At 39.9% G+C, this 111,010-nt stretch overlaps 5 protein-coding genes and 3 pseudogenes across 7 annotated transcripts; 5 read left to right on the top strand and 3 right to left on the bottom strand.

The window, feature by feature from the left end:
• Window positions 1-32,592: 32,592 nt before the first annotated feature.
• On the top strand, window positions 32,593-41,486 carry LOC103714334 (ATP-dependent 6-phosphofructokinase 3-like). The gene is made up of 14 exons (XM_008801540.5): window positions 32,593-33,148; window positions 34,616-34,662; window positions 34,785-34,824; window positions 35,030-35,092; window positions 35,182-35,319; window positions 37,774-37,932; window positions 38,020-38,073; window positions 38,518-38,586; window positions 38,754-38,883; window positions 39,320-39,360; window positions 39,541-39,765; window positions 40,133-40,181; window positions 40,261-40,415; window positions 41,033-41,486. The coding sequence occupies exons 1-14, from the start codon at window positions 32,882-32,884 to the stop codon at window positions 41,210-41,212; spliced, it is 1,617 nt and encodes a 538-aa protein (XP_008799762.1). The 5' UTR covers window positions 32,593-32,881; the 3' UTR covers window positions 41,213-41,486.
• Window positions 41,487-43,478: 1,992 nt separating this feature from the next.
• LOC103714333 (serine/threonine-protein kinase Aurora-1) lies at window positions 43,479-47,678 on the bottom strand. Its single transcript, XM_008801539.6, has 9 exons — window positions 47,581-47,678; window positions 46,729-46,830; window positions 46,299-46,445; window positions 46,128-46,223; window positions 45,765-45,860; window positions 45,596-45,692; window positions 45,379-45,496; window positions 43,949-44,021; window positions 43,479-43,858 (listed from the first exon to the last, which is right to left on the bottom strand). The coding sequence occupies exons 1-9, from the start codon at window positions 47,614-47,616 to the stop codon at window positions 43,757-43,759; spliced, it is 867 nt and encodes a 288-aa protein (XP_008799761.4). The 5' UTR covers window positions 47,617-47,678; the 3' UTR covers window positions 43,479-43,756.
• Window positions 47,679-48,829: 1,151 nt separating this feature from the next.
• On the top strand, window positions 48,830-52,733 carry LOC103714332 (AP-4 complex subunit sigma). Of its 2 annotated transcripts, none has more exons than XM_026807370.3 (4): window positions 48,830-49,095; window positions 49,926-50,033; window positions 52,064-52,132; window positions 52,231-52,733. In XM_026807370.3, the coding sequence occupies exons 1-4, from the start codon at window positions 48,955-48,957 to the stop codon at window positions 52,363-52,365; spliced, it is 453 nt and encodes a 150-aa protein (XP_026663171.2). In that variant the 5' UTR covers window positions 48,830-48,954; the 3' UTR covers window positions 52,366-52,733. The 2 variants fall into 2 exon arrangements, with proteins under 2 accessions (XP_026663171.2, XP_008799760.2); XM_008801538.5 differs by having other exon boundaries at window positions 48,842-49,095; window positions 49,926-50,012.
• Window positions 52,734-58,254: 5,521 nt separating this feature from the next.
• On the bottom strand, window positions 58,255-66,639 carry LOC103714331 (clathrin interactor EPSIN 1-like). The gene is made up of 11 exons (XM_008801534.6): window positions 66,358-66,639; window positions 66,209-66,260; window positions 65,469-65,548; window positions 65,259-65,337; window positions 65,059-65,142; window positions 64,804-64,949; window positions 64,508-64,717; window positions 63,087-63,226; window positions 60,876-61,075; window positions 60,012-60,492; window positions 58,255-58,627 (listed from the first exon to the last, which is right to left on the bottom strand). Exons 1-11 carry the CDS (start codon window positions 66,396-66,398, stop codon window positions 58,413-58,415), a joined length of 1,728 nt encoding a protein of 575 aa, XP_008799756.4. The 5' UTR covers window positions 66,399-66,639; the 3' UTR covers window positions 58,255-58,412.
• Window positions 66,640-72,790: 6,151 nt separating this feature from the next.
• LOC149768763 (putative leucine-rich repeat receptor-like protein kinase At2g19210) lies at window positions 72,791-73,747 on the top strand (annotated as a pseudogene).
• Window positions 73,748-79,454: 5,707 nt separating this feature from the next.
• Window positions 79,455-90,025, top strand: LOC103714354 (putative LRR receptor-like serine/threonine-protein kinase At1g05700; annotated as a pseudogene). Its single transcript, XR_016396711.1, has 8 exons — window positions 79,455-80,044; window positions 80,530-80,668; window positions 80,768-80,839; window positions 82,885-82,956; window positions 83,040-83,120; window positions 84,941-85,086; window positions 85,224-85,455; window positions 86,211-90,025. The product of XR_016396711.1 is annotated as a putative LRR receptor-like serine/threonine-protein kinase At1g05700 (transcript).
• Window positions 90,026-94,648: 4,623 nt separating this feature from the next.
• LOC120110399 (uncharacterized) lies at window positions 94,649-99,786 on the bottom strand (annotated as a pseudogene).
• Window positions 99,787-107,464: 7,678 nt separating this feature from the next.
• LOC103714329 (uncharacterized) lies at window positions 107,465-109,251 on the top strand. Its single transcript, XM_008801533.6, has 3 exons — window positions 107,465-107,772; window positions 108,157-108,286; window positions 108,367-109,251. The coding sequence occupies exons 1-3, from the start codon at window positions 107,637-107,639 to the stop codon at window positions 108,941-108,943; spliced, it is 843 nt and encodes a 280-aa protein (XP_008799755.3). The 5' UTR covers window positions 107,465-107,636; the 3' UTR covers window positions 108,944-109,251.
• Window positions 109,252-111,010: the final 1,759 nt, after the last annotated feature.

Below are 111,010 nucleotides of genomic sequence, written 5' to 3'. Positions count from 1 at the left end.
TGCAAAATTTGAAGGTTATATCATCTACAGACTTTTCATAAATATTCATTTTATTTTTTCAGAAATTGATTTAATTCGAGTATTCAAATGAATTTTTGGCAGCAAAAAGATAAACAAATGGGTTGAATAACTATTATTATTTGTTAAGTGTGCATCTCAACATTCACATCTGACGGGAGGTAAAATGGATCGTCCTACTCCGACGTGAAGTCATCCAATTCCAGCTGAGCCGACCTCAAGAGGGAAGCCAAGTCGTCCTTGGCCCCGTGATGAAGACATGAGGAAGACCATAAGAAATGCAGTAAGGAAAGCAAAGCGAGCCGAAGGTAGGAAGGCAAATCAAGTGGTGATTGGTCGTGTACAAGGTTTGGAAAGAGGCTTGCATGGACCAATTGCAATTAGGTGTGAGCCTAAATTGAAAAAAAGGCATGCAAGGCTTGATGAATCAACAAGGTGGCATGGCACATGAGGAGGAGCATGGCATGTGGCTTCCTAAATCTTAGGGGGAGCAATCAGCTATTTGAATTTAAATTAAAAGGCATGCGGATGAGCTATTTGAATTTAAAGACATGTGCATGGGCTTGGAGGTTAACTTGGTCATCCCTTAAAAGAAAGAGGATCTTTAGGCTTTAGAGTTGTTTTGAATTCGAAATTTGAGTTTGAATTGTCTTTCGTTTGAAGAGATGGATGAGATCCTTAGGGGGTCCTATAAATAAGCCTCTCATGTAATTTGAAAGGATCTTTTGAATGAATGAAAAATTATGGGCATTAGCTCTAAACCGACCCATGGAAATAGGTGCTAGCTTGAGCTAGTCCTATCTCCAAATTTCACCGCCATTCTTTGATTTTTGGTGCTGCCCTGAGGTGGTCCATTAATCCCATCCATCCATCACGCCATCAAGCCCCAACCAGTCATCCTACCATGGGCATTCGTCCAACACTTTGGTGAATCTAGCCATCCAACACACCATCAACATATCACTCAGCATCCATTGTTTGAGGGCTTCCATTATTAGTGCTTTCATTGAGAGTGCATCCAACCCAAGGAAGAGGAAGTCATTGACGTGAAGAAGAAGAAGAAGATCATGGCCGAAAGACAACCAACTCATAGGGAGCGGATTGAAGCCTCGGAAGCAACCTTAGAGGCTCAAAATGCTGCTGCCAATGAGAGAATAGGCCGTGTCGAAGAGGTGCTCCATTGGCTCGTGGTGTCTATGAACAAACAAGGAGGAAGAAGAGCCAAGGAGGACCAAAGCCCTAGAGGATCCGAGGGATCTAGGGCAAGAAGCGCCATGAAAGGTTAGAAAGTTTAAGTTCATCTAGTGAAGCTTCTTCAAGCGAAGCAGAGCAGTCATCCGAAGGGAGTGAAGAAGATGAAGAGGACCGAAGGAAGAGAAAAGGAGGATATGAGAGAAGACCGAGGGGAGGGGTAGCTATGCCTAAGATAGATTTTTTCAAGTTCAATGGGGATGATCCTAGTACATGGGTGAGCCGAGCAGAGCAATACATCGAGCATCATCCCATGGAAGGTCAAGCAAAGGTGTCCTATGCTGCCTACTTCAAGTTAACCAATGGTGGCAATGGATGAGGAAGACCTACAAAGCCCAAAGGAAGGAGTTGAGATGGAAGAGATTCGTCAAGGAGCTCTTGAAAAGGTACGGATCCACTAATTATGTGGACTACCATGAAGCTCTTTTGAAGATCATGCAATTAGGTTCCTTGAGGGACTACCAAAAGGAGTTCGAACACCTATCTACAAGGCTTCATGGCTGGACTGAAAAGGCCCACATTGGGTCCTTTGTGGGTGGATTGAAGGGAGAGTTGGTTGTTGAGGTAAAAATCCGAAAGCCGAAGATACTAATGCAAGCTTTGGAGATTGCAAGGATGAAGGATGATCAACTCCGGAACTTGAGGAAGAGCAGCCGGTTTGAGGTGAAGAAGACCACTCTTATGGCTGCACCATTTGGTGCCGATAGGGGATTCAACAAGGGTTTCACTCCGGGAGGTCTAAGTGGGGTTCCACTTGGTGGAGGCAAGCCCCCTGTCAAGGGGATCAAGAAGCTATCTTGGAAAGAAATGCACCAAAGAAGGGAGAAGGGTCTTTGCTTTAATTGTGACGAGAGGTTCACAATGGGTCATAAATGTAAGGTGAAGCATGTCTACCTTATTGAGCCGGTTCTTGAGAGGGAGGAAACCCAAGAGGATAAGGGCCACGGTGAAGCTTGCAAGGAGGAGGAGCTTGATGAAGCCGAGTATGGGAAGCGGCACATTTCCATCCATGTTTTGGCCGGGGTCGCGGGTCCTAGAACCATGAGGACTCAAGCACACATTGGCAAGCTTGAGGTAACCATTCTCATTTATAATGGCTCTTCTTTAAACTTCATAAACTCTAAAGTAGCTGAATGTTTGAAGTTATCCTTGACTGAAATTGAACCATCCGGTTTTTTATGTCTCATGGCTTAGAAAAAGAGTTGGAGATCCAGGCAAGGTTGTCAATGATTGGCCAATGGTGGACAAGGAAGGAAGGGTTGATGTTCAGCCAAGGAAGGTATTGGAATACCGACAAGTGAGGAAGGAAGGCCAAATTCAAACCGAAGCCTTGGTGCAATGGAGAGGTCTTATAGCTGATGATGCTACATTGGGAGAACATCCAAATTCTTAAAGAACCATTTTTCGAGTTGGACCTTGAGGATAAGGTCGGTCATGGAGGGGGAAGGAATGATGAAGACATGAGGAAGGCCATAAGAAATGCAGCAAGGAAAGCAAAGTGAGCCAAAGCTAGGAAGGCAAAACAAGTGGTGATTGGTTGCGTACAAGGTTTGGAAAGGGGCTTGCATGGACCAATTGCAATTGGATGTGAGTCTAAATTGAAAAAAGGCGTGCAAGGCTTGATAGACCAGCAAGGTGGCATGGCACATGAGGAGAAGCATGGCGTGGAGCATGGGATGTGGCTTCCTAAATCTTAGGGGGAGCAATCAGCTATTTAAATTTAAATTAAAAGGCATGCAGATAGGCTATTTGAATTTAAAGACATGTGCATGAGCTTGGAGGTTAAATTGGCCATCCTTTGAAAGAAGGAGGATCTTTAAGCTTTAGAGTTGTTTTGAATTTGAAATTTAAGTTTGAATTGTCTTTCGTTTGAAGAGATGGCTAAGATCCTTACGGGGTCCTATAAATAAGCCTCTCATGTAATTTAAAAGGATCTTTTGAATGAATGAAAAATTATGGGCATTAGCTCTAAACCGATTCATGGAAATAGGTGCTAACTTGAGCTAGTCCTATCTCCAAATCCCACCGCCATCCTTTGATTTTTGGTACTGCCCCAAGGTGGTTCATTAATCCTATCCATCCATTACGCCATCAAGCCCCAACCAGCTATCCTATCGTGGGCATTCATCCAACAATTTTGTGAATCCTAGCCACCCAATACACCATCAACACATCACCCACCATCCATCGTTTGAGGGCTTCCATCATCCTGCCAAGAACCAGGCAGACCTTGGCCCTGCCAAAGACCAAGCCGACCTCAAGGGAGAGGCCAGGCCGACCTCAGCCTGCTAAAGGCCGAGCCAAGCTCAAGTGAGAGGCCAGGCCGACCTCAGCCTGCCAAAGGCCGAGCCAACCTCAAGTGAGAGGCTAGGCCGACCTCAACCTACCAAAGGCAGAGCACCTCGGCCCTGTCAACCTTAATCATGTCGAAGATCCCACGGATCCCATGCCTAGGCCGCCGAGCGGCCAGATCGTGCCACGTGGCAGACCCAAAGGCTCCCTCGACAGATCCTCCTAGAGTGCGATGTTAAAGGCTGATCATTATGGCAGCACCTCAGGGGGCAGGGCATTAATGACTAGCCCCTCGCATACCACCTGGTAATGTCTCGGAGTGAGTGTGCACATGAGTTTATGCGGGCATACCCCGATCTCCCATATGTTAGATACTTCCACAAGGTATATATACTTATTTCAGCGAATAAGATGGAAGAAATAGGAATGAAGGGAGCACTTCCCAAGGATGGATACAAAGCCTGCCAACTTGATAGCTGCTTCGTACCAAACTCAAATTCTAATAAGGTAGTCTTGTTGGAAGGAGGGACTTACTGCTTGCTCCGAACAATCTAGACTAACGTCATCTAATCAAACTCATCCGGATTGTTCCAAATCATTCGAATGTCGGATTCGCCAGCCTTCTGTTACGAAATCATGTCTATTATGTCCATCCGGCCCAGTTTAACCGTATAGTTCTAGTGAACATAGCCCTACTATGGTAAGGGGTTGTTTTCTTATCTTCGTCCAACAACTCGGCCCATTCCTTCATATCTTCAACTGTTTTTGGGGAAGTCCGGTTCCCACGCCTATGCGGATGAACAAGACAATAAGGAGGAGGCTTTTTTGTGCAGGTTCTTTGATGATTTCGTTTTGGATTGACTATTGTAGTTGGGCCAGCAGATCCAATCTCGAATCATCTTATTCCCAAAAGGTTCCCTCATGGATGGATGTTTCTAAACTCATTTCTCTTCTGGACTCAAAAACTCTTTTTTCTTGGTCAGCGCTCATGTTTTCCTTGCGCGCTCCAGTGTCAGTGCCCCCCTTCTTCTAACAGAAATTGGATATCAGAGTCATGCAGTCCCATTTTCTGGTTGCAAGGCCCGGCCCGAGTAGTCAATGGATGCTACCGCTCACTGCGCTTCTCTGTACCATTTATAGTCAAAATAGATGCTGGGCATATCTACTGACTCGATGAAGCTGACGTAATTCTATTCATCCAACGACGCATCTAAGGACTTCCTCGACCGTTTCCATTTAGAATGACGTGGCAGATCCTCAGAATAAATTTGAAAAAATATCTTCCGAATTCTCCACCCACAGGATGGATCTCTATGCTGTACGCCGCCTCCAATTAATGGTCAGCTGATCACGAATCGACTTGAAATTTTAGGTAACGGCCGAGATTCTCATCCTATAAAAAGGAAGGTAGGGAAAGGCCTTCAATAAGCTATTATAAGCTATTTTAAGCTACAAGAGGCCAGCCAAGGCACTTGGATGCTTCTCCAAAAGTCTGGCTAACTTAGCCATCGGAGGGCCTTTGCCGGAATCTCCAGCCAAGGCTTTGTGCAAGTACCCCGGAGCACAGGAGGTAGCCCTCTTTTCCTGTCCTAGCCGGTGTCTCCTCGACTTCTTCCGATGTGGTCACCCTCAGGCCAGATTTCAACCACAACAATATCCATCCTTGAATCACCTCATGGCTCATGCTCAAGAAAAAATCATGTTCTTTTTTTATTATTATTATGCACATTCAGCATAGTAGCTGATCTTGTTTATGAATAAAATCTATTCTGGACTACCTTGGTAAAATCTGTTGGAATTTTGAATGAGCTTCAAAAGGTTTAAAGAGGTGTTAATAAAAAAGATTTGTAATCCCCAAAATTTTAAAAGAATTGTTGTAACCTCTAGGTATTTCAAATTTCATTTGAAAGTTTCAAAACTTTTCATTATCTCTCATTATGGCCTTAATGAGGCTATAAGTATTCAACCGTTATAGTTGGGTTACAAAAGGCCAATATATATGAGCCATTCCTTGCACCTAAAAACAACACACAAAGTCTTCTTCTTGCTCTCATAGTCACTCCCTACCACCATTCTCTTATATATATATATATATTATTTTATATTTTGGGAAACCGATATAGATTAGGTAATCTGCCTGCTACAGACGCGTACTGTAGATTAAGTCTGCTGTGAGCTGTTGGGTTGTATCTTGGAGCCGTCACTGGCCGCCAATACCTACACATAGGGAGACAACAACAGCTTTAGGACAGTGCGTCTCGTGCCTCTCACACCTCACAGGCCAGATATTTCTTTGCTACTATTTTATTATAATTATTATTTTTTATATAATTTAAATATTTTATTAAGTATCTTGCTAGATCAACAAAATCTACAATACAACCATGATTCTTGATGGACGTTGTAGCTGGAAATTGGACCCGAGGGTGACTGTGGACCGAGAAGGAGGATCTCTGGCTGTGATGCGATGGTAGATGACTGTCTTCGGCCCTTTAAAAGACCTTGGGCCGGGGTGTCCGGCGAAGGCCCTTCGATGCTTAAGTTAGAGAGGGATTTGAAGAAATTTTAATGGAGATAACGGAGAGATGTTTTTCGACCCCTGAGGAGAGAAGGATCCCCCCCTCGAGCTTTCCTCCTCTTCTTATAGGAGGAGGTGTAGCGGTTACCTGCAATCGGATGTGATTGTGCAAATCAATGAGTTACTGTAAACGGCCCGAGATTTCGAGCTAGCTGGCGATCGGTTGAGATTGTGTGAATTCAAATGTTGACAGCTGTTGTGACGGAGATTGCAGGATTTAATCCTGGATACGAAGGACTTGATTTTCGGCATAGTGGGGATCGGTTTCTCCCTTTGACTGGGTTTTTCTTGGCTTTAAGGTCAATCGAGCTTGACTCAGCTGAGACCATGCCTGCCGAAGTCATGCCTTCTGAACGCAGGCCTGTCGAGGTTGTGACTGTTGAGGTCATGTTTGCTGAGGTCGGATGCGCTGAGGTCGGACGCACTGAGGTCGTGACTACCAAGAGCATGCTTGCCATCATCACGCTCACCACCGAATTTCGGTGCCTTGACCAGATGCTCCGGGTGATCTACTTTTTTCCCAACACTACCCTCCAACTTTCGAGTTCAAGCCGTCTCCGACCTTGGGCGAAGGAAGTAGCCATTTCCTTTATTCTGATGAGATTAGGTGGCTTTAAATTATTTTGTCGTTTCGAAAAGTAGGGAAAAAGGCGCTTTTTGGGGCATTTTTAATGAGAGCACGAGGCGACAGCTTTTTGCTTTTCGAGGCGACTTTGAGCTGCGGGTTCATGATGAGACTCCAGTATTCGAAGAGACGGCCGCTTCGATTCTGCTTTCAAAGCGATGATCCAAGTTGATACGTTGGTTCGATTTCTGAGGCCGGCACGTGGCGTGATCTGGGCAAGAGGTATAGCTTGCTCTCGTTGATCCGGTCCATTGGGGGAGTCTATATAAGGTTCAAGCCAGCCCTAAGAACCTTCATTTGGCCGCCGTAGCCTTTGTCTTTTTCTTCTTTCATTTTCTCCTCTCCCTGTTTGTTATTTGGTCTTCCTTGGAGGTGCTTTGGGGTATTTTTTGACGATTTCTCTTGGTTCTTCATTTCTGACCGTCAGCTTTTTTAGCGAGGACCACAGTAGGTCTTCTTCTCACGTTCGCTCGAAGGCCTACTTTTCTTTCTTCTTTGCTTCTCCATTCTTCTTCTTCTTTTCTTTTTTTTAGTATTGTGAGCGAAACAATGTCGGACGGCGCTTCTCCCTCTGCTGGGGCTTCTTCTTCTCATGGGATGGAGCTCGGGCCAGAGGTGAGCCATGGTACAGACAAGGTCGGGTCAAACATGACCAAAGAAGAATTGGGCGCGATTCGAACCCAATTCTCTTTCCCAGCGAGTTCGCTTTTGAGTTCGTAGGGCCGTGGGACTGAGTTACGAGGCCCCGTTCAGGTCGGGTTGGAGTGTATGTGGAGACACTTCGGGCTGGCCTGATGTAATAACCCCAAGATTTTTTTTAATATAAAAAAGGATAGAATAGTCCTTAAAAATTGATATAAGGGATAAAATTGGAAGGAATCAAAAGATAATAGCATAGTTGTAGATGCGTTGAAGTGGCAAGGGTAAAATGAAAAGAAATCAAAAGTTAATGGCATAACAGTAGATATGTTGAAGTGTTAGGGGTAAAATGAAAATTTAATAATATTAAACAAAGGGTGAATAGTGTTTGATGTGACTTAATTCATGGGTTTGGTGCTGTGTCCGTGGAGTGAAACAAAGAAGAAAAGGGGGGGAGTCTCAAGAGGTGACAGAGAGAAGGAAAAGAAGAAGAAGAAAAGAAAGAAAGAAAAGAAGAAGAAGAAGGGAAGGGGATTCGAGGTGGAAGAGAGCTCCGGTTGCGCTGCCAGCTGAAGGAAAAAGCGTCGATCTTCTTTCTCTCTACGCAAAGACCTCAATTTTACGAAGAGAAAAAGGTAAATACCCATCCCTACCTAGTCTTCTAATGAAATTTGGCTATACAAAGGGTGGATGTGGTCTAGAGGGGTTGGATAAGGGTTGTAGAGGTGGTTAAAAGAGGAAAAATCGGATTTCGACAAATTCTTCCGAGGCTACGGAAAAACTGTGTTGAAGTTCCAACTCCGGTGAATTATTTCAAGGGACAATCGGCCTCCGATGATGATGCATGTTACCATTCTGGAAATCCCTATGAGTGTAGAATGTTAGGTATAAATTTCATAAAAATTGGAGTTTAGAAAGTAAATCAAAATCGGGATGAAGTAACCCGCTGTCAATCCAGATTACTGTTCACCCGAGATGAAGAAAAGTAGAAAATGGTGAGAGTCGCTTCAAAACGCGCCGGAGTTGATTCGAGGTCAACTGGAGTCGACTTGGGGCAGATTGGGGTCGACTCATGCCTCAGAGGGGTTGACTCACGAGGTTGGGGGTCGACTCTCTCTGAGAGTCCAGAAAATAAAGTTTTGCGGCTCTGTGGTCGGGGTCGACTCATGAGGTTGGGGTCGACGCACGCTTCAGTGAAATTTTTAGTGAAGGAGGATTTTGATTCTTTCTCAGACCTTGACCCTATAGCAATGGCCTAAGGTGTGTGTGTGTGATGCTTTTGCATCACAATACATATAAGGAAAAGATTAATTGATAGAAAAAAGAAAAAAAGGAAAGGATTTAGAAAAGGGAGAGTTGAATCAATTAAAGTTTCCTATATTTATGATTGGCACGTAAATTATGGCCCTTGATATAAGACTAAATGTATTGTAAATGCATGTCACAGTTAGGCAAGAAGCTAGAAAACCAGAGGAGGAAGTCCTCCACTGCCTACTGTAGATTTTGAAGGTGTATCAGGACCATGCCGAATTGGCAGGTGAGTGGGAGTCATGTACTTTCCACCCTGAGCATTCTTAATTCATTTTCATGAATGTCGCCAAGTGTGAATTGATTCCACTTGTGCACATTGATTGATATTGTAGTAGATTTCTCTATAATCTTGTTTCTCCATGCTTGATTATTTTGTACATGCATTTGAGGGAATATTGAGAGGAATTACAAGGGGTAGATGAGTAGTTAAATTATTTCCAAATTGTGAAATAACTTCTTTTGTAAATTGATTTCATTTTCTCTATTTCAAAGACTTGTAGAGCCTTTTCAGTGGTATATTGAGTTGCATTGTACTCCCATGATTCCTCACTCCCAACCCTAATGTTAGTTATGATTGGGTCGTGGCCGAGTGAGTGGTAGTCTTGATTATGCTCCTTTTTAGTAGAGTATTGGGAGGGTGCATTATGGCATTTATGCATGGCTTGGCAGTATCTACAGGACACCTATAGTCGATGGGGTTAGACATCGACCTGTGTGCACATAGTAGCCTTCTGAGTGGGCGGAGCCCAGTCCCTTCCTAGGGGGGACACGACCCTAAGCATAGGATCGACCGGTCTTGCGACTTATATTCTGCTTGCCGCCGGGCATAGTAAGACCCCACGAGGTGCAGTATGGCTTTCCGCGGATGTAGAATTTCTGCGAGGTGCCATTTAGTATTTAGATGTGAGATAAGTCTTACGGATTTTCTATGGATTTCTGTTCTGGATACTGGCCGGCATTTACATTATCAGTGTGGTGTCTTATCCTGCACATGCATGTGACAGTAGGAAGTTGTTGTGGTTCGTTTGAGATGTAAGACCTACCTTCCGACAGCTGTCTAGTGATGATTTCGCATATTGACACCCTGATTTATATCTTGGTGTGGTGTCATATTCTATGTATGCATATGGCAGTAGGAAGTTGTTGTGGTTCGCTTGGGACGTAAGACCCACCTTCCGATAGCTATTTATTGATGATTCAGTATATTGACGCCTGATTTGTATGTTCTATCATTATGATCTGTCGAGCATATTCATGAGTACCATATATGTTTAATTGATTATTCCATATGTGCTCCAGATGAGTTGATTGTGATTGTGGTGATATTGATAATTTACTGTATATTCTCTATGTTGAGTTCATGTTCATCTTGTTATTGATCTTGAGATTTCATCTCGAGCTATGATTATATCTTGTCTCATGTGCATAGTACTCTCTACTCCACTCACTGAGTATTCATATACTCACTCCCCAGTTTGGTGTTTTTGATTGCAGGGCAGGTGTTGTATAGGGAGGAGCAGGGTTAGAGATTACCAGCTAGCTGTGCCGCTCCATAGTATAATGTAGATAGAGGTTTATACATTTTGGAGTAATATAAACCTTCTGTTGTATATAATATATAGTTACAGTCATAGATCCTGTTTTCGATATGGGTTGACCATGGAAGGATTGGGAAGCATGTATATATATATATATATATATATATATATATATATATATATATGTGTGTGTGTGTGTGTGTGTGTGCAGATCAGTTGTGTGTCTGTGATAATGTATTGCTATATATTGTCCAGGTTTATTATGTGACAGATTATGTGATTGCTGCTCTGACAGGTAGTGCTGTTGTATGTATTGAGATAATTCTGACAGGTCAATATAGGAAAAGTGATTATTTTGTGCATGCATCATGCCAAAATTTTCAGAAGTTATTGATGATTGATAGGTAGTAGGGTTCTATATAGTGGCTGGTGGCCTTATGCCTACCCGCACCCTAGGACCGTCGCGGTGGCCCGCCGGGATCGGAGCGGGGGTCGTGACAAAGCTTGGTATCAGAGCAAAGGTTAAGAAGAGTCCTGTCAGAGTAATAGAGTGAGTCAGGATTAAGTATAGGATTATACTATGGAGCATAGGGTTTTTTGTATGTTATTTTATGAGTCATTTACAATTCAGTAAAATATATTTGGGAATGAGACTTAAGAGTTCTCTTTTTGACTCTTTTAGAGATATATAAAGAATACCTCCAAGGAAAGGACCTGCCCGTCCTGGAAGGGGGATGGAGCCAGATATAGCATTGGATGCGGGTTTCGCACATGTCGAGCCCCAAAGAGAAAAATCTCCTCCTGTAGACAGGCGGAGAGTTGATGATCAAGGGGAGGTAGGAAGTAGAGATCCACTGGTAGAACAACTTTTGGCGGAGAATCAGGCTTTAAGAGAGCAAATTGCTCGAGGGAAGCCTCCTGCCTCGTCAATAACATCCACCCCACCTCCTGCACCTGTGCCGAGAAGTATGGCCAGGCGGGCTCTGGATGATGAGGGGATTTCTGTACTGGACTTTCTGAGGCTTATAACCCCGAAGTTTAAGGGGGAAGAAGGTGAGGATCCTCAAAGATTCCTGAAGGAAACGGAGAAAATGATTCGGAGATTGCCTTGTTCTGATGCAAGGGCCATAGAGCTTGTAGGGCTCACTATGAAAGAAGATGCCTGGGACTGGTACCAGAGGCACGTGGAGGACAGATTGTACAGTAGGAATCCTCCAACCTAGAAAGAGTTCAGGCAAACAGTGATGGATGAGTTCTTGTCTCCAGCTGAGAGGCAGAATCGGGCTCTTCAGTTTGAGAGGCTGAAGCAGATGCCCGGAATGAGCGTATCTGAGTGCGCTCATGAGTTCACTAGATTGGAAAAGTATGCTCCTTACATCATCCCCACTGAAGCTGCCAGAATAGAAAGGTTCAGACGAGGTCTGATTTCCCCGCTTTATAATGCGGTGTTGGCAGTAGAGGTCTCCACTTTGTCCAAGCTTATAAATAAAGCAAAACAATGGGAGACCAGAAACAAACAGAAAAGAGTTGAAAGAGAACAGAGAAAAATGAGTGTGGGGAAGGAGCAAAGCAGTAGAGGTAGATCTGAGGGAGCAGATCTCTCGGAGGGCTCGACGGAGCAGTCTGTACGTTCAGCTCCACCTGCCCCACGTAAGAGAAAATGGAGGGGAAGAGGTCAGTCACAGAATGCTTCTCTACCATCAGCACCTCGTCCTCCAGTCACTATGGTCAGAACTGAATCCAGGTTCCAATCATGGCCAGTGTGTGGCATCTGTGGGAAGCAGCACCCTAGCAGATGCAGAATGGGTCAGGGAGTGTGCTACAAATGTGGACAGCCGGGTCATTTTGCCAGAGAATGCCCACAGAGTGCCACCCAGCAGTTTGTGCCTTTGGCATCCTACCCTTCTGTGCAGATGGACATGCCTAGTAGTAGGGGGCCTGTAGGCAGAGGTAGAGGTCAGACACTAGCATCGCAACAGAGTGCCGGACCATCTCAACTGTCAGCTCCCGTAGGCAGAGGACAAGGAAGGGTGTTCACAGTAAACCCACAGGAGGTACAGGCATCGAACGTAGCTTGACAGGTATGCTCCTCATTGATATGATTAAAGCTAGAGTACTGTTTGATTCTGGAGCTATCCATTCCTTTATATCTCCTTATTTTGCTAAAAAGTTAGCTAAGGATAAGATATTGATGCATATTCCCTTAGCTATTAACACACTTGTAGGGGATAGTATAGAAGCGAAGTATGTGTATCCTATCTGTGTGGTAGAGATAGAAGGTAAAATACTCCCAATACCACACCGAGCAGAAAAGCTTATGGTAGTATTGCTGCTCTACTCACCTCCGAAAAAAAGAGCTAATGTTGAGGTAGATACACTGAGCGGAATATGAAGAGCATATACCCTCACCCCTTTGAGTAATCAGGTAATTTACTCTTTTAAATTCGAGGACAAATTTTATATAAGGGGGGGAGGATGTAATAACCCCAAGATTTTTTTTAATATAAAAAAGGATAGAATAGTCCTTAAAAATTGATATAAGGGGTAAAATTGAAAGGAATCAAAAGATAATGGCATAGTTGTAGATGCGTTGAAGTGGCAAGGGTAAAATGGGAAGGAATCAAAAGTTAATGGCATAACAGTAGATATGTTGAAGTGTTAGGGGTAAAATGAAAATTTAATAATATTAAATAAAGGGTGAATATAGCTTGATGTGACTTAATTCATGGGTTTGGTGGGTCCGTGGAGTGAAACAGAGAAGAAAAGGGGGAGAGTCTCAAGCGGTGACAGAGAGAAGAAAAAGAAGAAGAAGAAAAGAAAGAAAGAAAAGAAGAAGAAGAAGGGAAGGGGATTCGAGGTGGAAGGGAGCTCCGGTTGCGCTACCAGCTGAAGGAAAAAGCATAGGTCTTCTTCCCCTCTACGCAAAGACCTCGATTTTCCAAAGAGAAAAACGTAAATACCCATTCCTACCTAGTCTTCTAATGAAATTAGGCTATACAAAGGGTGGATGTGGTCTAGAGGGGCTGGATAAGGATTGTAGAGGTGGTTAAAATAGGAAGAATCGGATTTCGACAAATTTTTACGAGGCTACGAAAAAACTGTGTCGAAGTCCCAACTCCGGTGAATTATTTTAGAGGTGTTGCCCAGAGATGGTCACCCAAGAGGGGGGTGAATTGGGTGTTTTAAAAGCTTTTGACTAATTAAAAATAAAACACACGAATATATGCACTAAAGTAAAGAAGGAGGAATGAGAAAGGTCAATCGCAAACACAAGGTTTTATAGTGGTTCGGAGCTTCCACTGCTCCTACATCCACTCCCCAAATCACCTTTGGGAATTTTCACTATAATCCAAGATTACAGTACGGTAGTTTTGCGAGTTCACTACCCAACTCGTTGTTTTTACACCGGGCTCACAACAAACCCCAAAAACCCCCAATTTCACTTAGGCTTGGGACGCCTTTCCCTTGTTCCAAGTCCCTTGACTGGAACAAGCACCACAATGAAAGAGTTTACAAAGGAAAAGTAAAGCTCTAAAAAGCAAATATGACAATTATGAACAATAGAACCCGGAAGAATCCTTTTGCCGTTGGAAGCGTGAGAAATGTTGATTCTTCCGATGTGGACCGCGTAGGGTTGAGTGTGAGCTTTGAATCCCGAGCGTACGAGAGAGGTTGAGCTTGAAATCACTTGGGAAGCTTGAAAACACTTGATTTCTTCACTTGAATGCACTCACTCCCTTGAACTTTTCTTTCTTACTTCTCTCTTGAATGATCTAGCTTTGGGTTGGTGAAGAGTTGTTGAGAAGCACTTAAGAGGTCCCTTTTATAGCCCAAAAAAGCAAATATAGCCGTTAGAGACAAAGTAAAAAGGATTTGAAATTCAAACCAAACCTGAAAAGCTGTCAGTCGCGTCCCAGGCGCTCCGGGGACGTCTCCGCTTCAACGAGAGACGTCTCGGCTACAAGATTTTACTTTTTACGTTGTCTGGGGTCGACTCGGCACTTTAAGGGGACGTCTCGGCTTGTTTGTACTTTTTGAATGGGGACGACTCCGCTGCTTTGGGGACGACTCCGCTTCTTTATCTCTGAAAAACATGTCCTCTGGAATTCCCTGAGAGAGTCGACTCCGCTCCTTCAGGGGACGTCTCGGCTTGTTTGCACTTTATGCATGGGGACGACTCCGCTGTCTCAGGGTCGACTCCGCTTCCTTATCACCGAAAAAACCATTCTCTGGAAAACCCTGAGAGAGCCGTCTCCGCTATCTTGGGGACGACTCGGGAAGTCTCCTTTTTACTTGCGGGGACGACTCCGCGTACAGTGGGGACGTCTCGCGCATATCTCTTGAAAATTGCCTTTCTGCCGCCACTGAGAGAGTCGACTCCGCTAGCGCGGGGACGACTCGGCAGGTGCCGGGGACGTCTCCAAGTGTCCCAGTTCTTCCTGTTTGTGCCAGAGATGTCTCTGAAACTATCCGGAGACGTCTCGGCTGTCCCTGATCTGTTTTCTTTAACTCAAAATATTCTTCAATAAATTCATAAAAATTATGGGAACTTGCCTAGACATTTCTTAACAATATTCTCAATTAATCACATGAATTTCTCAATTAAATTGTTAAGATAAATGGAATTATACTCTAGTGTTTTGTATTCATCAAAATCCATTAGGGGGTCAACAATCTCCCCCTTTTTGATGATGACAAAACACTGAGTATATGCAAAAATTTGAAGTTTAAACATATACACAGTATTTGATCAGATATACAAGTATAATGTTTTGATTAGAGCTAGATACAGTGTGCATAATTGCATGGGATTGAACTTTATAGCTCTTAAGCAATTTTAGCATATCAACTGAATTTGAATCAAGTTAAAATGAAATATTGATGCTGAATTTGAATCAAGTCAATATTCTTCAATTTTATCTTTTCTAAATCAACTTTGGAGTATGATTATAAATTTTGCATTCCATATTCAATATCCTCTTTCTATATATCTACTCCCCCTTTCAATATCTCCATATTCAATATCTACTCCCCCTTTTTGTCATCAACAATGAAGGGGACAAATTATCATTAGGTGCTTGAAACTCAATTCATAGTATATTATAATTAACCACTCAAGGATATTCAAGTTATCTTTATTAAAGAGTTCAGCATTCATTTTACTCCCCCTTTGATATTCAGGTTGTGCTCCTCCTGTTTCATATGCTTTGATAAGTTGTGCCAAATTTGAATACTTAATGTATGTTATGAGATTCTTATGACACATCAAGAGGCACATTCATATTTACATATACAGAGTTGGAAATGTACACAGGGTTGCAAAAGAAATTGTATGTCATTCATATGTCATTGTAAATCTTCGAAGTCAGTACATAGTCAAAAGAAGAAATCATTACAAGTATTGATTTCTAATACAAAAAGTGTTTCAAAACAGCCTAGGATTTACAAAAAGAAGAGCCTGCAAAATGTCCCTCATCGGCGACGTTGCTCATGGGCCCTACCAGCTGTATTTTGTTCATAAACCTTACAAGCTGCATCTATGAATGCATTGATGGAATCCATGAGGGTCTTAAATTGATCTTCCTGTGACTTGTGGAAACCTGCCACAAGTGCTTCAAACTCTATGGTTGCCATTTCACTTCTTCCTCTGAGTTGGGCAACCAAGGTGCCCACGTTGCCATCTGGTTTTGTCAGCTCTTTGAGACTCTTGGAAATGCTCCTCAAGCTGTCCTTGAGCTCTATTGATCTGATGGTTTGGGTGGCACCCACACCCATTATTTCTTGTATTGTAGCTTCAATTTGACTTCTAATATCCTTCATCTCTTGTAGAAGCCCTTCATGTGAAGCTCTGATGGGGGCCAACTCTGTAGAGATCATGGATCTCATCTCCTCCCTCATCTGCTGGCAAATGGCAGATGCTAAGGTGCGCATCTGATCCTCTGACAGGAAGGAGGGCCCACTAACTGGAGGAGGTGGTGGCATGGATGTGGAAGGTCCAGCTGAGCTGGAGGGTATATCAGGGATATCCAAGTGGCTAGGTGGAGGAAAGTGATGGTCAGACTCATGATGTGGGTTCTCGGGCTCTAGGATTTGGGCTTTTCTCTTTGGTACCTTCACCCACGACCCATCTATCTTATGAAATTCCATTCTTCTCATTGTGCCCTCATTATAATAGTCGGTGTTTCTCAAGGGCTTTGCAGGTTCATTTGTTGGAATAGGAACTTTGAAGTGTTTGAAAACTAAGGTAAAGATCATGCCGTAGGGTAAACTAAACCTAGAATACCTATGACATAGGGCAATGTAGTTTAGCATAAGTCTAGGGAGGTTTAGGGGTATCCCTAGTAGGATATGGTGCATTATAACTAAATCTCGCTCCGAAACAAAATCGAAGCGACCGGTTTTGGGAAATAGGACCCGGTTGACAATACTTAAAAGAAGTCTCATCTCTGCATTTAGGTCCTGGGAATTGACAACATCAAGAGGGCCGCAGTCCTCTCTTCCTAAAAGTAGATTTAGGGCTGATTCCCTTTGGGGATGTGAGGTTGGAGCCTCACCGTCCTTAGGGATTTGTAAGACAGTGGATAGGACATCTTCATTGACTTCTACTAATGTCCCTCGGACATATGCAGTGTACCCTATGTCCCCTAAGGCCATATTGCTAAAAAGTTCTCTAACTAGGCCGGGGTAGGTCGAGGTATTGAGGGTACAAAAGTGCTCCCACCCTTGGGCTCGGAGTCTCTCTCCAATAGAGAACCCCTCATGATCTAAAAATGAGAAATCTATGTACCTTCCGGTCGTGACTGTGCGATTTGCACAGGAAATAGTCGTGGTTGGCGGAGCAACTGGAGGAGACGGCGCGGAGGGTTCTTCCCGCCGTTCCTCACCGTCGGCCGCTGCCCTAGGTCGCCTTCCACGGGTCGTCCTAGCCTTCTTTGGTGCCATGGATGCTAGGGTTTGTGATGGAGAGCAAACGGAGGCTAGGGTTTGAGGTGGAGAGCAAATGGAGGCTAGGGTTTTTCGTTTTGGTCGGGGATGAAGGAGAAAGCTCGGGTCGGCTCGAGCTATTTCGACCTATTTTAAAAGCCCTCATTCGGTCCCCGAGACGTCTCCGCGACTAAGGCGAGACGTCTCCCCTGGGGGGACGTCTCTGCGATTTGCCAGAGACGTCTCCGGCACTGAAAAATTTCAGACTAAATTCTATCTTCTCCCAATTTTTGTTTAATCACCCTAATCAACATGATCTCTTTTGATAAACTTAGAGTGAATTTGTTTGTGATCCTCCCCCTTAATGATACATCCTATAATAATTTGATAATAATTTTTGAATTATTAATATTGAAATGAGGAATGTTTGACCAAATTTCGAATACCTATGAAATAGGCTCTGAAAATATCTCCATGAAGAGTCCAAGGGAGGGTAACCATCCTCCGGAAAGTCAAACAGTTCGTCATTTAGCTTACATGAATTCATGTTTTCACTTATGTTTACCTTGAGGTTGATTACTAGTTTGCGCAGCAAAACAATGCAATACAAGTTCAATTCATTTGCTAGGATCATACAAGCTCAAAGCATTCCTTAAGAAGTTGAATCTTTCTTTACAAAGGGGCTTTGTAAAGATATCAGCCAATTGATTTTCAGTGCATACATATTCAATCATCACATCCTTTTTCAGCACATGATCCCTAATAAAATGATGCATAATCTCTATATGCTTTGACTTAGAGTATTGGACAGGATTCTTTGTTAAATTAATTGCACTTGTATTATCACACTTAATTGGTATATTATCCATTTTGATACCGAAGTCTTCAAGTTGTTGCTTAATCCAAAGAACTTGGGCACAACAGCTTCCAGCTGCAATGTACTCAGCCTCAGCTGTGGACAAGGCAACTGAATTTTGTTTCTTGCTAAACCAAGAAACCAAATTGGCACCCAAGAATTGACATGTGCCACTTGTGCTTTTTCTGTCGAGTTTGCACCCGGCAAAATCAGCATCGGAATAGGCAATTAAGTTTATGTCAGATTGTTTAGAATACCATAAGCCTACATTAGATGTCCCTACTAGATATCTAAAAATTCTCTTGACAGCTTGCAAGTGTGATTCCTTAGGACATGCTTGGTATCTAGCACACATACAAACACTGAATAATATATCTGGTCTACTGGCAGTAAGGTAAAGTAAAGAGCCTATCATACCTCTGTACAATTTGCAGTCTATACTTTTACCTTTTTCATCTTTGTCAAGCTTGCAACTTGAGCCCATGGGTGTGCTGATTTCTTTTGCATCCTTCATCTTGAATTTCTCTAATATTTCTTTGATATACTTGGACTGACTGACGAAGATGCCTTCCTTTGATTGTTTTACTTGCAGCCCAAGGAAGAAGTTGAGCTCACCCATCATGCTCATTTCAAATTCTCCCTGCATAAGCTTGGCAAACTCTTGACAAAGACTGTCATTAGTAGCACCAAAAATTATATCATCCACATAAATTTGTACAAGCAATAAGTCATTTCCTTTTCTTTTAATAAAGAGGGTTTTGTCTACATTTCCTCTCTTAAATTTATTTTCAATTAGAAAATTACTTAATCTTTCATACCATGCCCTAGGGGCTTGCTTAAGGCCATACAATGCTTTATGCAATTTATACACATAATCTGGATGTAAGTGATTTTCAAAACCTAGAGGTTGTCCTACATAAACTTCCTCCATTATATAACCATTTAAAAATGCACTTTTTACATCCATTTGATAGAGTTTAAAATCCATGAAGCATGCATATGCTAAAAGTAGTCTAATAGCCTCTAACCTAGCAACAGGAGCAAAAGTTTCATCAAAATCTATTCCTTCCTCCTGATTATATCCTTTGGCCACTAGCCTAGCTTTGTTTCTTATTACTATTCCATCTTCATCTAGTTTATTTCTATACACCCACTTGGTGCCTATGATTGAAACATTAGGGGGTCTTTTCATTAGAGTCCAAACTTCATTTCTTTCGAATTGGTTTAATTCCTCTTGCATAGCATTCATCCAATTATCATCTTTTTCAGCTTCTTCTAGTGATTTAGGCTCTATTTGTGAAATGAAAGCAAGATAATTACTAGTGTTTCTTAAAGAGGATCTAGTTCTTATACCTTGTGAAGGATCACCAAGGATTAGATCCTTTGGATGACCATGTGCATACCTCCATTCTTTGGGAAGATCTTGATTTCTTGATGGAGGTTGATCTTCTTCATCTCGCTGATTTGTATCTTCTTTGATCTCATCCTCATGTTGTTTGTCTTGAGTGGAGAGTTCCTTCATTTGGTCTTCAAGTATACCTACATCACCATCTTCTTCTTTTCTAGAAGAATCTCCATTAGTTTCATCAAAAACAACATGAATGGATTCTTCAACAACGAGAGTTCTCTTGTTGAAGACCCTGTATGCTCTACTAGATGAGGAATAACCTAAGAAGATCCCCTCATCTGATTTAGCACTAAATTTACTTAGATTGTCCTTTCCATTGTTCAAAATAAAGCATCGACAACCGAAAACATGAAAATAACTTATATTAGGTTTCTTACTTTTTATCAACTCATAAGGTGTTTTCTTTAAGATGGATCTAACTAAAGCACGATTTAAGATATAACATGAAGTATTTATTGCTTCAGCCCAAAAATACTTTGGTAGATCCGATTCGCACAACATGGTACGAGCCATATCTGCTAGTGTGCGATTCTTCCTTTCTACCACCCCATTTTGTTGGGGTGTCCTAGGTGCCGAGAAGTTGTGATTGATACCATTTTCTTCGCAAAATTTTTCAAAATACTGATTTTCAAACTCGGTACCATGATCACTCCTAATTGCTTTTAGTTTAAGATTGAGTTCATTTGAAACCCTATTATGAAACTTGATAAAAGCGGGAAAGGACTCATCTTTGTGTGCAAGAAATGAAACCCATGTAAAACGTGAAAAATCATCAACAATTACAAGACCAAATTTCTTACCCCCTAGACTAGCAGTTCTAGTGGGTCCAAACAAATCCATGTAAATTAGTTCTAAGGGTTTTGATGTTGAGACTATGTTCTTAGACTTGAAAGAACTTCTTGTTTGTTTTCCTAATTGACACGCAGCACAAATTTTATTCTTTTCAAAGTCTATTTTTGGTAGTCCTTTGACTAGATCCTTTGTAATTAATTTTGAGATTAAATCCATGCTAGCATGCCCTAACCTACGATGCCATAACCAACTAGTCTCATTGACTTTGGGATTCATGGCTACAAGACATTGGCCATCCTTCATGGTGAGATCATCAAGATCTACCATGTAAACATTTCCATGCCTATGTCCTGTGAGTATGATCTCATTATCAATTGGACTACTAATTATGCATAGTGATGATTCAAATGATACTTTAAATCCCTTGTCACAAAATTGACTTATACTTAATAAATTATGTTTTAGTCCATTAACTAACAATACATTATCAATAAATGAGGAGGGTGATATGGAGATTTTACCAACACCAATGATTTGACCTTTAGCATTGTCTCCGAATGTGACTACTCCTCCTTCTTTTGATTCCAAGGTGACGAAGAGACTCTTGTCACCGGTCATATGCCTTGAGCAACCACTATCAAGATACCACATTCTCTTTTTGTTTCCGGCTGCAAGGCATACCTGCAAAATGATCATGTGAAGCTCTTAGGTACCCAAGTTTTCTTGGGTCCTTCGTGGTTAGTGTGGTTGGTTCCCTTAGGCACCCATACTTTAGTTATGTTTTTAGCTTTCACAAATGTACTCTTGTTAGTTTGGATCTTTCTTTGAATACAAGAGTAGGCTTTATGTCCATTCTTTCCACAATGAAAGTATGTAGGTTTTTCAGTTTTTACATTTTTTACTTTTACAAAGAAATTCTTTAGGTATTTTTGTTGTGTGTTAGTTTTATATCCTAATCCGGCTTTATTGAAAACAGCTCTTTGATTTGAAAGAATAAGATTTAATTTTTCAGAGCTTTGTGTGAATTTTTCAACAATTGGTTTGTACTTATGTACCTCATTCTTAAGATTCAAATTTTCTTTAACTAGTTCTTCCTTATCTTTTTTAAGGGATTCAACATTTTGTGCAAGTGAGGTATTATTATCGAGTAGGGATTTTACTTTTAGATTTAATTCCTTAATTAGTGTTTTTGCCTTTTCATTTTCAATGCTAAGTTTTGAATTTTTGATTTCTAGGTTAGTAGTGTTAATATTTTTAACGCTCTCCTTTTCAATTAATAGGTTTTCAAAATCTTCCTTTAGTTTTTGATTGGAGGCTTTTAACTCTTTATTCTTTGCTCCTAACATACTACAATCACCCATAAGTTCTTGAAAAGCTTCATATAATTCTTCTAAAGTAAAATTTATAGTTGGGTTTTGACATACCTCGTCGTCTTCGAACGCCATGAAGCACAAATTGGCGGTCTCTTCCTTCTCTTCCTCGGAGGATGATGTGTCACTATCATCCCATGTTGCCTTCAATGCCTTCTTCTTCTCCTTTCCAAAATACTTCTTTTGTTGAGGGCATTTGGAACGAACGTGTCCCGGTCTCTTGCAATCATAGCATATGATTGGATCTCTTTCTTTTTTCTTTTCTTTTTTCCAATCATTTCTCCCTCCAAATTTCTTTCTTGGGAAAGGTTTCTTTCTTCTCATGAATTTCTTAAACTTTCTTACTATCAAACCCAAGTCCTCATCTTGGCTTTCTTCTTCACTCTCACTACTCTCTTCTTCACACACACTTGAGGTAGCCTTGAGTGCGATTGTCCTTTTCTTCAGCAACTCTTCTTCATGTTGCTTCATTGTGAGCTCATGCGTCATCAATGAGCCCAGTAGTTGTTCTAATCCCAAAGTGTTGAGGTCTTTGGCTTCTACGATCGCCGTGACCTTTGCTTCCCATGCTTTCGGCAAAGACCTGAGAATTTTACTCACAAGTTCTGGGTTAGTATAAGATTTACCCAAACTCTTTAGACCATTAATTATATCGGTAAAGCGAGTAAACATGCATGTGATGGTTTCATTGGGTTCCATCTTAAACAACTCATACTTGTGAACTAGAATGTTCACTTTAGACTCTTTGACTTGATTTGTACCCTCGTGGGTAACTTCAAGCCTATCCCATATTTCCTTAGCGGAAGTACATGTGGAGACTCTATTGAACTCATTTACATCTAGAGAACAAAATAATGAGTTCATGGCTCTAGAATTAAGTTGAGCCATCCTATCATCATTCTCATCCCAATCCTCCTCAGGTTTGGGAACTCGAATGCCATTAACCATGTGTGATGGTTCTTGTGGTCCCTTGACTATAACCCTCCACAAGGCATAGTCTTGTGCTTGAATGAAGATTCTCATTCTAGTCTTCCAATAGGTATAATTTGTCTCATTGAAGAGTGGAGGTCTATTGGTTGCTTGCCCCTCGGCAGGAACATTGTTAAAGGGTGTTGCCATCTAGATCTTTGGCTAAGACGGTTAGGTCTTTCAAGAAATACACAGAGCACCCGCTCTGATACCACTTGTTGCCCAGAGATGGTCACCCAAGAGGAGGGTGAATTGGGTGTTTTAAAAGCTTTTGACTAATTAAAAATAAAACACACGAATATATGCACTAAAGTAAAGAAGGAGGAATGAGAAAGGTCAATCGCAAACACAAGGTTTTATAGTGGTTCGGAGCTTCCACTGCTCCTACATCCACTCCCCAAATCACCTTTGGGAATTTTCACTATAATCCAAGATTACAGTACGGTAGTTTTGCGAGTTCACTACCCAACTCGTTGTTTTACACCGGGCTCACAACAAACCCCAAAAACCCCCAATTTCACTTAGGCTTGGGACGCCTTTCCCTTGTTCCAAGTTCCTTGACTGGAACAAGCACCACAATGAAAGAGTTTACAAAGGAAAAGTAAAGCTCTAAAAAGCAAATATGACAATTATGAACAATAGAACCCGGAAGAATCCTTTTGCCGTTGGAAGCGTGAGAAATGTTGATTCTTCCGATGTGAACCGCGTAGGGTTGAGTGTGAGCTTTGAATCCCGAGCGTACGAGAGAGGTTGAGCTTGAAATCACTTGGAAAGCTTGAAAACACTTGATTTCTTCACTTGAATGCACTCACTCCCTTGAACTTTTCTTTCTTACTTCTCTCTTGAATGATCTAGCTTTGGGTTGGTGAAGAGTTGTTGAGAAGCACTTAAGAGGTCCCTTTTATAGCCCAAAAAAGCAAATATAGCCGTTAGAGACAAAGTAAAAAGGATTTGAAATTCAAACCAAACCTGAAAAGCTGTCAGTCGCGTCCCAGGCGCTCCGGGGACGTCTCCGCTTCAACGAGAGACGTCTCGGCTACAAGATTTTACTTTTTACGTTGTCTGGGGTCGACTCGGCACTTTAAGGGGACGTCTCGGCTTGTTTGTACTTTTTGAATGGGGACGACTCCGCTGCTTTGGGGACGACTCCGCTTCTTTATCTCTGAAAAATATGTCCTCTGGAATTCCCTGAGAGAGTCGACTCCGCTCCTTCAGGGGACGTCTCGGCTTGTTTGCACTTTATGCATGGGGACGACTCCGCTGTCTCAGGGTCGACTCCGCTTCCTTATCACCGAAAAAACCATTCTCTGGAAAACCCTGAGAGAGCCGTCTCCGCTATCTTGGGGACGACTCGGGAAGTCTCCTTTTTACTTGCGGGGACGACTCCGCGTACAGTGGGGACGTCTCGCGCATATCTCTTGAAAATTGCCTTTCTGCCGCCACTGAGAGAGTCGACTCCGCTAGCGCGGGGACGACTCGGCAGGTGCCGGGGACGTCTCCAAGTGTCCCAGTTCTTCCTGTTTGTGCCAGAGACGTCTCTGAAACTATCCGGAGACGTCTCGGCTGTCCCTGATCTGTTTTCTTTAACTCAAAATATTCTTCAATAAATTCATAAAAATTATGGGAACTTGCCTAGACATTTCTTAACAATATTCTCAATTAATCACATGAATTCCTCAATTAAATTGTTAAGATAAATGAAATTATACTCTAGTGTTTTGTATTCATCAAAATCCATTAGGGGGTCAACAAGAGGTCAGTCGGCCTCCGATGATGATGTATGTTACCATTCTGGAAACCCCTATGAGTGTAGAATGTTAGGTATAAATTTCATAAAAATTGGAGTTTGGAAAGTGGATCAAAGCTGGGATGAAGTAACCTGCTGTCAGTCCAGATTACTGTTCACCCGAGATGAAGAAATGTGAGAAAATGGTGGGAGTCGCCTCAAAACGCACCGGAGTCGACTCGAGGTCCACTTGAGTCGACTCGGGGCAGATTGGGGTCGACTCATGCCTCAGAGGGGTCGACTCACGAGGTTGGGGGTCGACTCTCTCTGAGAGTCCAGAAAATAAAGTTTTGCGGCTCTGTGATCAGGGTCGACTCATGAGGTTGGGGTCGACTCACGCTTCAGTGAAATTTTTAGTGAAGAAGGATTTTGATTCTTTCTCGGACCTTGACCCTATAGCAGTGGCCTAAGGTGTGTGTGTGATGCTTTTGCATCATAATACATATAAGGGAAAGATTAATTGATAGGAAAAAGGAAAAAAGAAAAGGATTTAGAAAAGGGGAGAGTTGAATCAATTAAAGTTTCCTATATTTATGATTGGCACGTAAATTATGGCCCTTGATACAAGACTAAATGTATTATAAATGCATGTCACAGTTGGGCAAGAAGCTAGAAAACCAGAGGAAGAAGTCCCCCACTGCCTACTGTAGATTTTGAAGGTGTATCAGGACCGTGCCGGATTGGCAGGTGAGTGGGAGTCATGTACTTTGCACCATGAGCATTCTTAATTCATTTTTATGAATGTCGCCAAGTGTGAATTGATTCCACTTGTGCATATTGATTGATATTGTAGTAGATTCCTCTATAATCTTGTTTCTCCATGCTTGATTATTTTGTACATGCATTTGAGGGAACATTGAGAGGAATTACAATGGGTAGATGAGTAGTTAAATTATTTCCAAATTGTGAAATGACTTCTTTTGTAAATTGATTTCATTTTCTCTATTTTAAAGACTTGTAGAGCTTTTTCAGTGGTATATTGAGTTGCATTGCACTTTCATGATTCCTCACTCCCAACCCTGATGTTAGTTATGATTGGGTCGTGGCCGAGTGAGTGGTAGTCGGCCGGTCCTGCGACTTATATTTTGCTTGCCGCTGGGCATAGTAAGACCCCACGAGGTGCAGTATGGCTTTCCGCGGATGTAGAATTTCCGCGAGGTGCCATTTAGTATTTAGATGTGAGATAAGTCTCACGAATTTTTTATGGATTTCTGTTCTGGATACTGGCCGGCATTTATATTATCAGTGTGGTGTTTTATCCTGCATATGCATGTGACAGTAAGAAGTTGTTGTAGTTCGCCTGGAACGTAAGACCCACCTTCCGACAGCTGTCTAGTGATGATTTCGCATATTGACACCTGATTTACATATTGGTGTGGTGTCATATTCTATGTATGCATATGGCAGTAGGAAGTTGTTGTGATTCGCCTGGGGCATAAGACGCACCTTCCGATAGCTATTTATCGATGATTCAGTATATTGACACCCGATTTGTATGTTCCAGCATTATGATCTGTCAAGCATATTCATGAGTACCATATATGTTACTTGATTATTCCATATGTGCTCCAGATGAGTTGATTGTGATTGTGGTGATATTGATGATTTACTGCATATTCTCTATGTTAAGTTCATGTTCATCTTGTTATTTATCTTGAGATTTCATCTCGAGCTATGATTATATCTTGTCTCATGTGCATAGTACTCTCTACTCCACTCACTGAGTATTCATATACTCACTCCCTAGTTTAGTATTTTTGATTGCAGGCCAGGTGTTGTATAGGGAGGAGCAGGGTTAGAGATTACCTGCTAGCTGTGCCGCTCCATAGTATAATGTAGATAGAGGTTTATACATTTTGGAGTAATATAAACCTTCTGTTATATATAGTGTATAGTTACAGTCATAGATCCTGTTTTGGATATGGGTTGACCATGGAAGGATTGGGAAGCATGTATATATATATACATATATATGCAGATCAGTTGTGTGCCTGTGATAATGTATTGCTATATATTGTCCAGGTTTATTATGTGACAGATTATGCGATTGCTGCTCTGACAGGTAGTGCTGTTGTATGTATTGAGATAATTCTGACAGGTCAATATAGAAAAAGCGATCATTTTGTGCATGCATCATGCCAAAATTTTCAGGAGTTATTGATGATTGATAGGTAGTATGGTTCTATGTGGTGGCTGGTGGCCTTATGCCTACCCGCACCCTAGGACCGTCGCGGCAGCCCGCCGGGATCGGGGCGGGGGTCGTGACACCTGGGATGCCCCCTGCATGAGTTCGTGAATAAGTTCCTGGAGAGGTATCGCCTCATTCCAGCACAGCTTGCTCCGAACTCATGGAGGATAATCATTGGCTTCCCATCTCTTTGCCTCGCTCACGGGATACCGACCTCGGTAAATATCTTCCGCGGATGTTACATGTTGAAATCTAACCTTACGAATGGAGGATGGTTGTACTTTGCCCTTCAGGGAGGTAGGCCGCTGTTCCGAGGTGCTCCTACCTCCATCCGTGGATGGAAGGAGAAATTCTTCTTTCTCTCCTCCGAGCGTCCGTGGGGGTTCAACCTGTCATGGGGCATGCCGATACTTAAGGCCAATAATAAGACCCCGAACTAACCGTGAGTGAGCAGAGGATCCTTGCGGCTTTTCGCAGTCTCAAGGGAGATATTTTTCTAAGTGACCTCCTGAGTGAGGAGGCCCTGATAAACATTGGCCTGAGCTCGGCACACCCTGGGGGTAAGGGCGGTTGAACTACTCCTCCCTTCATTCTGTTGTTCTTCATTTCATTTTTTTTGTTTTTCTTCCTCCCTTTCTTTTTAGGGTTGGTCTGACACTTGAGATGGTGTCCAGCAACGAGGCCCTCCTCGCCATGTACAACAAGAGAGTGGCCGAGGCTGGCGGAGCTCGTCCTTTGTCTAGGAAGAGGCCTAGGCCAACCTCGACTTCTTCCTCTATCGAGGTCGAAGACCTTGAGGCGGAAACTCCTCAGCTCATTCGGAAGAATAGTAAGAAGAGGATTGGGGAGCCTAGATCAGAAGAGGCTCCCCCCGCTAAGCGCGCAGCTTCTGCCGAGGCTGTAGAAGGATCAGCGGCCGGTGCCCGCCCGACCTTGGGCCCTTCAAAAGCCTGCAAGGTCATCCATCTGCGGTGCACGGGACCCAAGCCGGGCAGCGGTCTCAGGGTCCCAAGTTCTTTGCACGCTCCACCGCAAAGCTCTGCAAGGCCCGATCTCCCAAGCTCTTTAGGGATTAATGACTGCCCTGAGAGGAGGCTTTTTTGCCCGAGTGGCTGGTTTCGAGGACGACTCGGCTCTCCGCAATAGCGAAGTCGCTCGCAAGGTCGTCTGTGGTGCGTTACTTCCAGCCAACCGAGTCGAGCTCGAAGCCGGCGAGATCGGCGATTTTGTCGAGCAGGCCTACTGTTCTGCCGTCCGAATAAGCCTTTCTCGTGCTTTCATTTTCATGTTGCTGGAAATTGGACCCGAGGGTGACCGCGGACCGAGAAGGAGGAGCTCCAGCTGTGATGCGGTGGCGGACGGCTGTCTCTGGTGGACCTACAAAAATCCTTGGGCCGGGGTGTCCGGTGAAGGCCCTCTGATGCTTCAGTCAGAGAGGTATCCTTCTCTCCTCGGAGGCCAAAAAATATCTCTCCATTATCTTCATTAAAATTCTTTCAAATTCCTCTCTGACTGAAGCATTGGAGGGCCTTCGCCGGACACCCTGGCCCAAGTCTTTTTGCAGATCCACCGGAGACAGCCATCCGCCACCGCATCACACCCGGAGCTCCTCTTTCTCGATTCGCGGTCACCTCGGGGTCCAATTTCCAGCAACAGACGCCTAGCCAAATTTCCCCTCAAAAATTCAGGTTCAGTTGGATAGGCCTATGGCACTCTACAACTCGGTGTGTATTTTGAAGCCTTGACCTGATTTTAATTGTGCAGCCCAAGCACAACTCATCCATTAGAGGTAGTGGCGGCAATCGGGTGGAATTAAATTAAAGGATCAGGTCGAATACAAATTAGATAAAAAATCTATCAATCTAAATTCGATCATTTTATTAAACAGGTCAAAAAGCTAAACCCCATCCTCGTCATTTTATTATGTAAGTAATCCAAGCCAAGCTGCAATAACTTGAATCAAATTAAACGGGTCAAGCATCACCATCTCTAATGGATGAGTTGGATAGGCCTATGGCACTCTACAACTCGGTGTGTATTTTGAAGCCTTGACCTGATTTTAATTGTGCAGCCCAAGCACAACTCATCCATTAGAGGTAGTGGCGGCAATCGGGTGGAATTAAATTAAAGGATCAGGTCGAATACAAATTAGATAAAAAATCTATCAATCTAAATTCGATCATTTTATTAAACAGGTCAAAAAGCTAAACCCCATCCTCGTCATTTTATTATGTAAGTAATCCAAGCCAAGCTGTAATAACTTGAATCAAATTAAACGGGTCAAGCATCACCATCTCTAATTAGAGCAAGTTTAGATTGCGATTTTAGATTTATCTTTGTCATGGAAAAGATTAAAAAAAAGGATTTTTTGCATGAATACCCTTCTAAATATCGAATTTTGCGTGAATATCCTTTCAAAATTGATATTTGCATGTATACCCTTGTAAAACTCTGTTATTGTACAAATACCCCTAATATAATGGTTGTTCTAACGGTGTTAAAAAAATCATATTTATATAAATTAAAAATAAAATAAAAATTTGAAATGATGTTATTATTCTTACACTTTCCTCCCCACCCACGTCCCCGGTGCTCGGCTTCAACACCCCCCAGTGCCTTACTCTTTCCTCCCCTCCCCTCCCCCCGCCCGGCTTCAGCACCCCCCGGTGCCTTACTCTTCCCTCCCCTTCCCTTCTCACCCCCCCGGTGCCCGGCTTCAGCACCCCCTCGGTGTTCGGCTTCCCCCCCCTACGTATCGGGATCTCAAGAAGAAGATAGGAGCCACCAAGGTGGTAGCCTAGTGGTACTGGGCAGCAATTCTAACCACAAGGTCCCAAGTTCGAATCGCTGCGGCGACGATTAAATTGTGGACCGGAGCTCATTACTTTGGCCACTGCTTGGACTTGTGGTGTAGGACCGCTCTTGAACCGCTAGTAGCCGGGGTGGTGCCGGGTGTGACGTACTCACACGTGGGACTCGAGCCAGAGCTCAGAGGAGTAGCTGAGCCGGGCCTACGGGTGGGGAGGGTATGAGTAAAACCGATCGGGGTGCCTAACACACAGCCATTTCTGCCCGTATCGAACATTCTCCTGGCGGGGCGGGGGCCCAGTGGGGCTGCTACGCGGGGGTGGGCTTGTCCCTTCCTCCTCCTACCCCTTTTTTTCATCAAAAAAAAAAAAAGAAGAAGAAGATAGGAGCTCCCCCCCCTCCCCCCCCCCCCCCCCCCCCCACGTATCGGGATCTCAAGATGAAGATAGGAGCTCCACACAGCTGGGCTTTGCTTCAGAATCTCTTAGGCCCAGAAGAGAGAGAGAGAGAGAGAGAGGACTGTTGGTTCACAGAATCCAAAGGAACCTCGGCCCGTCAGGATTCTCTCTCGATCTATTACCCTGTTGATACCTCTAGTGTCTCGGTAGCTGGTTTTTTTTTTTCCTTCTGTTTTTTGGGTTTTTTTTTTGCATGAATACCCTTTTTAACTTTTGAACGGAGAAAGTGAGGGAACACTCAACTAACTATGGGTAATGTGCCAGTTTTCTACAATGGAATTGGATTTTGGAAGAAGGTCTGGCTTGTAGACGGACTCAGTTAGTAGGTCATGGGTCGCCTATTCTGATTGGCGGTCAATTGCAAGTCTTTCAAGTCATGGGTCACCCAGCACCTCACAATTATGATATGACTAATTAGATTTGCCTAAATTTTTATCCAAAAATGTGGTAAAGTTTCTATTTACTTGCATATCCTTATAAAAATTTCTATTTGCACGCTTACCATTAAGGATATTTTAGTCATTTTAATTTAAAATCGTTAATTTTTTAACGGCGTTAGATGATATGGGTACATATGCAAAAATAAGAATAAAAAAAGGTAGAATAGCAAAATAAATATTTTATAAGGGTATATATGTAAATATTAATTTTGAAAGGGTATTCACCCAAAATACTATATTTAGAAGGGTATCTATGTAAAAAAGAAGAAGATAGATATGAGAATGACCTGAGTTTTAACTGGATAGGTGTGATTGCGATGCAAAACAATCCAATTTCAACTCATCCAATCACAAAATAATATTTTCTGTTGATAATATTTAAAGTAAGCTTCACATAGATATTAATATTTACCTATATTTACACATCCAGAAAACAAGGTGCTATATATAGTTGTCAGCAGGAACAAATGTGCCTCAAGTCAACTTTCCACTGTTTTGAGCAAGCATGCTCCCAACTTGTTCATTCAGGCTTATCACCCATTCAGGTTGTGTCAGATCTGTCAAGCTCAAAGGTAGCCAATCCAACGGCCATCTGCTTCAGCTCAAACAAAACATGGACCCAGTCCAATTTGGCTGGCCCTCGCCCAATTCCTGTCGCTATAGATGCTACAGCTAATCTAGAAGGCAAAAGAAAACCCGCGAGCCGGTTAACTATGGGCGCGGCCATCATGTTGAACTGAGTGCTCCCCTTGTTCCAGAAAGCACGAACCCTGCTTCCCAGCGCGGCCAGGTGTCCTGCTCTTTTACCGTCTCGATGCCCTTGGGGTCCTTTGGGTTTCTTAATAACGACACTGCCCCTCCATGGGAACTCGGAAGAGTTGAGAACTTTTATGAGCGTTCCTAACGGAGAGTGGAGAGGCACATGCGCGTAGACGCGTGCGCTCGCCCACCAAAGAAATTGTCAGCCCGCACGGCCCTCCTCCTTCGACTAATATGAGGGGCCTCCATTCTCGAGCTTTGTTAATATTAATTTTGATGAGCCAATACTGAATAAAGGATACAGAGAAGGTGCGGGCTTCGTGATTAGAAACTCGTGCGCATGATGATGGCAGCTGGCAGTTGTCGGATACCACGATTTCTGAAGCTGAGCTGGATGCAGCTTGAGCGGGCATTTGCTATACTTATCTGGTTTTGCAGGCCAGCTCCATCATTTTGGAGAGTGACTCGGTCACAGTAATAGATTGGATCAAGGGGTCCGAGTGGTCGGAGTGGGGATTACCTCCTACTTCGGGATATTTGGTCAATGAGCAGGAATTGGACGGCCTTTCGGGCGAAGCACGTCTTCCGAAAGGTCAATAGGGCTGCGGACTGAGTGGCCACTTATGCGGCCAATCAATTTGGTTGCAACTTGTAGACCCGTGAGAGAATTTACCTAGGGCATTCCGTGATATTTTGTTTTTTGGTTTTATTGGATAGGTTTGGACTGCCCGGCATTAGGAAAAAAAAATCCATTAAAATGTCTCGTAACATCCATTAATTACTATTAATATCAGAATAATGGCAATAACGAAAAGTTGCGGTGCTATCCAATAAAATCATCATTCATATAATAAAATACTTTCTTTCAAATTCTCATCCCACTGTTCTAGAAAGTAACTAAAGCTAATTCAGTCATATTTCATATTTTAATTGAACACTTTTTATTTATGATTAAAAAAAATTCTTTTACATTGATTAACAGTCCATATTTAGATAAAATTTCTGTATTCTTTCTCTCTTAAATTTTGGCAAAGATCTAAAATACAATCTCATCATAGATCTAATAAAAAAAATTAAATAATAGCATAGTAGAAAATCTTCACAATAAGAGATACTTAGGTACTATCAAGCATCACTACATTAACCTCATTCTACAACAAAATGAAATGGTCCTCTAATTTGTAAGATATTAATTATCTATTATTCTAAATTCTTAATACACATACGCCTATGATAAGATTCAATGTATATTTAGTTGACGATATTCAGGAGAGAATTATGGCATGCCTTCGTGCTAACTTGGTCTCGCATAATTCATCAATCTTCCTCACCATTGCATCAACTTTTAAAAAAAAAAAAACCAACCTTCTATCTTGATGATAGGCAGGCATAGCATTTTTCATAATCACCAAGCCTGCTAATTTTCCAACTCAGATTTATACATAGATAACCATAAATTCATTTTTTGAGAAAATAAATTTCATAATTCGTATCATAAAAATGTGTGCCCTGCTGGCATTTCCAGACGTTACGAAAGAGTGCCGGTATCGTAAATCTCCTAAAACCCAAGTCCATTTAATCCATCTCCATCAGTCCTTTCAAAACCACCCTCCCTCTCTCTCTCTTTCCTCTCACTCCTGTTTTCTCCTTCCCGTTCCCTCTTCCAATCATTTACCGCGGCACATCCGAAACCGGAGCACAGGAATTCGCAGTCCGCCACCCGTTTCTTTTCTACGTAGGAATTCCTCGTCTCGTCCTTTTTATAATCCCCCCGATTCCGTCTTCGCTGCTCTTAAACCCCCCAAAGCCATCTTATCTTGGTACCCAAAGAAGGCCTCTTAGCGTCTTCCACTCGGCACCGCCTTTATCTGATGGAATCGTCTCCCTCTTTTGCCTCACTCGCTCACGAGGCGCTCGTCGATTCGGATTTCGATTCGCCGAATAGTAGGCGGCTCTTCGATTTCCAGAATTCTCTCACCTGCATTAAGGTCACGCCGCCATTCCGAGACTATCCCAAGCTCAGATCTCCCAGTAGGATGGGGCTCGAGGGGAAACCTAATCTCAAGATCGTCGAAGGCGAGGGCGGTTATATTCTGGAAGATGTTCCCCACTTTACCGATTATCTCCCCGATCTGCCGGTGAGTGTCGTGTCCTTTAGATTTCTGTCTAATAATCTTGCTTCTGAGCTGAGATCTGAAGTTGGTGTTTTGTATCTTGGTTGATTGCGTGAGGTCTCTTTGGTTTCTTTGTTTTTGTCGATGTCAGGTTAGGGTTTTGTTGGGGCAACTTTCTTTTGACGAGCATATGGATATATGCTTTTTGGGCTAGAAAAGATGGGGTATTTGTTAGGTTTGGCAGTAAATTGGTTATAAAAATGGGAAATGGTGCTCAAGGAGTCGATCTTGATTCGTTATAAGTTAGTTTGATTGATTACTTCTGTTATGATGAAGACCACAAGTTCTTAGGCGGAAGAGGTGCACAGAGCTTGTAATTTTGCTGCCAAGTATTGTGATAGAATACCGTGCAGAGCAGCTATTGTTCTCAAAGATAACTCTTCGATTTTTTTTTTTTTTTAACCTAATGGTATAGATAATTCTTTTCCATATGACGCCTTAGAATCTAATCCATCAGGTTAGCTCTTCCCATATGGCAGCGTCTGAGTTAGTTCCCGCTTGGTGCAGGTAGTCATTTTACAGGCAAGATGCTGAATTTTATGTCATATGAGGTGTTACTTTACGACCGAATAACCAAAGACAGATTGCTAAATCTACATGACCTTCACAATCTTACAAGCGATGAAAGTCATAAAGAAGGCCGGAACTGGATGTTGGCATCTCAAGTGACCTATCATGGGTATCAGAGGATATGCAAGTAATATGTATTGGATCTTTGAGTGAGGTCCATGCTAAGGCACTGTGTATAAACATGTCACATGATCTGTCCGCCAGGTACCCAGGACAAGGGGGTGTATGTTGCTTGCAAGTACTGTGAAGGTTTTTGACAACCTAAATACAGTTTAAACACATTGAATACAAATTGTGGAAAATAGGAGAGGAGAAAGGTATGAATTTGGGCATTTACTCACGTTAATCCTTTTAGATTTAGAGGAAAAAGGAGAGCTGTTGCAATTGCCCTTCCATGTAATAAACCAGAATGTCCATGTATAGTAATGAAATGCACCTGTCATGATTAATTACATCAGAAGATGCAAAATAACATCCAACAAAATCCATTCTAGTTGGACTTGGGTATCATATTGGGTTTATGAAGTTGATGTCTTTCTATCTCATAAACTAATTCTAGCTCCTCTAGTGACTAGCTTGAATATGATCAGAAAGTAACTTCTGAATAGTAATTGATTAAGACAATTCCTTTTCCTTTTATATCAATTAACTGTTTTGCCAAATTAGTCAGAAGCATGCATGTGGGCTTAGAAAGAGGCTAACCTTTTCCTTTTATGAAATGTAACACCTTTTTTTATTTCTTTCTTGAAGTTACTCACTGGAGTTTAATTCAAGCTGGGCATTTAGTATCTCTGTTTGTTGACTTTTATGATCTGTATCCTGAAAATAATTTTGCAAATTGTTCACTAATTTTTGTGGCAGAACTTTCCAAATCCGCTGCAAGACAATCCATCTTATTCGGCTGTCAGGTATAGTCATCTATCCTATCTTTTATTGTAGAATGTTGTTGTTGTAAAATGTTGTCGGCTGCTGGTCACATTTACTTCCACATACTCGTCAATAATAACTGGTAAATATCTTTTATTGCCAGGCAGTATTTTGTTAATGTGGATGATACTGTTCCCCAAAAGGTAAATCCTTTGTGCCTCCCATATTAGTTAATTTGACATGATAGTAAATGTTCTGAAATCCTAGTTTGCTTGTTTAAGATGTGATGATAGACAAGGTGTTATGGAAGTTTGTTGTTTGCATGTACACAATATAATATCAAACCTGTATTAACATGATGGGGTTCTGTAGTTAATGTATTTTATTTTGTCATCTGTTGTCTTGTAGATTGTGGTTCAGAAAAATAGCCCAAGAGGGCTCCATTTCCGACGTGCTGGGCCACGCCAGAGGGTAGGTTTCAGCGCACATTTTTCTGCAGTAATTAATGGTGAAATACCAAGCAATACTTTAACTGATGGGAATTTTTGAATTTTACTCAGGTGTACTTTGAGTCAGATGATGTGCTTGCATGCATTGTGACTTGTGGAGGCCTTTGCCCTGGACTTAACACAGTAATCAGGGAGTTGGTATGTGGTTTGTCTCACATGTATGGTGTCAGCAGAATCCTTGGGATAGAGGTGAGGATATAACTAGTGAGTTTTGGCTCAAATGTCTTTATCTTTTATCTAATTTATAATATTGGTCTGAACCCCTTTTTGTTGTTTTTTTAATTTATATTCTTTTTTTGAATCTATTTGCATCTGTTTTCTAGTTGCTTATAGTTTTCATCGGTGCTCCTCAGGGAACTTCTAGCAAGTATGATCACCTATATTATCATGGTTGATTCTACAGGCAGTCTGCCTTGGTGCTTGAAATTACTTAGATGCCTAGGTCTGCCTAGACAATTCTAAGGTGTTTGTCTATATTTCTGGGTACCTGATTAGTCATTTTCTTGCCCACATAGGCACCATGTAGGCTTGAGTCAACTGCCTAGATGTATTATCATAAATTGTCTAATTAATAAGACTAATAAATGTACAAATGAATGTGAGAGTATAACAATCAATTATGTAGAAAGTTACACTTCAAATAATTTCATCTGTTATCATTAAATTACATACTATAATTATTTCAAGTTTGATGGGATGTTCACACATCTGAATTATAAGGAATATGTTTGTTGGGTTGGGTTTTAAGAGGTGCTATTTATTTCATCTATGGTAATCTCCATGGTAGGTCTTAAATTACATATTCCATGATAGGAAGCACCATATGTATGGATGATTCATCTATGATGTATTTCTAGATTTGTTGGTTAGCAAATCCATCATCGGGGTCATTAACCTTTACATATGCATGTCACATTGGAAAGTTGCTGTAGAAAGATGACAACTTTAATATTTGGTCTAGAACCTCAATATCTTTTCAATGTAGCATGCAGCTTTTTTGAAGATTGAGTAAGGCAAATTAAGTCAGACTGTTTTGATGTGCAAATCTTTTGGCTTTTGTATATAAATTTGATATATTCATTGTGGCTGATTTTAGTGATGCCTCTATGCTTATCTAAATTGTGACATGATCATATGATGTGCCACACCTAAGTATGGGGATCAATGAGCTTCTACTTTAGGCATTCTGGAGGAGGATTCCTGATCTGCCTTGAATAAGTCTCCACTCGTAGAGGAGAAGGTGCCACTCACTACCATGAGGCACATCAGTTGAATTGGTTTGCCTGAATCTAACACATGTTTCATTATAATTATTTTTCTCCATCCAAACATATTATATAGAAGACATGCAAATTGTTGTTTGTAGCAAGTGTGCATGACCTTTTTTTGGGGAGTTATGCATATATACCCCAAGAAATGTATTCAAAAATATTGATCTTTATGGACCCCTAAAAATTCGCTTTGCGTGAGAACTTGAAAAACTATTTGACTCCGTATACTGGTCGGTTTGCAATTGACTGTTATATAAACTTGATTAGCACTGGGTTAGGAGTTAACAGTGAGATGACCTATCTATCTTCTGGTCCAATCCTAACTGACCTAACTGAAGTGTTCAGGTTTCTTCACTTTTCCTCATCTAGTTCACTGGGCATCCTTTCTGGCTCCCCCTTTTGCTGGCTTCTTGGAAGCATCTTCTTGCCTAAAGACTTCTTTGACAGTTAAGATGGTCATATCAGTTGTTGCAATTGGAGATCATTGTTTATTAGAAAGCATTCCTTTTTGGTACATATTTCTCAACTCTAGGGTGGGTATGCAGCCATGCATTAACCCGTATAAAATTAGATGTATGGATATGTAAACATACTAAAGTGAGGGGCATTTATGTAAATATCATATTTTTTATTGGAGAAAATGCAATGTCCATAACTTCTTGAGTAACATTTGAACTTGTAGCCAGCATGTAACTGTTCGACTGTTGCACCAAGGAGGTCAGTGCCTAGTACCTCATAATGGAATGTTTCTCATGAGCTCTGAATTGTTAAACTTAAATAGATAATTACTTATACTAATTAAATCTCTCACTTCTATTGCGTTTTGATATCATAATATATCTGAAGTGATTACATATCTGCCTGATCTAGATCTATGATTTTTGTATGAGCAATAAATTCTTGTTAGCATATCTAGGCATCATTGCCTTCAATATGTCCTTTGCTTATGGGAGTTGGCATTATTGTTGTTGCTTAAGCTATGAATTTTATCAAATTGGCATAATTACACTACCCAATATGTTGCTGTGGTTCATGTCCTTGGTCGTGTTTCCATTCTGAGTTTTGGAGTCTCAGATTAAGGCTTACAGAATCTCGTGAATAATGATCTAATGCTGCAGTGCACTCCTCATTTTATAATTAATTGGATGGTGAAACAAATGGCATGGGTTGTTGAAGTCTGATCAAAAGAACAATTGTTCTCATGTTTCTAACATCAAATAATTCATATCATTTGGTGCTTCCAGAAGATAGAACAAACTCTCTCACCTAATAGCTGTACATTTACAAATTTCAGTTTTCCATGTCCTGTATTCCTAGTCCATTTGTGTTCGTATTGTTGTTGCATACACTAATTGGTTAGTAGAATCTGTAGGGTGGATACAGGGGTTTCTATGCCCGCAATACCATACCTTTGACCCCAAAGTTTGTCAATGATATCCACAAGCGAGGAGGAACCATCCTTGGCACATCACGAGGGGGTCATGATACTATCAAAATAGTTGACAATATTGAGGATCGTGGGGTTAATCAGGTAAACAGAAATACTTTGCAAAATAACTTAAATTTTGTTTTCTTACTACTAGATTCACTATTAAATTTGAGATATTGATTTCGCCAGGTCTATATAATAGGAGGAGATGGTACCCAAAAAGGAGCTTCTGTTATTTTTGAGGTAATTATAAATTAAGAAGCAAAAATATCATCATTATTAGGCATGATAGCAAATTGCTACTTCTCAGAGCAAGTGAGCCTTAAACTCCTCAGGACTTTAAGAGTTTTAAATGAATTCTATACCTCAATCCATGATATTCGAGGATCGAGGGTACTGAGTTTTCTTGTACTTTCTTGTTTTTCCTGCTGCTATTACATTTGATCACTCGCGTCTCTCATTTTCTTCCAGAGTTTGTTACTTTCTCTCTAATGAGGAAAAGATACAATTGTCTTATACTTGATCACTTATTTAGACAACACTAACCGTTTTCTAGTAGTAAATGTTTATTGCACCATAATGAAACTATTAGGTTCAATGTTGATAGTATTATCAATTGGCTGAATTCTCTTGAAAAGCACTGACTGTTAACTATTTTATAAATTCCTATTGAATTATGATTGGCAGGAAATTCGAAGACGTGGCCTCCAAGTTGCTGTTGTTGGCATTCCTAAGACAATAGATAATGACATTGCGGTACTTCCTGATCCTATACATGGTCCCATTTATACAATACATTGCAATCTTCTTTTATGATTGGCTCATGTGACTGGACAATTTAATAGCATTTCAATACCCTATTGTCACCTCTTGTTGCATAATATAACATTTCAATACTCTATTGTCACCTCTTGTTGAATCAGGTTATTGACAAGTCCTTTGGTTTTGATTCCGCTGTTGAAGAGGCTCAGCGTGCCATTAATGCAGCACATGTAGAATCTGAAAGTGTGGAGAATGGTATAGGCCTTGTGAAGCTAATGGGTCGCTACAGTGGTAAGTTTCTCGGTATTGGTAGGAATAATGGCATCCAGTTGAAATACATGATGGATCATACTTAGTATGATGAAAACTGTTTTGATGAATTATCTATGAATAAGCAACTCAACTCCTTTCTGAGAGTGACAAGCTGAAGTAGTAAGTAAAGATTTGCTGCATGAACATGCTATCCTGTTTGTTGGTGTGCATATCATAGTTTATACGCGCAAAAAAGTCTGTATGCAGTTGTCTTTGATCAAGATACTGCCTGTAATCTCATGGCTCCTATTTCTGTAGGCCTAAAAGTTTGTTTTTATTCAGTATAACATCATGACTTTATTTTGCTTGTACTCATGATATACTGATATCCTTTGTAGGTTTTAACCTTTTCAAAATATTTTACACATCATTTATTATGTGAAGTCTACCTCATGGCTAACGTGATTTTATGCAGGGTTCATTGCAATGTATGCTACTCTTGCAAGCCGAGATGTGGTGAGTATAAGATGTTTTTTCTCTGGGTTAGCTTAGTAGATCCATGGTTTTGAAATTAGTATCCATTTGTTTGGGATGTTGGGATCTTGAATAACTGTTCAGAATGCTGATTCTTTTTAATTGTTTTCTCGGAGTCTAAAGATCCTGTTTCTTCTAACCTCCTTTTATCATTCCTCTTAGGACTGTTGCTTAATTCCAGAATCGCCATTCTATCTCGAAGGAAAAGGTGGACTTTTTGAATATATAGAGAAACGGCTTAAAGAGAATGGGCACATGGTTATTGTTGTTGCCGAGGGAGCAGGACAAGATCTTATTGCTGAAAGTCTGCGGTCCATGCACAATGAAGATCCTTCTGGAAACAAGCTGCTTCTTGATGTTGGGTTATGGTTATCTCAGAAGATAAAGGTAGGATCCAAAATATTCTCAAATGTGAAAACAGATTTCTCTTGTTCTGCTAGTTCAATCTGGATATGCTTGTATGCGTTTATTAATTCAAAGCAAGCAGTCATTACCTTTTTATGGTTTGGGGAGTGACTTCTCGCATGGTGACAATGATCATGACCAGAAGGTGTAAATAATTTGACTGATCTTTTCCATTTTCTCAAGTTGTGTTGTAGTCATCGAGTTGGAGTTAATTACATCAATCATAGAAGTTATTGTCATCTATGTTGTATATCATGTATCAATTGGACTTGTATAAATAAACAGGCTTTCCACGTGATAGTTACCTAATTTTGCCATATATTAATTGTCCCCCCCTTGCATCATGTAGGATCACTTTGCAAGAATACAAAAGATGGTGATGAATCTTAAATATATAGGTATGTCCAGACATGGATCCTTCCCCCATTTAGTTCTTTATGAATTATTAAATCTAACATATTCTAATTTATGTTGTAGATCCAACATACATGATTCGTGCAATTCCGAGCAATGCATCTGACAATGTCTACTGCACGCTTTTGGCACACAGTGCCATTCATGGTGCAATGGCTGGATATACAGGTTTCACAGTGGGTCTAGTTAATGGCAGACATACGTACATACCATTTCATGTAAGTATCATCCTTTTATTTTCAGTCGTCAGTGGTAGATGCAAAACTAACCTGACAGTCATGCCGTGAAGGTTCGGTTCACTAAACGAAACCAGGGTGCTTTCTTTCAAATATCTGACTCCTTTTTAGCTGTTGAAGTTTGGATATTCCAACACACTTTATACTAGATCTGACACCAGAAGATGTATTAATCTGTATTTATAGAGTGGAGGCTAGTAACCTCCTTTCCCAATAGGGGCCCGATAGGCATATGGGTTCCTTAATAAAAGAGGCCATTGCATTCTGTCCCACCCTGATCTGTTTCAGATATATTATTTTATCTTTGGTGGTCAAGTAGTTGAACTAAGGAGTAAGAAAAGCTTTTGTCATATTTCTAGTAGCCTCTTTGGAGACATTTGATAATTTTTCCCCTAATTGACATGCTTTTTTTAACCTTTCAATTAAGAATGGATCTCTTCCTTTCCTCAGTTTTGCATATAATTATTTGTAAACTAAGAGATTATCAAAAGGATAGTGGGAGTATGCCAAAATTTTAAATTGCTGGCTTTATTTATTGTTAATCTGGCACTATCAGTTGTTGCCTCATTCAAGATTTGAAATTTTCCAATGATCTGCAGAGGGTGACGGAAAAACGAAACAGGGTTGTCATAACTGACAGAATGTGGGCAAGGCTACTGTCCTCTACCAACCAACCAAGCTTTTTGAGTGCCAAAGACATTGAAGAAGCTAAAAAGGCGGAGCCGCAGCCAACTCAGTTATTGGATGAGCAGAAGAGCTTGGAAGATGGTTGTCATTAGGTGGCCAGACATCTGAAAGCATGTGAAATAAGACCTGGAATGCGAGGTGTTGTAGCTGAGGGAGTGTCAGGATTTTTAGTGATGAACTTTTAGTTTGTATTCCCGTTAAGCAGCCGTACACTTATATGATAAGTTTGTAGTTCATGTGAATGTAAGTTTGAATTAATTGAGAGTTTTTGCAGTGTATAGAAACTTTTAGTTTGTATTCCCGTTTAAGCAGCAGTACACTCATATGATAAAATTTGTGGTTCATGTGAATGTAATTTTGAATTAATTGCGAGTTTTTGCATTGATCTTTGGGCAGTTAAATTCTTCCAATCATGCTGCTGTGGTGGTCAGACGAATTGTTTCTTTCTGGCGCGGCTGAAATTTCAGCTTACAGCAGCTGGTGCAGACATAATTGTTCGGCATAATATGGATGTATTTTTGTTTTAGAGCTTCTATTTGATCCACCAAATCATTACACAAATTAGCCAGTCTATTATCATTTATTGTTCCTTCCATCTGCTGTCATTTCCTACTCATCGCACGCCCAGAGAGGTGTAGCTGCTGAAAATTCTATACATAATGAAGGATATTAATGGTTATGAAAGGGACCAGAGTTAAAACAGTTGTAGATTTTTGTCAATCGGTGAAATGTTGGTGCTTTCACTATTCCAGTTTAACAATGAACGGGTGCTCCCATGCATTCACGTCTGAGACGCCCCCTACCTATGTTGCAAGACGTATTCAGATAGTTCTGTGCTCGATTTGACCTGGCAAAGAAACGTAGTGTGGGTTTCTTCATCCACTACATTATATTTTTGTAATGAAAGTAACCTACATGGTTAGATGTGTTTGCAGAGGCTGTCTCTTGCCTCTACAACTGAAAGCCCTACTCTTCATATTCCGAGCACAATTGCAGGGTTCATCTTCTCTGGAATCTTTAAGCATCAGCTCTGTGATGATTCTACATAGGAAGGAACTGAGTTCAGGTGGCTCCCAAAGAATTCAGATCTTCAAGTTCTCAGCATTATCCAATATAGTGCAAGACATTCATGTTATATGGTAATTGTTTTTGATGGAGAAGAATCAAAGGGTGTATTTGGTTCGGAATTGGAAGGGATTGAAATAGAAATCGGCATGGGCGTATTCTCTAATGTGTTTAGTTCGTGACTGAAATCGGAATCAGGTGAGAATTCGGATTGAATTTTGGAGGATTTGGGCAATTCCTATTCTCTCCAAAGTCGGAATGAGAATGAGACTTACCCCAGCCAAATAGCCATGTTAGAAGTCATTCATTCCCATTCCCAGAACCCAACTCTTCTTCACCAAACATGCTCTAAGATGTAGCAGCAACATGTTGACTAATATTTAACCAAAGTTGCCTTAGTTGATTATAGTGTTGGATGACTTTAGGGCGGATTCTCTTTTTTTTTTCTTCAACAGCTTGACGCTCCATTAGAATAATCCTTTTTTTTTAAGCACAATAAATTCCCGCAGCTCAAAATAGTTAAGCCTTGGCCGTAAGCAACTTGCCTGCTTTGGCAATCTGGTTGCTTCTATATTGCAATTTAGCAGCATTTACAAATTCATTTGTCAGACATAAGCGGAGTTCCAAACTGCAGCAGTTTGGATGGCCAAGTCAACCACAGAAGGGAGACAATGAGAATTCTCTGCTGCAAAATTTGGAGCATCAACCACTGCTGTCTCCAAAACTTCACCGAAATGCCATCCCACAAGTGTATCACATTCTCAAATTTTGTTAGACTCATGCTCAGATTGATAAAATAAATTCTATTTGACCATACTGACAGCAGGTAACTGACGGTTTAACAAAAATAGTATAATCCTCACCAAAAAGAAAAAGAAAAAGAACAAAATAGTATAACTGGTTTGGGGACTTGAATTTATGTAAAATCATCAAGTGCAGGTGATTGCATATTATCGCCTAACGCTGGTCTTGTAAGAGGATATGGTGATGAGAAATCAAGTGGCGAGAATTCTGAAATTAGGTCAGCAGATGGAAATGATGCAATAATGGGACGCTGTGAAGTTGAGGAAAAACACAAAATAATGCAAGAGTTGATGCCAGAGACAAGGATTGAGCAGAGATAATAATGGTGGTGTTACAGCATATTCTACATAAAAACCTTTGAATATGTCCTTTTCCTCCAGTGCGATGTTAAAGTTTTGCATGCCTAACCTTTGATTTCAATATTTCTGTTGTTTTCCAAATCCAGCTTTTGTTAAGTATTTAAAATTCATTAAAGAGGGAAAAAAGTGGTACATAAAAAATTTCTAAACATGCAAGCAGAGATATCAACCACCATACAAAATACAAGTTAGTTCACTGTTACGGCTCCTGACTTTACCGGCTCTCATCAGATGTCAACAATGATCCTATCAGTCAGGTTGTTCAACCCAAAAACCAGGTGAAACAAAAGAGCTAAAATACATACAATCAATGAATTTGATCCACAAATTTCCTCCAAATTTATTGGAGGTTGGGTTTCCTGTGACTCCACTAACATCTGGGGGATTGCCTGTCTTTTAAACTACATGTTACCCTCTATAGATGCCTGATGGATCTGCATTGTGGAGTATCCAAGGATGCTCAAGCAACTTGTGAAGTGGAAGACGCCGTGAGGAGTCTTTGACAAGCATCTGAATGTCATACAGAAAGCTATTCATGATCATGAAGTGACTTAAATCATGGCAATGATTATGCTAAGAAACAGGAAAGATGGTATCAACCTGGCTAATTAGGTCTTTCGCAGCAGAAGAAACAATTGGTTTTGGAGGAAACTTCAGATCAACCTTGATGATCCTGAATCCAAATAGCATAGCATGTAGGGAGTGCATAGGAACTAAATTACATAATTTCAAGGGAACAATGTAAATGTTGAAAAGGTACCAATACAATTGAAATGCAATATTACTTATTGAAAGAGAATAAGAACAAGAAGGGTTTCAAGCATTATTACTTGGCAAAAGAAAAGGGTGCTCACATGAAATTTCAAATAAAAAATGCTTCCATGAAATTTTTTGATGAGCTATATAACAATTTCAGTATAATACATATGGATATCCAGAGATAATGTGAGGCAGATGGACTATTTTTAGCTACGAGAACCTTCTCAGGAGGAAAAGGAGGTATCTGTAAGCCCTGTACTCCTTTCAGGAACATCCAAAGAGAAGTTGCAGATTGTTACTAATTCTTCTTGGACATGTCCATGATACCGTCCTATACTATTGTGGGTACAAGTTGCACAGAGAATAAGAACAATAAGGGTTTCAAGCATTATTTCTTAAATGAAGTTATTTTCTATAAATAAAGATTTTTGATGAAATATTAACACATCCAAATACTTAGAGACTTGTTAGAGATCCCAGGTTCCTCTTATGGAAATTCGCAGCTGGCTCATTAAGGTTCTTACCAGCTATATAACCTGCCAACAGATGAAGGAACTGGTGAAGGTCTCTCAACTCTACATAAAGAAGATGAGAGCTTCTTTAAAAGAAGGATAAAATGAGAGCATCCTCTCTAGTACTTTTATTAATCCTTCTCTAAAGTGATTCAAAGATTTTAATGATTGCTAGAAACTCTACTTGGGCTTGGAATACATCATATTTTATCCTTTGAAGGGTGGATAGCTCTTCGGCCTAACTACCCCATGGTATTTGTTAAGAGGTACAAAGACAGGATCTTTAGGCAAGTCCATAAGTAAGTTGAGGCAATTTGTAGAAAATAAATGAGGATATATAACTGGACTTATTGATAATATGTTCCATCTGATTTATTTAGTTGCAATTTGTAGAGGTTATTTGTTGGAATTGAAGGCTAAACATGTTTCTTTTATTGAATTTTCATTTTGTATTAGGCTCCATAAATTACCATCTTCGTACAGGTCTATTACTTGTTGTGTTGTATAATTTCTGTGACCTACGAAAAATAAGCATAAACAGACATTTCATTCAGCACAATTGGTTAAATCCAAAAGCCACATGCTAAGCTAAATGAAGGCATGCAATATTATGGTAAAGTTTCTTTCTTCTCTACTTTAAGAAAAAAGGCAGATATGAATCATTGTAAAATGGCATACTGCAATCAAAGAAAAGGAATGATGTCAAATGTAACGCTTTCTAAGGCAATACAAATAACATGATTTCTTTTTCTTGCTTACCTTCTGTATGTATCTGAATGTTCCTTTGCCTCAAATGGTGGAACTCCATATAGGAACTCATAGCATAAGACACCCAAGCTCCAAATGTCCACACTAGCATCATGTTCTACACTTTCCACTGTAACAAAAGAACAGATGGAAACAAATGATGATCCAAGTAGGAAGCTCATCAGAAAATTCATACGAGGAGAAACTGAGTAAATGGCAGTTGGCGTACCCATTTCAGGTGGAAGGTAATCCAATGTCCCGCACATGGTCCGCCTGCGACTAAATGTGTGAACAGACCAACCAAAATCTGCAATTTTCAACTCACCCTATACAAAGAACCAACTGCATAAGAATCTTTCATATAGATGTTGAGCAAGGAAAAAAGAATCAGTGGGTACCTGGACACCAATCAGAAGGTTCTCCGGTTTGATATCTCTGTGAATAACGTGCTTCCCGTGCAAGTAGATCAAGGCCCGTGCTAATGATGCAACATACTAAAACATCACAAAAGTTGAAAAAGATCAAATTTGTACCAAGTCATAGATGTTAAATGGTATTATATAGCAACACACATACTTTACATTACAGCTGCAATGCATATAAACATCCACAAGAGCGCCATATGAAAGTACTGAATTAGTAGAACAAACATGCGGATAGGGAGAATTAAAGGTAGAATAACATTCAGGCAGGAAATTGCATCAAACAAGAGTAATATAAGGCACATGAAAAGAAATAATATAAAGCATACATATACTCACAGTTGCAGCTCGTCTTTCACTGAAATATTTGCATTTCTGCAATTCTTTGTAGAGCTCACCTTTTGCTGCATATTCTAATATCAAATAAACACGGGTCTGCAATACAACTGGAAAGATGAGAAAGATTGAACTACTACAATACAGACATCAACAACACAGGAATTTCTGTACCTGATCATAGAAATAACCATATAAACGCAATATATTTGGGTGCCGTAGGTGACTTTGTATTTCTACTTCACGACGCAACTGATGCTCAACCTGAGATTGTTTAAGCTGGCTCTTGAACAGAACCTTCAGTGCCACAATATGATTGCTCTGTTTCCATTCAAAACATGTAAGAGGTCTTGCAAAAATCATATACCTAAGAAATATTAATATAGACTATGATATATCAGATGCCAGTGACTATTTATGCCAATGGATTTTTTTATTGTTCTTTCCATTGTAATGGTAATTTAGACTTTGGATTGATTTTCTGGGTATTACAATAGTAGCTAAAATAATATTTAACGAAACATCATCTTTTTTAAATAAACATCAAGGTAAGGAAGAGAGCCAAGGACTCTAATGGTATAGTTTCTAAGTAAATGATCAATACCTTCTTTTCTCTGGCCAAATAAACATGGCCGAACTTCCCTCGTCCAAGAGGCTTTCCAATGTCAAAGTCATTGAGAGTCCAGCGCCTCTCCACGGTCGACACCTGTGAAGAAGAGTTTGAAAAATCATACAGATTGAGAACAATTGACCCTCAAATCATATCAAAATGGGTAGCTGAAAGGTATATAGTCAGAAACAACATAAAGATGGCACCATGTGCATTTCCAGCAGAGATAGAAGTAAATCAAATACCACAGAGCTAATTTTCTTTCTGATACGTAATGAAATAAAAAAAAGAAGAAGATGCAGATCTTGTCTAAAATTTGTGCCAAAGTGACCTAGATAACCACCAATGCTCACACCCTCTTCCCCTCCAGTGAAAGACAACGTCAAATACTCTTAATGGGAACAAGCGAAGCTGTAATCAGATCCACAGCAAGTTGAGATAGCCAAGTTTAAACTACGGCCCATAATACAAGCCTAGATTCCTGAGCATTTCATGTGAAATTCCCATTTAAAAAAGAAAAACAACCCGAAATTAAAGAAAACCCTAAAAACAATAAAATCGAGAAAGCAACAAAAACTCCAAAATTCAGCATGGAAAACCCTAGATTCCTTAATCTTTGCTGCAATCATTTCAAGAAACGCAGAAAGACCGAAACCAGCATCGCCAAATTCTTCATACACAGATGGGATAAGTCTTCAGTGAGGCGAAAAAAGGGATCTTTATTGACGACGAGGAACCCTAGATGTCCAAGAAAGGGAGATAGGAGAACATGAAAGAGACGAGGATCAAACCTCAAACCTAGTCAACTTCAAGAACTCTCAAGAAAATCATATCTTTCTTGCTTACCTTTTCTTCTTGCTGGGCTTCTGCGGAGATCCCCATGAGTGAGAGAGAGAGAGAGAGAGAGAGAGAGAGAGAGAGAGAGAGAGAGAGAGATGCGCTATTGCCTTGCTGAAGTTTGGGCGGAGAAGGGGGGGATTTTGAGGTTCCGGCTGGCGACAGCGCTCCAACGGTCGAATTCTCAGATGCGTCCACGTGGATTCTAAGATGAGAATCTTAAATTGCGGAAGGCAGAACACGAGAAAAAAAAAAAAAACCGTTGCCATGGATATTCCATCACAAGACAAGTGCCATAACTAGTCAAACCCATGAAGTAAGGTTTCAATCTTAATATACTTTAGTTTTCTCTTTTAATTTTATTTGTTTAATACTTATCTATGATATCCACCTTATAATTATTGAGGACCCCTCATTGATGCACTCAGCCATAACCCTTATAGGCAGCATTAGAGTTTTAAAAGATGTGAATTAGCACTAGAGCTAAATTGTTGACTTCGGATTACAATAAGGTATTATTTGTTAAGCCTAGAATTTAAATGTTTGAATCCTCCCTATTCTTTATATAAAAGTAAATATAAAAATTCAAATTCTTTTTTTTTGCTAGAATTCTTCGTTATGTATGATTGCGCAGTTTCTATAAATTACATGCCATTTAAATAATTAAATAATTAATAATTTAATGAGGAACCTATGAATAGTTCTTTTAATAGACATTCTATATCGATTCCTATACTATATTACGTTCATTATATAAAACTTGTCAATTAAAATCTTTGAAATAATTAATGACTTAATTAACAATCAAAATAAGAAATAATTATTTATTTGTTTGTAGTAAACATATTATCATTTGTATGTGCTCAGCATTATGTCGCATGATTTCTCTTGAGGCTAAAGTGTGTCATCCCTTCTTCAATATTCAGAGAATACAAATTGATTTAATGAAGTTGTTATCAGCGATGCGGAGGGTGAATAGAAACAACCTAGGATGCATATTACTGTTTATTAACTGGATTATTAAGTATGGATGGGGACCTCACTGTGCAGTCTCTTGATGTGCATCTACGAATTCTTTCCATTACAGCATTTTGTGATTTAAATTGGTTCTCTGCAAAAAAATTCTGATTAATATAAACAAGTTTCCAAATCCTAATCAAATTAATCTACCTTTCCTTTGTAGAAAAGAAGTCCTTACGTGCACCGCTGGGGTCTGGTGCTTGCCTGCCACGTGCCGCGTCGGAGATTAGTTATTCTCCTCCCGCGGGTGTGGGTTCGAGTCTGCAACCAGAACCAGGCTCGCGAAGGTAATAAGAAAGGGATAGAAAAAGCCGGGCCTCCGCCGAGGAGTCGAGGGAGGGAGGGGGAGAGAGAGAAAGATCTATGGCGATCCGCTTCATACTGCTGGTAAACAAGCAAGGCCAAACCCGGTTGGCCCAATACTACGAGTACCTCACCGTCGAAGAGCGCCGCGCCCTCGAGGGTGAGATCGTCCGCAAATGCCTCGCCCGCACCGAGCAACAGGTCCCTCCCTCCCTCCTCTTATCTCTCCTCTTCTTCTTCTTCTTCTTACGTTCAATTTCTTCTACCTAGTGCTATAGATCTATTAGAGTTACCTCGGATCTATTCTGCCCTAGGAAAATCCAAAAAGGGTTCCTTTTTTGAATCGATCCCGGCTGTGGGCGGGAATCTGCGTGGGATTGGTGTCGAATTCTGACGCCGATTTGATGTTTTATGGTCTTTTCCTTATGGGAAGGCATCTGTAGATGGGGTTTTATGGAAAAAAAAGTGATTATTAATGATTTCTCTCGTCTATATTAGCGAACTGTTTAGATCCGTCACGAAAACTGATTGCATCTGGGCAATACCAAGACATACTTTCTTAAATTGCACGGCTGATTCTCTCGTGATGATGTTTTGGAGTTTAGGGTTTGTGGCTTTTCGAGCCTTTGCGTTAGTTAAAATGTTATGTTGGTTGATGTTGGCTTTATTTCTCCGATGGTAATTAAGAAAAATTACCCTTTCCGTGTGTAAATTGGGTTGTCAAAGGAAGTTTGTAGAAAAGTTTTGAGGTGCTCTAAGGTGCTATGCTTGATATGGATTGAGAATATAAGTTTCTTTCACTGATTCAATAATCTTGTGTGATGCATTACAGCAATGGTTGTAATGCTATTAATTCTTGCACACCCCTTGACCATGCTGAAGCCCTGAGATACATCTTCTCTCTCTCTCTCTCTCTCTCTCTCTCTCTCTCCTTGTATTAACCTTACAATTTTCATTCATTGTTATTGTTAGTTGATCATACTTTTCTTCTTGTTATAATTATTGATGTCCAATTCTGTTTCTAATTGCAGTGTTCCTTTGTTGAGCATCGGAACTACAAAATTGTGTACAGGCGATATGCATCACTGTTCTTCTTAGTTGGGGTTGACAATGATGAAGTATGTCCTTCTGTTCTCTTGGTGTGTGTATACATTCTCGTCTTTGGTAAATTATGCTGTCCATATGAAGCATTGATCCTATATATTTTACGGACATAAATAAAGCTGTGTGAGCAAAACTATTAATGTTACTTTCTTTTGTTGCGATAAATTTCTGTGGAATAATAAAAAACATAATTGTTCTGGAGGCAAAAGATTGTATTCTAAGTCAACTGTGCAATTTAAGATTCTGATTTCAACCATCAATATAAATTTTGGCATTGGAACCTCTTTTTTGGTGAGTAGGAAATTATTTTTTTTATGGTAATTGAGATGAGGCAAAGAACATATGGAGAGACCAATTTATTTTAAGTTATACTGCTAACATTTCATAAGAGGAAAAAAATCCTGACTAAGCTTTTATGCAAATGCATGAGTGGGGACATGAAGACCCAGTCACCCAGTTTATTTTTCCTAGAGGGAAGTAAATTTTTATAGCAAGAGGATATGTTCTACCTATATTTTGGTTATCATTTGCAGAAATGGATAGAGATAGCATTGACTTATTCTAAAGCTTTAAACTGCATATGTTACATAGAACTGAGTGGTTGAATGTATTGAATAAGGGCATGACAGCATAAATATTTGGATCTGCTTACAGTTTGGGTGGATCTTATAAATCCACAGCATTGATTGCATTAAGTTCTCATCAGTTATATAACAAGAAATACATTTTGAGAAATAAACATTAATTCTAGATTTGCCATTATTTTGGATATCTGCATCTGTTTACCTTAATCTCAAAACTTTTTTTGGGTTGTTTAAATCTCTCTTTGATTTTTATTTTTTAAATAACTGTTTTGGGGCTTGTCATGTATCTTCACTGATAGCAAGCATTGAAGATATAGAGTTATTTAAATTTTTTAATAGTATCAAGAAAAAGGCCACTTAAAAAGCAATTTTGGTCACAGTTGGACTACCCAGTTTATATTAACTCTGTCAAAATATTTAACGATTTTAATCAATGTTGATCATCCAAGTTGAAGATCCAAATTGTTTAAGTTGGTATAAACTACAAAAAATGTCTAGAAACCAAAAATAACATATCCTAGTGGTCTCTAAATTATGGATCAAGTTGGTACAAATTTAGGGTTGAATAAGCTTAATGCATTTTTCTTTTATTTTTAGGGTCTGGTTTCCTATTTTAGTACGACTTTGTGAGGCTTGTCTTATAAGGTAGCCAAGGATTTAGTTTATGGGAGATTTTTGATTGATTAGTAAATTTAATTTGTAGAGTTTTCTTCCACTTCTCTTCTTGTTCCTTGTGCTTCTTCTTTCTCAAAGGATGTGGGGTTTAGACCTCTGTTAGAAAGCATTGGTGGAGTGATGAAGGTTGCTGGTGTTATGGCTTGCTTTATACTTGTTTGAACTATTGGATTTAAAACCTTGAGTGAAAGAGTCCATAAGGAAACTTCTAATCATGCATCTCCAACTCTACTTGGTAGTGAAGGAAATTCATGAGCGGCTGCTGCTTAGGCTAAATAAAGAGGGTTACCATGGAGGTTTGCAGTGTAATTTAATATGGATGGGAATTAGAAAATTCCTGCCTACTCATGTTTACTGATATTTAATGTCTTCCAAGACATGGTAGGGCAAAATCAATAGAGGGTTTGGACTTCGGATGGAACAATCCCTCGATTAGCAATTCAATGCAACCATGATGTTTTTTAGGACATCATCTCCTTGCTCAGCTCTTCACTCGAAAACATATTCCTTCTTTAGATGAACCATTATCTCACAACTTTGTAGATCTTCTAAACATGTATGTGACAGGTTGGTGCCATCATCAAGATTCGAGCATCTACAACATCAATCTGTAACTTGACTTTCATGGCTTGAAGATTTTGGGCCTCATATTTGCATTTGAAGTCATTTTGTAGGATCAGATTGCTTAACACTACTATTAGGTTTTCCTATTACTTGTTTCAATAGCTCTATTGTTATTAAGCAGTCTAACCACATACTCTTATGCAATAGAAATCATTGCTATCTTTTTAACACTTCTTTTGCAGAATGAGCTGGCAATCCTAGAATTCATCCATCTAGTAGTCGAAACTATGGACCGCCATTTTCGAAATGTGGTATGTCTGTAAAAATCCTTGATACCTCAGATTAGACCACCTTTCTTGTTTCGTTGAAGATCAAAAATACCCCTTTCTTATTTTTACCCTGTTCCCAGTGTGAGCTTGATATCATGTTCCATCTTGAGACGGCACACTTCATGCTGGAAGAGATGGTAATGAATGGGTGCATCGTTGAAACAAGCAAGACAAACATTTTGACCCCAATTCAACTCATGGACAAGGCTTCATAGCTCTTTAAATGCTGCTCGTGCACCGTGCTGTCAATCTGATGAAATCAAGTTCCACTGCGCACGTCTGTGGTTTTGCTTTATCTTACGTTGTTTCTAAGTCTGAAAATTTGTTAGCAGATGATGGAACCAGCTAGTTGGAGTAATTGATTCCATAAGCATTTGATAGTAAATCATTGCTGAAAGGCATGTCTTGGATGGCTCGGTTGATTTTGTCCTATGCTCCTGTTCTTAGTGAATCATATGTTATGCTCTGCTTGCAGCATGGCAAGGTGGGTAGCTACAAACAACACAACACAAACATGTATCAGGTAGCCATCATGAACCCAATGTATGCTTAATTTGATTAATGTACACAATCACATGATAAACTGATGCTCCGATCATCATGTTTCTAAGTGAGCCGAATCTTCTTTTGTTTCTTTTTTTTTTTTTTAAAGTGAGCTGAATCCTTTCAGTGTGATGTTAAATTTGAGTCCATAAAGCAAATTGTCCCTGGTATTTGGTGGTTTGGGTGGGGCTTGGAACCCGGGTTTATGGCCATTTCCAGGAGCTTAGGCACTGTATTTTCCTTTATTTAAAATAATGGTACTCCGGATGTTTCATATATTTTATTTTCCTGCAAGGAAGTAGTTTTTCTGTCGCTGCCAAGCTCAGGAAGCGCTCGGCCGAATTGGTGCTGGTAGCTGCTCGAGTTTCTGGGCTTCTGTTCCCCAAAACCATTTCTTGGTGTTTTGGATGACAAAAGATAGATAGCTCTTAGGGTTGCATTTTTAGGGCTGTCCAAAATCAGACGACGTTGAGCATGATCTGGCACTTGTAGCGAAGCATTTATATAGCAGGTTTTTATTTTATTTTTATATTTTTAAATCAGTTTCCAGTTGGGCAACGGGCCGTGCCGGGCCGGCCCGGCCCAGGCCCCCCGGGCCAAAACTCTAAACGGGCCGTGCCTGGCACGGCCCGCTTATGAAGCGGGCCGTGCCTGGCACGGCCCGTGAGGCACGGAAGGCAAGCCCGGCCCGGCCCCCGGCCCCTCTATTGGTGGGCCGGGCCGGGCACGGCACGGCACGGGCCGTGCCAGGCACGGCCCGTAACGGGCGGTAACGGGCCGTGCCAGGCACGGCCCGCAACGTCTCTAAACGGGCCGTGCCTGGCACGGCCCGTAACGGCTCCAGACGGGCCGTGCCTGGCACGGCCCGTCTGGAGAAGGGGGAAGAAAATAGCCGTTTCCAACGGCTATTTTCGGGAAAAAGACGGTTTTGCCCCTCCCAACAGTCCTATAACGGCTGAATTGAGGGGTATTTTGGGAAAAAATTTTTTTGGGCTTCTATAAATAGCCCATTCCTCCCTCATTCTCACCACACCAAACCTCTCATTCTCTCCTTCTCTACTGCTATTATTTCTCTCTTCTAAAGTGCTCTTCTAGCAATTTAATTTTTAGTTTGTTCAAGTGCTACACAAGAGGAGGTTCCTGTTGAGAAGAGAAGGTCGCTTCTGTTGAGAGCACAAGAGGAAGCTCGGAATCTCGGCGCTGCCTCTGCCCTCCGACCCTCTACTCAATTCCTCCTTGCGGTTAGTTTTTATTTTTTGAATTAATCATAGATATGTCATCTTTTGAGGAAAGTCAGTTTGGCATTCCTGTTTCTGAGGGGGAAGAAACTAATCCCCAACCCCCTGTTCCTAGTTCCTCTAGAACTGGTGAACCGAGTGAAGGTCAAACCTCTTCTCGTAAGAGGACTAGTACTGTATGGAATGAATTTGATAGAGTTATGGTTGAGGGAGTCTGGAAAGCTAAATGTAAAAAATGTGCCAAACTTTATAGTTGTAGTAGTAGTGGGGGAACAGGGCATTTAAAAAGACATCAAGAGAGTCATAGGATGCATGATTCTCATGCTCAAACTCAAAGTAGCCTTAATATACAAGGGGGATTACTTGTAGGTAATTTTGCATATAATCATGAAAATCAAAGAAAAGCACTTGTAAAATGGATAGTTAAGGATGAATTACCTTTTAGTTTATGTGAATCTTTTAATTTTGAAGAATATGTTCAATTAAACCTACAACCTGCTTACAAAAGAACTAGTAGGCGTACATTTAGAAGAGTAGCTATGACCAATTTTTTAGCAATGAAACAAAATTTAATTGAAACACTTTCTACTTTAAATGTAAAAATTTTATTAACTTCTGATATTTGGTCAGCATCTGTAGGTAGTAATTCTTTTATTGCCATTACTGCTCATTATATTGATAATGATTGGCAATTAAATAAACGTATTCTTGCTTTTCGTGCTTTTGATTTTCCACATTCTGGGCAACAAATTTCAAATATAATTTATCAAACTGCATGTTCATATAATATTAATGATAAAATTATGTCTATTACTTTTGATAATGCATCTAATAATAATTCTGTTGTTGTATTATTAAGAGACTCATTGCATCCCATATTAGATGGAAATTTACTGCATATTAGATGTGCATGTCATATCTTAAATCTTTCTGTTCAAGCTGGCATGGGCATGATTCAAGATGTGATTTCAAAAATTAGAAATGCAGTTTCTTTTATTCATGCTTCTAGATCAAGACTTCAAGAATTTAAGGAATTATGCATAAATCATGGTAAACGTTTTAAAAAATTTAAACTTGATGTAATTACTCGTTGGAACTCCACATATAGCATGATACATAATGCATACCCATATAAAAATTTATTAAGTGCATATATTAATGATCGTGGATTAGGATTTACATTGACTGAAACTGATTGGAATAAAGGAAAAATTTTGGAAGATTTTTTGCTTAGTTTTTATAATGCTACCAATGTTCTTTCTGGTATTTATTACCCTACTTCATGTTCATTTTTACAACAAGCATATATAATTAGTCAAAAATTTGCAGAACATAGATATGATGATGTTTTAATGCCTATTATTCACCTAATGGAATCTAAATGGAATGAGTATTGGGACAGGATATGTCCTATGCATAACTTAGCTGCTGTATTTGATCCTAGAGTTAAATTAAATGGCGTGCTAATTTTACTTGATGCATACGCTGAAAATATGAATCAAGATGCTGAATCTGCTAAAGATGAGGTAAGACAACTTTTTTATGATATTTATGCTATATATGATGAAAAAAATCGTGGATCTAGAACACAAATACAAACCTCTATTCCTCCTTCTAGTAGTTCTCGTTCGTCATCTATTTTTTCATTCATTGCACAGAGAAGACACACACATGCTTCAAGTTCCTCTTCATCTTCTTCATCTTTAAGTAGTGAACTAGAATTTTATTTACGAAATGATCTTCAGTCTGCATATGATGAAAATCAAATAGAGAATCTAGATGTATTATCTTGGTGGAAGAGTGTTAGAAATCAATATCCTGTTATGTCTGCAATTGCACGCGATATTTTAGCTGTGCCGATGTCCACGGTAGCATCGGAATCCGCTTTTAGTGCAGGTCGGCGTGTTCTTGACGAAAAGAGAAGTAGGATGACGGGCGAAACGGTGGAGATGCTTCTCTGCTTCAAGGATTGGCTGGATGCTGAGGCAAGACTTCAAGATAAAGGTGGACATAATACAACATCCTCTGATGATGATGATACAAACACTGCTGAAGACTGAAGACTGAAGACTGAAGAGTGAATACTGATTCACTGAATCACTGATGATTAGTAAGATTTCTTAATTTTTTATAATTGTACATTTTTATTGTATTCTGGAGGTCAGACCAAGGTCCAAACCTCGGCCCTTTCTTAGTTTCTTATTGTATTCTAGAATCTAGAGGTCAGACCAAGGTCCAAACCTCCCTTCATGTACCATTTTGATTGAAATTAATAAACTGGTAGGGGTCTATGCCAAACCCCCCACCATTAAGGTGGCTTTATATTCATAAATCAAGATTTCTTAGTGTTCATAATTTATTAATGTATTAAAAAAATTTTATCGGGCCGAGCCGGGCCCAGGCCCGTACCGTGCCAGGCCCGCGTGCCAGCCCGGCCCAGGCCCTTATGGGCCGTGCCGTGCTGGCACGCGGGCCGTGCCGTGCTTGGCCCGCGTGCCTAGACCGGGCCGTGCCAGCCCAGGCCCGAAGCGGGCCGTGCCTGGCACGGCCCGCTGGCCAGGATTCGCTAGCCCAGCACGGCCCTATCAAAGGGGCCGTGCCAGGCACGGCCCGCTTCGTGCCGTGCCGTGCCGGGCCGTGGGCGGCCCGGCCCAGTGCCCATCTCTATAATTCCCATCCTCTCTATGAATTCTCGCTGGCCATGTTGCCCTCCCACTTCTTGGACAGTAACAAATATTGGCTTTTGTTCCCCACACCATTTTCTTGGTCTGTTGGATATCACGTTACACAAAATCGGATGATGAGCAAGATCGGGCAGCCATGGTGGCAAAGCATGGGTTGTATTTAGCTGGTTCTTAGGTTTTTTTTTAGAAAATTTTTTTTCGCTTTTTCATCATCTCAATGCAGTTTGCGGGGGCATGTCGCCCTCCTAGCCTCAAATTCCTTTTTGTATTTTTTTTGGACAAGAAACAAACAGCCCCCAAGCGTCTTGTATAACGTAAGACTTGTCAATCAGCCAGTTGGCAACCCCAAGTCTTTGTCTAACTTAAGAATCATGCTACAGAGGGCCACTTCCATGTACATACACGAGAAGTTCTCTTGCAATGGGGCATGAGACAATTGGCTTTACTCATACATGAGAGCGGTTGAGCGTTGAGCGGCCAGGCCAGAATTGGTCCAAGCAACTTTCTGTGCGCATGAAAATGAGCAGGCCGAAACTATATAAAATAAATGCTGTAAACATGAGACTTGTGCATGCGCCGATAGCTTGCAAGTCGCCCATCCATCTCAAAAATGGAAGGCTCTCGCTTATTTTGGAAACTGGACCTGATGGCAAGCCTTCCGCGTCGCAAAAGATCCCGCTTCAGCGGGCCAAGGATCGTGTGCTCTCTTTCATTATTGCAACGCTGCTTAGTATGAAACTTTAACATGTAAATTTTTGAGAGGACTGTTCTGTTTAAGAAACTAATAGAACTGAAAAGATCAGGTCGCATTTCATTGACTTTCACGACCTGAGTGGTCACTTGAAAGGGCAACTTAAACTAGCTTTAAGGTATGAGACAACCATAGATCACAGTGTCATGTACAAAGATCCAAAGATGGTTAAGACCTGGTTAAAAAAGAAGCAAGAAGAATTTATTAGCTCTCAGTCGGGATAAAGCGTTTTACAATTTAAATCAGGATCAAAGGTACATAAAAGCTAGTTCACTGGTTCTTTTACTTGGTGCCCCCTTTTCCATAGATGATTGCCTGACTTATTTCTTAAAATGTATAGCTAATACTATAGTTTAATTTTTATTTTTTTTTGATGATGAGAACTATAATTTAAATGTTCTACACATTGTTCAGCATTTCGGTATCTTGTTGCCACCTTGTATTTTAGACATACCCATAATTGGTACTTTTGAAAGTTTCTATCATGCTTACCAACAAGAAAAATTAGTAACGAACAGCACCATCAGATTGAAGCAAAAGCTCAAAACATAAAATTTGCACTTCATTGCACTTAAACAGGGGCAGACAATTCCAAATATAAAAAGAAGGGGAATCATTTTAAGATTTTTAATCGTGACATTTTTCAGTTTAGAAACCTTAGAATAGAAGAGATTTCCCCACTAACATATCTCAAGAAAGGGGGAAAAAAATAGATTCTAAATCTAGCTGAAAAAAAGGATTGTAAATCCAGCCAATGATGATCGCATTTTTGCTTTCAGTCATAGCAACAGCCAACACCAATTGCAAATCTGCAGATGCTTAAGCTGCAAACCGTCAGTTGGGCAGCTGGAGAGTTGACAAGCAACAGTCGTTGCAGAGTCGGTAGAATTTGACATTAAGTCTTCTTTATACATGAACACATAACAAGAACAACATTGTAGAGCGAAACAAATAACAAGAAATGTACAGCACATAAAATTAATGCAAATTCTTGCAGAAATAACTTTTGGCTCGAGAAAAGAATATCAAAAAAAATAGAAGTGATATCACTTGAAGCTTCCAAGCTGCTGTTGGCCAAGGGTTGAGAGGTTCCCACCTCCCCCCATTGCAGTTGAAGATGGAAACCCAGACCTTCCTAGACCAGTTCCACCGCCCATGGCTCTCCCCATGTACGCTGAAGTTGGAAGTCCTTTTTCCTTCTCATCCGACCCATCACTAAGCCCCCCAACAATCCCAATATCTGCTAGATTCACCTTCTTGGCTGCAAATTGCAACGAAGCACAAGGTAAAAAATATAGTGAAAGAAAAAGTCCGCTTAATGTTGTCACAAGGTGACCTAAACATTATTAGTTTCATCCTGATAACTCGTCGTGTATGGAAATGCCATATGATAAGCATGGTCGAAATTTTCTTTCAATGAAAAAATGACAAATTTGCAGATGCATCAACAACAGCTATGTAACCCATCAGAGGCATGTATATCTGAGACCGAACCAATATCTGATAATCTGTATACCAAGCTTAATAAACATTATCTTGCATACTGAATATTTTTGAAGATCGCCTGTCTCCTACCTCACAATACCAAAAGGCAGTGTAACTCCCAGATTTTGTAAGGCACTCATCTATTGGTATCAAACATATATCCAGCCACATATAGTGATGTACAAAATGTCCACAAAAATGCTGGAAACCAAATTGAGATGAGATGCAAATTGAGAACATTGAGTTGGACCTGCGGCACAACTAGGAAGGATAAAATAGGAGTTACCGAGAGTGCCAGGACAGATATGTAATGAATCTGGGGAAAGAAAATAACGATGCGTAAGAAAGCTTCAGAGTTGCACATTCAAAGGATGAAGTGATGGAACTGAACGAAGGAAATAGAATAGAAATTGCAATGGAGACAATAGGAAACACTATCAAAGAGAACTTGACACTACGGAAAGCTATAAAAGAAGATTAGCGGTCCCGAGAAAATATTCAGATACAAGCTATCGTCAAAATCTAGAAGTTTGTGCGGACAGCAGATGTAGCTGCCAATAGAAAGAAATGGCAAAGAAAATTCTTGTTGCCAATTTAGATGGATGAAATAAAAATCAACTCACACAGTAATAGTTTTGTCTATCCGTGCCTGCACACATGCATGCACACATTATTACTAGAAAAAAAAAGTAAGTGATATTCAACCATCTCAAGAAATTAGTGATTAATACGGTCATCCTCAAATCACAGGTATGCGAAGCTAATTCAGGGAGCTGTTACACATGCATGCACACATTAGAATTAAGAATTTTAGTAGCAGCAGAAAACTAGTAGTGATGTTCGATTTGTCTGTCACCTGATCTTAGATTCTCTCAAAAATAGGTTTGCTTAAAAAAATTTCTCTCCAGAGACATTAATTTGCTACAGCACTATGTATGGTTGTTGGACTCAAGGCACATGGATTAGACAGGAGAAGAGTATGGGCAAAGGTGTCACAAGGAATGCGAAGCAAGTCATGACATCACTAGTAAGCAAGTTCTTGTAGGGCTGCAGCCTCCAGGTAAAGAATGTTAAACTTGGTGCTACATACTTACGAATTTGCTGAAAAAACCAAAATCATTAAAAAAAATTAACAGCGACAATCGAGAGGAGAAACTCACGGGCAGTTATATTCAGATCAATCAGTCCGCGGCTCAATGAATCAGCCCATATCCCAGATTTGACCTGAAAAGTATCCTTCTTGGTGGCAGGCTTGGGTGCTGTCAGAGAGGTCTGGTCCAGGTTGTTGAGTCTGTTATTTGTAGAATGCTGTGAAGGTTCTGTAGTTGCTGCTTCAGTATGAGAGGTAAAGGCACCAAAGGTCTCATCCAGCTTGTTCAGGCTGCCGGTTGTAGAATGTTGCGAAGGTTTTGTTATTGCTGGTTCACTATGAGAAGTAAAGGCACCAAATGGGTCAGAACTCTCAAAATTGTTTAATGGAATTGTGGCAAAAGGATCAAACATTTTGGTGCTTGCAGGCTCAGAAATGGGAGACTTCATTTCAGAAGGTAAGCCCAGATCTGGTGCTGCAAAAAAGTCCATATTATTTGAAGGAAATGCAGCAGGAATGGCTTGTTGACTAGCAAAGACATCAGCGCCGCCCTGCAGTAAGATTGTGAGTAAAATACAACATCAAAGAAAAAGCAAAAACCTTGACATAAATAATTTTCATCCAACAAAGAATGCAGGTTGCAAAAGATGAAAAGGATAATAAAACATCCTTTGCCTATCACAGAGCCTATATAAAATAAAGGCAACTAGGCACTGGTGTTTATTGGAAGTTCAATAAAGGAAAAGATAACAACCAAAAGAACAAGAAGCTTTGATTTTCAATTTTAGTTTCTCCTTTGTGCACAAGATAACTGTCCAAGTCACACAAGACTACTAAAATTTAAATCTATACGGATGCAGAACAGTTCTCTAATAGACATATATATACTTTGACTTCAACCACCTTTATAATTGGGAAAAATATTTAGACTAACCTGAGAATGAGAAGTTGCTGTTACTCCAGCTTGAGGCGAGGCTGATTGAAAAGTTGCATCAGCAAAAAGATCAACTGCAGTTGTTGCAGGATTGCTATGCGTGGTTGTTTCTGTTGGAAGAGAAACTGGTTCATCCATAAGGTCGCCCATGAAGCTTTGTCCAAATAGATCCACCTGGCTAGAGCTTGTATTAGTTGATCCTGTGAAATCAAATAGATGAGATATCAATAAGAAGCTCATTATAAACTTGAAAAATATGAGCAGATAAAATGTTGCAACATTGAGGTCTAAGAATTGAGCCTGCATGCACATTAGAATTTATTAGTAATAAAATCAGTTACCTATTAACTGACACTAAGCAGTGATGTTGCCTTATGGCTACTACCCCCCATGAACATATCAAAACATAAACCGAATTGACTTAGAACCATGCAACTCATACTTAACATTTCTAGATCAAAAGTATACAAAAATAGCATAACATGACATTGCTTTAAGCATGAGAACTGGGAAACTGACAAACATGTCCATATCTAAAAGAATGTACATTGATGCAAGAAGACTTATAAGTTATAACATATAGTAAACTTTCGGCATAAATTCAGCAGAAAAATAGAAGTGCAACAAAACGAGTAGAATAAAAGAAGGTTAAATGGTTTTGAGATTAAACTCAGGAAAACATATGATAATAAAAATTATAGCTATCTTTTTAAGTAAATGATTTATCATCCCAAAAATTAATCTTGAAATACTATGCAAATTGAATGACAGTATGCTCAACTATTGTACGTGTTGCCTGGTAAATCCATATTGGACCAAAACCTGACAAGATTAAGAAATATCCTAACCTAACAAATCAAGTTAGCCCCTAAACTTACATGATTTCTAAACAAGTTGATTGTTTGTTTGAAATAGATGGAACCACTTAAGCCTCAGGCAAGCTCACCACAAACACCTAAATTGCCATCTGTAGCTTATATCCAACCTGAAGCTACATTGAACATACATAAATGGGCAGGTTTGTCTCCAAATTCCTGACTAAAAAGAATGTGCACCTAAGTCATCATCAAACCGAGCTTGATGCAATACCCATATGGTTCACCATCTGGAGATGAAGAATGAGAAAAAAAAAAAAGAAATAGACCATGTGTTATGCTACCTGGACACTCTTGTGCAGCTTTTAGAATTCCTATCGGATACATATCCGAGGTGATACGGGACAGGCATTTGAGAGTTATCATTTTTTTGCTTTCAGCTTTTAGAAATAGGTTAAGAGATGGACTTGTCAAACAATTAGTTCGACGCACTACAATAATGTTTAAAGTAGGTTTTGTTCTTTTTAGAGATTGGTCAAGAAAGTAGGTACCCAATAAAAAATCCGAAAATATCTTTTCTTTAAAAAATGCCAAAGCTTATTGAGAAGTTTGAATGAGAAAAATGTAACTTGAAAGATCAAAACATATATTCTTATTCAAAATTATTTTTTTCTATGTATCTTGCTCTTCCTTTCCTTTTTCTTGTTAAGTTGGATAATTGGACATATGTCTGCATCTAATTCTCGTAAGAGAGGGTAGCAATAATTTTCTAGCTCATCTGAAGTTGCTATTCTTTGGTTTATGCTGAACACGATAAGAAAAGAAGAAAAAGACCTAATGCAACATGGATGGAGGTTGCAAGGAAGGATATGGAGAAACTTGGAATAACGTCAGAGGTGCTTCAATATGGGAATACTTAGTAAATGAGAATCCATAAAGCAAAACCCAAACAGTTGGGAGACAGCTTGATGATTATGTTTATGAATAAATCAAAGAGTGAAACTCCAATAGGTGGAAACAATATCAGCTAGTTGTTTGAGCAATGTCAAAATATCAATTATAGATTCAATTCTACGAAATATTCATGTACAACTGATCATATCACTTAGCCTTGAAAAAAAATTCAGAAAAAGAGTGTCAAATATTATTATATCATTTTCTCCTTTTCCAGATGAAAGCTTAATTTTCTTTTTCTATACTTCGCAGAGTTTTTTATTAATTTATTCATTGTTTAAGCATTGATGCACAAACTGTTCGGAAAATGTATGAATCTTACTTATCAAAATCTAATCAAAGCCACCGTAAGAGTACTTGCGTAACTTATATGCACGTGCATGCACACTCACATATAATCTTTCACCATGTACAATTAGTAAACAATAACTTAAATACTCACCAGTTTTAGATGATCCACGTGGGTCAAAGTCATCAAAATCATCCTCACTACTATTTGCTTGAACACTCGGACTTTTAGAAGGTGGAGTGAGGCCTGGCTTACTTGATGGCTTTGAGTTTGATTGTAAAGAATCTTGATCCCTATTACAGAACCGACAAAGAAATTTTAGTTGAACATTAGCTGTAAGTGAAGCATCATCAACAAAAAGATTTTTAGATATTTAAAGTTCATGACACATGATTGGATTAAGGCAACATTATTTCATTCTATATAAACAACCAATGTCCATCTAAGGCAATTTTTTACAGCCTCTGATATATGCAAGCGTCAATTCGTTTTTTCCATAATGTTGTACATGCACCCCTTGGAAAAATAATATGAATTCTTGTGGCATCTTTTAGGTAGAAGTACTGTGAATAAATATTTTAATTATCACTTGTCTTGAACTTAAATACCCACATTACAGCTTCCCAATATAATTCTCCAACAATGTTTTCATGTAGATAATCCCAAATATATTAGGCTGGCGAAGGTCAAGACTGTTTTTCCACATTATAAGCTATCTAAGCATGGAAAGTAGCATCCGATCCCCCCAAAGAGGCCTAGACCAGGCCTCAGAAGTCATTGGTAGCAGGCACAGTCTTGTGAAAAGCTCAGCTCGGTCCAAACTTGGATGCTATGAACCCCCAGTTTCATATAATTAAGTAGTATTTAAGCCTCCCAAAGAGGAACAGGCCAGGCCTTAGAAGTCATTTGTGGAAGCAGGCATGGTCTTGGGAAAACCTCAGCTTTTTTTTTCTACACTTGGCTCCTGTGAACCCCTAGTTTCACAAAATTAAGTAGCATCTAGGCCCAAGAGGCCCAGGCCAGGCCTGAAGAATTATATGTAAAAGCAGGTGTGGTCTTGCAAAAAGCTCAGCTCGGTCCAAAGTTGGCTCCTGTGAACCCCTAGTTTCACAAAAATTACATAGTATCTACGCCCAAAGAGACCCAGTCCAAGCGTGGGATTTTTTTCTTTTTCATTTTGTTTTTGTTATTCCCAGAAACAGGCATGGTCTTGGGAAAAGCTGACCTCGGTCCAAACAAGGCCTTCTGATCCCTTAGTTTCATGTATTATATATCACTAGAAGATCTTAAACTCTATTAGCAGAAAACTACATCATTCTCTCGATTTCCTATTCTTTTGTCTAATCTGATTTTCATCTGAAGCAAGATATAACTACAAAAATTCCTGAAATACAACCAAAACTGTATGCATGACAGTTCCATTAATCCTAGTTCAATTATGACATCAAAACTCTATTGAACTATATAACAGGAGCATTAGTTTATTAAACATGGTAAGATAGTCAAATCAACAAGTAAGCATAATGTAACAGAAGAAGAAAAAAAAACAAGTATAGAAGGCTAATTGAGTCTACCGGGCTTGATGTGCTACCGGCTTCTTTGATTTGCTCGCTTCATTTTCATTTGCAATGCTTTTATGCGATTCGCTGTCTCTGTAATTATCTCTAAAAGTGTCACCATCCCTTGAACCACTTAGGCTTCCATAGCGATCACTAAAGCCACCACTGCTGTATGAGGCCCCACTTGATTTATATGTTATTCCAGTTGAAGACAGTCCAAAATACCTAAACACAGTAGCAACTATTGATTCAGAAAAATATGGCTTAGATATGAGCAGAAAAAGATCTCACAATGAGTGAACAGAGCTTACTTATCACGGGTTGCAGCAGCTTTCTCTCTAACTGTTTGTATTTTTTCTTTATTATTCAAAAGAGCTAAAATGGTTTCCGCCTTCTTTCTCACATTGATCCCGACATCCTTTCCATTAGGTTCAACATACTCAAATCCTGAAAGTGCCTTTATGAATACAAAACACATAAGCAAGAAGTAATTGCCAAAAAAAAAAAGAGATCTAAGTGGACAAGTCATCTTAATAGTATTCTTATCAAGGGTGAAGAAGCAGTACTGAAATTTGAAAAGTATGCTCGAGAATGTCATCAACTGCACGTTCTGATCCATTTGCGATCAAGTACTCAATAACAGCCAATGCCTAAAAGGGAGAAAGTTTGGAGCAAAAACTATATGAATGTTAAAACAGTATGTATAAATAGCATAAGAAGCTTAAGACCAGTTTATCTATTTAAAATATAAAGCTTCAGGTGTCACCTTGTACACATGACGCCATTTGGAACCAGTATCTGACAATCTCGTCCAAAGTACATTCATAATCATCTGGCATTCAGTGCTGTGCAGATAACATTTACATGAATTAGAAAAACAGATACTTTAGAAAATTAGCTCTAAATAAACTAAAATAGAGGTAGGAATAACAATATTTTCAGTGGCAATTTCAAATAAAACAGAGGCAGGAATTACAATTTTTTGGTGGCCTGAGCGATCTCCAAAAGAGCAGATCCATGAGGACCCCAAGGCTCATCACTAGTTGCATCAAGAACCTAAATTTTGTAATGCTGATAAATCAATATAAAGAAAGAAATATAGAGGACAAAATAGAGAGTCCAACACATACAGATATAAAAATTAGCAGTCACTTGTATGAATATCAACTTCTTCTCAAATTTCAAGGTCCGCAACAATCCGATTCATGATCTATGCTACCAACTTCCAAACTAAAGATTGAGGAGAAGAGAGTTGGCTGCATATCTAAGAATTAACCATGTAAAAGTGAAAAGAACAACTGTATTTTTCTCTTTCTTTGTGCAGTCATTTTCAGGGAACTATAGAATTGCAATATCAAAAAAAAAAAAAAAAAAAATCTTTCAGCTCAATTCTCCAAGATCAGGAGTAAATATTTTTTCTTTTATGTAATCAAACTTTTTGAGGGAGCACGAGAATTGATGCCTCGAGTACAAGCTGGTAAGATAGGATGAAATCACTACTTGAAGAATGCGCGCACGCGCACTCAAAAAAAAAAGTTTCTTTCCATTATGCATATTAAATCAGATTCTAAAATCGAGTCCATCAACTAACGGAGGAAGCTCCTTGTTTTTCCCAGATAGAAAACAATAAAAACCATAAAACCAAGATTTGAAAGAAATTTCAACGAACCGAGTCCTCATTACCACAGATCAAGCCACTAAAAGCAAAATCCTAACCTTTTGTTCGGTCTCCGGCACCTTCAGCACTTTAAGATTAACCTCTCTCTTTCTGAAAAATAACAGAAAAAAATTAGAAAGAAAAAAAAAAGAACAAGACAAAGATCTTCGGAGGGCGAAATGGATAGATTTCCAAACGCAAGACTTACATTTCGCGGACAGTTTGATCCAAGACCTTCATGAAATCCATTGCCGGAGCGATCAAAGTAAAAGATCTCGATATCGCCCAGATCTGGAATTGGTGGGGTACGGTGGAGTATTGAACTTTTTCAGATCGGCAGAGATTCTAGGGTTTCGAGGGTTAGGGGTATGAGATCCGGGGCATCTGAGGTGAAGCTCCCCTGAGATCTCCGGAATGGAGGACTAGAACAAAAGTTACAGTTAAGGATGATTGAAAAGGGTCGGCTTCAGGAGATGGGGGGCATTGTTTTCTTTTTGGTCCGGCGAACGGCCGTTAAATTGTCCTGATCAATGATCGTGCGGCTCTGTTTCGCCGATCCCACCAAATCAGGAGCAACGCACGAAGAAAATGTAGGGTGAGGATGCATGTAATCATCTAACGGAGACACGTCGTTAAATACAAATTTATATTTACGCAAAATCTATTATTATTGTATATCTATTGAATAGATACTAAATTCTCCATTCCTAATTAATAACATTGGTATTAATATATTTGACTATTATTAATATTAATATTTAATATATAATAGATATTAAAGATGCTAAAATTGATATCCTCAATAATCATTAAAGTTCAATATTTAATGTACAACAAAAATTTTATTATTGAAGCTTTCTATTCATTATATTAATTATATATATTGCAAAATTAGTTGGATAAGAAAGAAAAAAAATATAGCGTGCACATCTAGCATGCATTAGTGATACCAATATTAATGACAATTATTTCTTTATAGAAGTTTAGTTCATGCATAGCTCTTGGATCAATATGTGAATACCTGTATTAATGACAAGAAATTATAAAAATTTAGTTATAAAAGCCTTCTATTATTATAATTTATTGTATTGTTAATTATTATATTATATTTCAAAGATAATTGAAAAAAATAAAAAACATAGATATTTATTATGTGGGGCTAGGTATTAAAGTTATTGTATTAAAGACAGAAGTTTCTGCACGGATGCTAAACTTGTAAAGAGTTCTCCATTCTCTATAGGGATACTAATATTAGTGGCGTCGGTGATAATATAGATATTTCTCCTCAATTATCATTAAATTTATTGCTACATATACTATAGAAATTCAACTATTGAAACTTCCTTTTTACTATAATTTGTTATATTATTATATTACATTTTAATAATAGCTAACAAAAGAAGAAAAAACGTACTCCGCATATCACATGGGTTATATACTAGTTAGAAGTATAATTTCAACTGTGAGTTTTGAGATGCATGATCAATACTAGAAGCTAAGATTTTAGGTTTTTGCTGATGTTTTAGTGGAGCTCATAAAAAAAAATTCTATGAAATTGTCTAAAAGAGTTTTTCTGTAGACATGTGAATTGATTTAGACTAAGATTCATCGTACTAGTATGTACCTCCTATGCCGGATGTACCACCAATATCGAAACCGAATCGATACTAGGTGGGGAGGAGATGCATATCAAGTATCAATATTCTGAACAAATCCATATCCAATACAGATACCGAAAATGGTATTGCAAACGTCGACTAAAATTGATTTATGAATCTAAATAGTTACAAGCAAATTACAAGGGAAGAGTAGAAATAGTGATAGTGTTGTGGAAGGAACCACTAAAAATCAGGTGTTTCCTATGGGTATGCCTCAGAAAACAAAATACTTGTGACAACCTCAATAAGAAGCTAGGGACACAGAGGATTGTGTGTTTATGTGCTGACCCAATTGAATCTGTGGATCGTGTCTTTACTAACTACTCATTTGTAAAGGCAATATGGATGGCTTGCTGCAACATTATCAGCATTTGGGGGCTTTCCATCAGCATCTTATACTTATAGCCTAGGTAGCGGTGATATTATGAGTCTGCTAGAAGAAAACTTCGGACGCGGATAGCAGATACGCATATACCTTCTTCACTCCGCTATGAATCTATAGCAGTCTTGGTATATTTCGTTAGTTCTGATTGCTTGTACTTGCTTTCACTGCTAAATTCTTCTTCTACAATCCTGTAAAAGTAAATTATCTTGTCTCAATAGAATTGGGAGGCCAAGTCTCCCTTACATAAAAAAAAGGGTTTTGCAACTATATGGATATTTCTTTGATTATACTTGAGATGCATCATGCAACAGACTTTTGGTTGCGCAGCTGGTAGAGTTGCTTTCAAAATAAGCCATTCATGCTTGCACGGGCGGTTTTGGTCGAAAGTCCGTGTCTGGGCGGAGCAATATTTGGTGCGCTAAGCTTGACAGCTTGCGCTGCCAAGTTGGGTACATGGCCTCATGGCATTGGCGAAAGAATGGCCACTTGGCTTGGTGATGAGAGGGAGCCACATGAGGCAGGCTACTAACCCTAGCGCAGCTTTGGGCTGTCTACGATGTGATTGTTACATTTAGTTGCACCGTTTAACCATGGTGATCCTACATAGTAGTGATCCCAAATCATTTCTACTTCTTAAATCACCACCCAACGCAGTGATGGAAAATCTTTCCTTGAGCATAAGTGCAATATCATTCCAGTGAAAGTTACTAATGGGTTGTTACAACGATCTATTATAGGTAAACCTGCCAATATTAGGGTCTTGAGTTGGAGAGAGCGGCTCCAAATTGCACTTGAATCTGCACAAGGTTTGGCATTAACATGATGGAATTCGTTTTTGCTCTTTCTTCCATTCCTCGGATTATGGAGTTCCTCTTCATCCTTTTTTCCCTTGGCATGATAACTATGTAAGGATGGAGTATCTGCACATGGGATGCAGGCCGACAATAGTACATAGAGATGTGAAGACCAGCAACATTCTGTTGAACCAATATTTGGAGGCTAAGAGCACATTTTGGGCTATCTAAGGCGTTCCAGAGTGATCTTCACAGCCACATACTTACAGCAGTAGTCGGCACCTCAGGATTCCTTGATCCTTAGTATGTCTGTTTGCTAAACTTTTTTTCTTTCTGTAGAATAGGTGGCTTGCGACGTATTGTCTTGTGACATATTGTTGAAAGCCAAGGATAGGCCAAGAAGGCAAGGGACAACATAATTGAGTCGACTCTTGACCTGAATCATGTTTGTTTCATCATTATGAATACTCTTCTAAAAATTTAAATTTACGTGAATATCCTTTTAAAATTTATATTTATTTCTATACCCTCATAAAACACTACTTTTGCACAAATGCCCTTAATATAACGGTTCTTCTAACATTGTTAATAAAAACTACATATATTTTAATTAAAAAAATTAAAATTACTTTTTTGGTCCCCTATCACAATCATGTTTCTTTTTGTACACCATAAGGGTATTTTAGTCATTTTAATTTGAAACTATTAATTTTGTAACAGCATTAGATGGCGTGGGTACATATGCAAAAACAAAGATAAAAAAGGGTAGAATAGTTAAATAAGTGTTTTATGAGGGTATAAATGCAAATATCAATTTTGAGAGGATATTCATATAAAATTTGATATTTATGAGGGTATTTATGTAAAAAAATCCTAAAAAAGAGACATACAACCCAAAAGAAGGCCAAGTTATACAACAAGGAAAGATATTTTGAAACATCAACCACCAATGGAGTTCAATTCAAACATCACACACACACACACACAACACCACACCCACCGATAGAAGATTACCTCTAGAATTGCCCTAAACTGCTGTCGCCAGTTGCTGTAGCTACTGGAGTTATCTGAAATAGCTCCAGTTGACCCCCTGTCACTACATATCTGAGTAACTCTTGATAGCCGATAGTGAAGTAAAACTATAAGCTGTTCCTCTGTGACGTGATGCTTATTATGTCTACATTACCTTTAGCTTTATCATATTTTTGTTAGGAAGTTAGCTTTGTTGTATGTTGGTGACTTATCTGGAATAACAAATAATTTATGGGGAGCTTAGCTGATTCCTGTTTCGCATTTGCTCAGGTATTCTCAGGCTTGCCAGCTCAGCGAGAAGAGTGATGTATATAGCTTTGGGGTGGTTCTCTTGGAGCTAATCACAGGCCAGCCTCCCTTATTGCCTGGACCAGGAGAGGGTCACATAGTTCAAAGGGTGGGGCCAAAAGTTGCCCAAGGGAACATTGATGATGTTGTGGCTGCAAAGCTGCAAGGAGAGTACAATGATAGCACTTATCTGCACAAAGCAGAGCTCTGTTCAGAGGGCGACCATGGCTGATGCAGTCATTCAGCTTAAGGAAAGCTTGGCGCTTCAGCTTGCTTGGGACCAGCACCATTATACGATGAAGCTGTTGACACGAGCCTGAACAGTACCTTTGAAATAGCCCATGTTGGAAAAATATCAGTTGTAGGGGGTCCTTTCTCCATAAAATGCTGCTTGCAGATCATCTATATTCTGTTTTTCCAATGTTAGGATGTTTGAGAATTGGACTTGATGTGGCTTTGAGTTTTAGTGTTTACATGATCTTTGGATCTGGTAACCTTTTCTATGAATGTTTCTCCAAGAAGCACGTCTCAATAATAATCCAACTTTAAGGACCAAATTATTTTTTCCCCTTTGGTTCCTCTACATTTGTTTGGAATTTAGAGTTTTGTGTTCCTTCAAATGTGATTTATTGTATTGCATATAAAAAAAAGAAAAAAAAAGAGGATTTGTGGTCTATTACTGTGACTTGCAGCATATTAATTGCATGATGAATGTTGGGAAACAGATATTCTTCCAAAGCTATTGCTTGAAACATGTTCCTTGATCATAATTTTGTATATAATTTTTTCATACATACATACAAAAAAGAAAATTAAAAAAAAGAGGATTTGTGGTCTATTACTGTGAATTGCAGCATATTAATTGGATGATGAAGGATGGGAAGCAGAAATTCTTCCAAAGCTTTTGCTAGAACCTTGTTCTTTTATCATAACTTTGTGTGTGATTTCTAACATATGATTTTTTGAAGCTATATGATACCTTATTGGCTCATCCATGCTTTTGTCAGACTCTTATTTTCTAAGATCTCATTGCATGCATGAGATAGCTGTCTTTGATCCACCAACTGTATAACAACAACAACAACAACAAAATACACATATACTCAAGATGGTGATCCTGGAAATTTGTCTGCATACCAGATAATTTTGATAACTAAAAATTTACTGTATTAAGGAAATAGGTTAGAGTCAGTAAATAATCAAGTAATTAATCGTCCTTAGAATTTTGTGACCTTGGAGCACCAGCTGGTTAAACTGGACCAATATGCCAGTCATCACCTCAGAAGTATGCAGTGCTCATCCTGCACAATTTGAAACTACATCGAATACATCATGTGAGTAATTTTAAGTGAGAAGAAAGTCTTAACAATATAAGATCTTCTGTAGACCTACCAACAACTGCTACACGTCTTGGTTGTAAGAATTTCTCAGTGGGACTGCAATATATTTGTCACCCAACACTTCGACATGCGGGCCCCAATGCATAAGCCCGTTGGGCACCCAGCATGGAGGTCACGTAGTCGCACAAAAATCTTCCATTCTCTGGGGTGAGATTTTTGATAATTTGATGTTTTATTTTAGAAAAAAAAATAAATGTAGATAAACTTTGACAGTAGTGTGAGTGATGGCGGCGGTAGAAGAGGAGCCAGTTTCGTGATTAGAGATCCTAACTCATGTCTTATTGATGTTGCCGAGAGCCAGATCTATGATACCATTATCATAGGAGTTGAGTTGAGGGCAGTCTGAATAGGGGTCGGCTATGCGACGTTATGCTTATGGGCAGATTTCATTCATTTAGAGGACGATTCGACTACTGTGATTGAATGGATCTGTAGGCAGACTGCGGCTGCAAATAGACACCCCTTTGCTCCAGAACATTTAGCAGTGTGCGAGAGATTGTACTACTTTCAGCGCGGGTCATATCTACCACGAGGTAAATAGAGCGATGGATTGAGTTACATCTTTTATTGCCGATCACTCTGCTGAAATGCTGGAACGGTGCCACCCTCCTTCTGGAATATTTTATTTTTTGACTTATGTGGATGTACTATATTAGATTTATGTGATTCATCCCTCTTATATATATATATATATAAAAATCTTAATTTAGTGCCGACGATGAAACAAATTGGTGACTTTTGAGGAAGTTGGAGTCAAAACTCGGCCATGTGACATTGCCGTTGCAAATGGAACGATCGCCTTCCACGGCCATCTGACCATCTTATTTAACCTAAAAAGCAAGGCTGGCCAGATTCTACTACCAGACAGAACTGGTTTCAAACCTCGCTCAAATATTTATAGAAGTCAAATCTCCGTTATGATATGTTTTTCTTTAATAAAAATTCCGGGCAACTTTTATTCCTCCCTGACCATCAAACAAAAAAAAAATTTATAGAAGTCATCTCTCTGACCATAATAATATAGCACAACAGCAACAGCTCCTCACTCATCTGGACCAGGGGCAGCAGAAGAGTTGCTGTAACGATGGGATACTCCATCTTAACAATGATGGCAGTATGGTGCCTGCTTCTTTTGGGCATCTCAGTAGTGGCAGTACGAGTTCATGGCCAGACTAATACCAGTACCATGGGTGAGCTCTACGCCTCTACCTCAAGCTTTTATTCCCCCTCTCTTTCTCAACTCTCAATCCAGCCAAAGTAATTCACATACATTCGCTGAGCATCTAGCTAATCTCTCTCTCTCTCTCCAAAAGGAAAAAAGAAAGAAAAAGGAAATCCCTTTACATTCTTAGAAAACAATATTTGCTGAGCTCATAGAAATTCCGAACCTTTCTGTATTTGATGCAGGTTTCATAAGCCTTGATTGCGGCATTGCTGATGGTTCCAGCTACACCGATGACACTACCAATATAACGTACGCATCCGATGATCAATTTATTAGTGGTGGGACAAAGCACAACATTTCAATGCAATATGTAACCGCTTCAACAAAGAAACAGCAACTAAGTCTTAGAAGCATTCCGAACGGGACTCGAAATTGCTACCCATTGAAGCCCGTAGTTGTAGGCCAGAAGTATCTTCTAAGAGCATTATTCTTGTACGGGAACTATGATGGCCAACTTAGTGCGCAATTTGAGGCACCGATTCTATTTGATCTTCATCTTGGTGTTCAATCTTTGGAGATCCATGAACATTTCTGATGCAGCCAAGACCTATAAGGCCGAGGCTATGTTTGTTTCCTCAGATGATTCCATATTGGTCTGCTTGATAAACACAAGGAACGGAACTCCTTTTATATCCTCACTGGAGGAGGCCGCTGAAGAATTACCTTTATCCACATCTGAATGCCTCTCTTTTCCTGGTTCTTTTCAATCGATTCAATATGGGACCGACAACAGATGATATAGTGAGGTATGCGGAGCATCCCAACTTAAAATTCCCATTTCACAGTATTTTCTACTTGATCATTCCCTATTCATGAGCATTTGGACTTGTCTTACTACAATATTGATGCCATCATACCATATTGGTGAAGGTTTTGGATGGTTGTTTGTTGGAAATATAGAAAGAGAGATTAGAGAGGAAAGGATGGAGAGGAAGAATATTTCAGATTTTTTCTATTCACTTTGGCTCTTGCCTTGCTTACAAAACTATAAGACTTACATGGTATTTATAGAACTTCTAGGTACATGAATAAACCAAAGTACATGAACCACTTAAATGCACATAGAAAACCCAAAAGACACAAACCACTTAAATGCACATAGAAAACCCAAAAGACATGAACTACTTAAATACATATACATGAATCACCATTCTCAAGGTGACCCTTCACATATTCATGAATCCTCCCAAAAGTTATTCATTAAATTAAGTTTACTTTTCAACACCCCCCTTTAAACTTAATTTGTTGTAACTCCAAGCATCATCCTCAACTTGCTAAAAGTGTCATACTTGAGAGGCTTAGTAAAAATATCTGCAACTTGATCATGGGTCTTCACATACTTCACTTGCACTTCATTCTTTGCAATGCAATTTCTAAGAAAATGATACCTTATATCTATATGCTTGCTTCTATCATGAAAAACCGGGTTCTTTGCCAATGCAATGGTCGACTTATTATCAACAAAAATCTCCGTGGCCTCCTCTTGTGGCATTTGTAACTCCTTCAATAATCTTCTTAACCATATGGCATGACAAACACAAGAAGTAGCGGCAACATATTCAGCTTCACAAGTAGAAAGTGTCACGATTGGTTGCTTCTTCGAACTCCAAGTAAAAGCTATATTTTCCAAGTAGAAAATGAAGCCGGTAGTGCTCTTCCGGTCATCCATATCTCCGGCCCAATCACTATCACTATAGCCCACAAGCTTAAATTCATTAGAACATGAATAAAGCAAGCCAAAACTGATTGTACCTTTGATGTAACGAAGAATTCGTTTCGCCGCTTTAAAATGTGTCATGCTTGGTGACTCCATAAACCGACTAATAAGCCCAACTCCAAAAAGTATATCCGATCTTGTGCAAGTTAGGTATCTCAAACTTCCAACTAAACTTTTGAAGGTTGTCGAGTCTACCTTCTCTCCTTCTTCACGCTTAGACAGCTTTACTCCACATTCCACCGGAGTGTTCACAGGTTGACAATCTTCCATCTTGAACCTCTTAAGGATTTCTTTGGTAAAACCTTCTTGAGAAATAAAAATTCCATCCTCCATTTGTTTGATCTCAATGCCAAGATAATAAGACATGAGACCAATATCCGTCATTTCAAACTCTTTAGTCATAGCTTGCTTAAACTCTCCAAACATACTTGGATTATTACCCGTAAAAATCAAATCATCAACATATAAGCAAACAAGCAAAATATCTCCATTTTCACGCACCTTAGCATAGAGAGCATGCTCATGTGGGCACTTGGTAAACCCATTCTTTTGGAAATACTTGTCAATCTGACTATTCCAGGCCCTTGGCGCTTGCTTCAAACCATACAATGCTTTCCTCAACTTCAACACTTTGTCTTCATAGCCTTTGATCACATAGCCCAAAGGTTGTTCAACATAAACCTCTTCCTCAAGAATGCCATTCAAAAAAGCTGATTTGACATCCATTTGATAAATCTTCCACTTCTTTTGAGCTGCAAGTGAGATTATCATTCGGATGGTCTCTAACCTTGCAACAGGAGCAAACACTTCACCATAGTCAATCCCGAGACGTTGGCTATATCCCTTGGCTACCAACCTTGCCTTGTATCTCTCTACTTCACCTTTAGCATTCTTCTTTTCTTTGAAAACCCACTTCACACCAATGGGCTTTTGACCTTCCGGTATAGTTGCTAGCTCCCAAGTGTCATTCTTCTCAATTGACTTAATCTCTTCATCCATGGCAATTCTCCACTTCTCATCTTTGACCGCTTCTTCAAAAACTATGGGCTCACAATCGGCAAAGTGACAAAAAGGAGTTAAATCATCACTTAAATTTTCTGTTACCTCATAAAGATCTTGAAGACTCCTCATTCGTGGTTGCCTTTCACTAGAGCTTCCACTAGAAGATGAAGAAAATGTACTAGGAGTTGTTGGTGATCGAGGTGTTATGGGCTCTTGAACTTCTCTTCTTTGCTCCTCCTCATCAAGAAATGGAAAGAAATCATACCTCTCCTTATCTTTATTACTCCAATCCCAAGAATCTTCTTCATCGAACTCCACATCTCTACTAATAGTCGCTTTGCCAACACTTGGATTGTAGAGCTTGTAGCCTTTGGAACGTTGATCATACCCGATGAAGATCTACCTCTTGCTTTTATCATCAAGCTTGGACCTCTCTTGATCAGGTACATGAACATAGCCAATGCTCCCAAAAATTCTTAAATGGAAAACACTTGGCTTTCTTCCGCTCCATGCTTCTTGAGGAGTTTTGTTCCATAGGCTTCTAGTTGGACACCGGTTGGATAGGTACACTGCACAGTCAACCGCTTCCGCCCAAAATTCTTTTGGCATCTTCTTTGTCTTCAACATGCTTCGAGCCATATTGAGAATGCTCCTATTCTTCCTTTCGATGTCACCATTTTGTTGTGGAGATCTTGGAACGGTCAAGAACCGCCGAATGCCATTTGCTTCACAAAACTCATTAAACTTGTTAGAAGTAAACTCTCCCCCCTCTATCCGTTCTCAAGGCTTTAATACAATAGCCACTTTATTTTTCAACAAGTGCTTTAAATTTTCTAAAAGCACCAAATACTTCAGATTTTTCTTTCAAGAAATAAACCTAAGTTTTTCTACTACAATCATCAATAAAGAGAAGAAAATACCGATTGTTACCAAATGAAGAAGGCTTGATTGGTCCACAAACATCGGCATGAACAAGTTCAAGTGGCTCCCTTGCTCTTGAAGTAGTTTCTTTTGGAAAACTCTTTCGGAATTGTTTGCCAACAAGACATCCTTCACATAGTTGATCCGGTTGGTCAATAGTCGGCAAGCCCTTCAACATCTCTTTTTGTCCCAACAACTTCAAGTCTCCAAAATTCACATGCCCAAGCCTCAAATGCCAAAGCCAAGAAGAATCTTTCACACAAGTTTTGAGACATTTAGCAACATCAGTTTGGATGTCAAGCAAAAATATCCTATTTTTTGTCATGGGCACCTTAGCAATCACATTCTCCCTATCATCTTGAAGTAAGAGACTACGATTTTTCATATGAACCTCGTAGTTCTTCTCCAAAAGTTGCCCCAAACTCAAAATATTACTTTTCATACTTGGAATATAATAAACATTACTCATAAGTTGATGGCCACCATTTTTCATACGAATTAAAATCGTACCTTTGCCTTCAATTGGAACTTTAGAGTTATCTCCAAAAGTGACAAACCCGGTCACCGATTCGTCAATTTCCATAAATTTGTTTTTATCTCCACACATGTGATTACTTGCGGCATTATCAAGATAGCACAAATCTTTCTTGCTTCTTTCTTCTCCTTTGAAGGCTAGCAACAAAGTGGCCTCCGCTTCTTCATTTTCAATATGATGAGCCTTCTCTTCAACATTAAAAGGAGAACTCCAACACTCCCGAGCATAGTGCCCAATCTTTTGACAATTGTAACACCGAACTTTGGACTTATCATTTTGCCTTGTGTAGTTTCCTCTACCACGGCCTCTTGACAAATACCTTCTTTCTTCATTGTTGGAGTATTGATTGCCTTGTCCACCTCTTCCTCTTCCTCTTCCTCCTCTCCCTCGACCTTGTCCACCTCCACGTCCTCTTCCTTGTTGACTTTTCCCAAACTCCCTTTCTTTCTCCTTCACCGAGAGCTTGGTGGCTAGAAGTTGCTTGATCGGCTCCTCCTTCTTCTTGTTGATTCTCTCTTCATGGGCTTGTAACGAACCCATAAGTTGATCAACCGTCATAGTCTCCAATTCTTTGGACTCCACGATGGCTACAACGGTGTAATCGAACCTCGAATGCAACGAACGAAGAATTTTCTCAATGACTCGGACATCCTCCAATCTTTCTCCATACCTCTTCATTTGATTTACTATGGCCAACACCCTCGAAAAGAAATCCGCAATAGACTCGGATTCTTGCATTCGTATGCCTTCAAAATCTCCTCGTAGCATTTGAAGGCATACTTTCTTCACTTTATCAACTCCTTGGTATGAGTTTTGTAAGATCTCCCATGCTTGCTTGGCGGTGGTCGCATTCGCCGCTCTCTCGAACATGGCTTCATCCAAACATTGATGGATGAGGGTGAGAGCTTGTTGGTCCTTCTTCCGCATTCTGGGTAGAGCCTCCCTTTGAGCAGGACTCATCAAAGCTTCTTCACGAGGCTCCTCATAGCCTCTATCCACGATCTCCCACACATCTTGCGATCCAAGCAAAGCCTTCATACGAATGCACCAATTCTCATAATTCTCTTTTGTATGGCGAGGGAATTGAAATGGGAAGGTAGAATTGGCCATCTCCAGGATCAAGAAACTGGAGCTCTGATACCAGTTTGTTGGAAATATAGAAAGAGAGATTAGAGAGGAAAGGATGGAGAGGAAGAATATTTCAGATTTTTTCTATTCACTTTGGCTCTTGCCTTGCTTACAAAACTATAAGACTTACATGGTATTTATAGAACTTCTAGGTACATGAATAAACCTAAGTACATGAACCACTTAAATGCACATAGAAAACCCAAAAGACATAAACCACTTAAATGCACATAGAAAACCCAAAAGACATGAACTACTTAAATACATATACATGAATCACCATTCTCAAGGTGACCCTTCACACATTCATGAATCCTCCTAAAAGTCATTCATTAAATTAAGTTTACTTTTCAACAGTATTAGAGATGTGGACTTAAATGCCAATCTTTCCTAAGGATATTTATTAGCCCGAAGGGTGTGGCCTTACTATTTGTATTCGGAACAATACCCAACAATTACTAATCTTCTTTTATCCTAATTGCGAATTTGAATTGATACTTGGAAATGAGTATGCTAAACTAGCATTAGACACTCATTAACCCTGGCTATTTCAGATTGTTTGAAGGGGTTAGTGCCAATTTAGCATTTTTTCCCTGTTGAACCAATCTTTTTCCTCATTCACTACCACGCTAGTTTAGGGATGACACAAATAGAACATACGTTAATTTTGCTGGTCAATGAATGAACGAAATCATGTTGCCGGAGAAGTTCAGGTCCATCAGCAAAAGTCACTATCACAGACAGCTATTCAAAACAAGTTTTAAGATCATGCCAAGTAGATAATAATCATTAATTATGAATAGTATCCAACCTATTTCTGTGAATCTCCCCACTCACTTTCGCGATCTTAATTGAGCTACATCTGGTTTGAAACGAAATAGAAATAGGGCTCGGAAACAAGAGAGAATTATTTTTGGTAGAAGCTGCTTATTCTTGTAATAACTATGCTAAAATAGGATAGAATAACATTATTCTTAAAATAAGTTCCTATTTTATTTTATAGAGTTTTTTGTTTAAATATTCTTACAAAATTAATATTTACATATATATCTTTATCAAATACTTATTTTACTATTCTACCTTTTTATACTAAAAAAAACTCTATTTTATTTTTAAATAAAAACGCCTTCAAACATGCACTTTTCCATCTAGGAATAAGGAATTTCAGCAGAACATGAAAACAAAAAAACTATTTCAAGTGGTATAGCCAATCCCTATCCACTTACGTTAGTCCGAGTAGCATTGCTCCATCCAGCCGGTTGCCCGTTTGAGTAGGACATCCCGCCCGCTTTCACTGTCCCATGCTGTATTAATATGTCCAGGTATCCTGCCGACCCTTTCGATCGCTTCTGGGAGCCCTGCAGCAACGAGCCCTACTGGGCGGAGCTATCCACCGCGTCCAAGGTCAGAAGCCATTCCAACGACTTCGTCCAAGTGCCCTCGATCGTCTCGCAGACCGCCGCCGTGCCGGTGAACTTCTCCGAGATACAATTCTACTTGACCTTGCCGAGCGGCGATGTCCATCTCCCCTACTTCATCTTCATGCACTTCGCCGAGCTCCAATCCCTCCCGGCCAACGTCTCCAGAACGTTCGACATCAAACTGAATGGAGAATTGTGATTGTGGTATGGCGCGTTCAAACCCCCTTACCTCCTCTCGGATACCGTATACAACACCAACCCTGAAGTTCGGGATTACTATAACTTCTGTCTCGCCGCGACGAATTCTTCTGCGCTTCCTCCAATCATTAATGGGCTGGAGGTTTATTCTGTCATGCGCCTCTCGGAAGTGGCTACCGATAAAAAAGATGGTATGCTGTATTTCCCTCCCCTTTCCTTTTGCTTGTGTATATAAAGAATATATACAAGGAATATGATATCTGACCTGTGAATGGCTCAATGTTCTAACCCTCTTATTCAAGACGAACATCGATACTGGGGATATTGGCCTCAATGCCTTGTTTGGAGTGCTCAGTTTCTTTTCTTTTCTCGATCCATATTGAATAAAGATATTGCAATCATTTCACCCTACAGACTGCAGTTCTATATGCATGGCTATAACAGTTTGCTAATTCTTAAGAGTATCCACTGTTTGCATGCTTCGAAGTTTTGAAGGGTTCATCTATACGAACTGCGCGCTCTTTCCTCAGATAATCCTACTAGTCTGATTCTGATCCTTATTTTTTGGCATGACTTGCATAGATTTTTCTTTTTTGTTACTTTATTTTGAATGTTTTTTCAACAGAGAGCTCATATTCTGATATGCTTGCTTTATTCTACCTCTTGCAAATGTCAGTTGATGCCATCATGGCTGTCAAGCTGCAGTATGGGGTGAAGAGAAATTGGATGGGTGATCCATGTGCTCCAAGAGATCTTATTTGGGATGGCTTGAACTGCAGCTATAGTATCTCCGATCCTCCAAGGATTTCTAGTCTGTGAGTTACTAAAGAAAGAAAATTGCATGTCTCTTATGTGATAGTCCATTTTTTCAGAAAACACCAAAAGAAACTAACTCAAACACTATTGGTTTGCAGAAACTTGTCATCCAGCGGATTGAATGGTGAAATAACCACTTCTCTTGCCAATCTCGAGGCGATTTAGTACTTGTAAGTGTTATTGATTTCACAAGTGTAATTCTCTCTTCAGATAACACTGCTAGTAAAATTTGGTAGGGCTGATGAACTAAACAAAGGGAATTTATTTTCTCTTGCTCTAATGGTCAATTGTTCTACCCTGAAGAGGAGAACTATTATGGATATCATATGAATACAGACTTAAATATGACAAGAAAAGAATGAGAAAACATTGTGCTGAATGAGGTTGGTTTTCATGGGGGCAACTCAGATGTCTCATCTTTAACAACAGCCAGCCATTCCTGCTGTTTTTTTGGGCCTTGATTGCAGCAAAAATGTCTCCATGCCGTAAAAAGGCAGCCGTCAGTTTCCTGTCCTGGATAAATGTCCTAACTAATCTCCAAATCAGAATCTAACCAGCCAGCACAGAACACTGGTTGCTGTCTCAGATAAGAATCCATATCCTTCAATGCATTTCTGCAAAAGATATTCGACCAGATGTATAGGCTGTATGCCTTTTCCATTTGGAGGAAGCTCTAGCTTCAAACCTTGGGGATTAAAATGATTGGAAGTGATCTGTCATTCCCAAAATAGGAAGAATGAAAGAAAATGCTTCACCACACAGGGTCTCTGTTACATGACCTTATGTATCGCACCAATCCCTGACTGTGCCATGGGTGACTGGTGCTCTCACCGGGGAATGGAATGGTGCTGGGAAGCAGCACTCAAAAAAGAAAAGGTCTGACACCACAACCATTAAGCTGGTTGTTTGGAAATGCAATGCCAGATAAGGGTAGTAATATGGAGTCTTAGACAAACTGTTTTGCTGGGAGTGACATGCCACAACAAATGCTTAGTTTGAAAATGTGATAAAAGGTGGATAATGGGTGACAAGGGCCTATTCTAACTAAACAAACCATCTTTTGCATTGGAATTATCTATTCTTGGCTGTTTTGGTTATCTCACACAGCACCTAGTTCTAAGTTTGGTGGCCATTAGCTTAGGCCATGGCTATCAGACCTTCCTATCCCGATTTCACTTTTGAAATCACCAAAAGACTCCATTTATCACTTAAGGAGGGACGAAGCAATAGCATTTTTGTGTTTTTAGCCAAAAAGTAATTGCTATACCGGTGATTTGTCTATATGTACAATGTAATAACCATTACATGGTATAACCACATTTTGTGAAAGCACGTATTAAGCTTTATCCTGTTTCATCCTTTTCTGAGAATAGATGGGATTGTCTCGAGAAATCCCTATTCCTTTTCTAAACTAAGCATAAGTTTCAGCAAGTAGCATGTATGTAGCAAGCAAAGCCAAGGTTAGTTCTCCTGTCTTTTACTTCAAAATGCCCAAAGGATGTTTATCTGACCTTGCCTACCTGGCACGTTGTAATTCCATATGCTTTTGACATGATGTTTGATTTGCACCTGAGATAACCCAATCATGTTGACCATGTAGCATGAATAATGTTATGACAATAAACACCATAAACTGTAACTGCTTTCCCCAATGTCAGACTTTGGTGGGTGTGGTGGCCAAGCATGTGATGTTCTTTACTGAATGAGGTTGGTATTCATAATATTGTTCATTTAATATAGTAAAATGGTGTTCATAAAACTTAATGAATTTTACAGCTGCAAATGCTACTCCATATTCCAATTTGTGGTATAAAAAAACCTTTTACAATATAGCAGGTGATATAATCACGTTGAATACTACTGGTGGACTTTCCTCCAACAAATGAATACCTTGAATGAAATCAACACCCATGGCTAGAATTCTAGGACCATACAGGAGCAGTGGACTGTCCACATTGGGTACACAGTATCTGTCCTATATGTGAATTAGCAATAAAGAAAACTTCCCAGTTATACTTATCTGTTTGCATCTGAGTGTGAATTCTTCCTGCTATAACATATGGAAGTTTTTTCCCTCTTTGTTCTGCTGCTTTAGTTGGTGTTATGATATGGTCAGAATAATAGATATTGTCTTACATGAAGTAGCATTGCAATGGCATAAACATTTTTGAATTTTTTAGTACACTAATGTTTCATTAATGACTTGTCATGTTAGGGATTTGTCGTACAACAACTTAACAGGGACAATACCTGATCTTCTGGCAGCACTATCATCCCTTAAACTATTGTAAGTATTCATGTCCTTGTGATTTAGATGATTAATGATAAAAAAGTTTGATGCCTCATCATCATCGTGCTTCTTTTGTGCAGAGATTTGACAGGTAACCAACTCACTGGACCAATTCCTCCTGGTCTCCTTAGAAGATCAAAGAATGGTTCCCTCATGTTAAGGTCTGTTTTACTCTCCAAAACTATCAAGTCCTTCCCACAATGTTTTATAAATTATGATTTGATGCACGGAAAAGGAATTCAAACAGATTTGTTATTAGATTAATGTATTATGAATATGACTCTTGTAGCATTGGAATTCCTATGGGCCAGCGTAGGTTATTAGCTGTTGTCAGAAAACATGTAAGTTATCGATTGAATTCATAAGGGCTGTCAGCGGTAGGCCCACTTGAATTGTTGTTAAATGCAAGATTTTAATAAGCTCGAACTCTAGATGCGTCTATTTTGATTGAAAATATGTGGAGATGAAGAGTGAAAACTAGGGATTGAGAGTAGTATTTTGTTGGGATTTTAATGAAACTTTGCAGAGAAATCATCAAATTATGAAACTTCTGAAGACAAGTGAGTTAATATAGCTGCTTATCAAAGTGTGAATAGTAATGAATGAAGAATGTTTTCCTTAAGTTTATGGAAAAGGGATATGAGGCTTACCTATAAGCTTTTATATGGCTTATGTGAACAAATAAAAATAGAAATAGTCAGAGAAGAGATTAGGAAAAGGATAACTTTGGTAGATCTGGCAGCATAAGTAAAGCCTGCCTAGTTTAATTGAGTTTTCTCCTTGAGTATGGACATGGAATAAAGAAGCCAAAAACTCCTCAAAACTTTTCTTTTCTTGTGTTTTTTGTTTTTTTTTTTGTTGGGGAGGGGGGAGGTGAGTTCGGAGGTGTTGGCAATTATTGAGGAACTAGCAAAGACTTGCCACACATAAATTTTTCTGTGTTGCATTCTTGTTCCTAATAGAGCTCCCAACATACTTAAGAAATAAAAAAAAAGAGCCAATTTACTCCTTAAAGAGCGAACAATGGAAGGAATTGTTTAATTTAATCCTATCTCAAAGTAGCATCATTGCGACAAAATTCAGATCTTCATGAAGTGTCATATCTAATCAGTTCTATTATTCAGTCAACTTGAAACCTAACCTTTTTAAATCAGCTATGCTAAATCTTTTATATATTTTGTTGCCTTTTTAGTGAGCCTTGATTCCACTTGAAAAATCCAATTATCTTAAAAAAGATAATTGTAACAATCTTCTGGCTGGCTGACAGTTTTAAAAACACTCTCTGTAAGTGCTTAAGTTTGCACAAGGCCTCCCAGTCCTGTGTTAGCTGTTCCTGAGTCAAAGTAAGAATCTTGGTATGACACATACTTAGGAATTAGATAACAAGGTGTCCTGTGTCTTGAGCGAGTTTCTAAATCATGAATCGCATGTCAACCAATTGGTTAAAAGTTAGTGCTGCTGATAAAAATTGGAAGCTATAACCACCTGTAGAGTTGGAAAGTTTCATTATTTCAATGAATTGTATCAATTGAATCACATTAAGATCTGAGACAGTTCTTTGAATCTTCGGCGAACTGTAAACTCGACTATTGACCAATAAAGCCTTCCAATGAAAATCATCTTCGTAACTTGAGATTTTCTTTCCGTATTTTATACCCCATCACCATGAAGGTAAGTCACAGTTGAGCTACTTCTGACCTGGGTCCTGGGACCCAAAGCTAAGTCGCGACTGTTGTGATAGGCATTGGTGATCCTCACACCCTAAGTGTATTCAATTCTTCTTGATGCAAACATTTCATGAGCAGCGTATTGACTTATGTGATGCTTTCTTATATTCTATTGCACGTGTAATATGGAAAGGAATTGCATGAATTCCATTGATTAAATTTCTGTTGGACTCTCACTTCTTATTTTAGGCCCCATATTTTACTTCTCTAGCTTTGATTCCTGCTCATAAGCTATAAAATTTATCTAATGCTAGAATTGATCGAAGTACTTGTTCCGATGGGAATTGATGTGAGCTGGAGAAGAAGCTTAACACACCTCTCATTGTGTCTCTCTCAATAGCTTCTATGGTGATACTGTTAGTGGTGGTATTCATTCTGTACAAAATGATAAGGAAGCCAGGTAAAATTTTCTTACAGCATATCTTAGCTTGTGAACGTGCCCTACTCAATTTCAGCTTAGTTAAAATGAGAAAGCACTAGGATGGTTATGTACTTAATACCTTAATCCATAACCTGTAAATCTGTTTTCTTTGGAAGGCTTGGTCTCAGAGACCTCTGTGAGGCCACAGGTAAAGGATCATGATGATGGTCCATTGCAACTTGCGATAGGCAATTCACGTATCAAGAGTTGGAGGACATAACTAACAACTTTCAAAGGGTTATCGGCAGAGGAACTGTCTACCATGGGTACTTAGATAATGGTACCCAAATTGCAGTCAAGTTGCGCTCTCAATCATCATCACAAGGGACAAAGGAGTTTCTGGCTGAGGTAATTTATTCAAATCCACTCAGATCTTTGATATTTAAAATAACAACGTCAAGGTCCAACTAAAACTGGAATTGAAGTATGGTGTTATGGTATTACGTTAAGGTGTTTTTGTATGCTTGAATATGCTATGCAAGGATACCCTATTTAGCTCCAAATTTGCAGTTGTAAGATGCTCGACCATAGTGGTTATCCTGTCGTCTAGGGGATCCTCAATGCCAACTCTCCCTTATGGTACTTCTTTTTTCTTAAAGGGTCTGTTACTCTGTTATATTGTGTTGTCAATACAAAATTCTTGCTAAGAAGTTCTGTCATATCAGAACTTCCCCTTTGTGCTTCAAAAGTTGCATCCTGCATTATTTTGCTCGTATACCATATCAGAGTATGCATGGAGGCAGAGCCCTTTAAGGGGTCTCTAGACGTTTGATTTGCATCTATGTGATATCTGATTGTTAATAGGAGATACACTTGGAATGGTATGTTGGATGCAATGTGTCCATGGATATGAATTTAAGCTTACCAAGAAAACCCATGTAAGAAGTGCTACAATCCCAAATAAAGTTGATTTATTGTAATGCCAAAATTTTTTGGGTGTGGGATAAGTGGTCTCTTCAGACATTCCTGCGTCTCCCTTTTTCATCTTCAGTCACCGACTAGATTGAAGGCTTGAAACTCTATTTTTAACCCTTGTATGTGGTATCATTGGGCAGCTTGACAGGGCATCTTCAAATCTGACAATGTGGTGGATTCTGTTGCAGGCCCAGCACTTGACGAGAGTTCATCACAGGAACCTGGTTTCTTTGATTGGCTACTGCAGGGATGGAAATTACCTGGCACTTGTCTATGAATACATGTCACAGGGAAACCTACAAGATCATCTGAGAGGTTCTGGATTCCAACAAACTTACTATGTCTAAATTTCTCCTGTAAAATCTGATTGACCTGTAGTAGGTGCCTGCTGGTCTGGCTTTTCCAAAAGATCAGTCGCAGTTAGTTTAACTCTGCATGTGGGCTCCTCCATGGAGAAAATAAAATGAGGTTATGTAATATTATTAGTCTAGTCATAGCATGAAGCTGCCTATTGCGCTAGTTTCTTACAATATTAGTTACAATATTGGAGTTTTTTTTCTTTAAAAAGAGGTTCTCAAACATAGCTTGATAGGTGCTACAGAAATAATAAGTTCTTTCTTAGAACACCATGCAAAATTAACATTAGCCTCCTTTCTTGATACATCCAAATGCTGCTAGGATTTCTGTAGCTGAGATGTAACTATGTTTGAAGAGGTTCTGCATTACTTAGAAAGACATCAACAGTGCTGAATCTCATAGTAAGGTGTTGTGTAGAAAGTGTTATCTTAAGTGTTTCTGTGAGATACGGGGCTGAAGTCGGCAGCCCTAGCCGACTTCAGCCCCGATTCAATTTGGGAGGAACCGGAACAGAGGATCGCAATCGCGATCCTCTCCAGCTCCTCCAGGGACAAACAGGGCATGGGCGCCGCGGGTATCCCGCGGCACCCCCCAGTCAATCTGCGGCCAATTCGCGGCCGCGGATCTCGCTCGACCACCGCGAAATACCCGCGGTGCCCCCCCAGTCAATCCGCGGCCAATTCGTGGCCGCGGATCTCGCTCGACCGCCGCGAAATACCCGCGGCGCCCCCCCAGTCAATCCGCGTTCAATTCGCGGCCGCGGATCTCGCTCGACCGCCGCAAAATACCCGCGGCGCCCCCCCAGTCAATCCGCGGCCAATTCGCGGCCGCGGATCTCGCTCGACCGCCGCGATTTTCGCAGCGGAGGGCTGTTACGATGAGGCGATAAAACCCCCATCTTTCCTTCCCCTCGGGCCACCTCCGAGCCTCTCTCTTCTCCCTCTCCTTAGGACTTATTTTATGATAAAGGAGGATTTATCTTCAAGTCTTTAAACCTGTTCGCGATCAAATGATATGCTGTTACTAAGACGAGGGCATTATCGAGATTAGGTCGTTGTGTGACATATATGTTGGTTGTCCTCTTAACCAAGAAGTGTGGAGACATTGATATGTCACACAGGTGAAGTGTAGGAGTACATTTCACTGAACGTGACCAATTCCGGAACGCTCTACTGTCAAGAGATGTTCCGAGTGGATATGGATGTTAGTATCCCTCAGACCTGAGATCACCACAGTGATTAACAAGCAACTCACTGTACTTTGGTATCGGACTAGCAGAATTTCTAATTCTGGAACGGAAGGTTACTAGGTGAAGTCAAGGACTTGCGAAATCAGTGCATGAGTCAAGATGGAATTGACCTCTCCTGAAAACAGGAGATAATGCTTTGTGTTCAATTTAGCAAAACCTTGGCCAGGGTAATCCTTGTGATGAGTCATAGGATTTCTAAAGTTGATCACATAATGGATGTACTGATTAGAGAGTTGTCAGAACTCTGAGGTTATCCTAGCATTAGGAGTCAAAGGGATAAATTATACAGTAACCATAGTCCAAGGTTTCAGAATATTTGCTTCGCATATATTCGGCCTATCCGGACATTGGGTACCATTGCTAGATGGTCACATCGATTAGTGCAAAAAATTGTTCCTATACTACCAGCTTAGGTTCGAACCTATGAGGTCACACGTATAAAAGTTTTCTGTTTGATCAAGATGGCTGATGGATGATTGAGAATCATTCAGGAATAATTTGGTCAATTTGATTGGCAAATTATCCTATAAAATAATTAAAGTAATTATTGGAGGATTAATTAGTAATTAGATTACAAATAAACTCAATTTGATTGAGTAAATGGACCAAGGATGAGCCAAATTGAATTGGATACAATTTTGGGTTTAATTAAGGTTTGACCTAATTGGATTAGTGGCATAGGGGTCGACACGAAGTGAAGAGAGGTCGACTCGAGATGGGCTGGGGTCGACTCAAGCTTGGCTGGGGTCAACTCTCTCAGAGAATCCAGAGAACGACTTCTTCTATTTTCCCAAGTGGGGTCAACTTGCTGGGCATATCAGGGGAAGGAGCTCTCTGTCGTCTCAGCCGGTGTCGACCTGTGAAGCTCTGGGGTCGACTCGGATGGACTTTGGAGTCGACTCGAAGGGGGAGAAGTCGACTCGAGGCGACGTGGAGTCGACTCGAGATCGGAAAGGTCGACTCTTTCTGAAAATTCTGGAACTCACGGACGGGCTGAACTCGAGGAATTCGATCCGGACGTAGATTTTCAATGAAAAGTGATGGAATTTGGATCGTGGGAGATGTGGGAGATGTAGGGTTCCGATCATGTGTAATGGGCAGCAGAAGCTAGGGATTTAAAAAAAATTTCTTAATAAAGTCCCTTAACATGAAATCCTTATAAGCCTAGACACCTTAATGGTAACAATCAAACAATATAAATATAAATACTGAAATAGAAAAATACCTGTAATGCTAAATCCAAGTTTGTAGAATCTCCACGAGGCATCCTGTCACGCCCCGGATCCGGATCCGTGATACGGCCGCGCTATTGCCGACTACCACCCACAATAGCATGCAGCCTCATACATGGGTTACAGGATAGTCAAATCAGTCAAACTTTTATATATTAAAGCATTTTTAGTACACATGCTCAATGGTACAAAATACAGAGCTTCTACATATTTTATGTATACAAACATATATTTGTTTTACCCCAAAAGGAAAAAGCCCTGATGCAAAAGAAAAAGTCTCTGGCAGCTATCAATGGTGAGGATCTGAAAGAAAAATACCAATAAAATGGTATGAGCTACATGGCTCAGGAAGTAATCCTGCATAATCTTAACGGATCAATTAATATGTTGAACATGTTTAAATAGGGTTTGAGAAGCTGACATGTATGCTGTCTAACAATTCATCATGATAAAATATTCATACTGAATCAATAATCATGTTATGTATGTTATCGCAAATCTTCATGTAAATATACCCTGTAAGATCGTATACCGGCATGCCGTAGTTTACACCCTCCGATGCTACGGCGGAGTCATTATCGGCCACTGGCGGGCGAGCTCAGTTATTATACGGCCACTGGCGGGGCGACTCAGTTATTCTACGGCCACTGGCGGGGCGAGCTCAGTTACATTCAGCCCGTAGCATCTAAGAGTCCATACATAGTACTTCTTGCAAGTGGTACACTTAGCTAGAGGCAATTCATCATCTTACACCATAATTACTAATATTAAGTGCAATTATGGTAACGAAATCCCAATCATCTTATATTATTTTAAAATCTGTATAAGCATGATGTAAGCATAACCCTAATTTCTATGACTAACACATGCTACTTGTATGCATGATCCATAATTCATAGGATTAGAATAGAATGCTTTCATTTTTCACGAATCATATAGATAACACATGATTTACAATAAGGTTAAGACGGGTTACTTATACTTATAATTTAGGTAAGGAAGCGTATTCATGATCCATAATAAGATTAAGACAAGTTACTTACAGTAATTCGCTTTCCCACGTTTGACTAGTCCAGATGACGGATCCTTAATCACCTTGCACAACATCATAGGGATCGCATTATTCTCCGTTTGTTTAATACATAACTTCTCAGTTAAATTATGAGTTTACTTGTTTGGATCCCATCCAAGGATTTGGCCCAAGTCCAATTTACCCATGTTGGAGCCTTCTAATTTGGTCAATAGGCTTAATCCCAAGTTAAATTTTGGGTTTAGGGTCAATGTGGCTCATTTGGGCCTGAGTCAGGGTTAGCCCAAGGTCAATTCGACCTTCTGTCCGTTGAATTGGGCCTGATTCATAATCAACTAGGTCTGCTGAGATTAACTCAGCTTAATTGAGTTCGGACCTATTTCAATTTAACTTAATTTGGTTCGGATTTAACCCAATTTATAGTTTGGGCTCGTCCAGACTTTAGCCTAATCTGATTGGGCTCGGGTTTAGTCAGATTTGGCTAAACCCATTTCCTTTTTCTTTTTTTTTCTTTTTCTTTTTCTTTTGGGCCTAACGGGTTTCGGATTCGGACACGAAGCCGACCCGTTAGGCCAGACCCCTTAAGGGGTTTTTCTCCGACCTTCCAGAGGCTTCCGCCTCTTCGTCTCCCGCTCTCCTCTCTCTTCTCCGGTCACTCTCTCTCTCTCTTCTCCCCTTCGTTCCCATAGGAAACCTCGGTTGCTCCGGCCGGTCCTTCGGCCCTCTTCTCCGCCTCCGGCCGAAGCCACCCTCCGTCCCTCTCTCTTTTCTTCTCCACCGGAACCCTAGTCGTCTACTCCCCTTCCTCTTGTTGGCGACTGGGGTGGAACTTTTTCGGCCCTTCGGCCGAGTCGGGGTTCCCACCTCGGAGCAGTAGCAGTGGAAGGCCGACCCTTCCTCTTCTTTGAAGTGATGCCGGAGAGGGGAAGGGGGTTCGGAGATGGGTCGAGATCCGGATTATACCTGAGAGTCTCCGCCCGCTCCGTCCACGGCGAGGTATGGCCGGAGAGGATGAAGCCTCAAGGGTCCGGTGATCTTTTACTTTTTATTTTATTTTATTTTTCTCTCTTTCTTTTCTTCCTTCTCTGGCTTTTCTTTCACGGTGGCACCACCGCCTCTTCTCTGGGCTGGCAGCCCTGTGGCCGCGTCGGATGACCTAGGGCAACCGCGGCTCGGGCTGCGGTGCCCTAGGCGCCCGCAGGCCGAGTCCTGCTGGGCTCGGCCCGGTGGCACTAGGCCTGGGCCGAGCTCAGTTGGGCTCGGCCCAGCTAAGTTACTGGGCCTGGGCCGGGCCTGAGTTATACTCGAGCCTATCCATGGCCTGCCCGTGAGCGTGGGTCTGGCCCGGGGTGGTATCCATCGGCCATCTCCCCTTCCTTTCCTCCCTGTGGCTTTCTTTCTCTTTGTTTCGATAGAGAAACAGGGGGAAGAACACCCTACGGAGGAACTCCTTCTTCCTGTCTTGTTTAATCTATTTATTTAAGGAGACCGGACCTTACCTAGTTCTGGGTTAGCTGCGCCGAGCAGTACCTCCTTAAGAGAACCCTCCTTCCGCTCCTGGGGCTGCAGAACTCCTCCACCTCCAGCTCCAGGGGTTCGGCTTCTCTGGTATAGTGTTCCAGAGGGGCTTAGAGGGTGAGAGGGTACAGAAATTTTGAGTTCAAGCTGAGGGTTTAGATGGCCATGCTTAGGAAATGAGACCTCTATGGAGAGGTCCCATCCACTCCTCCTCCTTGCTCCAGGAGCCTCCAGCTGGCCCCTTGTCTTCAGGCGAGCCGGCTTGGCCCGCCAGCAAGGCTAAGAGGTGGCAGGCTCCTGTTTTGCATGATCAAGGATCCCTAAGAGCTGGCCCTCCCTCTGCTGGCCAGCTAGGGCCCTATCAACTCACCCTCAACATGAGGTGGCAGCCCTCCCCAGCTGCCACCCATGGGTCCAGTACGGCCCACTAAAAAAAATCTACCCCAACACCCCTAACTGGGCCTCAAAAGTATTGGGCCCAGTTGGTTTTGGGCCCGGACATTACACGTCTAAGTGTCCGCCCTCCAACGGTGATCCACACGGAAACTTGATCAAGACTTTAGCCCTAAAGATTTTTGATCCTTAATGTTGAATCCTTCCAAAAGATTTAAAGTGGCTTGCTTTCTCTCCTCTCTTATTTTTCTTTCACCTTTCTAAATCACTTCTAATCTTTTTGTCTTAAAGAAGACCTCCTTGTCTTAGCTTAGAACACTCTAGAAGCAATGCTAGAAAAAGACAAAGGCTTGTAAGAAAGAAGGGATAAGTGAGAGAGAATACGGTGGAGTTGGAATGAAGAATACGATGGAATGGCTCCCTATTTATAGATGTGAAGGGATGCATCCTAGCCATCCCTTCATGCATCAAAGGGTGTGATAAGAGGGAGCCAACAAGAGGGGAGGCGTATCTGGAATGGGGCGCAAGCAAGAGAGAGAGGGAGGCGTATCAAATAAGGATTCATCCTTATCCATCCAAGAGACGTATTTACGATACGTCTCTTCATTCTTTGCGTCGTACTCTTCCCTTATTTTCTTTCTTCTCACGCATGAAATGTAGGAGCCATTCTCATCCATTGATCAAGCCTTGATGATGATCCAAAGGCCATGAAAGAGGGCGCCACATTCACCTTAGGTGTGATGAAGAGAGGAGAGAGAGAATGGATAAGATCAAATAAATGGTTCATCCTTATCCATTCAATTTCACATATTCTCTCTCTTTCCTTCACGTATTTTTCATCATCACGCCTCTTGATGTAATCCATCACGCCATCATGATCTCTCATCATCCTATGATGAAGATCTAATGGCTCCAATCCATGGCGCCATCAATTTATCAATTAAGTCTTCATCCAACGGCTTGAAGAAGATCCAACGGTCTAAATTGAATGCTTAATCAAATCTAATTCAATTAGACTTAAACCAAGCCAATTAGGTGCCAACTCTTGGCTAACCCATATCATGATATGATCTAATTAAATTAGATCAATTAAGAATCAGATTTGAATCGAATTCGAATCATATTTGAATCCAATTCGAATCAGGAGCTAAGGAAAACTAGCTAACGGACTTTGTTTATGTTTCTATTTTTTCACTTTTATTTTAGGAGGATGTGCATGCATTCTGTGCATTTTAAAGCAGTCTTCATCTTGACAAGTACTTAGATGACCAGATTTGGACAATGTAGTGCCAAAGAATCATCAATGCTGGAGCATCCATATTCATATATATATTACATACATATATACATGCATATATACATACACACACACATACACACACACATACACACACACACACACTCTTTTTTACATAATTCGGAAACATAAACCGACAGAAGTGAAAGAATAGATGCCCTACAAGCCAATCGCAATATGTACTGCGAAGGGTTTTTCTTTTGATTTGTCCAAATCATATACATGACATTTAATTATGAATAAAGACATTGTGTTTCATTATACGCTGTTTATTATACTTGTGATGAACCTCTTAGATTAGGGCAATAGTTTTGGGGCTATAATGAGATCATACTAGTGAGACCTAAAATTCTAAAATCCTAATCTTAAATATTTTCAGTCGTTGGTACGTTGAGTCGGGGATCAATACTACCGAAAAGACTAGCACGTCTTATGTATGCTCGATGCAGAGCGTGATTGATCTCACAATCACTTGTGTGGAGACACTAATACAAAGATGTGGGTGCTCATTAGAAGAATGAGTTCACTGAATTGACCTGCAAAGAGAAATCTTATGAAGTCTTACTTACATGTCAAAAGATGATTCTCTTAGTAGAAGTTGTGCAACTGATCCTATGACTTGAGATCACCATGGTATCTTGTGCACATGAACCCATGTTTTAGTTTATACTCATTCATGACTTTAAGCTGTGTATGGGGTCTTCTGGATATGGTGAATTGTGTACGAAAATTATGAGTAGGTCAACAAGGAATTAATCACTTCTAGTAAGACAAGATCGCATTCTATTTATTCTAATCATATGATAATTTAGGAAGCCTTTGATCAAAGTAGAATGAAAATTAAAAAGAATTTCTAATGTTTCATTATTTGAATTATCATTAAAAGATTGAGAAAGATATGAATATGAAATTGAGTTTGACATATATTCATACTCACATACATATTCGGGATGCAGTTTGATTAAAGGATTGAATTGCACGGTAACTTGCCACTGAAGGATATTTTTGGTATTTCCACCAAATTCCATATTTTTCGGGTAGACATGCCACATTACTAAACGTCAATCTTGTCTTATAGGTTTGATCGAATTAAAGAGTTTAATTCGATCACCAAGTAGAAAGGATTCTAATTGTTAAGTTCGGATTTGCGCAGTTTGGACCTAAATTGATTAGAAGAGTTCTAATCAAGTTGGGTCAACTCACACTCACACCTATTGCTGGCTAAGTATGAAACCCAATGGGTCACACACAAGGAAACTTATCAAGGGTCTAATTGGATTAGATTATGTTTGCAAGATAGACATCCTAGCAGATGTTGCAAACCCTTAGCTCCTGATTCGAATTGGATTCGAATCTGATTCTTAATTGATCTAATTTGATTAGATCATGTTCTAATATGGGTTAGCCAAGAGTTGGCACCTAATTGGCTTGGTTTGAGTCTAATTGGATTAGATTTGATAAATCATTAAATCTAGACCGTCTTGATTTACCGTTGGATGAAAACATAATGGAGAGTTGGTTTAACCCAATTGGATTGGGTTAGAGGATGGCTATCATAATTGATCATTGGATCTTAATCCCACCATTGGATGAAGACATAATGGGTCAAGAGGATGGCGCCATGAATAAGGACCATTGGATCATCCTAGAATCGTTGGATGATCACTTAATTCCCTTCCTTGATGGCGCCTTGATCCTTAGCCCTTGGATCATGTGATGATGCTTTAAAAGGAGGGATTCATAGCGTGATGAAGCCTCAGATGTGCTGATGGCGTGAAGAGGATAAGAGGAGCGCTTGAAGTGGTGTATCATGATAACACCTCTTCATATGGATAAGGATGAAATAACTACCTATCATGATAAGCCTTTTCATTGCATGGCGCCCCTATCATGATACATCTTTTCATCATGGGACGCCTTCCTTGATCTCACGCCCCTCTTCATGGCTGAATGGATGTGATTCATCTTTGGCAAAGCATCCCCACGCCATCTATAAAAGGAACTCCACCGTATTCATTCAAGATCTATCCAACTCTCTCTCTCCCTCATCTCTTCTTTCTTACAAGAGTGTCTCTTTCTAGCATTGCCTCTAAAGTGTCCTAAGCCAAGACAAGGAGGTCTTCTTTAGGATAAAAATATTAGAAGTAATTTTAGAAAGTGAAAGAAAATTAGAGAGGAAAGAAAGAAAGCCAATTGAGTTCTTTAGAAGAATTCTGTATTAAGGATCAAAGTCTTTGGAGCTAAAGTCTTGAATCAAGTTTTCGTGTGGATCACCATTGGAGGGCGGACACTTGGACGCCTCGTGGAGATCATTGATATTGGATTAGCATTAGAGGTATTCTTCTATTCCTACATTTATATTTATATATTATTTGATTGTTACCTTTAAGGTGATCTAGGCTTATAAGGGTTTTATGTTAAGGGACTTTATTAAGAAATTTTTTAAAATCCCTAGCTTCCGCTGCCCATTATGATATGTTAGAACCCTACAAGAAGTGCCTATTTTATCCTTCAGAACAAGGTCATCATCCACTAGACTTTGGACAGCATCCTTGACAGATTGGCTATTACACCCTCCTTAGGACCCAATTTCTCAAGCTCTTTAAGCTGACAATAAAAACAGGAAACAAAAAGGTCAAAATTTGATATAAAATTAGAAACCAAGAAAGGACAAATATAGACAGGCAAGTGAGGATAAAATCCCATCTTGCCTGAAGCTATAACATACATGGACAACACTTATGACAAATAATAACAGATGGACCGGTTGAACTTTAGTCTTTGAATCTTATGGTGCAAATTTATGGATAAGATGATCTTTATGAAATTTGATGTCCCACCATGAAACTCTGAGCAGAGGAAACAAATCTATATTTCACCACACATAATATGACAAATTAAATTGCTTTGGAGAAATGTTAGACTTGAGTGAATCATTTTATACTTTGCTCCGATGAAGATTGTTGAAGATAAGTAACATGAAGAGAACAAATAATTCAGCACATATCCAGAATGAGAATGCGAATCTTTCTAGACCCTCTTTTTCAAAGCCCACTTACTCTCTTTAATATGATGAGCCACCAAGGGTACATCCCTAGCAGAGGGCCAACCATTATAACTGGGTGAACAGAAAGAGCTCACAGAAGAGGTTACTAATTTTGACCAAGTTACTCCAGCCACAACAGAATCTGTAATTTAATCAACACATACTGGTTATATTATCAAAACCACTAACCAAAATCACAAATGATGTGAAATATTCAAACTAGTATATTATAACTACACCTCAATTAGAGGACCCAAATGAGCCAGCCCAAATTCTATGCAAATCAGTTCTTTAGCACCATTGTAACTTAAAAACATGGATTGGACATTGTTGGCCTGTAAATCTTCCAAATCATGGTCATTGAAATTCATCAAAATCATGGCTCGTTGTACTAGACAATACCGCCCCATTTCTGGGCAATACCAAACTATACCGTTAGCAAACCCATGCTCGGTACAAGAGCGTACCAAGTGTCAATACCATAAACCAACCTATACAAATACTGTATCGGCATGGTACCGACATAGGTACCAACATTGGTATTGCAATCCATGATCAGAATCAAAAAACCTCGTTGATGAAGAATCAAGCTAGTAAATCTAAATCTTAATCGACAACTCATGCCTTCCACATAGGTCAGATTTCAGGTCAAGGAACCAATATGATCAATCAAAATTGGAGAACATTTCATCACAAGCTGTCAATTTAATGTAATATGCTAAACTGGGCAACCTTGACCTAGCGAGGAACCTGCCAGGATACTAAAAGGCAACAAAATGATTTAAAAAAATAAAAACCCATTTATAAAATCCATACTATAATAAACAGGCTTTCTCCCAGTAATCTAGCATCAATATAATGAATGCTTCATTAACATTTATTACTTTTAGGGCTTCATTCACTTATTATGGCCTTTTAGATACAAATTAGTTTATCTCCTTAACAAAGCCTCATAATATCTTTGCTGCATGCACTTAGTTTATCTCGAATAATTTACCATTACTTATCCTTAATGGTGTAACTCCTATAGTTTTTTTCTAACGAAACCATCTCTAGTTCTCCTTTTTGAATGGTGCATTTACATCAATTTTTTCATCTTTGCCACTCATCTTAGGTCATCTTTGGTCTCCAAGTTATCATTACCTGTTTCCTGATATAGTACATCAAATCTCAGTTGTCATTTTTTTATAATGCAATTTTTTTTATTATTATCATCAAAAGAACCAGTTGACATTATTTATTAATCTGATTTTAAACCTGTGGAAATGCTAATTATGTTTGATGTCTGATTTATAACAAGCATGCCCTTGAATTCAAGTCAGTATGCTGATGGCTGAGATTAACCATGATAGCTCGCCCTTTTGAGTATCTTGGCGTTTACATATAGAACAAGGCATGGCAGCAACAGCATTTCAGGTTTTCGTGTCTATTGATTTTGTTTATATAAAACTGGTTAAGAAATATAAATGTACGCATATAGCTGCAAGTATAATTTCATAAAGACATAAGCCGTCCACCAAGCAAAAAGTTTAGCATGAAATATCATGAATTAGATAATTTATTACATAAAGATGGTTTGCAATGAAAAGCTCAGCAGAATTTGTTAGTTTCTGGCCCCCTTTCTAAACCATGCAGCCTATATGGTATACAAATTGGATAATGATCGATCACAATTCTCCAGCTACATTTCACCTACTAACCACAAAAAGAATTCTGCTTGCACAGAAATTGTAGAGCCGTGATATATTTTTTTTTTTTTTTTTTTTTTTTTGTGTGTGTGTGTGTGTGTGAAACATGCATGTTCAATGATATGTGGATTGTCCATGAGATATGTACACATACTAGATTTTCAAAAAGGACGAATACTATATATTGCGATTATAAAACAAACAAGAAATTGAGAAACATGCGCATAGACATTAATAGAATTGTCTGCAAGTTATAAACCCAACAAACTAATCCAACTGAAATGCTTAAGATCATGGACCAAAACCTTCCAACATTATATGTGGAAAGAGGACAGCCACCCCAGTTACGTATCAATACTGTCATGAAAGCAACCCAAAAATGACACATCAACCAACACTAAAACCAAAGAATTAGGACTAAATAAATTGGCATACTCACAAGAAAGTAGTTCTGAGACTCATAAAAGATTTGAAGAATCTGCTCACGTTTCCCCTCCGAAGAGGGGCCTCTTTTCTTTGACTAAGAAGCAGATGTGAATAATAGGTTAGACTTCTAAATCACATACGACAATGCAAAAGATACATGTGTTGTTAAGGGTTGCTGTTCTAAATGGGACAGAGAGTTCACCGAAAGCAGACATTTGTGCAAAGAAAATTACAAAACATATAAGCATTGTTACATGTTTATTTTTCTGTTTTCCCAAAGGAAATTACCAGCATTTTCTTTCTTCCCCTACTTTTTTTGTCAGACTGATGCTGAATTTTCAAATCTGCAGATATTCCTTTTTTTACTTGATCACTTTGCTCTCTAGCATGCTGGAGTAGTGGCATTTTGGGACGTGGACATGACATGAGATGGCAGCAGACTCCTCAACACTTTGACAGACAAATTGAAGCATCCTATTTATGGAAACTTACACATGACACTTCCACTTTCAACCAGTTTCTTTAGTATACAGTACAATAACTAGTAAAGTTTGTGTAGTACTTAGATATTTATTTAGGGTAACATATATATATATATATATATTTATTGTATTGCATGGAGATGTCACAGTGTTAGATTTTGGACATTGGTGTCAAAGTCTTTGAGATAACAGTCGAAGCATTTTTTGGAGACATACCTTTATCCTACAATAAAAATTAGAAGTTATTCGCAATTCTAGTGAACAAAGTTTCATTTACATGAATGGTTTTTATCTCCATAATTTAAGCTAAATATCTGTAAATTTTCTTTTGACCTATCATATTGTATAAGCTGGTTTGAACGTAACCAAACTGAATATAACTGTTTTATATACTTCTCTCATTCATGATTTTTTTGGGATTGAGTGGTTGCATGCGCAGAGGACAGTTTCAGATAACAATGCACCAGTTCGAAATATCTGATTGTTAGGGAAGTCATATGAAAGGTTTTGACAAAAATATGCACTAATCTATAGTCACTTTCTCCATATTTGAAGCAGAAAATGTTTTTCCAGCCAGGATCACCATTCTTCTCATGTTGTCCCTCCAGCTTCAGCATCACTTCCCTCCAAAAAATACCACCACATCCTCAAAGTTAGGTTCACCAGCAGTGATCATATCACTCCCAAGGGAGTTCTGCCAAGTGCAAACAGCCCAATGCCAATAGATTTCATCAAAAAGGTGTTCCACCAGGTGAACCTGCTGTTAGACAAAGGAAACATGAATAAGGATGAGTAGTTGACAAACCAGGCATCCCCACCTCCATTTTTCCCCATTTCATTTCTTTTCCATAGCTTTCTCAACAACCATAAACATGGCCTAGATGATGCTTAGCTTTTCTAACTCCACCAACTTAGTATCATGTATCTAACATCTTTTTCCCTTTTTTGCTGCTGCAACTTGTGTGAATAACCATTACCACCACTCTACCACCCAACATTGCATCATGGAAACTTGTCCCTGCTCTAACTTTAGAATAACCTACCATTCTCTCATCTCTATGTACACACACATAATCTTTGTTGAAACTGGCGCTATATGTAAGCTTATGAGCTTCTGGATGTGGCCTAAGCGACCACGTAGCTGTTGACATAAGTGTAACCCACTCTGGATGGACCTAAGTGATTGATTATAGGACCTTTCACTTATATAAATGCTTAAGGTTATTGGGTTAATTGTGACGATCCCATCCATTGGATCTTGGGAGTTATCTTTGATGGGGAGAAACTCCACTAGTATTTATAGGGTCTTGGTCCCCCTTCCAGACTGATCTATCATTTTCTCTTATATCAAGTGGGATATCCCCTCTGTCTATACCGAGAGAAAGATCAGGTCTCAGGGAGCAGAAGCCAATAACCAACACAATGGAATCATCTTCTATGGGTAACTGTTTTCTTCCCTAAATCTTTTGGTAGAGATTTGGCAAATCTATTTCACAGGGAATTTAACTTACATGAGTAGATCTATAGCTGCTCTAGGTTCACCCATTTTGACAGTTAGCAACTGTTTGCAAGACTAGGAGTTCTAAAGTTTTCAATTTCTGTAGAGTCTGACACCTTTGGGCAGTCCAGATCTCTACAAAATAGGTCACAGAAGACTCCCATCCTGCTCCATCCTGGATCTAATATCATGTTCAGCCCTCCTTTGGGAGCAGACTAGACATGCTAGAACTCAGGTGCAAGATAGTGTGAACACGAATACATATGTGATGAACTTGTCAGATTCTTCTACTTGAGGCTGCTTTGGCTTGCACTCAGACCGACGAAAATGCAAGTTGACACTACCCATGTATGTTACATAGATATATATATATATATATATATATATATATATATATATATATATATATTATGCATTCCATCAATCAATCATAAATTTAATCATGCTATATGAGCATATAAGGCAACAACATGTATAAAACATGCATAGAGCATAATTAGAGATATGAATCTAAATTGATTAGATTAGGGCTATAGGGCTCGACCAGGAACCTAAACATAACAACATCATCATCACAAATAAAAGAATAATAATGTCCGAAAAGTCCAATTATACAAACCAAAAGATGAATGATTACAACTTGGAAGCCACTTTTACAAACAGGCCCCATGAATATTACATAGAACTCATAATACAAGAACATTATCCAATAACCAGCAATATTCACAATTTAATCAAGTTCCTGGCCGCCCCAAAAACTATATAATAGCCCTTTTATTATTTTAACTGGCCATTGAAAAGGTTGTAACCTTACTGTTTAATGGTCCTGTTGAATGGGCTTTACACGTCCATTGCAGAGGAGATGCCAACCTATCTCCCCTTAACGAAACAGTTAGAACCCATTTAAAAAACATCTCAAACGCGATGGAAACCGTTGAAAACGGTCCACGATCTGACCGAGATAGCCGGTGATCGCGACTGTTACCACGCCCACACCACATCGGCTTCCCTCTGCCACCGATCGCCGTGCAGGAACAACAAGCGGCCAGAACTTGTCGCTGCCGGCGTCCGGCAAACTCCCTCCGCCGGCCTGAACTGCTTCACGAAAAGCCTAGATGCGAACAAAACACATCTAGACTGCCGTGAAGGGTAGCCGAGCAGCGGGTGCCAGTTGTGGTCGCGTTGCGCATGCGGCCGGTGTCGGCTGTGGTCGCATTACGCGCGATGCGATCTTGGTCACCAACGGCACTTCTGCTTTTTTTTTAACCTAACGAAAAAACTTCCGAAAGGAAGGAGGAAGAAGGGTGAATAGTGAAATCACAATTTCCACTGTTCACCCTGTTCTGATTCTACTATTCAAGTGATCAGTGAAATCGCGATTTGGAAATCGTGATTTCACTGTTCACAGGGAATTAAGTTACCCATGTTCGACCGCAGAAGAGGCCGAGGAAAAACTTTCAGGCTCTGATACCAATGTAAGTTAAATTCCCTGTGAAATAGATTTGCCAAATCTCTACCAAAAGATTCAGGGAAGAAAACAATTACCCATAAAAGATGATTCCATTATGTTGGTTATTTGTTTCCGCTCCCTGAGACCTGATCTTTCTCTCCGTATAGACAGAAGGGATATCCCACTTGATAGAAGAGAAAATGATCAATCAGTCTGGGAGGGGGACTAAGACCCTATAAATACTAGTGGAGTTTCTCCCCATCAAAGATAACTCCCAAGATCCAATGGATGAGATCGTCACAATTAACCCAATAACCTTAAGCATTTATATAAGTGAAAGGTCCTGTAATCAATCACTTAGGCCCATCCAGAGTGGGTTACACTTATGTGAACAGCTACGTGGTCACTTGGGCCACATCCAGAAGCTCATAAGCTTCCACTATATTTTGCTGTCAAAAAAGCCAAGCAAAAGGAAGTGAGATAAATTATGTATCCTTTGGATAACCACTAGATTTAGATATTTCCACACCCACGCACCACAAAATTCTCTTCCTTCACCAAACTTTCTTAGCAACCAAACATCGCATAGAGGTATCACATTTTCTGTTCATGAATGTCTACTTATAGCTAGATCATATCTCAGAACGAGCCATTAGGAAGAAACTATCCAAAAGAAAAAGAAAGAGGTTGGACGAAGGAGTAGCTAATTGGGGACATCGATTGATCTCCTAACGCTCCCCAATCCATAGATCACACTATATCTTACTCCATCTTGAGCAAAATCAAGAATCAAAGACATGATCGAAATGGTTCTTATGTTTTTTTCTTTAAAAAAAAGAGAGAGAAAGAGGCAAATCAAGAAAGTGCATCAAGAAACCCTCACTGATGGAAATATCCGGCGCAAAAAATAAATAAATACCATGATTAATCCGATGGAGGAGAGATCAGATTAATGGAGAAATATCTAAAAATTTGATAAAAAAAATAAGAGACCGGATCGAAAAAATATACCATTGGAACAGGCGGGAGTCAAAGAGGCGAGAAGAGGGGGATACCGCCGGAAAGAGGATAGGCGGTGGAGGCGATGGCGTTGGCGGGAGTTCGAAAGTTTTGTGCTTTGAAGCGGTGATCGGCTCACAGACCCTCTCCGGTCCGATCCGACGGCCCTCCATGATTATATTCTCAATTTTCCTTTTTGGGGTGCGGCTCAGTTGTTTCCAGACCGGACCAGAAAGAAACAGACTGGACCGCAAAGATCGAAGGCGTTTGCTGGTCGAACCCACCATCTACCAGGGATTCAGACATTTACGCCACCTATAAAAGAAAGGAAACGAATAAAGAAAAGGCGGTCGAGATCTTTCGAGAAAGAATCAGGGATTCAGGGGGGAAAGGTGAAAAGTTCCTCTCTTTTTTTTTTCATTTCTTTTCTCTCTTTTTTTCTTTTTTTTTAAGCAAATGATTTATATATTTCTAGTACAGATACATCCAATAAAATTAGAAAATAAAAAGTCTCGGAGCACTCTAGACAACTCCCTTTTTCCAACCTATAGAATACCTCTAGAATGGCTGGCCACATACGAAACCATTCAGTTCGCTTCCCTGTTTGTCTCTCTGGAAATATGTTTGGCCTGAAAGGCCACCCTATTACTCAACATAGCCTAAATATTCCAAAGCAGGGTATGTCCTCCCCTTCTCGCTGCTACTGGAGCCATTCTTAATTCAGCCGATCACTGTGGTCGAGTCGTCCTCAAGTATAACAGAGTCAGCCTGCAACACTCGTCCACCATAGCTCGGGCCAGTCCATGCCGCCTTCAGCTCTGCACCAGAAACTAAAATATCGAAGATCTGCTACCACCCTGGCATAGGTGAGAGGTTCCTCATGCAGCTCAAATAATTACTACAAGCAAAGCTATGATGAAGATGGTGGCTAATTAACATCCCCAACCATGGTTGAGATGTTGAGTCTACCTACTGCTCGAGCCCACATTGTTGGCTTCAATTTTGAGTCCAAGTCTATCCAAACGCCAATTGTAATAGTTTGCACTCTCATCAAGCTGGGCTGGTCTGTTCCTGCCTATCGAGACAAAATGGTGATGTCGTGGTGACGACGTCACAACCATCATCGATCCGAATAATGAAAACCAGATTTTTATAAGCGTAACACATTAGGTTGACAAGATTAGCGTAACACATTAGGTTGACGGACTTTCATCCAACAGGAGCCATTAATTAATAAACCGTTGCTCTCTAAAGTCTCCATGGGATGGCACGGTACGATTTATGTAGGTAACAAGTGGTTGGGGTTACCTGTATCAACATCCCAGCACATTATTGGCGCGACGTCAACCAGACTCCGACCTGAAATCTCAGTCATCGGAGTCCACAAACTTGCATCAGTTCTAGGACAGGTTGGGCATTGAGTCGATGAGGGCAAACCAAGCTAGATAGATCCAAGTATCATTAGACAAATGATGGATTTTGATCAAATTAATTATACATTAAGCTAATCTGTATGAGATCTATGGCATGAGATACTATGTCATATGATCATGTATGCACTTTTTTTTTTTTCCGAAAACGAGCGCTTTATACAGTTTGAATACGGATACATCTAATAAAATCAGAAAACAACAAGTCTCAAAGTGCTCTCGGCAGCTCTCCCTCTCTGGCCCATAGAGTACCTCTGAAGTGTCATGCCACATAAGAAGCCATCCAAAATGCAACCCTATTGATTTCTCTAAATACATGCCTAGCCTGAAAGGCCACTTCGTCGTTCACTATAGCCCAAATGTTTCGAAGCAGGGGGTGCCCTTCTCCACCGCCACCCAAGCCGCCCTAGATTTAGCTGATCACGGTAGCTAAGTCCCCCTTAGAATAACTGAGCTGGCTTGTAGCACGCGCCGAGCATAGCTCAGGCTAGCCCAAGCCGTTTGCAGCTCTACTCTAGAAACTGAGGTATCGAAGATACGGCAGCCACGAGTAGCGGCAACCTAGGAGTTTGGGCCCCGATGACGAATTCGGTACCACCTCTCCTGCCATCGTCCAGCACTGTACCATCGAAATTGACCTTCAGGAAGCTCGGGGGTAAGGGCTTCCAGGTGAAAAACACCAAGCGAGGCGGTACCTGAGCAGAATAGGCTCCTAGGTATCCCAAACTGTTAAAGGCCTATGAGCTGAGTCTGCGTGAGTGATCTCTATTGTCTGTGCCCAAGCGCACTCTACAACGGTCCTTGAGGATGGACCACTCATGTATGCTCTTGATCCAAAGTCTCTGGCCTACCAATTTCTATTGCACATGCCTATATTTTTTCATCTTCATTTAATTATTGTGGTGGATACATAAAGACCCAAGGAAGAAAATTTTGGTATCTTAATGATTATTTGACCTTCTTAGCGTGCATAGTTTTCCTTCTTTGGAGAAAAGAGGAAGCGTTGCTAATCTGCACACAATTTATGGAGATAATAAACATTCACCGGTGGAGGCGAGGCGTGGCCAACCTTGACTGACTTTGCTAATAGGACTTAGTTGGCACCGTGCTGACATATATATTCTTTCGATCAAATAAACCCTAGCAACCCAAATGATGGATATGATCAAGATCAAAAGGCTTTCAGAGTCGTCATTTGATTAGCAGTCAAGCTATGGGCCCAGGCTGATGGTTAAGAACTAAATTTTTTTGCCTGCATACAGGTCTCATATAGCATGTAAGGGGCCCATATCAAAGTATCCGGAGAAAAAACTTTGGGTGCATTTGATTTTATAGATACAATAACAATAAGTTAAGGCTTGGGAGGTTGGTGAGGATGGATGCTTCTCATGGTTGGACCACAGCCACCTTTGGATGCCGAACGATGCCCAAGTCAATGAAGGCAACCACGACAAATCCAAGACAGCGACTGTCTTTTTTTCTTTTTCATGATCTGGATGCAAGTGTGCTGCCGGACTTAAAGATTGAATTAAATATAAATCAACCAGACTCAAAAAGATTTTATACGCCTATTTGATTGTAATATACCATCGCATTGTGATTAATAAAAATAAGAAGTCTTTTCTCAAAATGATAAAAATTGGAAGTCAAACTTCTTTGCAGTACCCTTATAAATATATATATATATATATATATATATATATATATATATATATATATATATATATATATATATATATATATATATATATATATATATATATATATAGATAGATAGATAGATAGATAGATAGATATATTGCCATGTATAATGCTTATTTTATTGGTACTTGCTGCCTTAAAATTTCAATCCATGTTTTTTTTTTTTTTGTATCACAGCCTTTAGAATAGTCATCCATCTCAATCCAATGGAGAGAACTCTTCTCATTTTTAAAATTTCTAATGTTCACCATTAAAAATCTAGGATCATGAAAGGATGCTAATATTAAATTTAGCTTTCTACAACAACTCGATACCTAACAAGAAAGTTTCTTAACCTTAAATTGTATCTGCCCAATTTTGTGACACGAGGAAAAGTGGGCATCAATATGTTAGATTGAACTTGCCATCAAGTAGCATCAGCTTAAAATTGCAATGCTCCTAAGTGTGTTTACTTTTAACAGCAAGATCTCCTAATGAAGGTTAAGGACAACCTCGGCAAAATCTCTGTTTCTGGCCTTAGTAGAGTCAAGATTTAGTTTTAAGGTAACCAATCTGTCAATGCTAGGAATTATGCCGACTAAACCTAATAAGTGGTATCTTAATTAACCTGTGCATAAATAAAATTTGTTTGGCTTTTATCTTCAAGGCTATAATTAGTTCTTTTGTAACAATACAATCTTCTTAAATCTCAACATGTCATTTCTTATTATTTTCTTTTCTCACCCTTGGACGCAACGTTAACATTGCCTTTAGTGGTCATCTATTTCTCATCTGGTCTTCCAAGTAGCATGAGAAAAACACTGCACTAAGCCATGTCTATCGACCACTTTCCTGCGTCATGATCTTCGAGAACCAGGCTAGAAGGAAACTTCGCCACCCACATCACATTCACCAACCTCCAAGGAAGAAATATTACGGTTGCAAAGCTGTTTGTCATGATATCAAGTCTCCGAGTTCTTATTCCAGCTTTCTGCATCGCCTCCCGTGTCGTTTCTACATTCTTTGGTTCACACTTGCTTCATCCTCATCATCAGATAAAACAGCATATTTTAAGCAAATACAACCAATAAAATATGTGCGAAAATCTGGATCTCGTGACATTTTACTTGGTTTGATTCATAGACGCGTTCAAAAAGTGACCTTTTCCATGAAGTTTCACCTCAGAGAGATTAACTCCAAACTTTTGACCCTTTAACCACCAAGATTAAATTTCTAGGCCATGGAGAACTTTCTTCCTGTCTACTGCACAAGGAGTTCATCGCACCGGTTAGAGGCTCCACCTCGCGCCGCCCTCATGTTAATTAATTGGCCCTCGGCAGTTCTATGGATTTCTATCGAACACTTAATCTGCAACTCGACATATCAAAACCAGTACTTATAATTTCCTAATCGCAAACTTCTCCCGGGAAAGCTTCAACCACAATCTCACGAATCTCGAGGAAAGCATAGGAGTGCTTCCACGTGGATGGCGGCCGACAAAGGATGGTCCAAACTGGTGTCCATCCAGCGGTCCGGAATTCTCGACCCCGTCCATCGCTTGGCGAGCAAGAAAAGTAGCAGATGCAGGAGGGAGGGGCACGAGGTCAGAGAAAAAAAAGCCCACCCCGGTTCTTTAAATATAAAACAAGGGAAATGGCAATAGGCCGTACGCGGTCAAGCGTTTCTTCTCAGGTCTTTAAAAGGACCAGCCGGCGATCCGCGCCAAGCACCATCTGTCCTCTCCATACTTCGCAGCTTCCGTGTCTCTTCCTTTCTTTCGTGTTCTATTTCTCCTGGTTGCGGTGCTTTTTGGTGTTTTCTGGCTTTGAGAGGTCTAAGATGGGGAGAGCACCGTGCTGCGACAAGGCTAACGTGAAGAGAGGGCCATGGTCTCCAGAGGAAGATGCAGTCCTTAGAAACTATGTTGAGAAGCATGGGACTGGTGGGAACTGGATTGCTTTGCCCCAGAAAGCAGGTCTTTTCCCATGTTTTTAAGCCCTCTCGTCTCCCAGTTTCCTCCTTTTGAGCTGATACGCTTTTTGTTTCCAGCCCATGGTCGCATGCATGAAGTGTTCATCTTTCCGTTGCATATATGTTTGCCTTCCTATCATATATCGTAAATCCATAATGTTTGGAATTATGGGTGTTGTTCACCAAATTCTTCTTGTCCATAGTCCGCATTTCAGGATCAATATTAAGAAGAAAAATTAGATTTCTTTTTCAGTTTTGCTTCTTTTTTTTTAACCCTTTTGCTTGGTTCTTACAAATATTCATTGGCAATTGTTCCTTCCTCCGTATATGTGTGCGCTAAACGTGCCACCTGAACTCAGAACTCACTTCATCTGTCTCCTTGTTTCAGGACTCAAACGCTGCGGCAAGAGCTGCCGCCTCCGATGGCTTAATTACCTCCGGCCAGACATCAAGCACGGTGGCTTCACGGAGCAAGAAGACATCGCCATCTTCGCTCTCTACAACCAAATTGGAAGCAGGTACTGCAGACTCTCCACATATACATAATTCAAGCCTTTTAATTCAAAGCAAATTCGCTCATCTTTTTCTTTTGAAACAGGTGGTCTGTTATTGCTTCCAAACTGCCAGGAAGAACTGACAATGATGTCAAGAATTATTGGAACACCAAGCTCAAGAAGAAGGTGATGGCGGGACAAATTGGTCTTCCCACCACCATCACCTCCTCCTCCCCCTCCTCCTCCACCTCCACCGCCCACATTCATCACAGCCCGTCGCCGGCGCCACCACCCCAACCTCCTCTCCTCCCCGCCATCAAAACCCAGGCCTACAGCAGCGGCGAGCAACGCCTCGACACCAACGTCGACTTCACCCAGAAGCTGTACTCGGAGATCGCACAGTTCTCGACGACGGGCCTGATGGAGCAGCCCGATTTTGGTCGCAGCGTGAGCGTGTCCCCGTCGGAAGACATCTCGGCAGCCTCGTCGTCGTCCATCACAGTGGACAACAGCAGCAGCAATGGCTGCGTTAATTGGTCTACCGATGGCGTTGGTGGTTACGATGCCTTCCTCTCGGAGCTTGGTTTCGGACCGACTGGTGACTTCTTCGGTGGCTTTGGATCCCAGTGGAGGACGGAAGAGGTGTCTCCGTACTACTACTCGGACCTAGCCACCATGTGAGCTGCTATTGAGATCGAGCAACGAGGGTTTTACCAAAGTGTCACAGATTCGCAGCAAAGCCATGGAATAGAGAAGCCAGTTAGAAAGATCACAAAGTAGCTATAGAATAGTAGCAGTTCTTGACTCGGATGCTTTACTTTGTTTTCTTTGTAATTTGAATGTTGGGTTGGGCTGGTATACTGGAAACATTGGTGTAAATGAAGAGGGAAGGATTGGATTTTAGATGAAGTCATTAGAGCTTGACATCTAACTTCTGTTAATGGTGTTCCCATTTCAATTATCTATAGTTAATTACGGTCTTTAACTTCTAGAATGTTTCATGTTTCATCATTTTGAGACCTTGTCTTTTGGACCCAGGCAATGAAATGTACATGAGTGAGGCCCTGGTCAGCGAGATTGTTTTTACCTTCTGGCTGCCGCTCAGAGGAACGGGAACGGATATTTGAATATTTTATTTATTTTTAAATCTAATGTTGTAATTTCATTCGATCGGTGAATTTTCTGATCCGAACTTGATCCAAAACTGATTTTGAAATCAAGCACAACTAGATCCAAATACCCGATGGTTAATACTTTCGATACACTTTGTACACTTTGTATTCGATATAAAGTCAAATTAGAAACTTCATGAAATAATTTGGATCATCTCATATTCACTCAATAACAAATCTAGGGTACACATTATTTTGGATATATTTATTAGATGAGTTGATATGAATTATGTTATAAAAATTATGAATGATATGTTATTTGTATGAAAAAAATTGAAATAAATTAAAAAAAAAATTAAACGGCTTTCAATTTATCAATTTTGATTTGGGTTTTATGGGTTTTCTTTTGGTGATGCTTATGATTTTTGATTTCTGAAATTGTTCAGATTTGATTTTGATTTTAGAGAACAACAGTGGGTTTTCAATTTTTTCACTGACTAAACCAAATCCATCCTATTGATGTAAAACGGTCGGTTCAGAGCTCAGAAAACAAAAGAAACGCAGCCATCGGAGGCTTCCCAAAACTTCCGAGATTTCCTCTCCCATTCTTCTTTATATTTTGCCACTTGGGTTTTCATCTTATTTAAATACCAATAATATAATGGGCCCATAAGTACTTCTTATTTAGTTATTTATTTTACCTCTTGGTGGTCTTCGCTTTCTTTCATGAAAGGACAACGTGGAGGTTTGAATATGTCAGAGCATCAGTTTCGCAGAACCTTCAGCCATGCCTATCAAACTTCTCATATTTCCATGGAGTTCAATTCTTCTAAAGTCTATCTCGCAAGGTGATATTTTAATAAAGTTTTTTAATAATATTGGCCATCTTATTCATTAATGTTGCCATCTTAGTCACTGCTCATTTATCAGATATAATAATTGAGATTTCTTAGTCACAGCTGCTGCTTGGATTTTCAACAATAATACTGTAGTGATGTGGCACCTTCATAGTTTATATCATTTTGCCAGCACCGAACAATGACTTCATTTAGCACAATAATATTCCTTTCAATGCTTACAGTGAATTGTGTTGCATGCATGCACTTAATCATATTATGCCAACTGAAAATGAAGTAGACATAAGATTTGAATGGATTTAAACCTTTAGCCTGACAAAGCCGTCAGAGCTTGAACAGAAAGAGTATATAAGGATCTGTGCGGACGTGTGTTTAGTCTCATATCGATTATTCGCTGGGTAGATCTTAGGTATTTATGTAGGATCAAGAAATCAAATAATATCTTTCGGCTAACCATTTTGGGCAAGGTCTTAAGTTGTTACATACAGCCTGTTGTCATGTTAATTAGACTTCTTCCTTTTAAAACAAAATAATGATCCCATACATACGCCACACTTGCAGAAGATGTTCAAAACATACATTCATGAATAAGGAAATGAGATCCAAGAACACTCCATTAGAAATTTAGACAACAGATCGATGTAGCTTTTAGCATATGAGTTATTTTTTTCAATTTAAGATACAATAAGGGTGATTTCCAAGATAAAAAGAATACGACGAGAGTGGTTAACTTGGTTGATTTATGCATCCAAATTCTAAACTCAGCCAACCTTGGGTAT

This window comes from Phoenix dactylifera, chromosome 1, assembly GCF_051530095.1.
Source record: "Phoenix dactylifera cultivar Ajwa chromosome 1, Ajwa_hap1_PhDact_Kaust_v1.1, whole genome shotgun sequence".
NCBI lineage: Eukaryota > Viridiplantae > Streptophyta > Magnoliopsida > Arecales > Arecaceae > Phoenix > Phoenix dactylifera.
This window is presented reverse-complemented; position numbering and strand designations above follow the sequence as displayed.

Bases quoted from the DNA above. Each gene is read 5' to 3' on its own strand.
- LOC103714331 (XM_008801534.6), bottom strand. From the start codon at position 66,398: ATGGATTTCATGAAGGTCTTGGATCAAACTGTCCGCGAAAT. The intron at 65,143-65,258 runs GTGACACCTGAA...TCTCCCTTTTAG, and splicing joins AATGGCGTCATGTGTACAAG to GCATTGGCTGTTATTGAGTA. The intron at 61,076-63,086 runs GTGAGTATTTAA...TTGATTTCACAG, and splicing joins ACGTGGATCATCTAAAACTG to GATCAACTAATACAAGCTCT.
- LOC103714333 (XM_008801539.6), bottom strand. From the start codon at position 47,616: ATGGGGATCTCCGCAGAAGCCCAGCAAGAAGAAAAG. The intron at 45,693-45,764 runs GTACCCACTGAT...TTCTTTGTATAG, and splicing joins ACCTTCTGATTGGTGTCCAG to GGTGAGTTGAAAATTGCAGA. The intron at 45,497-45,595 runs GTACGCCAACTG...CTTTTGTTACAG, and splicing joins TTACCTTCCACCTGAAATGG to TGGAAAGTGTAGAACATGAT.
- LOC103714329 (XM_008801533.6), top strand. From the start codon at position 107,637: ATGGGGAGAGCACCGTGCTGCGACAAGGCTAACGTGAAGAGAGGGCCA. The intron at 107,773-108,156 runs GTCTTTTCCCAT...TCCTTGTTTCAG, and splicing joins TGCTTTGCCCCAGAAAGCAG to GACTCAAACGCTGCGGCAAG. The intron at 108,287-108,366 runs GTACTGCAGACT...CTTTTGAAACAG, and splicing joins TACAACCAAATTGGAAGCAG to GTGGTCTGTTATTGCTTCCA.
- LOC103714332 (XM_026807370.3), top strand. From the start codon at position 48,955: ATGGCGATCCGCTTCATACTGCTGGTAAACAAGCAAGGCCAAACCCGG. The intron at 50,034-52,063 runs GTGTGTGTATAC...CTTCTTTTGCAG, and splicing joins TATGTCCTTCTGTTCTCTTG to AATGAGCTGGCAATCCTAGA. The intron at 52,133-52,230 runs GTATGTCTGTAA...CCCTGTTCCCAG, and splicing joins ACCGCCATTTTCGAAATGTG to TGTGAGCTTGATATCATGTT.
- LOC103714334 (XM_008801540.5), top strand. From the start codon at position 32,882: ATGGAATCGTCTCCCTCTTTTGCCTCACTCGCTCACGAGGCGCTCGTC. The intron at 38,074-38,517 runs GTAATTATAAAT...TATGATTGGCAG, and splicing joins GAGCTTCTGTTATTTTTGAG to GAAATTCGAAGACGTGGCCT. The intron at 38,884-39,319 runs GTAAGTTTCTCG...GATTTTATGCAG, and splicing joins GCTAATGGGTCGCTACAGTG to GGTTCATTGCAATGTATGCT.